The following is a 128,330-nucleotide window of genomic DNA, read 5'->3' on the forward strand; positions in this document are numbered from 1 at the left end:
TTTCTTTAAGGATTTAGTTTATTGGCTCTTCATTTGTGTTTTCTGTCTCTTCTGAATTTCTGAATTTGTTTTCGTAGGAGTTATTTTTACTTCAAGGACAAATGTACACCTTAGTTCTTATCTCTTAAATTGACATAGAATTTCATGGATATGACTTACATTTGCAGGCTGTTCATGTTTTGATACCTCTAAACTTGGTAGATGTTTCTGTGATCCTGAAGTTTATGGTTTCCACTACTCTGGTGCTCGTGTTCTGAGATGTTTTTGGAAAGGCAGTGGTACACTTTATATAAGGATGAACTCACGAGAAAGCCCCAGCAAAATATGGGGGAGGGGTGTGGAGTTGTGACATTTTTATCAACATTACAAATTGTGCTTTCTCATGAGAATTCGTTTTGAAAAGAAGTTCTACTGCTAAAAGAAGTTTTAATGAATCTGTCAGCTATCCATGGCCTTTCTTTCTGAACACTTTTCCTGCACGCAGTACTTACTAGCTTTTAAAAAGTATTTTATCACCTAATTATCTTCTTGATGTTTAATTGAATTTTCATAGATTATGACTAAAATTAATTAGCTGTACAAATTTCATTTATTATTGTTAACAAAAGAAAACAAGGAATTGGATTTGGATCACTCAGATTTAGGTTTGAATTGTTATTTTTCACATATAAGTTTATGTGTCTTGAGTAAGCTGGTTTACTCTCTCAGCTTTAACAAAGGTTAATGTGAGAATTAAATCAGATACTGTAAGTACAGAATCAAAATACATTTTTAATAAATGGTATCTAGTAACAGAAAGGATAGTAGTCAAAGTGATGATATTTAGCACTAGTTTTTAAAAACAATTGTGGCTTCTGGTTTTGTGTTGTTTGCTAGGAAATTTCTGTAACTCTTTATTCAAAATTTGTTCATGAGGTGTTCATCTAGCCATAATGAAAAATTAGTAAATAATTATAGGATATTTTTAAAATCTTGAATACATTTGCACCAAATCTTAAAAAGGAAAGAAAAACAATTGTATATTTAACTAAAATAAGTTTTTGTTTAAAAACAATAAAATTATTATGATACCTGTCGGTGCTATACTAAGCACTTTACATGAATTATTCTTATGATAATCCTATGAGATGCCTATACTATTTCTAGCTCTATTTTACAGATAAGGTAACAGACTTAGGTCTTATAACTGCTGAAGGTCATATAAGCTAATAACTAATAATAGAGTCAGTATTTATATCTAATTTCAAAATTTCCATTCTTAATGCCACCACATTATTTTAAAAAAATTATTGCAGAGTATACTATTCTGTGAAACTTAATTCAGCTTCGAAATGATTTTTGATTCAATAAATACCGTATGAAAGAACACCTGGGTTATATTTTTTTCTCCCCAATGGAAGTTGCTATTTTCAGTTTTAAGATGTATTCGATGATATGAAGAAATCTCAGTATTTCATATAGAGAGGGCTGTGAAGTAAAAGCATTATTAAAGTATCTACAATAAAAAGAAATTTTTACTTTTTTTCAATCTAGAGCTTATAGTAATGCCACATAGCTTCATTAAGTACCTTGAGCATATTATTATCTGTTTTACAGCCCATTAAATTAAGACTTAAAGAGGTTATATAACTAACTGCCTTTGACTTCACAGTAGTGACGAAAGTGGATTATGAGCCTTTACTCCAAATTATTTTATAGCTCATACGTATAAAATAGACACAGTAGTATTTGAAACAAAAATTACTGGAATTATGGAGTGTTTTTGTAGTGAGTTTGCTTTATGGGTGTGTATTATTTTTTCCTTTAGGTTCACAATATTCTTGCAGAAATGGTGATGGGGGGAATGGTATTGGAGACCAACATGAATGAGATTGTTACACAAATTGATGCACAAAATAAACTGGAGAAATCTGAGGTAAGAATGGAAGGTGCTCTAGTTAATGAAGATAGTAAGCATGATCATAAATTATGCATGATTTGTAGCTTTCACTGTTTGTCCTTCAGTATCACCCTTTAGGTACAGCTGGTATGCTTATTCAGTTTTTAAAAATGGAATATACAAATTTTAGTATGTTAAATGTTCTGTGGCTACTATCCACCAAATAGTTTTGTGCTTTCTTCTTTTAGCCATGGTCGTAACTGCCTTGGATAATTAACACAATTCCAAATTCTATTGCTTAAAAAAGAAATTAATTATTTGAAAAATGGAATCAATATTTGCTTTATAAAACATTAGTCAGTAATTATCAAAGAAATCTTAGAACTAATATTTTGAAGAGATATAAATTTAGCATTACAAAATTATTTCTGGAAAAGGAAATGCAAGACAATGGAATTCTCAAGAGGAAGTTATAATAGGTATTTAGCAAGCCTGATTACTTATTGAAAAAGGAAATTCAGTGCCTTAATCTCTTAATTCTAGATCTTTCCCAAAGGTCACTCACAAGTTTGCTAAGTCACATTTTATTCAGTGATACATGTATTTATGACTTTTATTATATTCTATAAGAGAAAGATTTGGTTAGTTAATACATAGCTAACTTTGTGCTGTTAGATTGGATGAATGAGAACCAACCAGCACTTTAGCATTATATAAAATCTTACTCTAGAATTTTAATGACTCTTCCCTTATGTACTAGGCTGAATGTTAGTAACAGGTATTGTAGGTAAGCCACTCAAGTTCACAATATTTTCATTGTTTATTACTATAGCAGAAGTTTAGAAAGATGAGTGGTCTTGATATCTCATTCAACACTATACTTGTTTGAGGATACTCTTATCTTTGGTATTTATAGTCATAGCTCAGATTAGGAAAATATATTTATTCATAATTATTAGTACAGGTTCAGATGTTTGGTTGAAATAATGCCAATATTACTATAAAAGCCAGCAAGATATTAAAAATATGCTAGCATTAATTTACAACAGGTGAGTTCTGAAGAATTATCTTGTTGGCACTTTAAAGGATCAGTTTAACACAATGCTGTGCTCATTTGAAATGAATAAAACAGGATGATGAACAATCTGAAATCTGAGGGTTAGAAACAGTTGAAGCTTTGTATAAAAACATTTTCCAATGTTTTATTTAAAGTTAACTAGTCTTACATTTCTTATCTCAATTTACCATCCCTATTGGTTTCCCAAAGGAGAAGCTTGTAACAGTAAAGAGCTTAAAATTGACTCTTTTTGGTAACTGTATATCTTTTGCTTGTTGTATAGCCAATTTTTAAAATATTTGTTTTTAAAAAGGGAAAACAAACTAGATTAATAGAAAATATTTTGTTTTAGGACAAGGAAAAGGACTTAGAATATTTAGTGTGGTTTGTTTGCAATGTATTTTAAAGTATAGTAAAAGATTTACTATAAACTCTAAGCTGTAGTTTTTAAAGTCGTAAAATGATAATTTGAAAATTATGTAGTCTGTTAAACTTTGCGTTACAAAACTGTATAGATATAGATTTTAAATGTCAAGAGACAGTGACACAATCCATTAATAATCAGTCTAAAATGAATGGATATGTAGTAATTTATAAATTCTTCGTAATCATTTGTAAAAATATATTGACTTCTTGTCTGGAAATTTCACATTTGCAGGTATTTAATTCCTTCTTCTTGTGTCTTTTTATAATTTTTCTCCTTAGTTTGCTATGTATAATATTGACAGAAGTCATGAAGGACCTATAATAATTACATAATGAATATTTGCTTTTTGATTGTCCAGTATGACTTTGTTAATGACTAGTTTTTTAAATCTGTTAAGAACAGTAAAATGCAGAATTTAGATTTTTGATGGAAATAGTTATAAGAAACTATAACTTAAAAATCCATTTACAGAAACAGTGCTATTTAAAATGGCTTTGAATATTAGCGAATACTTCTATTTTTCATCCACTGATCATCTTTTAACATATAGTCAGCTATTATTTGCTACCAGATTAGTTTTCCTTTTTCTCCTTTACAGAAAAGTGTGTTTTAAATCCAATTGGGGATAAACCACAACATTATATGTTTATCAAGTGTTTCTCTATATGTGATGTCTCCTAATACTTCAGTTATAAAATAGGATATTGAGTCAAGGTGAAGCCATTAAGTCCTGATCATATTTTAAGAAATCGTGTTGAAAAATAACATTGACTTTGTAATTTTTCAATAATTTTCATATATTTTAAGTATATTTGGAATGCTGTCAGCTTTATTCCAGACACACTGAATTGTCAAAAGTTTTCATATGGGTTCCACTTCCATGTTTCTTAAATTGGTTATCTACCAAACAAATGACTGCAGAATAATCCAAAATTACTCAAGAGCAAACTATAAGTCCTTATTAAGCTGACTCTTACTAAATTTTAGTTAAAATTTATTATGTAAGCAAAAACTTACCAAAAAAGAATTAAAATTCAGAGTATCATGATTGATGGCAAGACCTGGTTATCATATTTTTAAAATTAATTTAAGTAATATTTAGAATAATGTGAATATCTAGGTGCCTTTAGTTTGTCAGAAATTAAAAGGTTTTATTATTTTGGGTTAAAGGTAGTATATTTTCAGTGACAGTCAAAAGTGAATCAGTTTAATTCTCAATACCTAGACAGGTAGAAGCAAAGATCACCTAGATCTTTAAAGAGAGAAGCAACAAAGATATGCTCTGAATGTATTTTACATCTATCCTGCTTTGTTAGAGAAATGGTTTATTGTAACATTGGGATCTTGGAAGAGGAGGGTTTAAGCTGGGGAGGTTGGTGGGATTTGGGGGAAGTGTAAGAGGCACCCTGGAATCTGCCCAGGAATGAAAGGACTCCCTGCGGGGTGGAGGTAAGAGGGGTGGGGGTTGGGGAGACTTGTTAGTTTTTATGTTTTTCATGTTATTTTTAAGATGCATAAATGGGTCTGAATTTAGTCACTACTTTTTAAAAGTCAGTCTTCTTTTTTCCGAACATCCTGATCTTTCTAGCTCTTTCCGTTCTTCTCTCTTACAGACCTTTATCTTTCAATCTCCCAGACAGGACAGGTAGACAAGGTATTGCTGACTTTGAGAAAAATGTACTTTAACAAAGGGGAAAGCAAAATGATGTCAAAGGCAATTAATTATTTAGGCCAGACTCAAAAATTCTTTGTGTTAATGAACCCATATAGTCCCTGTAGCCTATTTTCCATTCTAGTTTCTCCTTGTAGTTTCTTCATCTTTTATTGGACTTAGTGTATTTTCCTAGTATATCATTGATGTCATGTTTGTTCTGTTTTGTCTGCCTGCATTGTAAAAGGAAAGTTAATTTTTTTTTAAACATTGTCATTTAACAGACAAATTACATTTTGTAGAAATGGCAATTTATATATCAAAATTTAGAGTTTATTTTGAGCATCATATGGCAGAACCTTAATTTAGCTCTCACAAATTTTTTTTTCTCCATCTTCATAAGTTAAGGATTCTAACATAAAATTGCCTGCTAGGTTTTAGAAGCTGTGAATTTAAAAACCGAAAGCTGAACCTTTAGAATTTTGCATACAAAATGAGAAGCAGTGAAGGCTTAGAACAGTGACTGTTAAATAGTACCTTTTTTCCACCCAGAATGGTTTTCAGGTCTAAAGTCTTAACAGAATTGTTTTTACAAGTTTTGATTAACAGGTGCATATTCAAAATGTCCAACAAAAAGCAAGATCAGAAATCTTCTGAAATTGAATTAAATGCTCTAAAAAATGGAATTAAATATATTGACCAAAGTAAAATGGATTTCCACCATAGCAACCTTCTAACATCCAAACATGCCATAATAAGTCTCAATAAAATATTGTAAACCTTGAATATTTTTGCAAAGCATATTGGCAAATATAAGAAATGTTTTTATAGACTCCTAGCTTTACAAAACTAAATTTTCTCTGGTATTTCCTATGCATTTTTCATACCATAAGTTAACTGAATTACTTTTGAAAAATTTCCATGTAGATGGTAATGAACAACTTTTTTGTACAAAGCCATTTCGGGAAAAATGAAAATGTTTATAGGCCCCTGTTTAAAAAATTTCAAAATAAAAATACTTTATTGCATCCCATGGAAGAAAAAGAAAATCTATAAATTTAACAAGCTAGATTACCTACCTTACTAATTAGGAAAATGTGACTGAGAATTTGGCATTCCTTTTTAGCCACTAAATTATTACTTTCTGGATGTGTTTGAGAAGCAGCAACAGAGCAGCAACGGACAGGTGGCTTTAAAATTTCTTATCCCAAGATTGTGGCCTGTATCATGAAGCTGGGGGTACCACTTTTGGTCTCTGGAACCATATTAATCCCTAGAATACAAAATAATGATGTCATTCACTTCATTGATCCAAATTACTGCCAATTTCTATGTTTGTCTTTAATTTATGTTAAATTGCTGTTTTCTAGCAAAGAACCATCAACCACTTGGGTCTCTTAACTTCCATACCTAGAACTAGTAATTAGCTTGCTTTCTTTTAATCAAGTATGTATTTTCAAACAGAGTAGAATAAGAAAAGGGGGCCTATGACAGAGATGTTGGACAGTCATCTTGTGAGTTAGTTCTGCCCCTCTATGTTGACATGCATATGGTTATTTTATGTACAAAATTATGGTGAGGACCCTGAGATCACTCATGGTCAAAATGAGTTGTATTAAATCCATGAATGGCATTAGTTGGCTATATTTATTTCACACAGGCAAATTCTGTGCTTGAAATTAAATCTATAAATGAAGATTATATAAAATGACTAGAATTTAGAAGGTTTTAAAATTTTTAAATATTCTAATTTTGATTAAAAAAATTTTTAAACGCCTTGTTCTTGCTCATCAGAGGATTGTCATCAACATTTCTAATCTGTTTATAATTGCAGTATTAAAGCACTGCCTTTAAAAAAGCAAAGAGCAAGCCTATCATAATTCCCCAGATTAAAAGTTATTCTATTTTACATTCAGAAATTAAAATATTGACATTTTCTATTTTGTTCAAAACCTGCTTTTAAAATCTGCCATTATTTTGTTAATGATTTTGAGTCTGAAACCATTTAATACTGTGTTTATTAATGTTGATGTTCTTTCACTTTGTTAATAGGTCAAAATTATGAATGTGCATATAGCAACTTCCAGCAGGAAGGGTGGGTGAAGGTTTTAGTATGTACAAATTATTCCAACCTACCATCTTCTTATGCTATATTTCAAACTCGAAAAAAATATTTTAAGATGGTAGGATGGTATTTTATGTCTTAGATGAAATTGAAATAAATATTTAGATTCTTTACTTTTTCCTTCGAGAAAGTAAATTGTTTATGCATGAGGAAAAGGGAGCTTTCAGATTTTTTGAAGTATATTTTAGTAATACTGCTTTTTCAGTTTTGCTTGCACATATTTTGTTTATTTTTGGGTCTGGCAATTTAAAAACAAAATAAAAAACAAATCATATCCATCCATTACTATCTTTGTGATTCCAGTGCTTGAAATTTTCGAGAGTATGTCTGTATAAGTCTTCTATCTGTTTGGCCTCATTTTGGTATACTTGCAGACTTCATTTTGTTTTCTTTCTCTTAATTCTGTTAATTTATTTAATCTCATGGGAGAGAAAACATGACCATTCTTTTATATACTGTACTTCATACTTTCATCCAATTCATACCTTTAACTGCTTTGGATTCACATATTTGTTTTCGTTAGTGGAGTCGCTGCAGTTTACTTGCCATGGTGGTGCTCGAGTGAGATAACATAGATGGAAGCAAGTTATTTCTCCAGTAGGGGTTCATTCCTTTTATTTCTGCTTGTGTCAACTGTGTAATCTTAAATCTTTAAGAACGATGTTATACTGTCAGAAATATCTTATTTTTACATTTTGAATTGTATTTGCTACTAACAAGTCACGTGAACTTAATTTTTGTAAATTTGAGTGTTCAAAAATTTGAGTGTTATCTTGTTGCTTTGAGTATATCTTACTGAAAAAAAAAATCTTAACTAAGATGAAAATTACTTTATACCTTGTGTTAGCGAACTGATTCCCTAATGGCAAATTACTTTTTACATTTTGTCCTTTAATAAAAATGTTTCAGACTTCACTTTCATGAAAGCCTGAAAATGAAATTGATTTTAAAGCAATTTAGGGGTTGTTGACTACCTGGTAACATGAAGCCTTTTTTTTAAAACCATAAGTTTTTATATATAAACATTGATAGCTCATTTAAATATCTAGTTACTGATATCAGTCCTTCTAGTATTTTTTTTTACATTTTATATTCTGTAGAATCTGATTTCTTAAAATGCTAGTTTAATTAAAACTTAATTGACATACACATTACAATTTTTAAATTTCGTAACATTTAAATTCATGATATTCTACACAAAAGTATTGAACATGCTTGAGAAATAATTTGATTCTCTTAATTCATTTGCGTGTTCTGAATAGTTACCATCCTTTGCATGTCTATAGCTTGCTGCTTATGTTTTAGAAGAATTGTAGTTTGTTGTACTTAGAAACTTCTTTTGGTTTTACATAGTAAGAACTTGGCACATATATGCTATTTAAATCAGTTGTTATATTGACTTTATGTATTCTCATTAGCAGCCAACAATCAATACCATCTTTGGTCAAAGAAACAACTTATTCTAATAAAATATAACAGGATGAATTTTTATTCTCATTTTCTTTGCTTAAGTTTGATTTAGCTAGCTGTTCATGGTACAGGATATGGAAAAGAAGACTTCTTGACAATTACGTTTAATTAAATACTGAAAAAAACTTTTAACTGTAAATATAAATCATAACATCCAATAAAATATATACATACATATACATACATTTCTGCCTTTTCTCTTAATTATAAAATCCTCTAATCATGCTTTTTAAAATATTTATATTCAAATATCTTAACAATGCTTTTTATAGTCTGCTCATCATTTGTACCCTGTATAGAAATTTCAAAGTAAAAATAGAGGCAAATTGGTTTGTTATTTATAAAAAATTACAAAATTCTTCTTCCTGGAAAATGATAATAATAGCTCCAGGATGTCTAAGTTTATAAAATAATTTTTGTTCCTTTGGCAGACAGCATACTTCCTGATAAAAGGAAGAGAGCCTACAAGATGGTAAAGCTATTTGACCTGAATTCTTCTTTGGTCCTAAACCATTCTAAATTTCAGTAGCTAAACATTGAACTTGAAATGATCAAGTTAAAGACCCCTTTGAATATGATTCATGGTACCCTAAGTAATATTTGTTTGTATCTCCATCTTTGGGGCAGTGGGAAGGAAGTGAGGTATAACAAAAACTGCATTATTTCAGGTAGGTATAAATGTAGAGGTCAATCAAATTCTTAGTTATACATCAAAAACAACTAACCCCTATTAAATTACATAAATTGAATTCCCAGCCCTATTCATTCTATAATTGGGTATGGAGTATTTCTTCCATATCACCCCTTATCATTGTCTATGTGGACCATATTTATTATTAATACTATTTTACTGATTTTTCTTTTGTTTCCAATTCTGACTTGATAATCCATGGCTTTTATTTCATTGCTTAACAATGTTTGTATCCTTTATTCAGCAAATAGTTTACACTGGCCTATTTTGTATCAGTCAAGATTTTTCTCAGGTAACAGCTTTATTATTACTATTTTTTTAATTAAAAAGGTAGGATTACATAAGAGAAAAGACCCTAAAATTACAAAAAGGGACTTTAAAACTAGTGTCTCTAATTACACAAACATTGTCTCATATATGTAATCTAAGCAAAATGGAAGATTTGTTTTTGTTGTCCGCTTTTGTGCAAGATGATGTATGCCACTGAATTGAGATGTGTTTGTTGGCTTTACTTTATTATATAGCCTAAATAAAATTTGATGAAATTTAATTAGTATATAAATTAAACCTTAATATATGAAGACTGTTGATGTAGCTATTTGAGAAAAAATTATATATATTCATTATTTTTTTAAGTATATTTTCTTTCAAAATTACAAATTTTCCTACTCATATGAAAGCCAAATATTGTACACTAATGGTACTGGAAATTTAAAATATATATATATATATACACACACACTATCTTTTGCATTTATGCCATTCTTTACATTTATGTTTTATAAACTAAGCATATGTTGTTGAATCTACCTGACATGACAAAATATTTTTAATCGTTAATATTTTTACTTATGCACCAAAGGTTGGATTGATCCTCTTGTTGCAGTTTCATTTTTAGACAAAACGGTTCTCTTTGGATTAAGACTTTATTTTAAAGCCTGATTTTAAAAAATGTTCTAGAACTTCCCTGGAAAAGTTCAGCCTCTACAGTTTTAAAAAATGATTTAAAAAATTTTTTGTTTTGAAATATTTTAAGGAGCTAGCCCTAAGTAAAGAAACTAAACCAAGCATGATCTACTACTTTTAGTTTTTATTTCACAGCATGTATCAATAATAAATGCCATTTTTAAAAGCAGAAACCCCAAAATATATCATGATTGTTATAAGAGATGTTTAATAAGGAAACTAATGTAAACTATACTTCATGCTTATAGTCAGTTAAATCAAGATATAAGTGAAGATCTAGCTTTTGTCATTTGAATATTGTATATAATATCTAAGTACAGTTTAATTTGTATTAAATCTTTACATTGTTATCATTGCATGTATTCACTATATTTTTAATGTGTCAACTGTTTTCTCTTTATAGATTAGTATTTCAAAGTAACCATCCCATACCAATTCAAACTGCCATCTTGTCTAAGCTTGTTATTTGAAAATCTTTTATCATTGTCTTCCATTTTTAGTGTTTTTTAATGAGCTACATCTGAGTTGTACATTTTCTTTTTCTTTTATTTGCTTCTGTATACAGGCTGGCTTAGCAGGAGCTCCAGCCCGTGCTGTATCAGCTGTAAAGAATATGAATCTTCCTGAGATCCCAAGAAATATTAACATTGGTGACATCAGTATAAAAGTGCCAAACCTGCCCTCTTTTAAATAAAAAATTTAAAAGGCCACTCCCAGGTAAAATCCAGGGGGAAAAGTCATCTAAGTTTACCATGCAGTTGTTTACCAAAAATAGAGGAGGAGAGTCTTAACTTTTGCTCTTGGATTTAAGTCAAGGTACTGTATAGAAGTTGTGTAAAATCAGTATCGCGGTTTAATGTTGCTTTCTTGCTCAGTGATTTTCAAGGAATTGACTATTTCCAGTGTGGGTTTCTTCTTTTTTTTCTAAACTGCATTCCTATGCCCACCTAAGGCATGCCTCTATATATTGGCTACATCAGTATTTTGAAACGTGTTTGAGACATTTCTTTAAATTATGTACAACCCCAAATGTCGGTGTTTTGTATGGATCACAGTGCAGCATTCCTTAATTCTTTGTTATTTGTCACAATTGTTATTTAAAGAATCAAGTATGTATTGCATGAAAACATTATGACTTTTTTCTCTTAGTTTAAATAAACTCCAAGGTAACTGGACTTCTAAAGCACTTTTCTGTTTGCCTGATATCTACTTTAGCAATAATTTTTTTATGATCCTCTGATTCAACAAAGTAAATAAAAGTATATTTTATCATTGTTAAGCAGGTGTTAATGTTGATTTTTTAAATTTATATATATTTTTAATAATCAGAAACTCACTGAATTATTCTGAAGCTCAGTTATTTCGCAATCAAGAGTAGTGTATCTCATAGCACATTGTGTAAGTTGAGGTCTAGAGAGTGGGAGATGACAAATATTTTTCTAAAAATTTCAAAATCTGTTTTATACATATAGGTTTAAACCTCACATCTGATCCCTTCTTGCTCAGATAATGAAAAATAATTTCAGCAAATAGTTGCTTTTGAACACAAAACCCACGAGGGCTGCACTCAACTATTCCATCAAAAAGTCAAAGCTAAACTATTTTCTTAAGTCCTAACTTTCTCATATTCTGATTTCTCATAATTGGCCCACATTTTTTATTTGGTTTTATATATCTTATGAACCATGAGTGGGGTTCCTCTTTTAATTAGACCGAGATTTTTCTTATAGATCTAGTCCTTCCTTTCCAAATGATCTGTTTGAAACATTTCCTTAAGTTTGTGGCATGTACAAATTTTACTCCAAGAACTCTGGGATATGAGAAAAGCCATTTTATTTTTTCTAAATAAAATTAATCTGACCGTAAGCCTCATTCTGTTGAGGCAACAGGAAATTCAGTCTGTGATTATTGGGAAGTCCACCAGTTCACCGATGGGTCAAGTCTTAGAGGAAGGTTATGCAAAGCAGAACATTCAGGGTGATCCCTGGTCTTCAGTCATTTGACAAATGTTTAAATGCTTACTGTGCTAGGTTAATATATCCTGCTCTCATGGAGTCATATACAGTTCCACACAGAGTGCCTGGCAATATTTTTCCTCCTTTCTCTTTTTCCTTTGCTTTTTTGGAAAAAAAGTATGGGAAGATTGTTTTGGTTTGGTTAAGATGTGCCAGAATTAGGGAAACCTCTGGGCCAGATCATACTTTAACCTCAAGAAACAGTCAAAAGGGTTTCATTTGCCATTATATTTTATGAAATGCAATGCCCAGACAACCAATCACCCTTCTTTCTTTCTTTTCCCCTTCCTCTGTGATTTATAGATTGAGTAGGGGAGCACATCTCTGATGAAGTAACATTTGAGTGAAAACCTGAAAGAAGTAAGGAGGAAGTCATGGGGATTCATGGAGCAAGAGTAATCCAGACAGAGGAAATAGCAAATGGCAAGGCCCAGAGATGAAAAGACATGCTTGAGATGTTTGAAAAACAACAAGGAACTAATAGCAGAATGGGCAAAAGAGAGAGTGAGTTATTTAATGGTCCTTGCTATAAAATCACTCAGAGTGTTTATTCATGGATGGTACAATAAGGGATATTAAATAACTTTGTAAACTTTATAATATTTAGGGAAGTAGCAGGGCAGAAATTTACAGTTAAATAAAGATTATTAAACATTTATGTCAGTGCTCTCTCAAACCACACTAAAGTGGCAGTAACTTTTTAAAAATAATATAGACCTAAAAGGACAAAATCAGATGATAACAGCTGTGAAATTTTGGAAGCTGGAAAACTTATGAATGAATGATATATAACTGAGCAAACCTGAGAAAGCTGAGATTTAAGTTGGCAGTAGAATAACTATGGAAGTATGTGGATTTACACTGCAAACCCTGACAGATTTCAGGAATGGAGATACTAGTGGGACTGAAAATAGAAATACATAGAAGTCTATCCCCTTCACCACATCACAAACCTTAGTAATTGCCATTGCCTCTCATTCACCCCTGCAGGAGATTACAAGTGCAAGTGCAGCTGAGGGCAGGGGTGTTGAACTAGGAGCCAGGAGATTACCCTAAAGACCACATTCTTATTGATGGCACCTCAACTCACTTTTCCCCCACAGCAGCCAGATTGTTGGCATCCAGATTTATACCCCCACTCCACTCTGCTCTTGGCAGGAAAGTCTAGCCTATTCCACAGGGAAATTAGCCCATGAGAAAAGTCCTACAATTAATGTTGTTTTAAATTTCCCCATTGATATGGAATATCTGTATCATCCTCCACTAAAGTCCTATTGAAAAGCCTCTCCCATGCACATAGACCTTCTAGTCAGGTTTTTCGGGCCTCACATATGAGCAGACAGGCACAGATCATCAAACACTTAAGTGCTGCTAATATGGGAGGTAGAGAACTATGCAAATAGCATAATCAACTAATAGGAAAGACTTTTAGAAAATGTAAAGTTGTCATTACTGGCCCCAGTATATCAGATACCCCTTGTGTATCACTTCAGAATCTTCTTGGTCCAAGCACTTACTCTAGCCACTGCTGCAGTAACCAATTCTTCATGGTCTTGGACCAGCTCCACCCAACTACGGTTAGACCTTGCCATGTTTTTGGCCCTAGCTATAAACTCCTGTTCCCTGCTCTAGACTTCTCTGCCACCTCGGTTGGAATGTTGCAGGAACCCTTTTGACATTCTTGTATGCACAATTTGTTGGTAGTGGAAAATTAACACACTTGTGAGTGGAATAGGTACTTCTCCTTTTTGTATCTTAGACAAGAGATCTGAGAATATTTTAAAAAGATTTCTCAGAAACGCTCAGGGGATTGAGAGCCAGTTGCCTACATCCTTTTGTTTGTTTGTTTTGCCCCCATTTAGTTCCCACCTTCCTGGGATTACATTCCCCTCAAAATTGCCTGTGCATAAGGCTTTTTCACAGACTCTGCTTTCAGGGAACCCATGCTAAGACACCTTGGGAAATAAAAGATCATGAATAGGAGCAAGAAGGGAGCATTTGGGGAACAAGATGCTCTTGGATATATTCTAAAATATTATAAAATTGAACATTCAACAAAGGAATGGATGAGAAAGTTGAGAGACTTCACATTTTTGTAAATGAATATGCCAAGTTCTGTGAAAATTTATATATATTGTATCAACTTTTTGTAAAGCAAAAAAATAAACTGAAGATATCTTAAATGTAAGGAAATGATTGAATAAATTGTAGTAACTACAACACTAGTTGTAATAGCAAGACTAGAATAACCCAAATGTCCATCAGAAGGAAATTAGTTGAGAAGCTAGGTTACATCCACACTATGGAATTCTGTGGAGCTATCAGAATAAGAAGTGTCTCTGTATATTGCTACAAATTGATCCCTAGAATATACTGTTAAGTAAAAAAAAAAAAAAAGCAATATAGAAATACTATGTATGGAAGTCCAGAGTTCTCTAGAGAAACAACTGCAGGTGTGTGTGTGTGTGTGTGTGTGTGTGTGTGAGAGAGAGAGAGAGAGAGAGAGAGAGAGATTGATTAATGTTTAAGTCAGTAAACTTAGTAAAGCAGATTGTTCTCCCTAATGTGGTTGAGCCTCATCCAATCAGTTGAAGGCCTGGATAGACTAAAAGTGCTGACCATCATCCAAGTAAGAGAGAATTCCTCCTGCCTGACTGTCTTTGAAGCGGGCCATTGTCTTTCTGCCTTTGGGCTCAAGCTGAAACATTGGATCATCCTGGGTCTCAAGTCTACCAGCTTTTGGACTGAAACTACACCATCAGTTCTCCTGGTTCTCAGGTCTTTGGACTCAGACTGGAACTCCATCTTAAGTTCTCTTCAGTCTCCATCTTGCCAACTCACTCTGGAGATGTTGGTACTCATTAACCTCCACAATCACGTGGATCAATTCTTAGTAATAAATATCTTAAAACTGTGATGTTGATGTTTTTTAAATAAAATAAGAGATTTATTATAAAACAGTTTGAGTTTGAAGGCAGAAAAAAGCTGATGTTCCAGTTCAAAGGCAGTCAGGCAATAGGAATTCTCTCTGACTGGGATGAAGTTCAGCCTTTTAGTCTATTCAGTGCTTCAACTGATGACATGAAGCCCACCCACATTAGGGAGAGCAATCTGCTTTACTAAGTCTGCTGATTTAAATGTTAATCTCATTTACAAAAAACACCCTCGGAGAAACACCCAGAATATTTGACCAAATGTCTGGGCATCCACATGGCCCAGTCAAGTCAACACAAAATTAACCATCACAGTATGCTACCAATTAAGAAAAAGGAATGAGTGTGTGTGTGTGTGTGTGTGTGTGTGTGTGTGTGTGTGTGTGTGTGTGTGTGTTTATATTTTTAAATAGAAGTATAAACCAAATATATTTTTAAAAATACATCTGTAATGAGAGGGATAAAAGCTAGACTTGGAATATACCTTGTTTTGGAACCATGTAAAGATTTTACATAATTAGTAATCAAAATTAAAAAATTTGAAAACCCCTAAAAATTGAAAACGAAGCAAATGAATTGAACAATGAGTTGGTAGCATAATCACTCAGAAAGGAAATATTTCACATGACTTTAAAACACTTTACACCAGGGATCCTCAACCCTCAGGCCACAGACTGGTACCTGTCCGTGGCCTGTTAGGAACCGGGCTGCACAGCAATAGGTGAACAGCTGGCGAGCGAAGCTTCATCTGTATTTGCAGCCACTCCCCAGAGCTAGCATCACTGCCTCAGCTCCACCTCAGATCATCAGGCCTTAGATTCTCATAGCACTTGTCCCTGGTGTCAAAAATGTCGGGGACCACTGCTTTACACCACTAAAGATAAAAGGACCTGTCCCCCGCCAAAAAAAATATTTTCTGTAATCCTGGCATTGGTGATACTTTTCAATTCTGAGCCTATGTGTGTGGATTATGGGGTAAAGGAGAAACTGTCTCGGAGTCTGTAGTGGACACTCTGGGGTACATTCTCAGGGAGTAGGGCACTCATTCCCTCAGCTGCTGGCAGTGTTGGTAGCTGAGAGCACGCAGCTGAATTACTCCTGAGAATTGCCATCAGCTGGAGAGAGCTATTTCATCTGAGGTCATGACTTTTCTCCAACAACATCTTATATCCAACTTATAAAAGCCCAGCCTCCTTGGCTAAGGCAAGACAACTCTCAAAGGCCATCCGTGCTCCAGTGCTACCCATAGGTTCAGCCAAGGCCTTTGTTGTGACTGCATTAAAATATAACTCTTCCCTATGCTTCAATCCTGCTTCCTTCAGACATCACAGGCTTTGGTCCCAATGACATAGCACAGTGAATGTCTTGCATGCAAATCTTTATCTCAGTCTGTTTTAACGGGAAGCCCATCTAAGACAGTTATAGTCAAGAATGGTCTGAGGAAGCAGATTCTAAAATGAGATTTTGGAGCTAATCATCCACTGCCAGTGTGGCAGTGGAGGACCTATTACTGGTGACAGATGGAGCATGGATCCCCAGTAGCATGCCATAGCAATGTAACTGTTGAAACTTTCACTGGTAGTGAACTGGAATGGGATATCAGGAATGCCCTGGTAGGGACAATGTCTCAGGCACTTGAGAAGTTCAAGAGAAGTGGTAATTAATTACAGAATGTGGAATTGGATGGCTATTGTTGGGGGTAATCAGTGCATCAGAGAAATGCTGAGGATGATTAATCACCAATCAAAGGTTCTGTATGAATCCAGAGGGCCTCCTTGACAACATACAAAAAGACTCATCTCCTACAGCTGGAAGACAGAAAAAGCTGAGGATCAGGGCCAGGACTTAAATGTAAGATCGGCAGAGCTCAAGAGAAGGTTGGATTCCAGCCCCATTATGTCTGCTAAGCCAAGGTCAGGGACATGTTTGCAAAAGGAATAGGACCCTGAGACTTGGGATAAAGACATCTGGGTTAATGCAGATAAAAATCTTGGATAAGGACTTGCAGAAGTAGCCACTTTTTCCTGTTTAGCTCCCACTCACTCGCTTCCTCCCCATTGCTTGAAGAGGATGCAGAAGCTTCTTCCTTGCAGGATAACAAGCACCCTCCTCAGGATGCGCCTCACCTGACCACCAAGCCAATAACTAGGGTCCAGACACAATACAAATGGGCCAGGTAAGTTGCTGTAGAACCTTGTCAAAATAAACCTAGAGCAGTTGAGAGAGTTCTGGGTCAGTGGGAACAGAAAATAAAGTTGGGTGAGAGAGAGTTTATATATAAGCACTCTTCAATGATAAAAGATTTAACATTCTGGCAGGGACTTGGAGACACAGTGCTGATACACAGCTGGAGAAAGCCTGAGCTGCTTAGCTTGGCCTATCTAAATGAAATAGAACAGAACTTCCAAGGCAGACCAGGGGAAGAAAGAATAATAAAAAAAATCAGAGAAGTGTGCATGCTGGAGTGAACACAGTGTGTAAGGCAAGAAAGCCCATAGGTTCCTCCTTTTATCAAAGCAATAAGGAATGCTATTTAAAGGACACCGGCATCATTTGCAAGGTCAGTAGTGTGTTTTCTGAAGATCAGGACCCACGGTAGGAAATTCTGTTACAGAGCTGGGTACCCTGATAACAATGGGAATGAGATCCTGAAATAATAAATGCTGGGTTGTACTATTTAACTGGCAAGAGCAAAGCAAGTTATGAACTAACTTAATGAACTAACCGCAAGGTCAGAGTAGCAGCCAAAGTTCCTGATCTGCAGAGAGACGGTTAATGGAACTAGTGGGTACAAGATAGAGGGCCTTCCAGTAAGGGTAATGCCCAATCTATATAATCAAAAGAAAGAAAAAAATGGATAATCAGGCAGAGTGCAGCTACCACAATAAGTGATGAAGTCTTGTTCAGTTTCTGGTCCTGAGCCAGTTCTCAGGCCCAGAACTCATTGATTGGCAGAAAGAGGAAGGGCCCTGCACACCGCAACATTAATGATTTTTTGTTGCTTCCCCAAAGAGACTTACTTGGGTAAACTTATACACTGGGAAATGGAAAATACCTAAGATTTCGAGGATTATTGGACACAGTCTCCAAGTTGACAATGATAACTAGGGACTGAACCCTGTCATGCCTATTTGCCCCTATCACAGTAGAAGCATATGGGGCTGGGTAATAAATTTAGTTTTGGCCCATGTGTAGTTCATGGTGAGTCCGCTGGGTCCACAGATCCACCTAGTGGTCATTTTCCTCATCCCGGAATATGACTGTCACGGACACACTTATTGTTTGGGAAAAATTCCAAAGTGGTTTCTTAGTCTATGAAATAAGTACTGAAGAAAGGAAGACTAAGTGGAAGCTTTGAAATTGCCCCCATACTCTCAGCAAAGATATTAAGTCAATGGCATTATTCATCTTGAGGCAAAGAGAGAAATTAGTGCCACCTTTAAAGACCTAAAAGATGCAAGAATGCTGGTCTCCATTACATATCCATTTAATTGACCAGTCTGTTCCCTACAGATGGATCCTGGAGTATGACAATGGACTACTGCAAATTTGACCAAGCTGTGGCTCTAAATGTATCTGCCATGCCAGATGTGATATCTTCCTTAGGGCAGATCAACAAGGCCTTAGGTAGATGGTATGTAGCCATTGAGCCTTCTTTTCCATTCCTGTTATGAGGGAGGACCAGAAAGTTCACATTCTGGACATACTACAGTGTTCTATATAAGTTAAATCTCCTCCCCTCAGTCTAGTCAGAAAGGATCTGGATCATCTAGACGTTATCACATTGGTTCACATATTGATAACATTGTATTATTTGAAGAGTTGCAAGCACAACAAAGATAAGATACATGTCTTCTATGGGTGGATCAGGGGGACCTGCCATATCAGTGGAGTTTTTAGGGATCCAGTAATCTAAGATATGCCAGGATATCCCTTTCAAAACAAAGTATTGTATTTCACAATTCTCCCACTCAGAAGCAAGCAACAGTGGTTGGTAGTCCTCCTCAGATTCTGGAGGCAGCATATTTCATACTAAGAACACTAGTTCATCCCATTTACACAAGTAGCTAGCTTCTAGCTTTGAGTAAGGTTCAGAACAGAATGGATCTACAACAGGTCCAGGCTGCATTGCGAGTGATCCTTTCTCATGGGCCATATGACAGACCTAAGATAGAGCTGTCGGTTCTGGAAAAAGGTGCCGTGTGGTGTTTATGGCATGCCCTAGTTGGAGAGTTACAGCATAGACACCTTATGAGTCTGCAACTAGACCATGCTACCTGTATTGGAAAATTTTATACCATTTGAAAAATAGTTCCTTGGGTGCTTCTGGGCCCTGGTTGACACAAGCATCTAATCGTGGAAGCGATCATACATCCAGAACTGAACTGGGATATGTCACTCACAAAATCATAAGGTTAGGCAGGCCCAGCAACAATCTAGTAAGATGCAAATGGTACATGGGCATCCACTTTGTGTGAAAATAAAAGTGGCCCAGGGACTCATAGGCAATAGGTATATAGGACTCATAGGCAATAACTAATGGCTTGGCTGGTTAGCCAAAGACCTGGAAGGAGAAAAATTGGAAGATTGGAGACACAGAAGTTTGGGGAAGAGGCATGTGGATAGACTTTTAGGAATGAGTATGAAAATGGGAAGGGTTTTGAATCAATCGTATGTTACCCATCAGAGATCACCTATCACAGAAAAGACACTACTGAATAGACAGAATGACTTAACAGATTGTCAGCGTGCCACTGTTATTGACCACTGCAGTGTTTGGTATAATGGAATCTTGAGTGAAGTCGCCAGGGATGGAGGCTACCTGTGAGCCCAACAGCATGGGCTCCTACTCACCAGGGTGGATTTAGCTACTCCTTGTGTTAAATGTCCTATCTACCAGTAACAGACCAGTGTTAAGTCCCTGATAACAGCACCTTCCCTTGAGAAAACCCAGCAGCCACTTGATGGCAAGTAACTTTGGACCCCTTCCATCTTAGCGGAGTAAATTATTCCTGTCTAGAATTGACACATAGTTTAGGTATGAGCTTTTCTTTCCTGGCTGCATTGCCACAGCCAACATTGCTATCCAAACACTTACAAAGGATTTGTTCGACCTACCTAGGATCCTACATAGCATCACAAAGGCCCAAGGAGTCCACTTTACAGCAAATGAGGTACAGCAGTGAATTAGAGCCATGAGATCAATTGATATTGTCATTTGCTGCCCAACTCAGAAGCTGGTGGACTGATAGAGCAATGGACTGCTTTTTTAAAAAGTTACACCTGAGGCACCAGTTTGAAGATGATACTCTGAGAAAATAGAGCAACATTCTCAGGATGTAACATTTACCCTAAATTGACAACCATTATGTGATGCTGTGACCCCACTCACACCACTCCAGTGACTTACTAGGAGAGTTTGTGCCTCCTGTCCTTACGACTCTAAGATCAATGGGTATAGAGTTCTTGGTTCCCAAAAAGGAAATGCTTCCTCCAGGGGCTCAGCAAGAGTCATATTAACCTTTAATCTACAGCTGCTCTCCAGTCATTTTAAGCTCTTCATATCAAAAGATCAACTGGCAAAAGAAAGTGTCTCCATCTTCCATTCCTCCACAGTTCCTTGACGTCTAACACAAAAAATGTCTCTAGAGCACCAAAAATAATAGCTATCGTGCTGTTTTGGAGATAGATTTCATTAGGACTCTGCTGTTGGGGTTCCAGGTGCTGACAACACAGCTCACTCAGGCTCCAAAACCAGATGTTAAAATATATCATGTATGTAGAGGGGAATCAAACTGAAGAATAACCAATTATTGCAGGTGAAGAAGAGGTGAGGATAACTATCCAGCTACTACCTATGTAAGATCACAGAACGTGAAGAATATAATTTCTGTGTTAGAATTACCTTTGTTAATAGATTGCTCGCTAAGAATTGATAGGGAGTAATGTCAGCATCATGGTGATGTAAGACGTTTGTCCTTTCCCCCTTTTTAAAACAACTAATTAGATATCCATCCACAAGCAATAGTGCCTCAGTGGGAGATGTGGGACCCAACAACTGAAGCTAAGGGACCTAAGAGGACTCTTGCCTACCTGAGCTTTCAAAAATAGACAAACAGACCTGGTAAGGGCTGAGGATCCAAGGAAGTCAGTAAACTTGCCCTATCTCTGCTCACCCCAGTAGGAGAAAAGAAACCTAAAGAATGCTGGCCTGTTCAGATACAGGCAGGAGAGAATATGTAGAAGTCGAGCCAGCCTGAGGGGAGATTTCGGTGCGTCACTGGAGTGGGAAGGATAAGAGTTTGCACATACTGGAGCGAGGGACTGCCAGAACCCTACAATCTCCCCACCTGCGACAGTGCCGTGGGGCTGTCAGGTGTTGTGGAAAGCTGTATGTGTCCCGCTACCCCAGTTTTGTGGGTCATGGATGGAGAAACCCGTTTCTCTCCAGCAGCACCTAGAGTACTGAGGTGGAACCTCCATTCTGGGGAGGAGGGTGTGGGGGAGGGAAGGAAGCAGATACAAATATCAAAGGACATTAAAGGAACATGGTTCCTGCTGATTACTACATCAAGACTTCAGCAGGAATACCACTTCCAAGCCTTCGGGAGTATCTCACTTGAGAATCTCCCCACTAGGTCCATGGGATCCCTCCTCACCTCTGAGTGCTAAACCCACACCTTCTCTGACTCTGCGGTAGATCCTCGCGAGTGCTCCTGAGAGCTGCGGCGAGAACAGGTCTGGCAGTGTTCTCAGAAAAATCAATCAGGGTCTGTGGGCAAGAGAGAAACCACAAACTGGAGCTGTGGCGTCACCTCCTGACAAAAAAAAAAAAAAAACAACCAAAAAACGTTTTCCCGTGGTCAGCCTAGTGAGTTATAAAAACAAGAGAAATGTAAAAGCTTAGGAATTCTGCCACAAGAGGGAGCAAGAGAATGGAGCAGATCTATCCATTCAAAAACCAAGGAAACTCCAAATACAGCAACACCAGTGATCACTACCCCATCTGAAGACAACCAATAAAGACTTAAAGAGATGTCTGCCACTTCAAATGGGAAAATAGAAATGCAGAAATATAAAGAACATGTTAAATCAAGAAAATATGTCACTCCTAAAAGATATAAATAATTCTCCAACAATCGAATCCAAAGCTATAGAATGCTGTGATCTGGCTGATAAAGAATTTAGAATAGCTGTGTTGAAGAAATTCAATGAACTACAAGAAAATGCAGAAAGATAATTCTGATATTAGGGGGGAAAAACACACAAACAAAATGAACTCTTTACCAAAGAGATAGAAATCATAAAGGAACCAAAGAGAAATTCTGGAGCTGAAGAACTCAGTGAATAAGATGAAGAATACAATAAAGAACATCTGAAGTAGAATAGAGTAGATGGAAGATAGAATAAGTGACTTAGAGGATAGGAGTTTATAAATAACAGAAGTGAACACACATACACACAAAGAATAAAAAAGAGCAAAGAAAGCCTGAGTGATCTAGGGACTCAGTCAAAAGGGCAAATATTAGAATAATTGGGGTTCCAGAAAGAGAAGAGGGAGAAGGGACAAAGAGTTTATTTAAAGACATAATAGCTGAAAACTTCCCAAACCTGGGGAAAGACTTAGACATCCAAGTTTATAAAGCTAATGGATCACCAATTCAAAAGGTAATCATATAAACAAAGGGAAAACGAAACAATGGAAATACAAGACAACCAGAGAGCTATCAATAAGATGGTAGTAATAAATACTTTCATATTAATAATTACTCTAAATGTAAATAGATTGAGTTCATCAATCGAAAGGCACAGAGTGGCTCTATGGATAAAACAAACCCAACTATATGTTGCCTACAAGAGACTCACTTCAGTTTTAGGGACATACATAGCCTCAATGTGAAGGGATGGTAAAGATATTCTGTGCAAGTAGAAACTAAAAGTAAGCTGTGGTAGACATACTTCTGTCAAACAAAATACACCTTAAGTCAAAAATGATAAGAAACAAAGAGGGTCATTATATAATGAGAAAGAGGTCAATACACCAAGAAGATATAATAATCATAAATATACACACTCATCGTCTAAATATATTAAGCAAATATTAACAGATCTGAAGGGAGAAATATACAGTACAATAATAGTAATGGACTAAAATACTCCACTTTTGGCAATGGAACATCTAGACAGAAAATCAACAAAAAACGTTGGAAATAAATTATACTTTAGATCAAAAGGACCTAACAGACATATGTAGAACATTCCTTCCAACAGCACATTCTTCTAAAGCACACACAGAACATTCTCCAGAATAAATCATATGATAGGACAAAAAACAAGTCTTAGCAAATTTCAGAAGATTGGAATCATATTAACTAACTTTTCCTACCACAATGGTATAAAACTAGAAATCAATAATGAGGAAAGCTAGAAAATCTAAAATATGAGGAAACTAAACAATACACTCTGAACAACCAATGGGTCAAAGAAGAAATCGAAAGGGAAGTAACAAAATACCTTGAACCAAACAAAATGGAAACACAACATAGCAAAACCTATGGGATGCTGCAAAAGCAGATGTGAGAAGGAAGTTTATAGCAATAATTGTGTACATTAAGAAATTAGAAAGATCTAAAATGAACGACCTAACTTTATGTCTCAAGGAACTAGAAAAAATGAGCAAGTTAAGCCCAAAGTTGGCAAAAGAAAGGAAATAATATAGACCAGAATGGAAATAAATGAAAAACAACAGAAAAGATCAACAAAACTAAGAGCTAGCTGGTTTTTCTAAAAGATAAACAAAATTGACAAACTTTAGCTAGAACCAATTAAAAAAAAAAAAGACTCAAATAAATAAAACCTGAAATGAAAAAGGAGATATTACAACTGATACTACAGAAATACATAGGTTCATAAGAGATTGCTATGAACAATTATATTCCAACAAATTAGACAACCTAGATAATGCCTAGAAATACACAATTTACCAAAATGGAATCAGGAAGAAATAGAAAATTCGAACAGACCAATAAAAAGTACAGAGATTGAATCAGTTATCTAAAACCTCTTAACATAGAAAACCCCATTAACAGATGGCTTCACTGATGAATTCTACTAAAAATTTAAAGAATTAATAACAATCCTTCTCACTTTGGGAACACCAAAGGCATTCTACGAGGCCAGAATTACCCTGATACCAAAGTTAGATCGGGATACTATAAGAAAAGAGAACTATAGATCAATATCCCTGATAAATAGAGATTTAAAAAAAATCTCAATAAAATATTAGCAAACTGAATTTAAGAACATATCAAAAGGATTATACACCATTACCAACATGCTGTACACCTTAAACTTACACAATGTAATATATCAAATATATTTCAATTAAAAAAAAGAGAATTGATAGGACTGGGGAAAGGAATAAGAAACTCACTGACCTCTCCCATTTCAATTATCGTACCTTAACAACTCCCTTCACTTTGAGTCTATTATAAAATAAATACATGACAGTGCTTGAGAGAACCCCATACACTGTATGATCCAGGATGATTATTTGCATGGCTTCTAGCATCAAATTGCCTGATTTCTAATCCTAGTTTGGTCCCTCGTTAATCCAAATACTCAATACCTCTAAGCCTCAGTTTTCTCATGTATAAGAATACTAATGGTACTTTATAGAACTGCTGCGATGACTGCATGAACTAATCTATATAATGTGCCAAGCACAGTGCCAAACACAAGGTCAGCATTTAATGAAATGGTCGCTATTTAAAAAAAAAAAAATGTGCCTTTGTTCCAGAAGGAAATACATACAAATACAGAAGGAGTTTGACTAGTTAATAAAGAATATTTTCAACTTTCGAAGTTTTGTTCATGCTTCAAACATTGCCCTTCTGGAAAATTCTGTTTCAGACACCTTCCTTAACTATTCAGGCTCCTAAATTTTTGGTTTGCTAAGACCTTTCCTCACCACTACTCCAACCTCCCCCGAGGTTGGGAGGGGCTGCATATTGCAACACAGAAATTAAGGTCAGAGTATTTTCCACAGTAAAGCTATCTTAGTTTCAGAAGGCAGGAATTCTAATTATTATGTTTAAAACCTTCTTTGTAATGTATATTCCACTTCCTGGAGTTTATTTTTATAGGTGCTTTCATGTTCCTGTTAAACTAGAAGAGACAATAATACTCAAACCATAAAACCTTTCACTCTGGAATTAACAATATATGGGATATTTTTCCCAAAGACCCCTCAAATATGAAAGATAAAATAGGTTATTTTCACAATCCACTCTTTGACACTAAGTACTACCACTCCCTCCATGGGTACCACCACCCCTTCCCCAATGAGCTCACCCTAGAAATGTGGCCTGGGCCTCTCTTAGAAAGTTGTCCCATGTTGGCTTTAATTAGATGTCATTTCCTAAACATATGGTCTCTTTTATACCAGTTGTTTGTAGAAACAACAAAAGCTGATTACTGACTATGCCTTCTACCCTTAAGCTGTTTTCTAGTGCCCTACAATGGAACATGTCGAATTAGGGACTGGTAAAATTATTTTTAGAGTGAAAAAAAATCTCCTAAACAGCTTTATAATGTGGAATTCATTATCTTTTCAGTTTTAAATGAGCCAGTGCTACCTGTGTCCCACTCAAATAATTTTCAAATGCACTTTAACTATGACTGTAGTAAAATCTAACAACCTAAAGCAGTAGATTTTAGATGACTAGCAGAGCTGCTTTGCAGTTTTGGAAGTTTGAAACAATTTGCAGGTGTGGTGGTTTAGTTCATTGGGAGCGGCAGCCTGGAATAAGCCACTGTGTGCCCACATTTTTTGCACATTTCACCAATTACTGCTTTCAGATTTACTAATAAACTTTTTAAAAATGCAGCTGTCTCTTATCACGAGCTGCTGTGGTCTGAATGTTGTGTCTCTCCAGAATTCATATGTTGAACTCTAACCCCCAAGGTAAAGTTATTAGGAGATGGGGCCATTGAGAGGTGATTAGGTCCTGAGGGTGGAGCCCTCATGAGTGGGATCAGCGCTTTTATAAAAGAAGCTCCCAGGAGCTTGCTTGCCTCTTTGCCATGTGAGGATGCAAGAAGTCTGTGACCTGGAACAGGGCCCTCACTCAACCACGCTGGCACCCTGACTTGGACTTCCAGCCTCTAGAACTGTGAGAAATAAATTTCTGTTGTTTATAAACTATCCAGTCTGTGATATTTGTTACAGCAGCCCAAGTGGATTAAAACACAAACCTAATTCACAAGAGCTTGTGACTGTTTTCTGCTGGATAGGAAAAGAATAATTTTGGACCATATGACATGTAAAGGAGGATAAGCTGGGAGAAGGGCTTCAAAAGAGATGAAGATCGTCAATCTGAACAGAACCGACTAAGAGAAGAGGCAGCTAGAGCTTGGTTTGTCAACCTTGGCACTACTGACATTTGGGGCTGGGTAATTCATTGTTGTGGGGGCTGTCCTGTGCATTGTAGAACGATGCCTGGTCTCTACCCACTTGATGCCCGTAGCAGCCTCCCTCCCTGCTGTAACAGCAAAAATGTCTCCAGACATTGTCCAATGTCCCCTGGGCTGGGAAATCAGGCTCAGTTGAGAACTGCTGAAATACAGAATTCTTTGCACTGGGTACATTGTGTTTAGGCTCCCGGTGGCACTGACACTACCTATGAGATACTAAGAAGCATTTGTTGTATGCTGTCAAGATTCTGACGTTTAAAGTTCATCTTGGTTGATCCCAACCTACCCTTCTTAGGGCCTAGTTTCTTCCCTGAACTCTAGTATTTTTCAGGATACTCAGGAGATTATGAAATCAATTTAGTGGATCCTAACCAGCATTTTCTAAAGAATGAGATAATGAATAGAATGAATAGTACAGAATATATCAGAGTATAGTTTGTGGAATATGGACTTGCGAAACTTTTGATTAAGTGTTTGTTTATGTACAACTGTGTATGCTTGCTCATATTAGATATTGATGTAAAATGTATTACTTATAAAGAGCGGACAGTATAAGGAGTTTGAGAATCCCTGTTCTATTTTAACATATCCCCTGCACGTATACTTCTCTCCTAATGTGCAGTGTATTAGTTTCTCATTGCTGCGGTAACAAATTACCACAAACTTAGTGGCTTAAGACATACAAATTTATTCTCTTACAGTTCTAGAGGTGAGAAACCTGAAATCAGTTTCACTGCACAAAAGTGAAATGTTGACAGGACAAGGACCTCACTCCTATAGCTACAAGGAACTGAGTTCTGCCAATAACCGGTGAGCTTAGAAGAGGCTCATGAGCCTCAGAAGATATAATAGCAGCCCAGGCTGATGCATTGATTGCAGTCTTGTGAGACCCTGAACAGAGGACTCAGCCAAGCCATGCCAAGACTCCAGATCCATGGAAACTGTGAGGTAATAAGTGAGTGTTATTTTAAGTCCCCAATAGTGTGGTAATTTGTTATACAGTGATAGAAAACTAATATAGGCATTCGATGGAATGACTAGAGCAAAAATCTAAACCATTCTGATTTAGTACATGGATATTAATGTTACAATTAAGTGATTTTATGCAATAACATGGAGAATCTCAAATGCATTTTTGCTAAGCGAAATAAGCCAGATCCAAAAGGCTGCATGCTACATGATTCCACTTACATGACATTTTGGAGAAGACAAAACTATATGGATGAGGAATAGGTCAGTGGTTAACAAAGATTAAAGATGGGGGAAGGATTAACTACAAAAGGCAACAGGAGGGCTTTTGGGGTGGGACGGTAAGTGGACTGTTCTGTGTCATGACTGTGGTGGTAGATAAATATCTTAACACATTTGTCAAAAGACATGGAACTATACATCACAGACAGTGCATTTTACTCTGTACAAATTTAGACATAAACTTAAAAATTAAGTAATTTTTTTAAAATTATAAATTCCTACTTGGAGTTCTCTGCCCTGGGGAAAGATTTTCCCCCAGCTGTACAATAGAAGAGGCTGAAGAGAACTACTTGTCCCAGGATTGGGGCCACCACCATAGGGCTTAATCTGGGAATTATGAAGAAGGTGGCTTCCTAGTCTTGTCATCTGAATACTTCTATTCCTCTCATGAAGTCAGGGGCCAATCAAAATGATCAGCTTCAATATATGGCCTTGTGAAGTTACTGAATTTCAAAGATAAGCAAATATATTAGGAAAAGTGAGTTATGTAGAAGAGGGGAAAATTAGATTGCCTTATACTTCTCCACAGTTGCAGTATCTACAAAAGATGTGGTAATAGATTAGAACTGGAGACATTAGCTTAATATAGATACAGATGGATGCATATAGAAATATTTATAGTTAGGTGTGCATATACTGGTTAGTATATATACATATATTTCTTTATTCTGTCAGCTGAGAGGGTCTACAAGAAGCAAAAAGGAAAGACATGCCATACCCTAGAGGCAATGAGCACATTCAGCACCCATATTTTGGATTCTAAATCCCATTTTTCAATAAAGGGAAACAGAGCTCATAGGAGAAATGGCTGATTTTTGGACTAGGATGGGGAATATATGAGATGATCCCAGAGCATCTTGTGGTGCCAGAAAGTAAGGAAGTGCTCTAAAAACAAGACAATGGGTGTATGTCAAAAGGACTCAATAGCCAACTGAAAGAGCTCTCAATGGCCAAAGCTGAAACAATTTGAGCAAAAATAAATCACATACTATTGGATTATAACCCAAAGTATAAAATAAATATTGTTGAGTCTATACTGACACAAATCAATGAGTGATAAATAAATAAAATTAAAATTACCTGTAAAAAGAATTGCAAATAATTTATGTAAGTGCTATATTCTCGAATTGATAAAGCATGACTGCCTATCCCTTAAGGAAACAAACAAACCAATAAAAGACACATCTCCCATACAAAAGAATTTCAAATAAGTTACGTAGGTACTATATTCTTCAGTCGATAGAGAATAACACCCTCTCCCTTACAAATGGGCTGTGCACAGCGACTTCCATCCAAAGAGTACAGTACAGAAATGGGGACAAGAATGGGGAAATGTGACAAACACTGCCTCAGCTATGCCACCAAGCTTAACATTATCAGGGATAAGTCGCGTTGCTAGAACATGCTCTCGATATGTTGTGGTGAGAATGGCACTTTAACTTTGCAGTCTTCCTCCCAAGACCCTATCCCCAATCACGAGAAAAACAGACAAACCCAAAGTTTCCTGACCCATGCTCCTCAAAACTGCCAAAGTCATCAAAAAACAAGAAAAATCTGAGACATGTACAGATGAGCCTAATGAGAAATGATGACTTAATGTAATGTGGTATCCTAGATGATATCCTGGGACAGAGAAAGGATATCAGGAAAAAAACTAAGGAAATTTAAATAAAATATGTATTGGCTTATTAGTTTTGACAAATTTATCATACTAATGTAAGATATTAACAGTGGCAATAACTGGACGTAGGGTATAAGTGAACTCTCTGCACTACCCTTGCAACTTTTCTGTGAATCTAAAACTATTCTAAAATTTAAAAATATTTAAAAGCACATGTTAAAAATCCAAAAGCATGTATAGTATGGTTTTTCTTCCTTCCTTCCTTCCTTCCTTCCTTCCTTCCTTCCTTCCTTCCGTCTATCCATACACCAATCTGTTCTTCCATCAAGTCTCTCTGTTTACATACATAGAGAGTTGCCTATAATGCTGTCCACCACATTTAAAGAACTATTATATCTGATTAGTGGAATTCATGGTGATTTTCTAAACTACTTGAATTATTTTTAATAATTGTGTTATTTTTATCAAAGTCTTAAAGTCATTATGTTTTTTAAATGAAGTGGAGAGAAAAGTGCTAACCATCAAGACCTTTTTATCTCAATAATGTTCTAGTTATGGTAGGAACCAACATACTGTTTCATTCTGTAAGGATTTGCAAAAATACAGTTAGTTATACAACCAAAAATTAATAAAAAGATGTTCTTAATTATTTTCCTGTGGGAACATCCACAAAAAAGAGAAAAGGGCCTTGACTGTGTGATTTTGCTGTTAAGATATATAACATCTTTTACAGTTAGCCACTACAGAGAGGAGGAATGCTCCATCTTAATCCAGCGAAACTCAGTTCATTTGTAGTCAAGAAGTAAAGCATATCTAAAAGCAAACAATGCATTTAATCCAGAACCCTGCCTGATGTGAGAATGGATCTGGCTTAACACAAATAATTGTTATTTCAGGTGAGTATCATTGCAATAATGGTTGGTTATAAATAAATTAAAAGAAGACAAAACTTGAGAAGAAGCACTCTATTTCTCCCCTCTATCCCTCAAAGCAGAAAAGGTGGACAAACTTCTCAATTTCTAAAATTTAACGTTAATTGGAGGTCAGTTCTAAAATCTTATAATTTTAACTTTGGAAGAAATATCCCAAATCCCTGAGTCCAACCCCCTCATGTTGCAGATAAAGAACAGAGGATCAATGTACTCAGTTTTAAGAAAATCTGGTAAACCAAATTCTGCTTACGAAACAGATAAATCAGGAGGTGGATATTAATTTTACAAAATGATCAACTACATATGTGTTTAAATGTGTTTCCCATACATTTTTAAAGTATGAGTCAACTTATAAAAATGGACATCGCATACAACTTTTAGGAATTCATCTAAATTTAGCAAATACTGGAATGTATTCTGTGTACAAGGCTCTGTGCTAGGTCATCTTAGGAGGAGTATGTTAAGATTTTACTAGCAAGTGGAATGTTAAAGCCTAAGTATGGTCAGCACACTCTTGTGAAGGCGCCACCATAGAGAAGGGATTGGGCTGTAGACAACCACAGGCTGTCAAAGTTCTTGGAGAATTTATAAAACCAACAGACCAACTCTAGGACTAGGAATAAAATGAAACGGAAAAATAATTTAATTCTTTATTTATAAAAGCAAAGCAGCTGTGTCCAAGTCAAGGCAATTATATGTAAAGGATTGATAATTGGGGTAGGATGATAAAAGTAGAGTGTTACTTATACCACCAGCGGTCTTCCTGGGAGCAATTATGGTAATGGAAGGGTCCAGAGAGATTCAACAGGAGGTTCCTGGAGATTAAATTCAAATGCATATAAAATATCTAGATTCATTTCTAAATAGTAGATGTTTAAAATTAGTTCCCAGTTCTCTTTCCAAAGCTCCTGTCTTCCAGGCTCACAGAATCTGCAGTGGCAACATTTTTCTTTTTGAGTGTGTGTCCAAGTTTAAGTTTCGGAGTAATTACAGAGGAAAAAAAAAAAAGCTGACTAGCGTTAAAACAAAGCCCAATAACAAAAACAATTAATGAAAAGGGGAGAAAAGTCAAGGTGAATTTAGATTTTTAAAGACGCTACATTTTTGACTAAAGAAAATAACACATTTGCCATTCGGCTTCATAAGATCCCAGAATGGGCCCAGAGACAGATGGCACAGATGTTGGAGCTTCGAACTTGTCCACGTCCTATCAATTTTATGCACATTCTTGTACAGAGGTGATAATGCTAAGGCTGTGCTCTCTCCTGGTATAAATGGAGCTAAAAATGTACCATGTTTCTGGTAGGCCTTGTGTCCCAATATGTCCCTTGGCAAATTTTGCCACTTCTGGGAAGTCCTGTTGTTGCTTATGTTTCTACCTCGCCCATTCCCTCCTTCTTCCTGTCAGTCAGTCCTGCTTTCCTCAGCAAAGCGGAACCACGCCTTGGCTTCTGCTAGAAAAGCTGGGTCTGGCCCACACCCACATACTCTAAGGACCTAGAAATCTCAACAGACTTGAGGGGAAGTTAATGAAACACAAACTGACCACTTTAACATTTCGCAGCCAGGAAGGGGCTCATAGAAACCAAATGTAAAGTGAATTAAAATGTCGAGATCAAGACTTTTAAAAAACTTGTGAGAAGAACATTGACATCATATGTGGAAAGTATAGGAATCTGTTCCAATTCTTTTAGAAAGAGGTCACAGTCTGAGAGAGATGCTCACATCCAAATGTTCTGAGCAATTTGCACACTTGAACGGGGGAGGGGGAGAAGAAGGAGTAGATGTGAACTCTCAGCCTCAGCATTTCATGGCCATTTACCTCACAGAAGAGCTCTTGGACTGATAGAATCTTTAACTCAAGTTTAGTTATCCAAGTTGATTCTTAATAATAACAATAACTTATACAAATCATATTATACTTAATTAAGTTTTGATTGCTCTATATAAACTTCTGTTTCAAGTGACATAATCTTGTCTTTCTAACTAGACTATAAACCTTCAGAGATCAGAGACTGAGTCTTAGACTGCTGTCTCCTCTGTCAGTGCTGAGGCCTCTTAAGCAGCTAGTAGTAGTAGTAGGTGCACAATACGAAATGGAGCTTGAGTTAGTCACGAAGCTAAAATAGCCCTAAGTAAAAATATTCTCGTCCAAACCCCTACTGAAGCAGGTGCATTCTTTAACTCTTCAGAAAATATATTTCTCTCTTCTCTTCTTAAACATATCTGGAAATGGGAGATCGTGAGAAACCCAACATCTTCTAGTCAGGCCTGATAATCAGCTCGTATACAATGGTATGGCCAAACTAGTTGGTAAAATACTGAAATGCTTTGAAAATAGACATTGCCCAAGCCTCCAAACGTTGTTCCCCCTCTCCCACCCAGGCTGCACCCCAGGACTCCAGACTTCCTCACCATCTGTATTAGTTTGCTAGGACTGTTGTAATTAAGTACCACAAATGGGGCGGCTAATATGATAGAACTTTATTGTCTTACAATTGTGGAAGCTAGAAGTCTGAGGTCGAGGTGTTAACAGGGTCATGATCTCCTGAAGGTGCTAAGGGAAGGATCTATTTTGGGCCTCTCCCCAAGCTTCTGGTAGTTTGCCGACAATCTTTGGTCAATCTTTGGCTTGTCTACAACATCACCCTGATCCCGCCTTCATGTTCACATGGTGTTCTCCCTGTGTGAGTGGCTGTGTCCAAACTTCTTTTTTTATAAGCATACCAGTCAAATTGGATTAGGGGTCCACCCTACTGCAGTGTGATCTCATCTTAACTAATTACATCTACAGTGACCTTATTTCCAAATAAGATGACATTCTGAGGTAATAGGAGTTAGGACTTTAACTTTTTGGAGATGGGGTGTGGGGCGGGTGGCAGTGGGGAGAGAATTCCATCCATAATGTCATCTACCAACTAAAAGTCTACACTTGGCCACACAGTGGGTCTCTAGGATTCACTCCAATTCCTTATGCATTGTGATTTGTCCGTTCACGTGATGTAGTACTTGGTAAATATTTTGAATATTGCCTTGCTCTCAAGAAGTTCATTCAGTGCTGACAGAGTGACTGATTTCCCAAGTGTTATATATAAAACTTTTTTGTTTCACAATTTGGATAATATCAGGAATGTTACAGATTATTATGTTAAAGGTTCTGAGCTAGTGGCATGCTTATAATTCCAGAAACCTTTTTATTTTACCAGCTGGTGAATCGGGGTTACTAAATGGATATACCCAACCCCCCTCCCTGCCCCCCGCAGTGTCTTAAGGAAAACCAAATTCCAGAAGCTAATGGCAGCATGCTAAAGGGGGTTCTTAGAGGCCAGAGACTTTTCACATCCACCCATGGGAGTCTCTGAATCCTTGATTTGTTGGGATAAACCAAGATAGAATGAAGGTGTCTAATGGTAGAAAGAAAATCTGCAAGGGCCTGAGGAACTATCTCACAGAGCACAGGAGACCTTGGCAACCCTCTAAACTTTCAGCAAACTAAAGATCTCAACTATAGAGCCACATGCAGGGTTCTCATTTCCTGCTATGCAAATTCGGGGTATGCCAATTAGGATAAGATATCTCAGTACATTTCCTCCTCCTGTTTATCAAGGATTATTTCCATTGTGGCTACAATTTAAAACAATCACAAAGTGTGGCACACAGCATTTTTTATCTTTCTTCTTTTCTACCAGAACACAATCACAGTTTACTATTTGAATGTCACTTTACAACTTTAAAAATCACTGAGGTTGGAGCTATGCTGCAGGTGTCTGGGAAACAAGATATCCATCCCTAGGTGGGGAAGGTGCAGGGCACAGGAGGGGAAATACTTTCAGGCATTTTCAGTTGAGGACTTTAGCCATCTTTTAGACCAGTAGTTTTCAACTGTTTCCTTTCCAAGTTTAACAGGAGTTCTTTTTTTAAATTCTATTTTGAATAGCGTTATGCTTTACAACAAACAAATTTGGAAATCTCTGATATGGGCTAACAGCTCTGAGAGGTTTGGGCCTTATTGAGGAGCTCACAGATGTCTTTCCTTAGGATGCGACAGACTGGATTCAAGAGGCCTCTTTCTCAGCCCAGTGATCTTTCTTCCACACACTCTGTCCCTGCCCCCAGCCCCTGACATTTAATTCAAATGGAGCTGGTCCTTCTCTTGTTTTATTTCTCCTATTCATTTGGAACAGGGCTTTCTAAATAAGGTCCCTATTTGCAGAATACTGAAAGGAGCTGTGGCCACAGAAAGAGAGAGCACGTGGAGCCCAAAGTAAGAAGACATCTAAGTGCAAACATCTGGACAGCTGTCTCAAGCCTCTGCCTCAGTGCAATGGCAGCCTGAAGCTTTGACTATTCTCTTGATCTCTTATTATTTCCTCTGAGCCATAGGCCAGATTATTTGGTGAAGCATATGTTTCTCTAATAGTGGAGATTGGGGGAAAAGGACAGAAGACAAGGAGATAACAGAGATTAAGGCTTTCATAGCTTTAGGCTGTCCTGATGAGTCCTGTCCGCCTGCATCTTGGGCCCTGGCTCATCTCTATAGAGTACAGGCTCTTCATATGCTGCCTGAAGGTAGAATCAGGTTCTAACCAGCCCCAAGGTGTCCAGGTAACTCAAGGGCTCATGGCAGCTGGAGGTGTTCTGGTGTGTTCTGGGAGTACAATGACCTTGGACACTGAAAGGCTGATCCTGCTCTCTTTTCCCACAAGAGGACTCTAGCCATATTGCAAGGATAGCCACGCCAACACGTCCCTGCTTATATGTAATGGTTTTCAGTGTCTTAAAGAGGGAGAAAAATGCACACTTAATCTTTAGCAGGTGATTCAGTTATGTTATTGTACATTTATGTGCAAATCAGCTGCTGAGTTATGAGTGACACCTGAAAATAAAGCCCATCACCAAGAGGCTCCATTTGGTGCATCCCATTGGTCTGGGAATAATCTATTTGTAATTGTAGACCGTATTGCTTGATATAATACACTTCAGTTTTCATTTGGCCCAGTTCCATCATGGCCTCAAGGAATCCATCATAAAGGCACATCTGAAAGTGCTCTTGTAGGTGTGTTGGAGGCCAGATGTTCCAACAATGGGAGCAATGTCTCTATATTGAACCCTAGATACCAGATTGAATGTTCAGGATGTAAAAACATTTCTTGCTCTCTAAGTCCTTAAGTTCCCCACCTTAAGAAACACAAACATACTCAATAGTTCCAGCATTCTGAGTTGGGGGAAAAAAATGACACAAGTACTTCCTTGAATTTTTAATTATTTGGTCTTAGTGAAAGGCAAGGGATTAGGGCAAATTTGCATGTATTAAAGCTCTGATTACAAAGGGATGTGGGGAAGGGGCAAGATAAGAATCTAGATTTTTTCCTTGATGGTTGGGGGGTTGGTTGGGAGTTTCTTTCTATATAACAACAGTCTTGAGGTCCTGGACCACCCACCCATTTGCACATGACTGGCTGTTTCGCTGCATGGAAAATTTTGATCCTGAGACATTTTTGCCCTAACCTAAGAAGCTTAGCCTGTGTTCTTCAAAGAGCAGAGCCTAAGGCAGAAACTTGCGTGCTGCAGCTTTAGTAGAGAGTGCGCTCCCAGGGAAGGAGTGGGGGAAATGTCTGAGATAGGGAGGTGGAAGAATCCACATGACAGTGTAGTACCCGCTCCACAGCTGGTGCCAAACACAACTGATAGCTCAGTTTCACAGAACTGTTTTCTGAGAAAAGGGAAGAATTTATATTCTGCTTCCTTTTGGTCAACAGGTCATCAAATAGGACATTAACTGCCCATCTCTGTAACCCCCACACTCTGAATTGTATAAGTGTGGACACTAAGTGACCCCATGCCCCATCAACCTTGAGGAAGTTGAGGCCCAGGCCAAGAAAAATTGAGTTGAAAGAGGCACGGTCTGTCAGGCTGTTGGGGCCTCCATGGGGCTGGTCACTGGAGTGAAGCCTGGAAAGGATCTATGACTGAGAGTGGGATTTGACCTCACACTCTAGGTGGCTTTGGCTTCTTCACTCCTTGCCTATTCACATCTTTTTATCCTCTCATAGCTTTTCCCTACTCCCTAGTTTGGACTAAGCCATCACTGTGGCACCATGGAGATCCCTCTTCAAGGAAGGATTTGCTGATCAGCAGTGGGAAGGGCAACCAGGAGATAGCCTCCAGCAGCCAGCTCCTTCAGGATCTGCCTCAGTTGCAGGGAATCCCTTTGCCCAAGGCCATGACCACCCTGGGACAGTCTGCATCTGGTGACTGAACATGGGCTGGCCATTTATTTCAGGAATGTAAAGTCCTAGACAGTTGTTTTGGGACAACTCAGAAGGGCGGTATCCAATCCAGAGCTCCCCACTGAGTTGGCCTATGTTGCAGTTTGACTTCTCCCTCTGCCAATCCTGCTTTAACCCCTTCCTGTCACAGGCATTGATTCCTAATAAACATCGTGCAAAAGAGACTCCATCTTAGCATCTGCTTCTGGAGAACCCACCCTGCCACAATCAGCTTATAGTATTGCATGCCTAGAATGTGTCAAATATGTATAATGAATTGAAAAAGTTAAGCCATTCAAGGATCTACAACTTGTCTTTTACATCCCACCCCTGACCCATCCCATCACTAGCCTCAAGGCAACTAGTCCTGAAACTATTCCAGGGGCAGAGGTGTCAGTGACAGCAATAAATTTCTGATTCATGTTGGTAATACCATATGAAGATATCTGGGGTCATAGAACCCCTGGACAAAAATTTCTGCTACTAAGTGCACAAAGCAGTGTCTTTGGGACATTATCATACAGGTGACTTCATTTATATCCAAGAATTAGATATAGGTACGTTTATGTTTAATAGTTGGTGCCTTCTGAGCCTTCACATTTCCTCTCTATGTTGCTTACCACTGTTCTGGCTCCCATATTTATTAGACCAGGTGAGAGGCACAGAGCCCTATATCCTTTTCTGCCCCCTCTCTGCTCTTTCAGGGTGACCCTATTTAGCATTACAGTGGCTTAGGGAGTAGCGGGAAGCTTCCGTGGTAGAGGATGAGGTGATAGGCAGTAATAGAACATTTTTCCTGAAGCCTGAACTCTGTTTGCTCACGTTGGACACTGAGGGGTACCGTCACAGGGGGCATACTCTGTGCAGCATCACAGCCTACTTCCTTCCATGAATAAAACTCACACAGAACATGCAGGTATGCTTAAGTGCACTCGCACCCACACCTGCCCGCACATCCTCCTTAGTAGGTTCCTTCCTTCCTTCCTTCCTTCCTTCCTTCCTTCCTTCCTTCCCTTCCTTCCTCCCTTCCTTCCTTCCTTCCTTCCTTCCTTCCTTCCTTCCTTCCTTCCATCAAGTTGCACTTGAAGCCTCATTGTCAGTCTTCTTTCCTAGTAAAAATAATTTATCCTTCTTTAAAGAAATGGAAAAGGTAATTGAGAACTGAGTATCTGTTGGAAACATCTCCTCTCAATTTCCATGTTTCTTGATCCAGACATAGTGTAAATGATGCAGAGACACTGACAGGAAGCTTCCTGTTTGACCCGTATTGTAGCTCAGGCCTGAAGTGGTGAGTATATTTCCAGTATCAGAAATTACTTCCATGTTCTGCCCTAACTGTTGATTCATTTTGTAGGAATTGTTGGGAGATTGCCAGCTTAACTCTGAATTAATAAGAAACTAGGCCAAAGAAACCCGAAGGAAGTCAAAGTACAGGCACAAGTAAGTTAGGTGCTTGTGGCAGAAACAGTTAGGGCTCATCATCTGTCCATGTAATTCTCTACACTTCCTAGTCTCCTTTGCAGTCAAGTTAGGTCATGTGACTAGTTCTGTCCAATAGACTATGAGTAGGAGGTATATGTGGCACTTCTGGGTTAAGGAAGTTAAGAGCTGGTGGGCCTCCACCATAACCTCTTTCTTCTTCTCCAGTGAACTTGAAGACTATAGCTTCGAAGTGCCTAAGCAATGAAATAGATAAGTACCCCTCCAGCCACAATAGACATCTTTTCTCTTCCTGTATTCTTTGGTTCCTAAAGTCTCCTTGGGTCTCATCTTCCTATGCCCCTGCCCCCATTCCTCACATTACATCTTTCCTTGAGAAAAAAGGCTAGCAGTAGCACTTGTCATAGATATATGTGTGAGTAATCTGGGACTCAGAGATATACCAATCAATGTGGAATATATCTATGAGACACAACTTCATATTATTCTATGTTGCTCGTGTCTTCATGAGGCCCATGACATCGTGAAGGAACTCCAGCATGCCGCTTTAATTGTTACTTCCATAACTAGTCATTTAACTAGGAATCACGTAATTTTAACTTTTCTCCAGGAGAATGCCCATCTGGTTAAATTTCATACAATACTAAGTCTTTGTTCTCCAAATAGAAAATATTTACATTTCAATAATTGAAGAATAATTTATTTACTCTTGTTTTTTTCAAGATAATCAAATTTTATTTTCATTTTTTGATGTTTATTACAACTAAGAAAATCCTTAGTCTTTTCTAAATCAAGATCAAAATAAACATATAATCAGGTACTACATAACATAGGTCTCATCAAGTAAGTTATTGTTTAATTCACTGAGGAAAACTTAGGTTTCTATACTCTTTTGCCTGTATCCCAGACTGAGATTCTGCCATAGCCCAGCAGAAGTAGAAACCTTTTCATATGATATTTGAACAACTAGGAGCCTCTGGGCCTAGCCACATATTTTCAGTTTTATATAAAATATGGATCTAAGTCCTATCTCTGTTTCCAGCTACGAATTCCCTCACGGTTCCTGTTGTGTTCTCTGGCTGCTACTGTCATTGCTAACTTCACAACAGGAACATCAGGATTCCAAGGACACTGTGTCCTCTGGATTTGTCAAGGGACCCTGCCCTGGCCTGGCTTCCTGATGGTATCCACATTGGTCATTGTCTTCTTGTCTCATTCCGCCCCACCCCCCTTTTCCAGCTGTTTGTGTATTAATACTTGCCAGATCCTTGTTATTATTGTTCTTTGGGGCCTTTTCAGAATAAGGAGTAGGCAAGTTTACAATTTAAACCTTATGGGATTAAATTTCCAAGTTGTGAACCTTTTGGCAATTATTCTTGTCCGAATGTAGCTTCCTGCTCTCATGAAAAAAAAGTCTCCTAAGACATTTGGACATCTGTAGAAATAGTAGCTATTGCAAAAGAATGTATTGTTGGTGATTTAAGTGTAAAGGAACCAGAAACATATGGACTACATTTCCTTTTAAATGAGCATGGTCTTCAAAATGAAGGGAAATGATCAATATTAAAATATTTGAAAGGCAAGGCAGAGAACCAGGCCTACTTTCAGGATTCTCCATTCTGAGTGGCAGGGAGCTGCTATACCTGGTTCTGTTGAGGCCACTCCCAGCTGTGAGACCTGTCATGCAATGAAACTACTGGCATGGGTTAGGAGATCGCCACTGTCCAGAGGCATTATTGAGTGATGGCTCATCATTCAAATGCATTTAAGCCTCATAAATAAGTGGTTCTTAAATGCAGGACAATAAACAAACAAACAAACAAACAAATAAACAAATGCAGGACATACTACTAATAGAGATATTAAACATTTGAAGCCATTATAATTGATCAGTTTCCAACCTACTCTTTGTAAACAGAAAGGTCTGGTTTCAAATCCTGGCTAAGTGAACTTTGCTTTTCTGGACCTGTGTCTTTATCACTATGAGTATTAAATAAGACAATGTACTTAAAGTTCCAGGTTCAGACCCTGAAACATTCCTTACTGTGCAGATTTATTTGATTCCTCAATAGAGAGAAAAGTGAGTTTTTGTCACTGAAGCAGAAGGTTGATTATAGGGTTTTTCATTCAGATCCAATCTAACACAGGTGTGTGTTTCCAAGTTTTACACAACATGTAGAGATTGGTCAGTGATGTGATTTAATGAGCATCTTCAGATCATTAGGCTGGGCTTACCACCTTTATCTTTACTTATTATCAATTTTAGTTTTCCTTTGATTTTTATCCTAAATAGAGGCAAAAAAGAAACAAGGGGGCGGCCAAAAATGTCACATACACAGAGGATGAAGTCATTCAAAACATTCCACAAATATAAATATCTTAGAATCAACAAGAACAATCTTATAGAGGATGTAAAATCACAAAAAGGTAACCAAAATATCTGCGCAGAGTTGTAGGGGCACGTACGTGAAGCTGGGACTGGGGAGTGCAGGCTGATGGTATGGATTGTCTTTGTATTGCAAACATTTGGTAGACTAGTGCATGTGAAAATCTAAAATTGTAATTACTGTAAAAATTGTTGAGCAGCTCTTAAGTGCAGGACGGCAGGCTAAGTAGGGTGGGAAATGCAGACGTTTAGAAGAGCCAGCCAGGACCTACGATCATAGACAGAATTCGAGAAAGTATTGTAATAAAGCAACATTCTATTATGAATAACCTGGCATTTAGCTCTGTGAGGAAAATAAAAGTCTTCCTTCTGCTTCTAAATTTGTGTGAGATGGCTAACTTTTTGACATCTGGTCCTAATGCATTCCTCTGTCATTCTAAAACAAGCCCAGGTCTCCAGGAAGAGAGACCTTAGCTGACCCAAGAGCGTTCTCACATCCCTTGTTTCTTGGTTATTTTAATAACCTAAATGAGTCTTTCACAGTGACTGCAGACTTCACACACTTAACAGGCAATATAATATTTCTTTCTGCTCCCCAACCAGATTCTTCTCCCAACTTCCTTCTCTTTGTCATTACAGTACCCTCTCCCACTGACCCTAGTAGGTCACCTTAGAATTATCTTGGACTCATTTCTCTACTTCATTTCCTATGATACTTAATTGCCACATCTTGTTGACTAAAACAAAGCAAAACAAAAACAGTTTTATTGAGATAAAATTCACATATCATACAATTTGCCTATTTAAGGTGTACAATTCAATGGTTTTTAAGATAGTCACAGATATGTGCAACCATCACTACAGCCGATTTTAGAACATTTTCATCACCTCAAAAAGAAATTGTTCCATTAACTATCACCACTGTACTCTCCCATTTCCACATCTTGCCCTCCCCACACCCCACTCTCCGGCCCTAAGCAACTACTACTCTACTCTGTGTCTCTATAGATTTGCTTATTCTGGACTTTCATATGAATAAAATCATGCAATATGTGATTCTTTGTGTGTGACTGGCTTCTTTCATTTAATCCAATGTTTTTAAGGTTCATTCATGCTGTAGCATATATCAGTACTTCATTTCTTTTTATGCCAAGTAACATACCACATTTTGTTTATCCATTCATAAGCTGATGGACATTTGGGTTGTTTCCCTTTGTTGGCTGATGTGAATAATGAATACTATTATAAACATTCATGTGCAAGTGTTTTATGGACATATATTTTCATTTTTCTTAGGTATATTGCTGGGTCATGTAGTTTAATCATCTCAGCAACTGCAAGACTGTTTTCCAAAGCAGTTATATCATTTTCCCTTCTCAGCAGCAGTGTGTGAGGAATCCATTTTCTCCACATCCTCTCCAGCACTTGTTACTGTCTGACATTTTTATTCTAGCTATCCTGTTGACTTTCGAAAAATTCTTTTTTTTTGAAAAAGTCAGCATCTCCCTTACCTAGAACTTTTTGTTCTTTCCAAATGTCACACCCTAGTCTAGCCCTTCATTACCTGATGCAGAATTCTGGAGTCTAAACTGCTTTTTATTTCTCTCCTTTTCAAGTTGCTGTGCCCAGCCCCGCCAAACTCTGCATATGAAACTTGCATTCATTTCTGTTTAATCCTCTTCATATCCCTTCAATGGCTTCTAAGTTCCTATCACACCAACTCTGAATTCCTCTTGTTGGCTGTCCAGATACCTGGGGAAAATCTGGCCCTACCCACCCACCTTACCACAATTCTTCTCCCTGACCCAACTGTCAGGCAGCTCTCAGTCTTTTACAAGTAGTGATGCTGCCTGTTGTTTTGTTTTGCCTCTTCAGCCTTAGACTTCTCACTGCGAATGTTTCTTTTTCTCTACTCTTCTACTGAAAAACACCACAGCTTCCCAGATGACTTCTCTGACTTTTTACCCCTTCTTTCCCGTGTCCAAGAGGTGGGTGTGGCCAATCACGTTGTCCAAGTTGTGGGCCACTCTTGTACTTTCTCCTTGAAATGTAGATCTGAGCCAAGTGATATTAGTATTGAAAAACAGTGACAGTGCCCCCTAAAAAGACTTTTCATTAATTTCTATTTTGCAGATCTCTGATTCAGCCTTGAATTAGAAGCCTGATCCTTCCATGACCTAACTCTTTAACTCTTTTCTTGAGTCTATAAACTATCCCCTTAAATTACTAACACATTCCTTTTTATTTATTTGCTTATATTAGTCAAAGTTAGCTTTTACTGTTTAAAACTGATTCTAAATTCTAAAAGATACATCAATCATACTAGTGTGAAATGTTTCTTCAGCACTTGCTATGGACCAGCCACTGTACAAAACACTTCACCTAGATTATTTTAGTTAATCTTTGTGATCGCCCTCTGAAGTAAATATCATTTCGTCTCACTTTTATGTATGAGAAAATTTTATCTATGAGAAGGCAGGAAATCTATCCCAGGTGACACAGCTGATTAATGGAGGGGTCAGGTTGATGCTGGGTTCCCAAATATGCATCTTTAGCTGTTATGAAGTTAGGTCTCCCATGGCATCTCGCTGGCAGCGCTTTTCCACTGAGTGCTTCACACATTCTTTGATATTGAGGATAGTTCACATTTCTCTGATGGCACTTAGTCACACTCTATCTTGTATTATAATTCTTTGTGTACATGTCTTAACTTCCAGTATATATATAAGAATCTAGTATATATAAGAGGTAAACAATAAATATTTCTGAATGGATAAATATGCATATAGTTGCATCTATAGAAGACCAAATGAAATTTCCAATTATAATTGAAGAAGTAAATTGCATTAGCAAAGCAAGTAGAGGGACTTCATCCTGGCAAGCATGGCAACAGTTACTCTTTTCCCATGAACACATTTATAATTTTTTGTTTAAAAAGCTTGTCGTGTTATTACAAAATACTGATCTTCTTTCCAGGACTTTACACACCACCCCTTAATAGTGGATTGTGGTTGCAATCACCAAGGTTATTTTAATTAAATTCAGTAGTTAGCACATATTTGTGGCAAAATTTCTCCCACATTATTTCACATTATTTGCTCGTGGAGCAAACTATTTTGCCAGGGTCTCTATGCTGGGATGTTTTCTTCTTTACTTTTTTCTTTCTTTTTCTTTTAAAAAATATATATATATTACTATATATATATATATATAATATATATTATATATGTGTTAGTAATTTATATATATATGTGTTATATTTATATATATATGTGTTAGTAATTTATATATATATGTGTTATATTTATATATATATGTGTTAGTAATTTATATATATATGTGTTATATTTATATATATGTGTGTTAGTAATTTATATATATATGTGTTAGTAATTTATATATATATATATTGATTGCTATTTAAAATATATATATGTATTGATGAACATTTATATATATATGACTAATTTATATTTACTATATATATGTATTATATTTAGTGAATTTTATATATATGTGTTAGTAATTTATATATATATATGTGTTTATTAGTTATATATATATATATATATTTTTTTTTTTTCTTTTCTTTTCTTTCTTTTCATCTTGCTTTTCCTAGACATTCATTTTGGCCCAGCCGAACCAGTTGTCTCTCTCCTTGGAAAGAATTGGAGAAACAGTTTCCCAAGTAATGGCTATTGGTAAGGATAAGAATGGAGAGAGAGAGGAGCAGCCCAGTTGGGACAGGCTGATGCCAGAGTGGCTGGCTGATCCTGGGTAGAATTAAGCAGAGCAGCACAGGCCAGCACAAATGATGTCAGTAATAACCTTGCAATGTTCCCACAAACTTTTTGAGTTGTCTAATTGAGTCGATTTTTTGAAACGTTCATGGAAAAGATGAAAACCTAGGTTTTCCTTTTAAATATCTTCAGCTGCTACCATTTACTCTCCAGGCTTTGGTGGTCTAGGATTTCTGTCCCCTTTATAAAGGGCCATGGAACACATTTGCATGTTTCATGTCCCCTGTGATAATTCAGGATACTTTAAGAAGCCCCTATCAGATTAACTATGTGATAAAAAACCAACTAGTACTCTGCACATATGGGAAAGTGGAACTGATACTGTAACTGGAGACAGAAGAAAGGCTGTGGCAGACCATGGAATCAGGTAACTTCAAGGAAAAATGAGATCAGTAAAGATCAATTAGGAGAATAAAAGAATTGAAGGAAGCAGAAATTTTCCTTCCTTTCAAAAGGTGAATATATTCTATGCACTTAAAAAGTTTCTTTTTGTTTCATTTTAACGTTCTTTCCCAACACTAGTAAGTAAGCAGAATAGTTTTTAGGCGAGGCATGCTAAATTATGGAAATATTATGGACTTAAAGGCACAAAGACTTGGATTTAAATCCCTGCTCTGCTACTTCTCAGCTCTGTGATCTTGAGCAAATTGCTAAAGCTCGCTAAACCATGTTTATGTAATGGAGATAAAAACAACCATCTGCAGGGCTATTATAAGGGGTAAATGAGATGTATATAAAGCACTTGCTTCAGTAAGTGGCACATAGTAGTTGTTCAACATATGACAGCAATATATGTGCTCTTCTACCACCATTGTGCTGACCTGGTCACCAGCCTCCTCATGATCAATGAAGTGAGTGCAATAGATTTACCATGTCTGAAGCAAAGAGAGATGGTATAGGAAGTTTAAAGATTAGGTAAAAAGGCTTTTGACTACATACTTGTTTTTCTTAAAAAGATGATGTATTTCTCTAGTGTAAAGTGTTCATGGCACTGCAAAAGTATCTGAACATCTCTTGTGTAAGATTTGTTGCAACTGTAGCTTTCAAACAGAATTACAGACTTAAATACATCAAATAAAGTGGTGGTGTCCCAGTTTGTAGGTATATTATGATCTCAATACAGTTCTAACAATTTTAATTCTTGCTAACTCAAGCTTATGCGAACACTCAGGAAAGCCAACTTGAGTCCCAGAAAGAAAAAGAATGTTTGAAGCAATGACGAGTTTATATTATGCTGAAAACAAAAGGGGCAGGGTGAAATAAACTTTGTTATTTAAAACAAAGAGCTTTAATAACTTGCAATATAACTCAACAATCAACCTTATGATATGAGTTACAAAGCCACTGGATAATAGCTAGAAAACTAACCGGTTCCATAGTCATAGCCAAAAATCACAGCAAATCACGGACTCTTGATTTTATAGTGAAAGATTTAATTTGGATTTGAACATTTAAGTTATATGCAATAATTTCATCTTCCTCAGCCTTCTATTTTTTGGAAACAATTCTTGGCCTTAGTAATAACATTCTTGAAGTGGATTTTATGCTAGCAGATGTAACTTCTATGGAAATAGAGTTGGAACATAGAGAAAAAAGCAGAACTTTTAAAAACCGTTCATCAAATTTGCAACTTTTTTCTTTAAAAGATAACTTATAATTTATCAGGTACTGCCAGAGAATGAGCTGCTCTACCTAAAAAGATTTGCAAACAAGAACCAAGACAGTTTTTTTTTTTAAAAAAACAAAACATAACTATTAATTTGAGGAAATCTGTTACATCGTCAGCCTCTTTAAGCAGAGTAGAGAAAATATAATCAAACCTTTGTTGACTTTGCCCTGGATGGCTCAGGGTAATCATTTTGAATTCTAGAAGGTAGAGAAGCGATAAGTTAGAAAAACAGCACAGGATCAAGAGATCTAGTTATAACTAACTCTGTAAACTTGGACAAACCATTAATCTGGGTCTCGATTTTCTCACATTTAAAATTAGGAGTTGATTTCTAGGGTTCTTCAAGTACTGAAATCCTTTGTTGCTGTAGTCAATTATGCTCTGAAGCTACAGGCTGTGGCTAAATCCACGTACGCATCTTACTTAACCTGTCAGCAGCATTCAACACAATTTATCACTCTCTCCCTGTCAAAACACCTCCTTTACTTGGGTTCCAGAACTCTGTACTCATCTGATTTTCCTCTTACTTCACTGGCCTCTCCTTTTCTGTGTCTTTTGTTGAATCCTCCTCAAATTCCCAACATCTAATTATTGGAGTCTTTCCTGCATTATTTCACCCAGTTCTATGATTAAAACCACAAAAAATCCCAACTGTTGATAATGCCCAGATTTATATGTATAGTCCTCACAGCTCTCCCAAATTCCAGTCAACCTACTCAACATCTCCACTGGAAGATTTAATAGGCATATCAAAATCAAAGATCTAAACAGAAGTCTTAGTTTTCCTCCACATGCCTAATTCTTGCCAAGAATTCTGAATGTCAATAAATGGTACTTTCATTTATCCTGTTTTTCAGCACAAAGCTTTGGAGGCGGTCTTGGCTCTTCTCTTTCACTCACGTTCCACACGTCCTCCATTAGCAGATCCTCCTGACTTCGTTCAAAATATATCCCAAAATCCAACCATTTCTCAGCATCTTCAACTGACACCACCCTAGTCCAAGATACCATCATCCATGGCCTTGAGACAGTTTCCTAGTCTCCATCAGCAGCAGGGGGAGCCTTTCAAAATAAAACTTGGTTATATCTTTCACTTGCTCACACTTTTCTAATGGCTTTCTGTAACGAAGAGAAGAGAATCCAAGGTCCTTACTTTGTCCTGGATGATCTGACCCTGGTCGCACTTTCTCCATCTTTCTTCACCTCTTATTCCACTCCAGCCACACTCGCTTCCTTGCTGTTTCCTAAATTCGGTGAGCATAATCTTGCCTCAGGGGCCTTGCTCTTCCTTCTGCCTGGAATGCTTTCCCCTCCAGGTCTTTGCGTGGTTTGCTTCCTCGCTTGTACAAATGTCACTTCTTCAGAGAGATCTTCTTTAGCCCGTCTGTCTAAAATTGCAGCTTCCCCACTTACACCATTCTCTTCCTTTACTGACTTCATAGTTCTCTAAAACATTTATTTCTACCCAATGTTGTTGATTTGTTTGCTTGTCTATTGTCTGTTTCCCCTGAGTAGAATGTCGTCTTGAGGGCAGGGACTTTAGCTGTTTTGTTCACTGCTACATTCTCAGCAATCACAACAGTGCCTGGCATTTAGAAGGAACTCAATAAACATTTGTCAAGTGAATTATGAAGGTACTAGACTGTTTGCATCTAACTTAATTTGTCTCAGAATGTGAGCATAATGTTTGATGGCTCTGTAACCTCCTTACTTCTCAGTGTACTGGCTGCTGTGCCTACTCCCACCTTTTTATTATCTGCTGTTCCTCATGAACTATGGTTATAACCTACAAAGAATTCCAGAGTTTCCAGGGGAAGCTAGATAAATAAACTTGTTAGGACACTGAGATTAATTTTATGTCTAATGCTGCATTAATAGGTTCTGTCTGTGACATGTGGAAAAAAGAGGACCTGAATGGGAGCCAGCAGCTTGGAGTTCTAATTTTTACTCTCCTGCCATACAGCCATGTGATGGGAGCAAGTCACGTGGTTTCCCATCCCCTCTTCTGTCCTGAGTTCCTGAAGATACCTTCATATTGCTGCTAAAATGCAGAGAACACAAATTTGTGACATCTACTTCTATCACTACTGGGAAGATTTTTTCTAGCTTTTGGATTTTGGGTTGAGCAAAAGATATGTTTGTTCGAAGTGATACATAGTAGTTGATTAGAATTCAGAAATCTTATATTCATTAATTTTATAAAAGATTTACTTGGCAAATACTCTGCCAAGCTGTAATAGAAACTATAAATAAAGTGGTGGATAAGACAGCACTTATCTTTACCTCTATGCAGTAAATAGTCCAGTGATAATACTCAAACAAGCAATCACAGGCCAGGAGACCAGTTAAGAGGCTCTTGCAATACTGCAGGTCAGGGATGACGTTAGCCTGACCTGGGCACACATAGAGGCACTGAGAAGAGAAAATCAGTGAGATATTTTGGAGGCAAAACTGATAAAATTTGGCAATTGACTGAATGTGAGGAGTACAGAAGAAGGGGAAACGTGGGTAACTCCCCAAATATTGTGATTGATTAGATGTGAGAAATGACGAAGAGGGAGGAAACATGACTAACTCCCAACTTTCTGGCTTGAGCAACTGGAGGCGGGAGTGGTGATACCATTTCCTGCGACGAGATACACTGGAAGAGGAACAGATGTAGGAGGTGAGTGGTTGGGAGTTAAAATGAGTACAGTCCAGGCTGAGGAGCCTGTGAGACAGTCAGCGAGCATTTCAAGGAACAGGTAGGGACATGGGTCTTGATTGCACACACACGTAGGATTCATTGCATATGAATGCTGTTTGGACCTATGGGACAGGGTGACATCAAAGCGGAAAGAGAGCACAGAGTCAGAAGAGAATGGAGCCCAAGACCACGCTTGAGGTATTCCTACATTTAGTATTTGAGTAGCAGAAAAAAATGGAGCCAGAGGTGGGTCAGAGAGGACAAAACCAAGGAGAGCTGGGTCCCAGAGAGGTAAACTGTGATGAATGCTACAGAGAAAGAATGAAATGCTGTGTCATTATTTTGAAAACTGAGATAATTCTAATGTGCAGCCAGGATTGCAACCTTTGCTCTAATTCTGGAATATCAGGCTTTTTAACTGTAGGCTGAGTTTAGGGTTTAGTTAATTTCAATCTAGATCTTCAAGCTAACATACTAAGTATGGAGTCTTAGATGACAGCATCAATAGAAATAAATTTCACCTGATTCAATCTTATATGTGGTCTAACACACTTAGAATCTATTCCCATATATGCTCCCCAGACTTCTGCTGATACAACATTGAAAGATCAGAGGTGCGTAGGCTCTCTTCCTGGAGAAGACCTCTTTTGGAATCTCATTTTGAGCCTGGAGGCGCTGAGAAGTGGGTGGGTGAGACCTGAGAATAAGCTTCCCTTTTCAAGGCAACTGCTCCGGATGTGGCAGGAGATTTTTCCGCAAGGAAAGGCTGCTCCTCAAACAGAATAGAGAGCTGCTTCCACTGGTAAAGAAGGGTCAGAGGGAACTGATGGTTTGATAGTCTCCGCTTTATCTATGTCTGTTCAAATACCCCTATCCCTAGTCTCAGCATTCCATTCCTTTCCAGTGTCCTTACCTTAGCATAATAGACCTGGTGGGTTTGCACATGTAACTGACATTGCGACTCTGGGCCTGATCCAAGCTATGTTAACTTGCAGCTAGGTTAGGGATTTCTTTAAGGTGACAACGGAGATTTTCTGACTGTCCACTTATACCTTGAGCTGAGAATTTAAAGCTTTAGATTTACCTTTTTCTTTTTGGCTCTCTCCAGGGCACTCAGAAGATGCCATAATAATCTGCAATCTTCATAATCACTATTGTCACCATAATAGCTTAATCCTACAGCCACTCCATCTCCTAAATGCCTTGTTTTCCACTCACAATCCATCATATGCCACCACTGGTAAGAGTTTGAGAAAGCACTGTCCCAGCAAGGAGGATATTCATGTGCTCTTCATGTATGTGAGCTGCTTAATCCCATAGTCTCATTTTGAGAGACTTTCCTGGGACAATTTCTAATAAAAATTATTGTATCTGTTCCCAACAGAAAACAGATCATACAAATCACAGGTTTAACTGGAAAGAATTTAACAGAGGGCCTGTTTCTGGTGGTATAGACAGGATTAAGGGAAGCAATAAGGAGTTATTATACACCCAGGGACTAGCAACAACTACCACATTTAGATCTGAAGGGGCAAGAGGAAATGATTTTAGCAGAGCCTGGAGAAAGCTGAGCTGTGGAGGAGAGCCATTCAACAGGAGCTATAGAGCAGACAAGCTCAGCTCAGAATCATAGTGCTGAGGTACGGAAAGAGCCAGGGAGAAGGAATACCTCAACCTCGCCCCCTCTTTCTTCCTTTTGATCTCTCGATGATGACATTGGTCAAACCCAACTAGACTCAGAGGTCAAGAGAGGCTTGATATAGTAGGAAGAGATTAGCCTCCCAGAGCGCAGGGCAAAGATTGTAATAGATGATGGAGGACTGAGAATCATTAGCCCAACATACCAATCTCTCTCCAAAAAGGTGCTACAGGAACAAAACAGACCTTTATAAAATATCTGTTGATCTTAGCCTTTGCTACCTATGAATTTATCTCTGGTCACTGATGGAATGTTCCCAAGATATGGAAATTTAAATAAATGTTATATTACTCTTGATCTTGTTTTGATACTGTCAGTCCATGGGAAAGCTTCTTAGTGAGGTACTAATAGAACCGGGAAGAGAAATAAAATTATCTAACTCAGCTATTCAGTTCTCCGCCTAACTCCAGAACTTTCTCTGTTTTGCTTTTGTACATTGATCCCGATTTACACAAATGCTGAAGCTTCACTTGATGCTAAGGGTCTTCTGGCCTCTCAGCAGGCTGAGTGAGATGTCAGTAAAACTCCCACCTCCTGAAGACAGGGACTGGGGTGGAATGGTGATTTTAGAGAGAAGACTAGAGAATTGAAGGTATAGTTGGCAGGTCTAAGCTCCATTTTGGGGAAAACGTCATTGGTTTCCTGCGGCCCATAACCTAAGTGACAAATGATAACCACACTAAGAGTGTTGTGTAGTGCCAAACACTATATTTATCTAAGGTTGCACATTGAGAGTGCAACCTTAGATAAATATAGTGTTTGGCACTACACAACATTTCCCCTCGGGCTTAGCTTTGTGGTAGCTTTCTCTTTGTAAGTATTTTATTTAAATCCAGGGGCAAGAATGGACTAAAGTATTTTTGTCAAACGTCTGTTCATTTCTTGCTCTTTTTAGTAATATAAATCCCCCTATAGAAATTTGGAGACAAATTTACTTTCCCTTAGAGCTAGATATGGCCACGTGGTTTCTTTACCATTGGAATATGAACAACAACAAAAAAAGACATGTGCAACACATCTGTATCGATTTCCTAAAAGAAAGTATTTGCCTTCCAGTTTCTCTCTTTTCCCTATGTGGAGCCAACTTGCAGATGCGGTGGTGGGAGCCAGTGCTGAGCATGTGGACAATCGCCACCCTCTTGGGGGATGGATGATGTCATGGAAGAGAGCCATCTCCTCATCTCAGATCCTCCACTTGCCTCCAGACTATCGTGTGAAAAAGACACGCTTCTTCTTTCTGGAGCCACGGCTGTTTTGGATCCCTTTGTTCCAGCAGCTTAGTCTAAACCTTAACTACTACATTAAGGCTCATTTGAAGTAACATGACAACTGACCATTTTTGTGCAAATTTGTCTGAGAAGTTCTCCTGTAATTCTTAACTTCCCATCTAAACAGGTGACCAAATAAAATATTTTGTTGAAATTCAAATTTTTAATTTGATTTTATGTAATTAAATGAATAACTGAAAAAAAAAAACGAGCAGGTATTTTAAAAAAAATTTTATTGTGTCTCGGCTAGTTTTCTCCACCTTCTTTTTTCTTCCTCTCCTTGTTTAATGACTGTTTTCCATACTTATGGTTTCCACACCAAGTTGTGTGCAGGATATCACAATGAAGAAAACACGACTTTATTCTCCTCCTCTTTACAGTTTGTTCTCAATTATTGTATGTGAACTGCCAAAGTTAGGCAGTGTGTTTTTTAATTTAGGAAAGAGAGTTGATGTACATAGAGTCAATCTTCATTTCAAACATTAACTTAACGAAAGTGACTGAAATATTATGCAATATGATAGAATAGGAGAAATAAAATCCTAGGGGGCTAAGAATTTGAATCCCATTATTCATTCCACCAACATTGATTGAACATAATATGCTATGAAGGTGCTGTGCTCAGTGCTTCATTCACACTGAAGCCATGATTTCTTTGAAAAATGCTTTTAATGTATAGAAGGGAAGAGAGTGATTTGCACATGTCTTATACAGACTATATGTGGTGGAGTGGAAGTTTCTGTAAAACAGCATCTCACAAGAGCTCCCGAGGCACTTTTCCTCAGCCTGTCACTGAAATAGTTGATCAGCTTAGAAGGCCAGCTATCCACACCCTAGATCGGTAATAGGACCATCGTTCTGACTAGAGACTGACAAGGGTCAACGTCTTCACAAGTGTGACTTCTGGATGCAGCCATATATTGCTTCCCAATTTTCTTCTTTTCTTCCCCTCTTTTACTACATCCAGTAAATAATTACAACTCCTAGATAGTTGAAGAGGGTATCCAGGGAGTGACATATTGCATCCACGGTGGTATTATTCACACAATTATTTTAAGCGAGGATGGAGACAAAAAGCAGCGAAGCCTTTGGGGCATTAGAGTTCCCTTATATTTAATCTACTAGGTGTCAGGTGCTGGTGGTAGTGAGGGCAAGGAGTGAAGACATCATTTTAGTCCTGTAGAATATAGCCCTGTATGAGACCCACTCTCACAATTCACAGGTATGTAGAACTCTGATTTCACTCTATCTACTTGGTCAAATATCTTTCTCAGTACTCAGTCTGGATACTTTTGCTCAGCTATAATGTGGAGAGGAAACACCTAATAAATTCTCCAAGAACTACGGAGAAAAATTACTAAGATAAAAATAAGGAGAAAGAGTATAATAGATAAAAAAAGACAAATGACAGAGAGTCAACCTAAGAATAATGGATGTCCCTGATGAAGGAACAAGAACAACTGAAACAGAAGAAGCAATAATTAAAAACATAAGTCTAAAGAACTTTCTCAAACTGGAAAAAAAAAACTGATTACATTCTCAAAAGAACATGATGTTCTAATAAAAAAAATCAATGAAAGAGGCTTGCTTTTAAACACGTCTTAGCAATAATTTTTGAATTATGAGGGTAAAGAAAAAGATTCTTTATGTATCTTGGCAAAAGTGCAGCAGAATTTTAAATAAGATTTTTCCTATAGTATGTTAGTTGGGGTCTCCAACTAACATACTTGGCTAACTCCAAGGTGGGATTGGATGTGGAAAGGACAGAATTGCAGGGGAAATGACAGTGAGAGGAAAAAGGCAGGGATCCAGAGGAGGTGAGGAGAGCCTTCACACTAATGCTGGTCTGACTGCTATATAGAAGGAAGGGAAGACAGAGGGGATTGATGAGAAGAGTCTCAGACTGCAGTGCAGTACTAAGAAAGTTTCTGGCAGGCCAGTGGAAAGTCTTCCAGCAAAAGCTGCCTAGCTGTCTCTTCTTTAACATCCCTGCCACACTCAGTCATTCACTGGTTGGGAGCAGCCACGGGATGCATGGACTCAGTGTGAACACGGTGGTGGACTCTGGGGCTGTCGGTTAACTGCATTCACTCCTGCAGGAGATCTGAATGATACATTTTCATGGTCACCACATGCAATCAGCCAAAACACTAAACCTGAGGACTAAAAATGATAAATATTGACTCACGTTAAAAGTTTTTGAGACATATGTAAGTGGGACTTAGTAAAAGACAGCTAAAGAAAAAAAAAATAGTCCAGAGACTGCTCTCCCAACCACATTGTAGAAGAGAAGGCTATAATGTGGAATTTCAAAAGAAAATATTTGAAAAGAAATTTCTCTCTTCTTGGAAGGCTACTATTCTCTCTTCAGTTGTCTCTTCCTGCTTTAATATCAGAAAAGGTATTTGCAACAGATATATCCAACAAAGGACTCATACCTAGAAAAGACACAAGTCAATAAGAAAAAGACAGACAACTGGTATAAAAATGTACAAAACCCCTGAATAAGAATGTCACAAATGAGGAAGTCCAAAGACCTAATGATTCTGTGAAAAAGTCCTTAGCCTCATCATAAATCAAGGAAGTGAAAATTAAAACCACAAACATATCAAAATGGCTAAAATTTAAACAATTGATGATATCAAGTATTGGCAAACTTATGGAGCAGTGAGAACTTATACGCAGTTGGCAGGAGTGCAAACTGTTAATGCCAATAGCTTAGCATCATCTACTTAAGTTGAAGGTACACACATATCCAATGGTTTAATAATTTCATTCCTAGATATATATTCAATAAAAATGTATACCAGAAGATATATATGCAAGAGTATTTATAGCAGCATTTTCCATAATAGTTACATATTAACAATAATTTAAATTTCCATCAACAGTAGAATAGATAAAACATGAAATATACATACAATGGAATATTATATAGAGGTAAGAATAAATCGAAAGTTAAATGCAACATTGTTCATGAATTTTACAAACACGTTGAGAAAAAAAACTAGACATCATAGAGTACATATCAAGATTCTTTTTATACAAAGTTTAAAAATAGAAAAACTAATATGTGAAGATTGGGGATGCACATAGAGGTGATAACAAAGAAAACAATGGAAGTGAATATCATAAAACTAGAGGACAGTAGTTTTTTGGAGGGAGAGGAGTTTATCATTGGGAAAGGATTGTAAGGGGGGTTTCTGGGAGATACTAGTAATGCTTCCTTTTTCTTATTTCATCTAGTCTTTTATTCCAACATACTATTCCTTTTTTTAAAATGATTCATCTTTTTCCTTAGCAGTTCAATCATTAAATTTCCAAAGCAACAGATACAATTACAAACAAACGTTTATGGACTAAAACATCCAGAGAGTGACAATAACTTTTAGGCTAATGTTGTCTGCATATTGCTGGGTTTTAATATGTAATAGCTCTTGAATAATATTAACAATAAAGTCTTTCTACCATGCTTAGATTTACAGTATGTTTTTTATTATGGTGATATATACATAACAGTTATTTTAACCACATTTAGGTGTATAATTCAGTGGTATTAGATACATTCTCAGAGTTGTGTAATCATTACCACTATCTATACTTAAAACTTTTCATCTTCCACAACAAAAACTTTGTACCCATTAAACAATAACTCTCCATTTTTCATCTAGACCTTGGTGACCTCAAATCTAATTTCTATCTCTGTGTGTTTGCCTCTTCTATCTACATCATATAACCTCACCATCATGCAATATTATTTATCCTTTAGTGTCTGGCTTCTTTCACTAAGCATGGTATTTTCAAGGTCCATCCATGTTGTAGTATATATCATTTTAATATTTTTTAATGATTGAATAGTATTCCACTGTATGTATATACCACATTTTGTTTATACATTCATCTATTCACGGGTATTTGGTTTGTTTCTACCTTATGGTTATTGTGATTAATGTTGCTATGAACATTGTTATACAAATATCTTTTTGATTCTTTGCTTTCATTTCTTATGGATATATACCTAGGAATGAAATTTATTTGGTCATATAGTAGTTCTATGTTTAAATTTCTGAGAAATTGCCAAACTGTTTTCCACAGTGGCTGTACCATTTCACATTCCTACCAGTAATCCTAAGGGTTCCAATTCTCCGCGTCTTGCTGAAACTGTTATTTTCCATTTTTGTTTTTTATTATACCCATCTTAGTAGGTATGAAGTAGTATCTCATTGTGGACTTGATTTGCATTTCTCTAATGACTAATGATGTGAAGCATCTATTCATGTGCTTATTGACCATTTTTTCTTATCTTTTTTGGAGAAATGTCTATTCAAGTCATTTGCCTATTTTTGAATTGGGTTGTTTTTTGCTGTTATTGCAGGAATGGATTCTTGATATATTCTGGATATTAATCCCTTATCAGATATATAATTTACAAATATTTTCATTCTATAGGTTGTCCTTGTGCTTTCTTGAAAGTATCCTTTGATCTACAAAAGTATTTAATTTTGATGAAGTCTAATTTATTTTGTTATTGTTGCCTGTGATTTTGATGTCATATTCATGAAGTCATGGCCACATACAATGTCATAAAGACTTTTTCTAATGTTTTTGTCTATGAGTTTTATATTTTTAGTGCTTATATTTAGGTCTTTAACACATTTCGAGTTTATTTTTGTACATGGTGTAAGGTAAGGGTGTAATTTCAATCTTTTGTAGGTAGATATCCAGTTGTTCCAGTACCATTTGTTGAAAAGGCTGTCTTGTCCCCATTGAATAGTATTGACCACATATGAAGGTTTATTTCTGGGTTCTCTATTTTATTCTCTTGGCCTATATGCTATCTTTATGCCAGTATTATTTTAGCATTATTACTTTAGCTTTGTAGTAACTTTCAAAGTCAAGACGTGTGTGTCCACTAATTTTTTCTTTTTCAAGATAATTTTGGCTCTTTGGGGCCATTTGCAATTTCATATGAATTTGAGGACTGGCTTTTCTATTTCTGTGAAAAAGGCTGTTGGAATTTTGATAGGGATTATGTTAAATCTGAATATCATTTTGGGTGGCATCTAACAATGTTAAGTCTTCCTATTCGTAAATGTGGGATGTCTTCGCATTTATTTAGGCCTTCTTTAATTTCTTTCAGCAATGTTTTGTAATTGTCAGCATACAGGTTTTTCATCACTTTGATTAGATTTATTCCTAAGTATTTAATTTTTATAGGTGATATTGTAAATGGCATTCTTTTCCTAACTTCCTTTTCAGATTGTTCATTGCTAGTGTATGGAAACAACTAATTTTTGTGTGTTGCTATTGTATCCTCCAACTTTGCTGAATTTATTTTTTAGTTCTGGTAACTTTCTTGTGAATTCTTTCAGATTTTCTATGCATATGATCATGCCTTCTGAAGATAGAGATAGTTTTATCTCTTCCTTTCCAACCTGGATTACTTTTACCTCTTTTGCTATAGCTCTGGCTAGAACTTCCACTATAATGTCGAATAACAGCAATGAAGCAAGCATCCTTGTCTTGTTCCTGATTTTGGGGGGCAGTGGGGAGGGGTGAGTAGGGAACTTTCAGTCTTTCACTATTGAATATGATGTTGACTGGGTTTTTCTAAATACTCTTAATCATTTGAGGATTTTTTCCTCTATTTCTAGTTTTCTGAGAGGTTTTATCAGGAAAAGGTGTTTTATTCTGTCAAATGCCTTTTCTCCATCAATTGAGATAATCATGTTGGGTTTTCTTTCCCCTTTGTTCTGTTAATGTGTAGTGTTACATCAATGGGTTTTCTTTGCATTCTTGGGATAAATCCCAATTGGTCATGACAAATAATCCTTTTAATACTGTTGGATTTTATTTGCTAATATATTCTTGAGGATTTTGTATCTATATCACTAGAGATATTGGTCTGCAATTTTCTTGTGATGTCTTTATCTGGCTTTGTTATCAGAGTAATTCTGTTAAAAAGTGTTTCCTCCTCTTGTCCAGGATTTTTATTTTGGGGGAGGTTTTCATTACTTATTCAATCTTTTTACTTGTTATAGGTCTGTTGAGATTTTATATTTCTTCTTGAATTAGTTTAGATATTTGCATGTTTTAGAGAATTTGTCTTCTTCTTTTGGGTTAACTAATTAGTTGGCATATAATTGTTTATATTATTCTGCTATAATCCTTTTTCTCTCTGTTAAGTTGATAATGGTGTCCCCACTTTCATTTCCGATTATAGTTATTTGCATCTTTTTTTCCCTTTGTCAGTATAGTTAAAGGGTTGTCATTTTTGTTTCTCTTTTCCAAGAACCAACTTTTGATTTCATTAATTTTCTCTGTTGTTTTTCTAGACTTTATTTTATTTATCTCCACTTTAATCTTTATCATCTCCTATCTTTGAGTTTAGTTTGCTCTTACTTTTCTAATTCCTTAAGGTGTAAAGTTAGGTTACTGATTTGAAATCTTTTGGCTTGAGCAATGCCTCAAGATTAGCCAGATGTGGAAGCGTAGGGCCTTCTCGGGTCTTTTCTGAGCATGTGTACAGCCTTAGTCTTGTGCATAGCCCCATGCATGTATGTGGCCTTCTAGATTTTCAGGAATATGTTGGAGCTTTTCAAAGCTCCCCATAGATATCTAATTCCTGAGCTTTCCCCTTTAAGCTTTATGATGAACTTAATATTTGCCTCATCTCAGGTAGTTGCAATGTTAAACAATTGCCTATGATTGTTTCAACCAATGTCCCCGAGGAAAGGCTGTTCACACTGAGTGAACTCTGAATTAGGTCAAAGAGAGCTGTGAGAGTAGAGTTTCCCAGGGAATCACCAGATAGTTCAAATAATGACAATTCTCTGACCATTAGGCTTTAAAGGGACTTTGAGACTTTTATGCTCCTTCCAGTGGCTGCCAGGTTGCTGGTTTTCACCACGCTAGCAGGCTGTTGATTTTAAAGTCTACTGCACAGGTGAGAAGAGGGAAATGAAAATAAATGAGAATAAAGCAAGTTAAAATGACATAAAGCTCAGTGTTTTTTACTGAGGTTTGGCTGTTTTTCTTGAGTAAATACTTCCTGGATTGCTGCAAGCTTTTGGTTACTTTCCAGAGTTATGAAATAGTTAATTCTGACAATTTTTCCAGTGTTTACATTGCTTTCATGTAGAAGAGGATTTTCAGTGGTCCTTACTTTGCCTTACTTCTGGATATCTGGTTTTGAATTCTTGATCGATTTATGATGTGCTGATTAAGGTCTGAAAGTCTCCCTGGAGACCCTCTAGGGTTAATTTCTTTACTGATAATTTGCAATTGAATTTATGGGTCTGACAAACCTGGCTTGGTTATTTAAAGGGCCTCTGGAAGAGTTTCTCCATGAGGTTTCCATAAACAAGATTCTTTCACAATCCTGGGTAGTTCAAGCTGGTGACACAGCACAGTTGATTTATGCAAATAAGGGTCCTTGGGGAGCTTGCACATGGGATGTCTCTCTGACCTGGAATACTTGTCCTTATTCTTTCTCTTGTGGCATTATATTCTTTGCCTTTAAATAAGAGCCTATGTGAAGATACTCTATGGCATAATCTGGTGAATCCTTTCAAATAATCAAACTGGGAAAATTTTTGCAACGGTATATCCATACAATTTAATAATATGCAGCTGTAAAAAAGAATGTGAACTGATATTTAAGATATATTGTTAAATACATCTTGGATTATTGTTTTAAGTTAGGATTTCTGAACAGTAGATTGATGACATTTTGAGTGGGATATTTAGTATACTATATTTTTGTGTAAGAGAAATACAAGAGTACGTAATTGTATTTGCTTGATTTGCATAAATAAACACTGAAAGGATACACAAAAAATATTAAAAATTATTAACTGTGGAAGTGGTGGAAGCAAGATAATTCATCATATAAATTTTCATATTTTTTATTTTAAACCTTATAAATATATTATTCAAAAATATTAATTTTTCAAAGTGAAGATAAAAAGAAAAGAAAAATTATGACGTGGCCTAAGGGGGATACTAAAGCATTAAAGAGGTTTAAAATAAATACCAAGAAATAAAGATGGAAAAATAATAGCCATGACAAAGCATAACCATAAATAACAAAAGTAAATAGTGATACAAGATGTAAAGGTGAAGTTTCATTTGGGTAGCATATGAAAAGCTTGGATTATTGCTTTAGGTTAGGATTTCTGAACAGTAGATTGATGACATTTTGAGTGGGATATTTCTTTGTTGTTGGGGGCTGTTCTGTGAATTGTAGGATGTTTAGCAGTATCCCTGGCCTCTGCCCACTAGATACCAGTAGCACTCCCCTCCCAAAGTTGTGACAATCAAAAATGTCTCCAACGATTGCCAGGGGAGGGAGACACCAAAAGTTATCCCAGTTAAGAATCACTGCTTTGGCTGATGTGAATAATAAGTAGATTTTCTGAGTAGCTCATTAAAAAAATTTTTTTTAAGTTTTAGTTAGTGTTTTTCTAGCAACTGATCTATTTCCTGGAACTACTCTGGCATTGAAATGTATTTCATATAATAGTATTTTCAAATAGTTCATATAATAGTATTTTTCAGCTTTTTTATTAACATGAGCATGACTCAGTCAGTATATTATTTGCAACTTCTTTTAAATGACTTTAATAATTCATCACAAATATTTTCCCTTTAATAAGATATTTAAATCGCTGAATCATTTGGTACAATTTTATTACTTTGAAACCTTATGTGTGGTGGTTGATCTCTATTTCTTTAGAGAAGTGGAATTAAATACTCATCCACATACTCACTTTTCAGTAGAACTTCTTATTGAAAATTGAGGGGAAGGAGGAATATGAATTTGTAGTAATTCTGTTATTGACTCTTTTCCTTTTTCTTCCTTCCTTTCCTTCCTTCCTTCCTTCACTTCAACCAGCTTCATGTAGCCTACCACCCCCCCTCTTTTTTTTTCATTCCAATAAATCTTTCCTGGGAGTGTGGAATCCTTCAAAATTCTTCAAAAAATTGTCCAGGGGGGTGGTAAGGACAATAATTAATTAGCACTGAATCTGCGACAATCCCCACCTGACAATGACCTAAACTCAGAGAGACCCCTGCTAACTTAGCAGCTCACAGTCTGGCAGCCTGACTTGCCAGTAGGTTTTACAGGGAGAAATTGAGGAAGAGTGTCCTCCCTCGGCTCTATCCAGGATCTTCTGAGAGTGATCCATGTCGTCATAAGCACTTTTATACATAATTGTTTCATTTCTGAAGGAGGCAAGTCAAACCTGAAATCAGGAGACTAGTCCACAGATTACAGCACAACCCCGTTGGTGAGCTTGGCGTCAAGTCCCCTTCCTTCTCTTATTCCAGAGGTTTGCTGCTGCTGCTGCTGTTGTGGTTAATGTGAATAATTTCAGTTCGAGGAGCAGGGAAAATCACGTTTCCCAGGAGAATCACCTGGGTTTACCCTGTCTGAACTCTGGTGGAAGGGTTTCCTCATTGGAAGGGAGATACAGTTCAAAGCAGGAAAGTGAAGATTGTTTTATGGTTGTGACGAAAAAATTCTCTGTTCTGAAAAAACTGGAGTTTAATGACGGATATGCTCAAATAAATCTTTGGCCACAGGATCTTCAACCACCCTCTCCTGCCTCTTCGGCAGCGCGTCCTAAGTACTTGGGACTCATGCCCAATTCATCCAAGAGCGCGTGCAGATTCGGAACTCGGCCACAGGCGGGGGACTCTCCCAGGAGCATTACTAAATAGCAAACAGATGCCCGCATGCCAAGGGCTGCTTAGAGAGCATCGCCTGGGAGACGAGTTCCAGCCCCTCACTTTCCGAGTGGAAAAGGTGTCCACGGGACCGTCTTATTCTCTTTGCTTGAAAAAGTCGGTTTGGAGAGCAGTATTTCCCTTTCCCCGAGCAGGGGAGAGGAAAGCCTGACCCCGCTCCGGGTTTGGATACCCAGTCCCCGGGAGCCGTGGAGCTCAGCGGCGGCTTCCCGCTGGGTCCCAAGGTAAAGCGACCCTTCCCGTTCCTTCGCCGGGGGGATGCTGATGCCGCTCTCCCTGGCTTTTTGTCGCCCCTTCCTCCAGCGCTCCTTCCCCATCTCGGAAAAGACTCCTGGACGCCAGACCTTGTTTTCATCAGCACACTCGCTGCCCCGGCAGCCTGAGTTTCGAGCTTATTCAGGAGGCGAATTTCGCGCCAAAGATTTGGCTCCGGAAGTTAGTTTTGACACTGCAGTTGTCTATCGCAGGGTCATTTCAGAGCGCGTCCTCTCAAGTCCAGGTCCTTAAGCCTCCATCACGCCCTCTAGCGCAGGTATAACCGATGGTGGCCAGCAGGTGTGCTACCGGCAGCTCATCACTGCAGTCAAGGAGCTGAGGATGCTCTGTACCTGTCTCTTTTCCGACAACTCCTGAACTGCACCGAGACAAATCCCCTGAATCCAGTATCTCCGTCGGAGGTTTCCAAATCCGAGTTTGTTCTGACTGTCCCCTCCCCGCACCGACTCTAGAAGCCTCTTCTGCGAGGCGCGCGCTTGGGTGCGCCGGATCCGCCTCTTCTCTGGGCTCTGCCGGGCGGGGTGGGAAGGCAGGGACCTGGATCTGATTAGGTGGGAGGGGGAAGTCGTGGTCCAAATCTTCTCTGTCTTGTCTCCCAGCTTCTCGAGGAGGAAGAGAGAAGGTAAAAGAGAGGTAGGTCCCGTCCCTGAGCACCCAGACCGAGGTTCTGAGCCGCCGCCACCGCTGTCTCCGGGTTCGTGCCTCACCCCCATCTGGGGTCCAGGCCATGGGGCCCCCATCCAGCTCTGGCTTCTACGTAAGCCGCGCGGCAGCCCTGCTGCTGGCCGGGCTGGCTGCCGCGCTCCTGCTTTCGCTGGCAGTTCTCGCCGCTCTGTACGGCCGCTGCGCGCGTGTCGCGCCGTCGGAGCTTCACCACGGCGGGGACCAGGACGCCGCGCCTTCCCCGCCCGGCGAGCAGAAGGAGTCGCCGCCGACCCGGCAGTCGGACCCCACTCTTGAGCCGACGGTGACGGCCACCCTGGGCAAGGGGCGACCCTTCGGGCCCTGGGACCAGCTGCGCCTGCCGCGTTGGCTCGTGCCACTGCACTACGAGCTGGAGCTGTGGCCGCGGCTGAAGCCAGATGAGCTCTCAGCTCCGGCGTTGAGCTTCACTGGCCGCGTGAACATCACAGTGCGCTGTGCGGTGGCCACGGCGCGGCTGCTGCTGCACAGCCTCTTCCTGGACTGTGAGAGAGCTGAGGTGCGGGGTCCTCTGTCCTCGGGCACTGGAGACGCCACCGTGGGCCACGTGCCGGTGGAGGACGTGTGGTTCGCCTTGGAGATGGAGTACATGGTGCTGGAGCTCCGCGAGGCTCTGCAGCCCGGGAGTCTCTATGAGCTGCAGCTCAGCTTCTCCGGCCCGGTATACCAGGACAAAAGGGAGGGACTCTTCCTCAACATCTACATGGACCAGGGTGCGCGCAGGTAAGGGCAGGCCGACCCGGGCCTCCTTGGCCCCGGCGTCGGTCCAGCTGCCTATCTGCCTCCAGGTGCGCGGCTCCTGCCTTTTGCCCAAAGCCCCTGACCTATCCCTCGCGACGTTTTTTTCTAGAGCCAGAGGGAGAGCGCCTCCTTTCTCCACTTCCCCTCCAGAAACCCTGCTTGGAATAAAGGCTTCGAGACCGTAGTCCTTCATCTGACCAGTTTTCATTCCCATGCCTGCCCATCTAGTTTGTTTCTATCGTTGCCCCCGCTTCAGAAAGCCCCCTTTTCCTCTAACTCGCAATTTCTTCATCGCAGTGAGCAAATCCCTTGCTACTCGAAGTTTGGTCCGCGGACTTGCTATAGCTGTAATACCTGCGAGCTTGTTCAAAAGGCAACTCCTAGGACACACCCTCGACCTAGGGGATGAGAATTTGCGTTTTAACGAGATCCTCGCGTGATTTCCGGGCGTTAAAGTAGGAGAAGCGCGGGGCCTATAGCAGTCCTGCGCTCCCCGATGCTCCCTCCGTGGCGCGTCCCTCCGCGCTCAGCGAGCTCCCTGCTCTGCCTCTTTTCCTTGGCGCTGTGTAACTGCTGCTCTTGCAACAGGTAGACCCGCGTCGGAGCTGTTTGTTTTCTCTCTCTTTTTTTCCTAGGGTTCTCCAGAACCTCGGAATCCCCTTTAATTCATCCCTTCCCGCCTTCCGCCTGGGGCCCGCGTCCAGTTTTGTTGGTGAGCGGCCTCCTCCCCTACCCCTCTCAACTCTGAACAACTCTGCTACGTGTCCGAGCCTGCGCTTTCCGAATTCCTCTGCTGGAAAAAAAAAAAAAATGAAAGCGATGACACACTTCTCCTCCGAATTTGCAAGCGCACGTAGTGTACATACGTTCTTTTTACACTCATTTGAGATAGATAATGTCTCCCAATAGAAATGTTGTGTACAAGAATTGCCCCATGCCACACTCTGGGAGCACATTACTTGATCTCCAGCGAGCATGCGGAATGGGGGAGTGGGGGAGTGGGGAAATGGTTTAGGTGGAAGATACCAAAAAGGTCTTTCTTTCAAACTAGCGATCTCTTTCACTCATGTACTGGTTGGTGGAGCATTTGCGGTTTACACAACTGCATGTACTTTACTCTTTATTATTATAGAAAATGTTCTCAGATGTTCTCTAGGGGAAAGAAACCCACTAAATTACCCCCTAAATCGTCTCCTGCGCTATTTTCAAAACTACAGGGGTTTTTAAATAAGTTTAATAAGATGCCTTAGTGGATGTGTAATCTGTAACTTTTGTTTTTAAGGACAGTATGGCTGTTTTTTCCTCTTTCAAAAGCACATCAGTGGTTGAAAAATAATTTTTGAAAAGTTTCACATTAAGATGATGTGTAATTGCCCTTATGGGCACTGGGAACTTTTTGAAATAACTGTAGTTCAGGGTGCAAGATTTTTCAGAGGAAAAATATGGTTGCTCTCTGCACACATATCTGGTACTGTTTCCTGCTGTTAGTAAGTAAATCATCTGTTCACCCATCTCTTTCTTCTTCCTTAATGAGAAGTCTTAATGGGGCTGTGGCCCAGACAGACTGCTCTAGCAAACATGGGAAAGGAAAGTCTCCTTTTCTATTGTGCTGCCAACTCTAACGGTAACTAGAAACCATATTTTGAGAACATTAAAATTCAAACAGGCAGAAATTATAATAAAGTTTTACAGATGTTTGTAGACCAAGATGGAGCTCCAGAACTGTGGCATCTTAGAGGAGCTGTTGCCTCAAAGTTGTTGTTATTCAGGGTCTCTGCTTCTGAACTCACAAAGAAAAGAAACCTACGGTTCAGCTTAAAGCTAAGGTCACAAAGAACCTGGACCAAGGGAGGACTTGCGATGAGACAGATTTTGGAACCCCAACAGGCCTGATGTTGAGCCTGAGCAGTATGACTTGAGCTAGTCACTTCACTTCTCTGAGTTTGTTGCCTCATTTATAGACTAGACGTAGTGTCTACCTTTAGAGTGTTGTGAGAATTAAATGAGTGGCTCATAACCTGTGCAGTGGTAGCACTATTATTCGCTTAGGGTATAACAATAATTATAATTGTTCCTATTATCTAAACATGGAATCTGCCACATTCCTGATATATATGAGTTTAAGAAGAAGATTCCACTTTGGGAAGACCCTACCTACTGATTTCACATTTTTCTTGGGATGTCTCTAATTTCAGCTGCAGCAGTTGGAATGTTTACCTCTCTTCTTTGATAACTCTTTATCACAGTCTGGAGAGACTAATGTTTTTAAATAATTTTACTCAACACTAAGAGAAAAGAAAAAGGAAGTCATTCCAGGAAATACAAAGAGCATCTCTGTCTCCCATCTGCAATGACATGGATGGACCTTGAGGACATTACATAAGATACCTAGAGTAGTTAAATTCTTAGAGACAGAAAGTAGAATGGTGGTTGCTAAGGGCTGGGAGAGTGGAAAGTTGTTTAATGAAGGACATTTGGGGTTCTAGTTCGGTGCTATTATAAATAAACCTTCTATGAGCAATTGTGTATAAATTTTTGTGTGAATGTGAGTTTTCATTTTTCTGGAATAAATGCCCAGGAGTGCAATTGCTGAGTTTTTTGGTAGTTGCATGTTTAGCTTTTAAGAAACTGCCACACTGTTTCCCAAAGTGTCTGTACCATTTTACATCCCTACCAGCAATGTACAAATGACAGTTTCTCTGCATCTTGACCACCATTAGGTAGTGTCACTTTTTTATTTTATTTTAGCTGTCCTGATAAGTGTATAGTGATATTTCACTGTAATTTTAATTTGCATTTCTCTAATGGTTAATGATGTTGAACATCTTTTCATGCTTATTTGCCATCTGTATATCACTTTCAATGAGATATCTTTTTATGTCTTTTGCGTATTTTCCAATTGAATTGTTTGTTTTTTTACTGTTGAGTTCTGGGAGGTTTTTTTCCCCCCATATATTCTATATTTGAGTCTGTTGTGAGAAATATGGTTTATGAATATGTCTATTTTTGTCTTTTCATCTACAGCTTGTCTTTTCATCCTTTTAATAATTCTTTCAGAGAGGGAAATTTTTAATTTTAATGAAGTCCAATTCATCAATTTTTTAATAGGTCATGCTTTTGGTTTCATGTCTACAAATTCTTTTATTAAGAATTTTTTTTTTAGAGCAGTTTTAAGTTTACAACAAAATTGAGAGGGAAATACAGAGATTTCTCGCATAGCCCTTGCCCCCACAAATGCAAGGCCTGCCCCACTATCAACATCGCACACCAGAATGGACTTTTTTTTTAACTAAAGATGAACCTATATTGACACGTCATCATTACCCAAAGTCCCTAGTTTACCTTAGGGTTCACTGTTGGGGTTGTAGATTTTATAAGTTTGGACTAATATATAATGACATATATCCATCATTATAAAGTCATACAGAGTCTATTCACTTCCCCTAAATCCTCTGTTATCTGCCTATTTATCACTCTCAACCACTGATCTTTTTATAACCTCCATAGTTTTGTTTTTTCCAGAATGTCATATAGTTGAAATGATTAAATATGTATGTAGCCTTTTCACATTGGCTCTTTCACTTGGTAATATGCAGTTGAGGTTCTTCCATGTCTTTTCATGGGCTGATAGCTCATTTCTTTTTAGCACTCAGTCATAGTCCATTGTCTGTATGTACCACAGTTTATTCATTCGCCTATTAAAGGACATCTTGGTTGCTTCCAAGGTTTGGCAATTATGAAAAAGCTGTTATAAACTCTGTGTGCAGGTGTTTGTGTTGAAATATATTTTCAGTTCCCTTATGTAAATATCAATGAGCATAATTATTGGATTGTATGGTAAGAGTATGTTTACTTTTGTAATAAACCACCAAACTGTCTTCCAAAGTGGCTGTACATTTTGCATTCCCACCAAAAATGAATGAAAGTTCCTATTTCTCTACATCGTCACCAGCATTCAGTGTTGTCAGTGTTCTGGATTTTGGCCGTTCAGTAGTTGTGTAGTGGTATCTCATTGTTGCTCTAATTTGCATTTCCCTGTTGAGATAATGTGGAACATTTTTTCGTATGCTCATTTGCCACCTGTGTAGTTTCTTTGTGAAGTGTCTGTTGAGGTGTTTGGCCCATTTTTTAATTGAGTTGTTTGTTTTCTTATTGTTGAGTTTTAAGAGTTCCTTGTATATTTTGGATTAGCAGTCCTTTATGAGATGTATCTTTTGCAAGTATTTTCTCCCAGTTTGTGGCTTGTCTTCTCATTCTCTTTATATTGTCTTTCACAGTACAGAAGTTTTTAATTTTAACAAAGTCAGTTTGTCATGTATTTCTTTCGTGGATTATTGCTTTGGTGTAGTGTTCAAAAAGACATCGCCATATCCAAGGCCGTTTAGGTTTTCTTCTCTATGTTATCTTGTAGGAGTTTTATAGTTTTGCATTTTATATTTATGTATATGACCCATTATCAGTTAATTTTTGTGAAGTGTGTATGATCTGTGTCTAGATTCATTTTTTTGCTTGTGGATGTCTCATTTTTTCCAGCAACATTTGTTGAAGAGACTGTGTTTACTCCATTGTATTGCCTTTGCTCCTTTTTCAAAGATCCGTTGACTATATTTATGTGGGTCTATTGCAGGGTCTTTATTCTATTTCATTTATCTATTTGTTTATTTTTCTATTACTATTTTACTGAGAGTTTTTATCTTGAATGAGCATGGGATTTTGGCAAGAGCTTTTTCTTACATACCCGGAATAAATCCCACTGGCTGTAGTGTATAATTCTTTTCATACATTGTTGTTGAATTAAATTTGCTAATATTTTGTTGAGGATTTTTACATCTATGTTCATGAGAAATATTAGGTTTTTTGTAATGTTTTTGTCTGGTTTTGGTATTAGGGTAATGCTGGTCTCATAGAATAAGTAAAAAAAATATTCCCTATGCTTCTATCTTCTGAAAGAGAGTGTAGAGAATTGGTATTATTTCTTACTTAAATATTTGGCAGAATACACCAGTGAACCCATCTGGGCATGGTGCTTTCTGTTTTGGGAGATTATTAATTATTAATAATTATTTGCTAATAATTATTGATTCAATTTCTTTAATAGATATAGGCCTATGCAGATTGTGTATTTCTTCTTGTATGAGTTTTGGCAGATTATGTCTTTAAAGGAATTGGTCCTTTTCATCTAGATTACCAAATTTGAGGGCATAGAGTATTTCATAGTATTCCTTATTATCTTTTTAGTCTTCATAGGATCTTTAGTGATGTCTCTACTTTCATTTCTGATATTGCTATTGATATAGTCAAATTAATATCTACCTTGTTCATTACAGTTTTCTATTTGTTGCCCTTGTTCTTTGTTCCTATTTTTGTCTTCCATTGTTTTTCTACCTTTCTTTACTATGTTGAATTTTTCAATCCATAAACAGAGAATGTCTCTGTTTATTTAGATCTTTGATTTATTTCATCAACATTTTATCATTTTAGCATACAAATCCTATATCTATTTTGTTAGATGTACATATAAGTAATTTCATTTGAACAGTTATAAATTATATTGTATTTTTAATTTTCGTTTTCATGTTTGTTACTACTATGTAGGAATACTGAGTTTCATATGTGTATCTTGTGTCTTATGACCCACCCACTGATCTCACTTACTATATCTAGTAGTTTTTTTGTAGATTCCTTATTTCTTGGGATTTTCTCATCTGCAAATAGAGACAGTTTTATTTCTTCCATTCCAATCCATATGCCAGTTATTTTATTTTCTTACTTTATTGAGCTGGCTAAAACTTCCAACACTATGTTGAGTGAGGTAGACATTCTTGCCTTTTTCCTGATCTTGGGAAAGTTTTTAGCCTTTCACCAATAAATATGATGTTAAGTGTAGATTTTTTATGTATGTTCTTTATCAAGTTGAGGAAGTTCTCTATTTATGTTATTTCTGATAGGTTTTTTCCTTCATGATGAATGTGTGTTGGATTTTGTCAAACACTTTTTCTGCATCAGTTGACGTGATTTTTTTTCTTTTTTCTGTTAATATAGTATATTATATTGATTGATTTTTGACTTTTGAATCAACCTTCATGTCTACGCAGTTTTTTATAAGACGAGTTGCTGTATTATAAGGAAGAGTAGTAGAAAGACCTTCCAATGTGGGGAGGAAGGCTGGGAAGAGAGAGAGAAGGACAAGTGGACATAACAAGTGTCTTTACTTTTCACCCTCCTTCTTATGACAGAGTGTGACCCTGAGACAAATTTTCCTGTGCAAGTAATTTCTTAGGAAGCATTCCTAGGAAAAACCAACTGGAGAATTGGGAAGAATTGAGAAGAGGCCAAGCCAGGATATGAGATCAAACAAAGTCTCATGGGGGAGAGATCTGGAGAGAGTGTGAGGCACACCTAAGAATTTCCCCATCAGGAGCAAGGGAGCAGGAGCATTTGTACTACTTCCCCCCGACCCTCAACTGTAAGTCATTGATTATAGACTGGTCCTTAGGCCAAGTTAATTCCTAGGTAGTCTGCTCTTTAGGGTGCAGCTAATGCAGTCCCACAAGGAGACACAGGTGGTAACTGTTGGGTGAGAGAGAAAAAGTGATAAATAGATCTGAGCCGATATGGACAGAATGCTGGCATTACCTGCTGCAGGGTAGAACATAATGTTAGATGGAGGATGCCACCTCTTACTAGCTGTCTAATCAGTTGCATAAATTCCCAGAACATCAGCTTTCACATCTGTAAGTTAAGATGGTGGGGTCCTTCAAGATCTCTTCTACTTTTGAAATTCAATGGAAGAGAGAATGTATAATCCCATTCCTGTTCAAAGTGTTCTTTAGGAATACTCTCATTTCTGATCATGCTTTTCCTTCATAAAAGATAAGAAAGAATATGGAGGTATTTAGAGAAATGAAAATAGAAAAATCAAAAGATGAGAGCGGCTTGTTTGTGTAAAATGGCTAGAGAAAATCGGGATCTTTATTTGGTATAAATTAAGGTGAAAACAGCATAATTAAAATTAACCAATTATGCAGGTGTAGAAATAGCATAAAGAGAATTAAAGACTTCCTTCCAGTCACTGTTTATGCTCGAAAATCTGGCACAGTCCTCAGGGTATGACACTCAAGAGAGAAAGTTGAGTAACATTAGGAAAGAAATGAGAAGTCTTAAAACAAGGTCAGTGAACTCAAGTACCAGGCATATGGTGTCATTGGTGTCACAGAGAAAAGAGGTCATTTCATTATCCTATAGAGGTGTTAAACTCACACATTTCATGTGGCTGAGCAGTTTTCTCTGGGAGACGGTTCTGCTCGTCAAAGATTTAGATCCTGTATTTTTTGAAAACCAGTGTAACCAGCTTATTGAAAAAGCACACCTCATGGTTCAGTAAAAATGCCACTGTATTTCTCCAACTTTCCTTTTAAAATTTAGTCTCTGGGGTAATATTTTCTGCTTCTGTATGATTACTCTAGAAGTTCATAATTTCCTGCTCAGTCTTAAGTGACAGGTGATCTATGGTCACTAAGTCACAAACACTGTCCAGATGCAGAAATTAGAAAATCTAGTCCTATGTGATAGTCAAAACTTTGAACTTAATTTACTGTTAAATCTCTCTCTCTCCTCGTCCACCCCTCTCTTCCCCAGGCTTGGTCTGGCTTTCAGGATGGAAACTTGTGGTAAGATAAGGGGTAGGATTGTTCCATTTCTCCACCTCATATTTCTAGCCCTACCCTTCCTTCTATCTTGAGCTGCGGTTTCAACCCCACTGGGTCCAGTGGGACTTGGGAAGGCAGGGAGAAGTGACACATAGGGTGGTTCTTACTTGAACCAGTGTTCTTGTCATTTAATCTCACTTGGGTCTAGCAGATGCCTTTTTTCCCTGGAGATGTCATTTTGCTGGATTGTTCAGAGTTTTCTCACTGTTTCTCTTTCTTCTATAATTCCTTTGATCCTGCAAAATGTTCTTATTTCTCCATTCATGGTCACTTGTGACTATGATGGTCACTTGTGACTCATTCTTCAGCCCTTAGACATCGTGTAGTGCATCTCCAAGCTTCTCCAGGTGGCTATATTGGACAGAACCCAAGACAGTCCACATTATGGCTCATCCTGTGTCTCAGGGCCCATTTATACATCCCTTGTCTGGAGCTGACATGGGCCCTAAGGCAGCAGCACTCTTCTGGTTCTGCCTCCAAATCAGTCAGTTCTCTTACCTCTCGGATTCCTACCTGGTAGGAGTTAGACTTGGGCCAATGTCAATTTCAACTTTCTTAAGAGTGAGTTAGGCACCAGCCTCTAAGTCTCAGTCTCGGAAAACATGTCTACTGCTCTCTCCTTAGCTCAGGATTAGAGAGCTAACCCCCGCCCCACTCAAGAAATCTCTTCTCTGATCTCTTTTGTCTCCATTTCTGACCCTTCTTCTATGTCCTTGATGTAGCTAAGAAGTGCAAGAGGAGCCTACATGTTCTTGAGACCATTTATTTTGAAAATCTTCATAACATGGTTTGGCACCTTTCTTTGGAATTTTACGTCTATTATGTTTTGTTGCCTGGTAGAAACTTCAGTTTTAAGATCTATTACACAAGTAATAAACAAACATGATTCATGGGCCAATTCTTGAACCACAGTCTAGCAGTATAACATCTGTCATTACTAAACATTTTGATTTCTGAGTGCATTGTGAAAAAAAGTGGGGACAACTCTCCAAAGAGTCTTATTTAATCTTTGACTAGCTATGTTATTTAGCACTTGTTAACTAGAGCTGCAGGCATATGGAGTTTATAAGATAATTTGTAATGAAATACCTTACTGAGTGGATATTTTTTTATAGGTAGTAGATTGATCCCCAAGGGCATCACGTGGTCTTGACCACTAAGACCTCTTCCAGCATAAGAGAGTAGTGAGTCCATGTTACTCTGGCTGTATAAGAGGACAAGAAAGAAAGTGGCTTTGAAATACTGATCTACTAGGAGACAAATTCTGCCAAATAACTTCCTCACCAGCTGAACACTCCAAACCCAGACTTCATGGGCACCATAATAACATGTTTCAGTGAGGTCTGAAGGGAGGAGAGGGTGGTGGATGGTTCTGTTTTCTGAGGTCAGGATATCCTTACAAGGTTGCTTAAGTCCAAAGCAGAGAGAAGGGAAATAAATACCAGTCTTTGGTCCCCAGATGTGGCATAACCAGATCGTATGTATTGCTAGTTGGCCCTGACCTTTGAAGTTAAGATTGAGAGCCAGAAAGCCTGTTTATTGTAGGGATTTTTCCTATTTTGTTTGTTTGTATAAAACCAAGGAGAGAAATAGTTGAGTAAAAGCCAAGAGATTTTTTTTTTTTTTTTAATTTTACTCCTCTGGAGACCTGGATCATGGAATTGAAAGGCACTTGTTGATGTTTGATTCGCTAAAGTGATGACTCTCTAAACTGGTGTCTCTAGCCCATTTCGATGAGCATAAAATTTTCCCTCTTCCTTGAAGAGTCTGATTTTCTCCCTCCTCCTCACTTTGCCATCTCCTTGAGATTTATTTATGTGCTTTGTGATATATGGCAGCAGAAAAGATATCAAGCTCTACTTTCTATAATTTTTGTTACATAAACAATAGGCATTTTTGGCTTTCTAAATATATAAATATATTATATAATTGGGTGTGCTTTTTCATTCTACATTATACTTTTTCATGCTAATATATCGCTGTTTATACAAAACATCCTACAATATCAGAGGATTCATGGATCCCCTAAGGCCGCATAGGAACTCTCAAAGGACTGTTTCTCCCAGTCCTAGATAACTTAGTCATGGCCACCTCAAGGGCTCTTTTTCCATCCTGTTGGGTGTCTTTAACCCTGTTAGAATCAGTTTTAGAGCTCTAGAGCTCATCTTGTCCCATATCTGCATTTTATAGAAATAGATGCCCAAAGAGTTCAAGCACCTTCCCAAAAGTTACACCACTGTGTGTACACTGCACATCCTGAGCAAGAACTCAGGTGTCTGAATTCCCTGCTCAATGTTCCTTCCACAATATTGTCAATTGTTTGAATCTTCTCTATCTCATCCCTTTTAGAGATAACAGCCAATGCTATAAAACAAATGCCAATGTAACAAACTTTGCAAACATACTTTTATTCTTTGTGTATGCTAATATCAAGCTGCCTTTATTTATAGTACCTGCAGAGCTGAGAAAATACTTATTCAGTTGTTATGAAACCATATTTTTGCAAGTATTATAAATGATACAGAAGAAAAAACACCTAACCCCTAACTTCTGGTAGTTCCGGTAGTTTAAAATTTATGGGGGGAGGCAAATGTGGTTCATATTCAGCTAATAGTCAACTGTGATCTCTGGGACCTTTTTAAATGCATTTGTCATTAGTGATTTCGAGCCTTTCATCCCAAGCTATAACTTATTCCTCCTTGAATTCTTCTGTAGTTCATCTAAATTTAGAACAATTTGTGACATTGAGAGGAATATAGGAGAATTTAAAGGTCATTTATTGGTAAATTTAGTTACTAATAATATGAAAGCTCAAACATCCATAAAAGGTAGTGTCATTATTTTTTAGATGGAGAAACTGAGGCTCAGCAAGACTGCGTGACTTGTTCAGGATTTCTCATTGGTGGTAGATGAAGTGGCTGTTGTCAGAGGCCACAGGCCCCCTTCCAGTCCAAGCAAGCAAGAGTATAATGAAGTGGGAAAAGAAACAGGGCAAAATAGGCTTGTTGAAAATTGTGGTTTTGTCACAGTAAAGTTAAGAACAAATCAAAATTAGCTGATCGTGAGAGGCTTATGAATGTGCCAGGTGTTCTGTTTGTCTTTCCTAAAGCTGTGTGAATTTTCATGTGAGCAGGGGCCTTATCATGATCTAGGAGGGATTCACAGAGGTAGGTAATAGATGGGCCATGCTCTCTCAAAATGTCTTTGTTGAATCCGCCTTTTACTTTTCTAAGAACTGGGCCCGAAGGAAGAATGAATGCATCAGAGACATTAAGTCCCAGGACCTGAGGAGAAAGAAGGAAGTTAGCTTCCACAATTGTATTTAAAAACAGGTTCCCAGGGCAGGGAGTCTTGGAAAATGGGGTAATAAGACTGCAGGTTTATTTTGAGGAGAAAGTTGTTTGCTAGGACCTGTCTTGTGTCAGACTCTTGTTTGCTCAGGGTACTCTTTTCCCTAAGTTTTCCCTATTAATCACCAGTGCACAGTGGAATAATGTCACTTTTTGTACTTTTCCATAGAGATTGGGGGAAAGAGCAGTAGAAATGTGATAAAATCTACCCATATGTAAAATAAAAGTTGTTCAATTGGCACATACCCACATCTTTTACCCCTAAGAATGTGCAAAATAAAACTTTTGGAAAGTTTTCAACCAGGAAGAAGAGGGAACATGTTAGCAAAAGGTAAAAATGTAGACATTCTTCAGCTGACTTGCACTTTGGTAGAGGATGAAAGCAATAGGCCATTCCCAAAGTAGTAATTCTATTCGAAAATATACTTGGTTCTCAAAAGCCTGGCATTGCTTATTGGTTATATTTGTTCCTATTTTGTTTGTAAAAGGTTTTAAAGGCATATGATGTAATGAAGTAAATATTATTTTGTGGTTGAAAATTAAATAGTTCTTTTGTATTTTAGGTCTTATGAGAAGTGGAGTGTGTGTGTTATGGGGGAGGGCAGCAAGGAAGATGAGGGGAAAACATTCTAGCTCCTTCCTTATAATTATAAGCCATAATCCCTCAGTATTTTTTTCTTCCACTGGTTTGAGATAAAAATAAATAGATTTTTCCCAAAAATGTATTTTAGGGCCCTGTTAGCATCTCAGATGGAACCAACATTTGCCAGGAATGTTTTCCCTTGTTTTGATGAACCAGCTCTGAAGGCAACTTTTAATATTACAATTATTCATCATCCAAGTTATGTGGCCCTTTCCAACATGCCAAAGCTAGGTAAGTAATGTCTCCCGTCATCTCACATATGTATTTTTATGTATTAATGATATATGTTTATATTTAACTCTGTAATAGCTTTTAAATCAGTAGCTTTTGTAGGCAATGTGTTGGATCGTGGTGTGTTATAATTGGAGAGAGCAGTCACATTGAGTATGTGACAGTACTCACATCTCGGAGGTGATTAAGCCTGTTTCTTTTTTGATTATGTTTATTGGGGTGACATTGGTTAATGACATGTTTCAGGTGTACAGTTTTATAATTCATCATCTGTATACTGCGTGCTCACCATCCAAAGTCTGGTTTCCTTCTTTCACCATATATTTGACCCTCTTTACCGTCTTCACCCTCCCTTCTCCTCTGGTAACCACCATGCTGTTGTCTGTGTCTCTGAGTTTGTTTGTTTGTTTGTTTTATTTATGTTTGTTGCTTTCTGTTTTATATCCCACATATGAACGAAATCATATGGTTCTTGTCCTTTTCCATCTGACTTACTTCACTTAGCATAATACTCTCAAGATCCAACCATGTTGCAGCAAATGGCAATATTTCCTCATTTTTTATGGCTAAGTAGTATTCCACATCTTCTTTATCCAGTTGCCCTCGAAGGACACCAAGGTTGTTTCCATGTCTTGAATCCTGTTAGAATCTGGGGACATTGTACTATTCTTATACATTGGCAGCCCATCTGCCCTTTAGTTTGGGCTTCAACTGTTGATCATAAGTGATAACAAGCTAGTGGACCTACTGCATAGAACATTTTATTTGGCTCACGTGACTCTTTTCTTTTGATTAAAGTAGTGTCTAACTTTTAAAAATTCAGAGATTTCTCATAAAAGTCAAAATTATTACTTCCTTGAAAATTTAAAAGATGTAATAACACTGGACTTACAATTCCTTCACGACAGCGATAGTTACAGCTGAGGAGGAGCTGCCTGCGGCAGACTGGGCCTGTGCGCCCGACTTCCATGATCCTCACCAGTCTCGGGTAGTGTACACCAGCCCGTTTCACATCAGGCACCTGGCCCTCACAGGCATTTGAGTCCATGATTTCAGGTTTAAAGGCCCCAGCCTGCTTCCATTAAAGATCTAGCTGAAATGTGATATTGGCAGAATTGTACCTACCATGGGCCTGGGAAGCTCTAGATTAAGTCCCGTGAGAAATGGGCTAGACTAGGAAGCAGTAGAAATGGATGGAAAAGAGAGGAGGCAGATCGTGGGCCTAACTTATAGTGCTCATGGATTTGGTTCTCAGGCCATACCGTATTTCTTAGATACTAATTCAGGACTAAAAATGCTATCCTTAGATCTTCCTAATATGATTTTGATAGCTTAAGGGTAGAAAAATCTGAACTGCTAGACTATGGTGAGTAGTCAGGAAGAAGTAGCCAGGTGACAATCAACTTGACAAATTATTTCAAAGGTAGATATTATTGCTTATATTTTCAGTGATTTGAACTAAAATATATTTTTCTAGGTCAATCTGAAAAAGAAGATTTGAGTGGAAGCAAGTGGACTGTTACCACTTTTTACACTACACCCTACATGCCAACTTATTTAGTCGCATTTGCTGTATGTGACTATGACCATGTCAACAGAACTGAAAGGGGCAAAGAGGTAAGTAAAGAGGATTCTCCAGTTAAGTGTACATTTGTATTGGCTACAGATTGTTCACCCACTCTCTGCATCTAGGGTTATACCTACATATCCCATTGGCACCTCTTAGTTCTCATGCTGACTTTTCTGAAGCCCTACTAAAGATCTTAGTGCGGCTTTGCAGAATGGGACACAATTCCCACTCTAGCTCTGTGGAGGGCTTTTCATGGAAGGCCATGCATCAAGCCCACTCAAGGCAGTTTCTGAGACCCCTCTCCCCCAGGCATTGCTGCCTTTTACAGTACTGGAAAGAATAGGGAAAGCTGCCATGCTTTGAGGCTCAGGTTTACCTGTTATCTACCTAGCCTACAATGTTAATGCAGCCCTGAAGCTGAGGTGAAACTCAAAATGTCTAGCAAGCAGTATGGCACGGGAGCCAAACAGCCAAAACAGACACCAGTCGGGAACAACTGCTGTGGCTGATATGATGCATGCAGGTTAAATACCATTCCTATCGAGAAGTAAGGCTGCTGGTTTCCTCAGCACTGGGGCATGCAACACTTCCCCAGAGTTGTATAAAGTAGATACTCTGTCCTGAAATACATAGTTTTCACCCAGTTGTACATACTGATCCTTTAGTAAAACATCGAGGTTATTCTGGCAGTACTTTATATTCTGGTTCATTCTCTCTTCTAGTGTGGGGGTAAGTAAGGCCAGTGCTGTAGGTCAGATCAGCTTTACAAGGCTGAGGAAAATCAGGCCCTACAGCTGGCTGAGGCTCTCTCCTGGGTCCAAGATCTTTAGGCTCCCACCGTTGACTTGTGAAAACCAGGTAGCTGCAGATGAGCCAAGTTTGTTACCAGGGGAAGAGTCACTCAAAATGATTCCCCCTGCACTACTAACCCAATGATGAATTAAAAATACTGCACTGGATGCAAACAACAGGTGGTTACCTTCCTCAGCTGTTGGCTTCGGTGTGATTTCCCTTATTGAATAATTGCTGGTGGATCCTTGATATTCACAGATATAACACTGGCCAAGTCAAACATTCATGACATTTACTGATAAATCTACTCAAGCATGGTTGAGAAGCACATGCTTTGTACTTGGCATGAAGGAGTGGGCCCCAGAGCTCATGAGTGACCCAAGGTGGTCCGTCAGCATCCACATCTCAAGTGGCTTGTTACTCTCAATGCTGCTGCACAGTGAACAATTCTTATACAAGGCTCTGTTTCTTTGTGATAGATTACCCTGCAAAGAAAGCCAGCTCTCATACAAGCAAAGAGGAAATGGAACATCCCTAAGAAAGTAGTGTTGTTAGCCAGAAAATTGAAATTTGGGATGAGTTTATCAGTGGAATGTTGCATTTGGCTAAAGCTTGGATCTACAAAGGAAAGGAATCCACCATATACTCTACAGGGGAACCAGAATGTACTCTTGGAAAAGCATCCAGACTATTAAAAATTGCTCATTAAGTAAGATAAAAATTTCATGAAATTGACAATGTGGTTAATGCATGGCATGAGGATAAACATAGAATAAACTAAACTAAGGTCGGAAATAACATTCTTTGAGTAGAATTTAGCCCATATGGGCATCTGCAAAGATATTCCTCTCTTTTATGTTAAGGTCTGCTATTTCTCAGGAGGGCCGTAAGAACACACTGCTGGACTGCTTGTGATTTTGAAGGAGCTTTGTGGCTACATTTCCAAAATGTTCCTTGCTGCCCTGCTAGGGGACACCCACCTCTCCTACGTAGCTTTAAATCTCCATCATTTGCCTGCCTTTTGGCTTATAGAATGGCAGTTTATGGGAGGAACTTTATAAACTGAAAATTCACACGCAAATGTTAATTGTTATTGCCATTATTTTCCAAAAGTCTATAATTAAAATGCATTCATTATCTTGAATGTGGGGAGAGGTGACTATTCTTTCCACTCACATAGTGTGGGATTTGGTTTAGCAGTATTTCTGTTGCGTCAGAAATTAAAACTAGAATTGGGGAGGGTAAGTTTATTGTAGGGGTAGGGCTGAGTCCTGGGCCCCTCTTCCCCAGTTGTAATGAGACCTCTGCAGCATGGAGGAGGATGAAAGGAATGAGGGATCAAGGCAGGAGGCTTCGAAAACAGGTGGTTGCATTTTGTGAAAGGGGAGCCTTCCTGAAGACCTCACATAATTCAAGACAAATTTTCCAGCAGAAATTTCAGCAAAGTAAGGTGAACGTGTTCTTGGAGTATAACAGTCTGCAAATGTTATTGTGCCGCTTTTCAATTTCTTAGCATTTTCTCTAATGTTTTGTAAAGAATTCTTTATCAAATTAACTGTACCCACATCAGGACAATTATTTTAATTCCTTTGTCTCCCTCCAACTTTCGTTCCAGGGTTATTGAGTTTCACATATATATTCTTTAGCATTAACACTAGCAACTCCATTAAAAAAGTGCTTCGATGGTATTGTTGTGGAGTATGAAATGATTTCATATCGAAATAATAACAAATGTTAAAAGAAGAGCAAATTACGGTAGTCACCCAAATCACACAAATAAGTTTCCCAAGTGTCCAAACAATAATGCAGTTATATTAGACTAACAAAGCATGGCAGAATTTCTTTTTACCTACCAAAGTAGAAGTATCAGAAACAGAGGATATAGGTCACTTGTTTCAACTGTGAAATTATAAGACTTTTGATGAATTTTTTTAAATTAGGGAAATTAACCATATTTCAAATCTTGAAAATAAGATGAAACTATTAATGTTTTTATTAACAAACCATTTTAAATTGGCATGATTCAAATTTGTTTAATATGTACCATACTGTATAACACTCACTAACTGCACAATTCTGTTTTGGAACATTGGAAATACGTCCAGAACAGGGAAGCAAGGGTCCAAGGTACCCTTTTATTCTAACATAGAATCTACATTTTCTGTGCTGTTACTAGAGCCTCAGGTTCTCACAGTCTCCCCAGATGGAAATCGAGGGAGATCACCAGATGCCAAAGTAGATAAAGAAAAAGTTTTGAGTTTGTGCCCAAGGCAACCAGCAACCCAAAAGGAAAGATCCCCGTCGTTCGCAGGTGGAGGGGGTACAGGTGAGGGTGGCCAGGGCAGGGTTTTTAGAAGGAGGCAGGCGAGGAGAGAACTTCGTCTAGGTGTGCAGAGGTGAAGGTTCCTTGGCATCTGCGCAGTGTGGCTACAAGCTTCTTAACACCCTGCAGGTCTCTTTGGCGTGTTAAATCCCTACCCAGGGCATTTGTATTAAGATGAAGAAAAGGTCACACCGCGGGCACCTCTGGGCCTGATTGCACACGTGGAGCCAAAGGGAAAGTTTTTCAGCCCTCTAAGCAGATCCTTATGGTTATCAACCCGGGGTCTTTAATGTTGATCGGTCTCCCTAGGGCAGGTGTCCTTGTGGAGTTTATCTGAGTATTAGCAGCTGGCTCTTGTCTCTTCAACCCTACCTGTTGTCACTGACTAGACAACAGAAAGTTGCCTTCCTGTCTTAATGCCACAGATTGTTTTTGTATTATAATAGTTATAACACGTTATTGCAAAAAATGGAAATAACACACCGTCTGGGGGAGCCATTGTTCACAAATTAGTGAATAGCCTTCCGGGCTTTTCTCAAGAGGTGAATGCATTTAGTCATTTTGTTATGTAACTTTGTTTGACTTTGGCTCTAGAGCATCAGAGAATTGGAGCAAGCAGGCTGCCACTTTCAAAAATCACTACTGCTTTTCCTAATCACTGTTTAATTGTTTTAATTTAGATACGAATCTGGGCCCGGAAAGACGCCATTGCAAATGGACATGCAGATTTTGCTTTGAACATCACAGGTCCCACCTTCTCTTTTCTGGAAGATTTATTTAATATTAGTTACCCTCTTCCGAAAACAGGTAAGGCATCTTCCCTTCCAGTGCAATCGATTTCCTATTATGGCGACTCTAGGTTGAGGTCAACGGGTATCCAGACGAACCTCCAGAGACTCATTGTCGCCATTTAAATGCTACTTTGGAGTCAGTTCCATACCGTTCCTAACACATAGAGGCCTGTCTGCTCTTCGTGTGGTGCCGTGTGCCCAGCAGGTGTTCAGAGAGCTCTCAGTATTTAGATCCCTCCTGGTTACTCGCCGGCTGCCCCATACCTCCAGACGCTTTCTCTCTTGCATTTTATCCTTTTCTCTCATAACACAAGTGTGCAGTGCTATGTTCTGGATCCTTTTAGTGGGCCTGCGTGAGTGACTCCAGTTCTCTTTAGTAAGATTTTGCTGGTTTTTAACAAATATTCTTTAGCTATGAATCATTGGATTAGGACTTAAGGGTTCCATCTGTGAATTTTCATTGTATGAAATTGGAATCATGTGTGAACATAATATGATCCTTGAGGAAATATGTAAACATTTTATCTCTCACAGATCTATACAGATCTCAAAATTGCGTGAGTAACAAAGCTCAGAAAGTTGTTCGATATTTTTCTCTCTAAATTGAGGGTATCATGTAAATGTATTTTGTTCCTCTGACACAGATTCATGGGTGGGATGGGAGTGGATGGAGGAAAAGGAAGGTTAGAAAAATGAGAAACCTATGCTGAGGCAACTTTGTCCCAAGATAATAGAGTATTAACTGATGGGGTCTATGTAACGACCCAAGTACACACAAAAAAGAAGAAAAATGTCCTGTAATGCTACCATACATACATAACCACGGCTGACATTTGGCATATGTTTCAATGCCTATCTTACTCTGGATTTCTTCTTTCTCTGTATTTGATGTTTTTAACCAAGATGACAACATACAGTTGACACTGTTCTTTGAATGGCTTTTTTTTTCTATGCAGCAACATGATCCAGATAACTAAATATTCTTTTTTATTGTCATTTTAAAGATATAGAATAACTATATATTGATATGACAAAATAATTTATTTGATGCTCATTTAATTACATTTGGACTGATTCGACCGCTTTTTGGGGGGCTACTTTCAAAACACTAAAGAAAACCTTTGTAAGGAAATGTTTACACATATCCATGCTGTTTGCCTTATTATAAATTCAGAAGTTGAATGATTTAGTCAAAAGGTAGGAGCATTTCTAAGGATTATGAATCATTTTGCTGGATTGCTCCAGAAAGATTGTACCAGTTCATACTCTTACCAGCAGGCTATGTGCCAGTTTTCCTATACATAATTATTAATGCTAATTATTAATACTAATACTAACCACTACTAATTATTGAGCTTCTCATACATTTGAAAGATTAAGTTATTGTTTTAATTTTTTCTTTTTGATAACCAATGAAGTTGAACATATTAAATAAGATTTTTTATTGTTTGAATTATTCCTTTAGTGAATTGTTCACATTTTTTTGATCTGCCAGAGTTCTTTACTGAAAAAATATTGTCTAGTTGTAGTAAATGTTGCAAATGTTTTTCCTAGTTCATGATTTGCCTTTCAAATTTGTTTATAGTGCCTTTTGGTGAATTAAAATATTTAATTTTAAATAGACTTTTTAAAAAGAGTTCCCATATATGTCTTCTCCCCCTGCCACAGGCCCTAGTTTCTGCTATTAACGTCTTGCATTAGTGAGTACATTTATTGTAATTGATGAACCAATATGATACATTATTATTAACTAGAGCTCATAGTTTACATTGGGATTCACTCTGTGTTATATATATAGTTCTATGTTTTGACAAGTTTTTAATGCATGTACACACCATTACATTATCATACAGAATAGTTTCACTATCATAAAGTCCTCTGTGCTCCACCTATTCATCCTACCTCCTTCCCCACGTCCCAGAAAACCACCGCTCTTTTGCCTTTTCCGTAATAATGTGTAGTTGGAATTATCTTGGTGTAGCTTTTTCAGACTGGGTTCTTTCAGTTAGTAATACACAATTAAGGTTTCTCCATGATCTTTCATAGCTTGATAGGCCATTTCTTGAATAATACTGAATAATACTGTATTGTACAGATGTTCCACAGTTTATCCGTTCACCTACCAAAGGACATCTTGGTTGGTTCCCATTTTTGGCAATTACAAATAAAGATGCAATAAACATTTGTGTACAAGTGTTTGTATGGGCATAAGTTTTTACCTAGGAGCTCAACTGCTAGACTGTATGGTCAGCCTATGTCTAGCCTTATCAGAAACCACTAAACTGTCTTCCAAAGTGGCTGTATCGTTTTGCATTTCCACCAGAAATGAATGAGAGTTCCTGTTGCCCCACATCTTCTGCAGTGTTTGGTGTTGTGTTTTGATTTTAGCCATCCTAGAAAGTGTGTAGTTGTTGTTTTAATTTGCAGTTTCCTAATGACTTATGATGTCGAGCATCTTTTCATATGCTTCCTTTCTATTTGTATATCTTCTTTAGTGAATCATCTGTTTTAATCTTTTGACAAACTTATAAAGTTGTTTATTTGCTTCTTGTTGACTTTTAAGAGTTCTTTGTATATTTTGGACAGAAGTCCTTTATCAAAATATTTGATTTTTATATAGCCAAACCAATTTATTTTCTGGATTCTGTCTTTGGTATTTGTCTTTAAAGCCTTTTCTTCTCTCAGATTATAAATATTCACTTATATTTTTTCCAGTAATTATATGATTTAACTTTGAGATATTTATATCTGGAAACTTCAAAATTTTGGGAAGAGATTCTATTTTTCCCTCCATTTAAATTCACTTAGATGTAATTGCCTTGCCTACTTTTGACGACCGTGCAATGGAAAATTGGGGACTATTGATGTTTGATGAGTCATTATTATTGCTGCAACCAGATGATCAACTAACAGAAAAAAAGACAGTGATCTCCTGCATTGTCTCCCATGAGATTGGACATCAGGCATGTGGTAAAATATTCTTTCTTATTTCACATGAAGATGTTCTCCAGCTGCTCTACCAAAAGTAACAACAACAGCAACGAAAAGCCCTGCCACATACCAAATTTTAGAAAATTATTTAAAAAAATGGGACAGTGAGTAAAAACAGGGAGGGGTCTGTATAATCTGATCTTGGGTGGATTTGAATAATTGGTGATGAATCATAGTGATGAGACCTTACAGTCCATTCACGGATCAGTTATTTACATCTAAAGATTAACTTTGCGCCACAAAATCCTCTTCAGGAGAAATAAGCCAAGCAGAGCTATGACTATGACTATTAATTTGATGGAAATTCTCACATATGCATTTTGACCTCGACTCCATTAATACAAGCTTGTTAAGAAAGAAATTATCGAAACTATGAAATTGTTATCTTTTGTTGTATGAATCCATAAGAATTTTTGGGAAAGAGTGATTTACTGGGATTGAATAACACCTTGTTACACAGCCAACACATAATTTCACAAGTTTAGATTGTACCTAAAGTGTCGTTTTTTATTATAGACTAAGTGACACATTGTTTTGGAAATCAGGATGCTAACTATTAGTATATCACGGCAGTTATAAGAATTTGGTTAAATACAAGAGTGTGGTTTGTTGGTTTTAGAAATTATTGTGTTTTTCTTTCTTGATTCTATTCATCATCTGACACTATCTTTTTGTTAAACTCAAATAGAAAATAATTATAGCTGAATCATTTTTGCAGAACATATGAGTACTTGAGTGATTTGTACGTGGCACAGATCAAATCATGTTCTTAAAACATAGTAACTGTTTACAGCAAAATCCTGACGTCGTCTATTTAGAGTATAAGATGCTGTAATTAGTAGGTTATTAAGTGAACATTTAGAATTTCTGCTCTATTTAACTTATGGGCAAAGTGGACAGTTTAAGAAAGGCTACTCTAGCTTAAGTTATTTTTGAACATCACAGTTTTAAAACAAAATTTGCTTTCAGTCATTGAATGTGAAATAATTGTTTCAGAGAAATGCATGACTGATATCTGTGCATGTTAAAACAACAATATTCTTTTGGGAGTTCTGTTTTATTGATGCCAAATAAAGTTTAATTATGTCTTTGACTTTATATTTAAGATGAAATTACAATTAATATAACTTAAATTTAAGAAAGCTCTTTTTTTTTCTTCCATCTTCAAAAGTGGTTTGGAAACTTGGTTACCATGAGTTGGTGGAACAATATCTGGCTCAATGAAGGTTTTGCATCTTATTTTGAGTCTAGAGTAATTAACTACTTCAATTCTAAACTCTCAAGAGTAAGTATGTCTGTTAAATATATTTATAATTTTTTCTTCTATTTATAAAAGTAATGCATATTCAGTGTTGAAAATGTGTAAAATACAGAAAAATACAAGGAATATTGAATCTGTAATACCGGAGATCAGTGTTATCTTTCTAATGTGTTTTCTTTTTCCAGGCTTTACTATAAATTGTAAATATCTATAATAGTGGAAACTACACAGAAATGTGTAATGTCTTTACTACTTTATATTATATCAAGAGCATGTCTACAAATCATTATTTTTAAAAACAAGATTTTTAAGGGTTACCTAAATATTTTATTATATCACCTTATAAGGTGTATGTATATAATCTTTCCCTATTGTTAGATTTTAGGTTATTTTCACTTATTCCTACCTAGACTAAATTTTAAAGCAGTTATAATCAATAGTCTATGACCTTAATGATAAGTAATATGCTATATTATATATTATAAATATTATATATAATATTACATATAATATAGCTGATGTTACCTATATTAATAGCTAATATATATATTGTAGCTGATATTGTTTTGCTCTTTTGAGTAAATAGTAATATGAAAATAAATTATGGCTATTCAATTCCGATGATTTCAACTTTAAATTCTATTTCTGAATATTTATTTAGAGTGATTAGGTAGTGCTTTCAGAATAGCATGATGAAGCCGAACTGATTTTATTTGATTTAGATGTTTAAATGTTTAGATTTAATATCATCCTTTGACACAGACTTTACATCTCTATAGCAAGCCAGAGGTCCTTTCTTCCTCTCTGTTCCTGCCTCCTGTCATCTCTCTGATTCTTGGGGTTCTTTGCTCGCCTCTCCCTCATTTCCCTTCCCAAGTATTTCCCAGGCTCAATTCTTGGCCCTTTTTTCCCTTTCCCTACCCTCACTCATTCAGACAGTGTGTTGTTATTTAAAATGCTGATTTCCACTGGCCAGATCTTCCTTACAGACTAAATTTTTTCACTTTGAAAGAAATTCTAAGATTATGTTCTGTCTATTATATTGGTAGTAAGATTTCCCTTCTTTTATAGAAAGTATCGTGATGGTAGATAGGTATTTGGGTTTTGTTGATTAAAAAGTTGGCAGAATAAAAAGTTGACAAACCTATCTTGGCCTCACAGAAACTTAAACAAATTTTTTTTTCATCTGTTTGTGAAATTACAGTTTCTGAGAAGCACTGATATAGCAGCCTCTTAATGTCCCAACTTCATGCCACCCACCCTCTTTTGCAGACATCCTATAAAATGCCTACCACCCCACAGTCCAGCCGCTCTGTGGTGCCTCTGCTCTTTCTCCCCTGCATTGAACATCATTATATAGATCAAGAGAATAAAGTATTGAAGGGTTAGGTGACTTGCCAAGGCCACCGATTGGAAGAGATCTGTGATTACAACCCACTTGTCTAGATCAAGTCTGATGATGAGAATAATGATGATAATATTGTATTTACCATTCACTGAGCACTTAGGACTTAAGTGTCAGGTAGTATAAGTTCTATACATACATCATCTTACTGGATCTCCTAAACAAACATCTGAGTGTAGTTATTATTTTTTCTATTTTATAGTTGAGGAAACTGAAATGTTAAGTAAGTCGTTCTAAGTCTCACAGCTATTAAATGTCAGACATGAGATTTAATTCCCAGGTTCTGTGACCACAAAGCCCATGCCTTTAACTACCATGCTCTCCAGAGAAAGCATCTGGGAGTGTTCTTGTTCTCTAGTAGCTAATGGTGTGTGTGTGTGTGTGTGTGTATGCGCGCGTGTGTGTGTGTGCACGTGTGCGCGCGCGCGTGTATATGTTTATTATGTGACTTTATATATTTAAATTTATATACATATAGTAAACCGCAGTTGTCTTAAAAAGTCCTTTCCATATACTTTATACCTACAAAATTGTTTATATCTTTCTTTTATAAAATAGAATATATACATGGTTAGTGTCTTCTCTAACCATTATTGAAAACATTTGGTTGTATTTCAAATTAACTCTGTGCTTAGAGTTAATAAGGAAAGAAGTTCCATTCCCATAAAATAATTAGATTCACCCTCTATGTTCTTAATTAAATAGATTATGTTATTAACATCAATCAGTTACTTCTTCATGCAACTAAAATGGCTATCATATCTGGGAAAACTTAAAAACATATTACTGGTATTTTTGAATCTAAAATGGTAAGATTAACCTCTTTTTGTACCATTTAGTTATTTGTTTTTATCATTGGTTTCTTAATCACTCTTTTCTGCATCTACATTTCTCAATTGCTTGTAGAGCTGAATGACTATAACTCTTGCCAGAGGGCATCAGATCCTGGCACTTGAGAAAATTTCCACAAGTTTTGTTCTTAAAAGCTAAGGCCTTGTTCCAGTGATCTTTGAGAGATCATGAACTTTGGCTTCCTCGAGTCTAGTCATTAGATTGAAACTGAGTATGAGAATCACAGAACCATATGCAGAAACAGAACTCTTGAGTGTTAAACTAATAAAACCAATACATAATGAATAAGATCAGACTTATGAAGATGTCTCCTCGAAATTCTTACTACTCAAAGTATGATTCCTGAACTAACAACATGGGCATCATCTGATATTTTATTAGAAATACAGGCTCCAACCAACTGAATTAGAATATGAATTTGACAAAATCCAGGTGTCTTTATTCACATTAAAATTTGATATGCATTGCTTTAAATGGCAAGCTTTCTCAGAGTTTGATAGTAGCATTATAAATGGTATTAATAAATCTAAAAATAATCTCTAATAGGAGAGGGTTGATTGGAGCATCGGCTAAAGGAAGTGGGACAGAATTTGAAAGTTTATCTGACACTGTTCAGGGGTGAGAGAGTCAACATGGGGACGCCCCAAGAGAGTCACTTAGGGACTTGAGACTTCATGTGGATTATCAGGGGCCCTCACAGCTCTGTAGGGTATGAGTAAGCTGTCCACTAGCTCCTCCACTGTCCTTTCTTTGGCTCTTTCATCCCATGCACCTCTTGGCAATACTTTGGTTTTCCTGAAAGAAACGACCCTTGTCATGTGTATGGGAGAGATCTAGTTTTTTTGGAGAGTTCTGTACTTCTTATTAAAATATAATCATTTGCCTTCTCTTAATGCATGAGCTATAAACTGTAATATCCAATCTGTGGATTTATTTCCAATTACAAATTACTGCATCAACATCCTTGCGAATTTATAAATATGGCATGCTTTTGGTTTATAAATGCCCATTTAAGAGAGACTGGTTGATTTTAAGGGGTTACTAATAAAATTATCAATAAAATTCTAGGAAATTAAAACCACCAAGAGATGCTATTCCCTGGAGGACCCTCTTTGGGTGTTCAGGGACCTCCTTAAGGGAAATGTAGATGGCTATCTTGGAAATCACATTAACTTTTATAATTGGTTTTTAAAAAATTGAAATAAGAAAGGACACCAAATGGGAAGAAAAGTATCCTAGAGTTTTATTATTCATGGAATCCTGACTTATTTGGCATATTACAGCTCACAGAGCACTTTTTGATTATTTTTTCCCCCTTATCAATGTTAGTTTTTGAAAGTATTTTGGGAACATTGAATTTTGTGTTCCTGTGACATCTCAGAAGTTAATGTAGCTCAATTTTTTTCTTTTAGAATGAGATTTTTTTTTCTGACATTTTACATGATGTTCTCAAAGAAGATCACGCCCTGGTATCTAGAGCTGTATCCATGAAGATGGAAAATTTCACAGAAACAAATGAAATAAATGAGCTCTTTGACTTATTTACCTATAACAAGGTAAAAATGGTTATATATTTCTTATTGTTCTGCATTCTTGCAGAAAGTTGCATAAAATGTATTCTAAAGATAATATGACAATATGATACTGTACAAGTTTTGATATAAATAACCTTAATTTTATGCAGTAGATAGATTTTAAAAATGTAGTTAAATCAATTCTTATCTACTAAATATTAATCAGGCCCACTTTAGGTGCTTAGTACTATCTACCATTGTAAATAGACAACTTGCTACTTTTAAGGTGAAATCTTCTGTTTGGTGCAAATTTATTCTTGCCATGTAAATATCTAAATTAAATTTTTTTTGTGTACCCTGAACTCTTAATGTAGGACATTTGCTCACCATTTACCTATTAATTAGTGACAGTCTGTTATTTTATTATCATATTCTGGAATAACAGAAACATTCAAATAAAGTGCACAATGCAGTCAGGAGTACAGCTCTGAATACTGCTTATGAAAATGGAATGTGTCAGTATTTAGATATTGAATTTTGTTCAAATTACAGACAGCTTCTTATGTCTTAGGGAGCGTCTATGGCCCGGATGCTTTCTGGTTTCCTGAATGAGAATTTATTTATCAGTGCACTTAAGGTGAGTTTACAAAATTGTTGTTACTTGAAAGGCAGGAAACATAAATTGCTTTGGCATGTGGTTTATTGTAATCTTAACTTTTCTATTTTTACAGTCGTATTTGGAGACATTTTCTTACTCAAATGCTGAACAAGATGATCTATGGAGGCATTTTCAAATGGTAGCTGTCCTACTTCCTGACATGTTTCTACTGAGTTGTTTTGTATGATAGACTTCAACAAGATCGGACAGCCATGTGTGTACAGCAATGCCACAGGAAAACAATTTTGCCTTGTTTATGAAACTCCATTAGGTTGAGCTTTTCTGTAGTCTTTACCACTGTATTCCTATGCCCAGAAGAGAGCATGTACATATTAGATCCATAAATATGTGCTCAGTGAATGAATGAATGAATGAATGAATGAACAAACTCAGGAGCCATTCAGAGCTAAACAGAGTTCTGAATTTAGCCCAGAATATCATCCACTGGGAATTACTACATAGAACAGCTATGTAGTTAGGAGATTGCTACCTCAAAAGATTTTGATGATAAATATCTGCTTTTTTGATGACTTTTTAAAACAGGCCATAGATGACCAGAGTCAAATTGTTTTGCCAGCAACAATAAAAATCATAATGGACAGTTGGACACACCAGAGTGGTTTTCCAGTTGTTACCTTAAATGTATCTACTGGCATCGTGAAACAGGAGCCATTTTATCGTGAAAATGTTAAAAATCAGACTCTTCTAACTCACAAGTAGGTAGATTTGCTCGTCTGTCTTCATTTTTCTTGACGTTGAGCTCTGATCAGATGGAAACCAGCCTATGAGTGAGGAAATATAACCCCTACTGGCTACATACCCTTCTGCAAAGTGACTCTGGGATGGTGACTTAGAAGTCTACACAGGATGTTATTGGGGTGCTAAGATGAGGTAGAGCCCCTGATGTCCTGAGCTAGGCCAGAGACCTGCATTTAGGGATTCGAGTAGTGCCCCTCCCCTGGGATTAAGGCCATACCACTGACCAAAGCTTTGGGTGTTATGTATTCCTTTTTCTTTCAGACAGAGGTAGTGCATTACTCGAGATTCTGGTTGTGAGGCAATAAGATAGAACTGTGGATGACCTCATGTTAGTTAAGAGAAAAGAAGATCCTGTTGCAAGGTCATCTTCTCTTCTCTAGAAATAGTACTGAATGGTAATTAAGTCCTTGAGAAATAGTTCTGTATATGTCTGCACATGCACATATGTGTGTATTTGTAGCCATACCTATAATATTAAAATTATGACCTTTAGATACCATTAGACTTGGGTTCAGATATTGACTTCACCAAAATTCAAACCTTATCCTCATAAATATGCATTAATATAAATTATATATATAAAGGTAAAGAATAAAATGTTGAACTATTTAGCTTTGAAAAGCTACCTTGTTTAGAACTAAAATATTATATCATTCTTGTTGAACATAGAGATTTAAAGAAAAGTTTCAAATCAAAAGCTATTAATGCAAAAAAAATCATTATATGGTAAGTCTTATTTAAAGTTTCTGAGTTTCATTTGTCTTATCTATAAATAAAGTAAACATAATGACATGTATCCTTGGAGGTTGGTTTAAAAATGAAATGAAATAATGAGTATACAGTGGCTTAGCATTCATTAATTTCTCCTTCCCTTCCCCTCTCTTAACTCATTAGATAATTTTCAACTGTTTTTGAGTTTTGATCCTCACATCTCATTGTAGTAAGTATCAGCACAAATCAGTAATTAATTTTTAAATACCACCACCAAAATTTTCAGGTCATCCTACTCTTTCTTTAAAACCCCAGGAGAAAGGAACAGGAGAGAGACCTGAAGGTCCCTTCTCACTGTGATATTCTGTGACTGTAAGAGGTATGCCTTAGTTATCAGATAAAACACAGATCCTCAGTTTAAAGTCATTGAGAAAGTGGACTTGTGGGCATTAGAGCAAGATTGGACATATTGCCCAAACTCCAAGTAGTGTGTCCCTTCAGATAACTAATGGTCAGTTCCTTCGTCCAGGTCACGTCCACCAATGCAGGAAGAATGTCAAAATTCAATAAAAGTGAATAATCTGGCTGAGTCATGCTGAACACTTTTCAGATGGGAAGAAAGCTTGAGGCAGAATGTTTGTCAAGCATTTTCTTCTTAAATTACCCTTTACCTCTCTTGGCAAGGATAAATTTGGGTTTGTGTACAACATTTGAACAACCTCTGAGTAAGGCCAGGTGGCTATAATTTAATATAAATAGGCCTTGAAAGTTTCAGATATAAGATAGTTTTAGTAGCTACCTTAAGTTATAAGAAGAAATAAATCTATAAGACACAATGAGAGAGAGTAAATAGCCAAAGCAAAACCAGCTTGTAAAAACAAGAATGAATAATCCTCAGAGGAAAATCGTATATATCCAGAGGGAATGGCCAAAAATTTTGAGTTCTGTCTGTTATTTTATTATCTCATTTAAAATAGTCTTATTGTTTATATTTTCATGTGTGAAAATTAACTGAATTTTAAAATTTTTTCCAATAAGTGCCACATGGATTGTACCTATTCTTTGGATAAAAAGTGGAACTACACAGTCTTTAGTCTGGCTAGATAAAAGCAGCAGTAAGTAACAAATTTTTAAAATTTCTTCACATACATATTTGAATATATATTATATATAAAGGCAAGGAATAAAATGTTGAAATATCTAGCTTTTAAAAACTATCGTGTTTAAAATATTGTATCATTCTTGTTGAACAGAGAGATTTAAAGAAAAGTTTCAAATCAAAAGCTATTAATAGAGAAAATATATATAATTATTTGGTAAGGCCGATATATATGTTAAGATTTCTTTCTGTTTTATTGGGTTTATTGTTTAGAATTAAAAGGATATATTATAAACATGTATTGAAATATTTTTTTAAATGTATCATTTCAAAGTTTTCACATATTTCTTTGTAGAAGTATTCCCTGAAATGCAAGTTTCAGATTTTGATCATGACTGGGTGATTTTAAATTTGAATATGACTGGATATTATAGAGTTAATTATGATAAATTGGGTTGGAAAAAATTAAATCAACAACTTGAAGAAGATCCTAAGGTAAGGCTATTTTTTATTCCTTTTATTAAATAGCATTTATATTGCAGTCTCTAGCCTTTTAGAGTTGAGCTTTCATACACCTGTCTGGTGTACCTACCCTCATCACCACCCCTCACCCCAAAGCACACTGGAGGGTTTTTATTTATTTATTTATTTGTTTGTTTGTTTGTTTCATAGAAAGAGGAGATTCGGGTTGAATGTATTATGTTTTTGAACATTAATCCTACTTTTCCACAACAATGTTACCTTTCTAGGTAAAAATCAGAATACATTTTCCTATTAACCATTAATTTTGTCATCTTAGGCAAGTTATTTAAATGTTCTGCTTCCATTTCTTCACTTAAAAATGAAAATAATGTATCCTTTTTATTCATCATGAGGATTAGAGATGATGTAGGTAAACATATACTTAAAATTTCTAAGCTCATATGTTAATTTCCTAAAAACTTGATTCTCACTCTCCCTCAGGGGAGAGAAATTAATTTACAAAATATCAGCAATAATCTGCTATCACTTTAATTTGTAAAACAACTGTAAATCATTATGCAACATAAAAATGTTAAAATCTTGGCTAGGTCTAATCAAATTTTAATTAGTCGAATTAAACCAAATCTCCACTGATGGAGAAGGATAATGGCCTAGAAGTCTATAGAGTTGGCTCAGCTATGAAACCTTAAGAAGAAACCTTGAGACTCCACTTGCAAAACTATGTAAAAATGAGAATACATTTGAACTAAGATATCTTAGGTGTTTCTTCAAGTGTCCTCCAAGATGTGCATGCAGCAGCATCTCTAGAAGAGACAGTATGGTATATTTGGTCCAGAGCATGGGTTTTAGGTCAGGTAGGTTTGTGTTCATATTTTTGTACATCATTTACCAGATGTGTGACCTTCGGCCTTTTATTTGTCTTATTTTTTTTATTTGCCTTATTTTCTTTATCTGTATAATAATTCCTTATCTGTGTAACAGACCAATCTTAAAGGGTTGTTGCAAAGATTAAATGGGGTGACACATGTTGTATGCTTAACATAGGCCTGATACAATTCAGAACATATTCAGCAATTTTTAAAAATTATGATCAAGCTTTTGAATAAAGCTACAAACACCACTTATAATATTTTACTTTTAAATCTTTTTCAGAGTAGCTAAATTCTTGTTAATTTCTAAAAGTACTATAAGCTATGGATATACTAGAGTACGCCATTATAGTAATGATTTTCTTGAAATTATTGTAGATTTACTTATTGTAAAACTGAGATCAGTTATTCCTACAATATAATTGGTGAACAAATAAAATAACATTTTTATTATTAATATTAATCTAGAAATTAAGCCTTGCTCAGATATTCAAAGAGTGTTGTTAAGATAGATTTTCTAGGACCAAATATATGGAAATTCTGGGAAATGTTGAAGGCATGTGATAAGCGGCTTTGGGCATCCTCAGGACACTGAGGCTGAGGCAGAGTCCCGTGGCCTGGCAATGTCAAGGAGCTTAAACAGAAGCCTAAGGAGTTAGGTTGCAGTTGGCTGGCCCTGCTTCTCCATAATTCAGAGGACTCTGCTGATGGTATTGTGTCAAAGTAAAATCTTAAGGGAGATACCATTTAAAAGAGTAACAGCATTACCAAAACAGGGCAAGTAATATTTATTTAAGGCCTCCTATGCCAAAAAATTCCCCTGACAATAATTTGGATATAGTAATACAATTTAATATATACTTTCTGTCTTGGAGAGGCCTTTTAAACTTGGCCTCCTGTTTTATTTTTTAGCATACTGTTTTCAGGGAGCATTTCGGCAAAAACCTCTGCCATACTTAAGTCTTATGATTTGTGTCCAACAAGATCATTCATCAAAAACAGAAGTATAATAAGTAAATTATGGGGATACCCTTAGTAATCATCATTTCTCTGCACGAGACAATTCACATGAAAGTGTCTTGTAAGCAGCAATGATCTTTAAATGTTATTATTTTGAAAATTAATTTTATACTAAAAAAATGTTCTCATCTTTTCCTGCACGTATTGGGATCTAATTTGCAGGCTATTCCTGTTATTCACAGACTGCAGTTGATCGATGATGCCTTTTCCTTGTCTAAGTGAGTATCTTTTCTTCACTCATGGTTTTAGAGCGTACCTCAAGAACTTTATAAAAATGATAACCTCATTACTGTGAAGTTGATATTTTAGTCTATCCAGTCCCTAACTTATTGAGATTAGGATCAAATTCTGTGGTTATAAGTGGGATTTTATAGCACAAAATTTGAGAAATATGCAATGTGAATAAACTTTAAGGGCATTATACTAATGAAATAAGCCAGTCACAACAATACTGTATGATTCTACTTATATGAGGTACTTAGAGTAGTCAGAATCATAAAGACAGAATGGTGGTTGCCAGGTGTTGTGAGAGAAAAGGGGAATAGGCAGAAATACTTTAATGGAAATAAAGTTTCAGTTTTACAAGATGAAAAGAGTTAAGGAGATGGATGGTGGTGATGGTTGCACAACATTATAAATGTAATTAATATCACTTAGTTGTATATTTAAAAATGGTTACAAAGTAAATTTTATGTGGTCTGTGTTCACACAATAAAAAAAAAAAGGCGGGGGTGGGGGGAAGCCAATTTAAAAAGTCATATCAGGAAAGAGCAATAATGTCTACTACAATTAGGAAGCCATAGAAGACAATGCTTTTTACAACAATTTGAGAGGAAAGAATACGTTCTTTCTCAAGTCAAAACTTGGCAGTCAAAGTCCTATATATTTTCAATTAAATTAACTTAGGTACAATAAGATTTAAACTGATTATGGAGACTTTTTTAAAGGGTCTTAAAAGAACAGCAAAGATGATTCAATGTTTAAAAAGGAACCCCTTTAAGGAAAAGTTTTAAAAGGATGTAGTAGAGAAGATATAAATAGAAAAAAGATAGTAGTGTTTAAGTATTTTCAGAATTATTACAAAAAGTACAAGCATCATTATTTTTAAACTCTCAATCAGGAATAAAAACTTAAGTAAACAACAAGTGATCAGGCTTACATTTGTAAAGGCTGTTAAATATTAAAATGGATAAATTTAGGAAGATTGTAGATGTGTTCATATTTTTCTGTGATATTGGAAGATAAAGAAATAAAGTAGCTGATGTATCTGCTCCCCCACCCCCGCCAAAAAAAAGACTTGCTGCAGATAAGTAGACTATGAATTGAGATTGTGAAGTGGTATGTGTTACCCAAGGGTGATGGCTGTAGGTATAATTTTAATGATATGGCCTGTATTTTAACATATTACAGAATTATTAATTTTATTTATATTAGATTTACTTAATATAAACTATGCTGTTAACTATTTCACCAGGTAAATTACTATATGTTTAGAATTTAAATTTCAGACAATAAAATTAAGAAGAATACGTAATAAATTATCCAATGCATTCGTTCTTTCTTTGGCCTGTCATATTTCTTGAATGAATGTCTACTTAGTTTGTCCTTCATTTGGTACCTACTTTTCCCCTCTATGACCTGCGATGCTCTTCTTTGCTCACTACTTTGCTGAAACTCCTCTGTAAGATCGCCACGACTTTGATACTGTTTACCTCCTGGAAACTTCTTTTTTGTAATCCTGAGACTTCAATATGCAAACCTGGTTTTCCTCATTTATCTGACGTCTCTTCTTCCTACTGCTGTGAGTGACCTTAAGACCAGTCAGGGTTATGTTATTTTCTTCGATCTTTCCATTGAATAACTCATGGTTTCAGTGATTATTTTATTATGTACATGTACAGTACCTAACAGATATAAGTTACACAATAAATATTTGTGGGAGGTATACTGATGACTTCTAAATCTACGTCTCTACTTGTCTCTTCCTTTCTTCTGTTTATCTTATGGTCATTTAAATTCTGTACCTTAAATATTGAACTTTATTTCTGTCTCTAAATTGTTCCTGCTATTATTTTTTTCTCTTTTTCTCAAAGGTACCGCTATTCTTCCCATCACCCAAACTTGAAACTTTGTAGATATCCTGGACTCTCATACATTTCCCATCTTGTCACCATGTCTTATCCTCTCATTCTTGGAAAAGTCTTTTGGATTCTCACCTTACTTACTGCTTTCACTGCTTCCATACTAAGCCAAGCTTTCATCATCTTTCGCTTGGCCTATTAATTAGTGTCTAGCCTTTGGTTCCTTTGAATTTCATTCTATCTTCCTCAACACAATTACAATAAAATTTTTAGGCATCAATTTTAAGATGTTACCCAGTTGTCTAAACATCTTCCTACCACATGTAAACTCTTCATTTTGACATGCAAGGCTCTCCACAGCTTTGATCTACTTTACCTATTAGCCATCATCTCTCAACTATACACAGAAGAAATCCTCTGCCTTGGGTTAGCTTGGTCTGCCCATCACACTAATTCCCACTTTATCTTCTTTGTCCTAAGCTGTCTTCCTCTTTTTCTCAGCCTAGTTCTATCTTACCTATTCTTCATAATTCTTCTCAAATTCCTCCTCCTGGAGGCTTCCCTGACTTTCCATGCAAATGTTTTTCTTCTTTGCTACCTTATTGTATCCATTGTCTTTTCTAGGGATTTATTAATAGCTTCTTACACATAAATCTCAGCTCCCCACTGAAGTAGTAAGCTTCTCAATAGTAGGCAAGACCATAGTCTTATATTCTAGTTTGTGTTCCCACTAGTATCTGGCATAACATTATATAGAGACTGATTTTTAATTAGTAATTGTTAAGTGGAAATTATACTCTCATAAGAATGCATACTAAATGCACAAATATTCTTTTGCCGCATGATTAAGCCAATATTTGGCCTAGTTTTCTATAACTTCCAGGAATTTGGGCACTTGAGCATACCAAATTGAAATGGAAGATCTGTCAACATTTTGGTTCCCATCTTATCAATGAGATGGGAACTTACCCTCTAGTTTCTTGATTTCACATACCTTATTGAAGTCAAACATTGAAGCATGGAAAGTATGCAAATCATTTAGCAAGTGAAGGTGTTTTTAGTGTGTGTGTTTTTAAACCAAACAGAAACAATTATATTGAGATTGAAACAGCACTTGATTTAACCAAGTACCTTGCTGAAGAAGATGAAATCATAGTATGGCATGCAGTCTTGGTGAACCTGGTAACCAGGGATCTTGTTTTTGATGTGAACAACTATGATATATACCCATTATTAAAGGTAATTTCATTCTTTGTTATGTGGTTAAAAAAATCTGTTCTTTTTGTACTCTAGATAGCATCTGTGAAACAGGTCTTTTCAAAAGTAATAGTCTGTTATGTTAGTTATATATATAAAACATATGTGTGTATATATGTATATACATATATATATGACATATATATATGTATATACATATATTTATGACATATATATACATATTCATTTTCTTAGGAATGGCTGATTATTCTTAGGAGAAAATACCTTAGTCATAGACCTGGTCTAGTAGATGAGTTAGAGAGAAGTTTGGAAAGGTACTAATTTCTTATTGAAGTGACAATGTGTCCTAAGAAACCAGAAGTGGATGGAAATGGTATGCCTTTTTTCTTATAGAAAAGAATAATATCTATTGGCAACTATTTTCCTAAAAGATTGTTAGTCAAACAGAATGACTTTTAACGACCTTGTATTCATAATTGAACTACTCTCATTTGTAGGGCCAGCACTTAAAACCAGAGAGGCATGTTCCAGAAAAAGTAAAAGTTTGAAACTGCTTTTGATGTTGCAAAGAGAGAGAGGGAAGTTAGAATTAATGAATGAAGAAATGACATGCCATCAAAACTGAAACAATATAAAAGGAGAAAAGTTTCATTATTAGATCTTAAACAGTGATCATAAGAAAGACGGTACAGGTAAAATCAAAGTAAAAGTTAGGGAGCAACCCTTCGGAGAGTTAAGGGCCATCAATAAGCCAGAAAGTATGTTAGGTGATGATTCCAGGTGAGTTGCTGGGACAGTCAGAGGGTGAGATCGCAAATACCTCAGGGTTCCTTTTTTTTTTTTCCTACTGTTCAAAGTACCATCGGGAACTTACTCGAATGTGGGAATGGTCACCAACCGAAGAAGGCAATTAGATGTTTGTAGGATCAAGGTGGCTCATTGATAATATCCGATGACTGGTTCTGGGTAAAAAAGTAAACACTAATACTTGCTTTTAAAGAATTTTGATGAATATCATCTAGTTTATTATCAGAGATTTCTTGTAAAAGTGTAACTTTTATAACCTTATTTACCAATTGATAGCTCAATTGAAGAAAGTTTATTTCAAACTCAGGGCTCAAATTTGTCCAAGGCATAAATCAGTTCCCCTTATTTTCTTGGAGGTATGTGTACTAAACATTGACGTTTTAAGTTAGAAAGTTTAATAGTTTTAAATTTTTTACACTTTTTTTAAAAAAAATTTGAGGACAACCAGAAATGTTTGGAATGATAGTAAATGATAATAACAACTAATATTTATTAAGTTCTTACTACGTGACAGGAGTGAGCTTACATACATTATATTGTTTAGTCCTTACAAAACTGTAAAATTGATATTATTGTAAACTCCATTTTTTGTGCAAGAAAACTGAACCTAGGGAGGTTAAAAAATAAATCAGTTACACATTCCTAACAAATAAAAATTATTTCTGAAGAAGTATCTGTCTCTATTAATGTCTTTTCAGATAAAGAGAAATACAGTGCAAATTCAGTGTTATGAGCCAGAACTAACAGTATATTTTCTTTATTGTTTATAGAAGTATCTATTAAAGAGACTTACCTCAGTATGGAATATCTATTCAACTATAATTCGTGAAAATGTGGCAGCATTGCAAGATGACTATTTAGCTCTGTAAGTATTTTTTGAAGAGTGATAATTGAATAAAATGATTCATATTAAAATAGATAGGCTTCCAGATTTACATAATAAGATCTTAATACTTATGATTCACTGAGAGAATTTGTATGCTTTTTGAGAATAGATAGCTTTGAAATTGTTGAGCTACATGTATCCTAATAGGAAATAATAGTTTGGGATCTTAATTTACCTGCAAAGCACATATGTGTACACACAGGAATGTATAGCTCTATATTCTCAAATCTCAGGCTACTGGTTGAAACTGTAAGAGTATCATATTCTTGGTGAAGGGTTTTACCAAGCAAAGTCAGCCTATATCAATTGAAGGGCATGGGAAGGCCTCTAGGGAAAAGGGTACTCTCTTTATATTATTGGTGACAGAAGTTCTGTCACTGTGCAAATTTGATGAGAGAGGCTGACAGTGAAATATATTAGTCATTGTGTGTGAGCATAGTCTTGCAAATGATTTTCACATCATTGGTTTGATGAGGAAGTAAGCATGTTGTTGCGTTGGTCTGGGAAGCGGGCAAAAGGCAAAACAGGGCTGTGGTACCACTGGCCGCCCTCTGACCCAAGGTTTGTGTGTATATGCTGGGCTTCTAGGTTTAGGGAGGGAGTTTGTAATCAACAATGGTACATGAATTATATTTGCAGCTCTAGTTAATATCAAGCCAAAATCAATTTGACTAAGCAAGAAATACAAAATATACAAAATATGATTATTCTCTCTCAAGAGTATCCTGAGAAGAGAAAATTTTAGTGCTAGGGCCTGCGGCTGGAATGACATAGGGCTGAATGGACAAGTAGAAGATGGTGATGACTAGCTGGAATAGTGAGTATGTAGGCAAGTAGTGTGAATAAATGGGAAGGCAAAAGTGTGCTCAATCAGGCAGCACACATGTCAACATGCACAACACAGCCATATCTTTGGTTCTCCTAAATTGGACAAAAGTGACCTGCTTTTTGTAGCATGCCAGAGTTAGTTCTCTCCAGAGCAACCTTGGAGAGTTAGACTGTACTTTTAGAGAACTCCCTCTTGCTGTAGCCAGCTTAGAATGGGCGGGGAGAGGGAGTGAGTGTGTAAATGAATGCTCAGAACTGTCTCTCAGAGGGCCTCTGCCCTAGGACATTCCACTCCTGCTTATCAGAAGGTCAGGCCAAGCTGGGTTGAAAGTGGAGGGTGGAGCAGTAGAGATTTCACTCTTCATTTTCTGGACGCTTATGGCCAGTTTTAATTTCTTATCTCTGACTCCAAATTCAAAGAGTGTAGGGAGACATTCCTCAAGGCGCTGCTTATCTGGATTTATTGTTCTTCACTGTATTCTTTCCAACGTTTTTTCATTTTGAACCATAATGTGTACCCCTTCTCAACTATAAAAACAAACCAAAACCAAAACTTCTATTCTTTTTCTGCACATAAATGTAATAGCCAGGAGTTAAAGAAGAAACAAGCTTAAGTAAGGAAAAGCACATTGTTGAAGGAGAGAAATAAACTATTCCTGTTCCTTTCCATATAAAGAACTTTATTTTTAAATGTATTAGATCAAATACTCTAAAGTCATTTTTTTTTATCCATAAGACAATTACTGTAAAAGGGAGGAAAAATAAATTGATAACAGATGTGGAGTGTGTGTACACTGTGTGTGATTGAGGAAGATGAAGGATGGCAGTAATTTATTTCTAACTTTTCAAAAAATACCAGTCTTAGGAGTTTATTTGGTGCCTGATAGCCTCTCACAAATATTTATTTGAATCTTAAATGCATTTGCTATCCACAAAAGCTATTTTTTAGCAAACTTGATGTTATTAGAAGGATGTTTTAAAATACTCATTCTTCTATAAAACATTTTCTTGGAGGCAGAAAAAATAATGTAGTAATGCAAAATAAATGTTTTTCTTTGACTTTTCCTTCAAGAATATCACTGAGAAAACTTTTTGAAACTGCCTGTTTGTTGGGCCTTGAAGACTGTCTTCAGCTGTCTAGAGAACTCTTCAAAAACTGGGTGAACCATCCAGAGAATGAGTAAGAGTGATATTGCAATTGTCCTTGTTTTTGTCCTGTTTCAAGACTAACAATTTCTCTGTCTTTTGATGCTCTTACTGTGAGAGTGATTGTTTTCTTTTCACTTGGTTAATCTCTCTCATCTACTATTTTTTTTTCAAGTGTCCTTTTTTTAAAAAATATAATTGCGTAATGTAGGTCTGTGCATAACAATAGATTAGAATTTATACAGTGATTGTTGCCTAGGACCTATCATCGCCAGTGCTTTCTCTATAAGCACTTATGATTATTTTGAGTCTTATTTAGGTTGTTTTTTATGATTGTCATATATATATAAATCATATATATAATCTCAGCTTTCAGTGAGACTAGAAACTCATAAAGAGATGCTCTGAAACATGTGTATGTATGTGTGTGTATATATATATATGTCATATATATATGTGTGTGTATATATATGACATATATATATACACACACATACATATATTTACATACACACACATACATACACATGTTTCAGAGCATCTCTTTATGAGTTTCTAGTCTCACTGAAAGCTGAGATTAAGACTGTCATTTTGGTTTTATTATATTATCTTTAAGATATCACCTAAGATGGACTCTTAGGAAATGTGATAATAACATATGAAACCAAACTTAATTATCAATATATACTTACCGTTTGTACTATTCTAATTTAATTTCCCTTAAAACCCCTTAGTTTTTAAACTAATTTGATCAAGATATCTTCTCATGATAGTAATGCTAATGACAATTCCCAAAGTTGTTTTTCTAGATCCCTACTTTTGGCCTTTATAGCTGAGATCTCAACATTTTTTTTTCTACATATATACTTCTAAATATATGACAATCTAGATAAACATATAACTTAACTACTATAAGAAATTTTATTGCATGTTATATTTTACAGAATACCTTATCCAATTAGAACTGTGATTTTATGTTATGGCATTGCCTTGGGAAGTGATAAAGAATGGAACTTTTTGTTAAATATCTACACTAATAACACAAAGGAGGAAGAAAAGATTCAACTTGCTTATGCAATGAGCTGTAGTAAAGACCCATGGATACTTAACAGGTGATTATGGTCAACTTATCTTGAAAGGTCCAGGTGAAAGGATGCAATTAATAAACCAAAGAGAAAAAAATAGAAATGTACTAAGATAAGAATTAATAAATATTTGTGAATAACTTAGAATCATATGGAATTTTAATTTCACTTATATAAATTAACTTTTTGTATTGGATAATTCTTACATATTTATTTTCTGCATATACATTTTTGCAGATATATGGAATATGCCATCAATACATCTCCATTCATTTTTAATGAAACAAATATAATTGAAATTGTGGCAGCATCTGAAGTTGGCCAGTATGTTGCGAAGGAATTTTTAGTCAACAATTGGCAAGCTGTGAGTGAAAGGTAAGAAGAAAATACGAGACCTCTCTTTTATTTAGGTCATGGGTTTAGTGCTAGAAGCTTGGCTTTAGTTTAGCTAGGTCACAAAAGTCCTTGGCACTGACTAGAAAAATGATGATTTTTCCTGCACTTATGTCTCACCAAAAACTGGCTATGTTATGGAAGAGAAGGTCACATCCTCAGTTCTGGCTTCCATATGAAAATGGATTTGCATGAGATAGTTTCATAACACAATTTCCCCATTGTGCCCACTAAGAAGTTTGTCTTCAGAAACACAGATTAGAACAAGTCATGTTATTTGGTATGAGTGTATATCATCCATTTATTTATTTTGTGAAGTATATCACCATATCTTTAAGAAACTACAAAGCTCATCGACCTGGGTTTTGTTCATGTCTTTTATTTGTCAGATTCCCTTTACATATTTGGCTTCCATATTTTTGAACTTTTTAATATTTCTCACCATTTAAGATTAAATCTGCTTGTTTCCTAGCCCATATATTAAGTAATATAGACATTAACATGCAAATATCAGACAGCATGCCCTTAATGGCTAATCTTTCTAGAACATTACTTAACCATACATTCCTAATAGGTACATACTGTAGCGTTAGCAGATGCAAAATAGCCAACAGTTCAGGTCAAAACACCTGTAAAGTTAGAAGATACTTTTTGTAAATAAATTTATTTGAAACAGAAGTATATTTAGAATAAAAATGTTTAAGAATGTGAATATGGTTCTCTTAAAGAGCAAAGCAATGAATGGATTTGGCGGGGGGTGGGGCGTGGTAAACATTTATTGAACACCTTTACAACACCAAAAAATGTGGTTTAAAATAAAAAATAAAAAATGTGTAGATAAAAGCTTATTTGTACAGTTCCATTTTTCTGGCTAATCTGTGGGTCACATATAACCTACTCACATATTGAGAAACTAGTCTTTATCTGCTATTTTAAATTATTTGTCATTCTAGGTTCATTTCTTCAGAGGGCCTTCTGAATTCCTTAAATTTCCTGGGGTCCCTAAAGCTTTGGGGGTAAATGGTGCTTCCATTTTTGCTTAAATCATTAATGATAATCCCTTCCTTCCTAGGTCCTACTTCTCACTGGGAATTTGGGAGTTGGGCTATAAATCAGAATCATTTACAAAGATCCCCTTGCTCCAAGAGATTTTAGATTAAACTAGCATCATAGGGTTGTCTGCTGGTTTCCGTTTTCTCTCCCAGTACCTTGTAAGAAAAGCTCCCTCCCTATGCTCAATCTAGTTCTGACAATCCCCGGCTTTGCCAGGTCCGTGAAGCCATCTACCTTCTTGCTGCTGTAGTCATATTGCCCAAGGTCCTTCACTTCTGCTACAATCTTTGACTGTTTTCTTTCAGAACCACCTGCTGAACAATCTAGTAGAGATTTTGGAATTAAAATGTTGAAAGAACAGCTCCTTTAAGAAATATGTCATGATTTGCCTGACAGCCCAATTTGTAATCACCATAGGCTGCCACATTCTCTATTCTTTCTGATGCACAGCTGGGCCCTGAGGAAAATGCAGGTTCACTTCCAGGCTTAGTATTTAGTAGTGCCTGGTACTTGGTGTGCACTTGTGTTAAGGATTGTATGTATTGTGGCTTAAGATGACATGTTGTCTGTCAGCCCCAGGCCATATCCACCCTAAGCACAAACCAGACTCTTTCTAATGTGACAGAGCTTCAGAATCACCTGGAGTGGCTAAGTCACCTAAGGACTCCCAAGCCCACCTAACCCTTTAAAATCAGAATCTGCCGGAATAGGGCAGGAAATCTGTACCTTTCACTAGCTTCCCAGGTTACTCAGGTATAGTTTAACATGGAACCAGTTGATACCAGATTAAAAAATATGTCTAAATCTACATTGATCAACATGAGAGCCAGTAGATAACATGTAGATAATGAATTTTAAATTAATTAAAGTGAAGTAAAATTTAAAATTCAGTTCCTCGGTTGTAGTAGCCCTGTTTTAAGTGATCAATGTGGATGGTAGCTGTCCTATTAGACAGCTCAGATATCGAACGTTTCCATCATTGCAGAAAGTTCCACTGGACGGCATTGCTCTCCAGGGTAAACCAGCCCTCTTATACCATACACAGCACATGTGCCAATTAAGACCCCAAAATGGTTTTGAGCAACCCACGGAAAAGACTGCTCTCAATTTAAGGGGCTGTAAGTGTGTTTTAATTTTTATTACTCAGAAGAACCTTTTGTTTTTTCACATTTATAGAAAAGAAACATACTCCAAGAAGCCCATGGTCTAGCAATTTATTTAAATGGTCTATATAACTATATTAAATAATCGAGAAGGAATTTTTTAAAAACTCCAAATGGGAGACTGGGCAAAATGGTGTAGATGATAGAAGCTTCGCTCATTCCCTCTTGTGACCACATCAAAGTTGAGACGGAAACATGAAGCAAACAGCAAGTAGAGTCACCTGGGGTCTAGATGAACAGAAGCCCTACAGCTAGGGAGAGAAAAGAAATCACCCTGCAGTGGGAGGAGGTAGGAGGGGGCGAAGACAGGATGCTGCCCAGTCCGAGTGGCTGAGTGGGACAGAGGCTACGGCAGTGGCAGCTGGCAGGTGTAGACATTCCTCTTAAAGGGGCCAGTGTCTACAACCAGATTTTTGCAGTGACGGACCTGCTCTCTCTGGTCCAGCTCAGGGGCATGAGAGCCTTACAGGAGGACACTGAGTTGTCTGAGCGAGGGCCAGAGGCAAGGCTCTCTCCTGGATGGAAGTGTCAGCAGTATCTATTGTCTTTCTGTTGAGTTCTCCGCACTCCCAGTGTGCAGCCACAGTGCCACCATAGCTGAAATGTCATCAAACTGGATAACAGAGGCCACTCCGCTGAGAGAGTTCCCTGAAACTCAGCCTCTCCCAACTTGTGACCCTACCCAAGCCACATCCAGTTATGTCCTTGGTGAGTCATGTGCTCCTTGCAGAGAAGCTCCAAGAAACACTAGTGGCAGCTGGCCTTGGTTTCTGACATGGCCTTTTGAGGCAGCTATAAGCACAGCATCTGTGGATTGTTTGCTGAATCTTAACAGGTGGCCCTGGAGGGGCATGGGCTGGGCCTGAACTTGACTTGCAGCTGAACTCCTCTTAGGACTACGCTACTGGACATCTACTACACAAAGCCACGCTAATATCAGAAGACTTAGGAGCTTTGATTGGTATAGAAACAGACACAGAAATGCAGCCAAAATGGGAAGACAAAGAAGCAGAAACCATATAAGAGAACAGAACAGAGATCCAGGAATAATAGAGTCAAGCAGATGCAGAGTTCAAAACACTGGTTATAAAGGTGCTCAATGAAATTAAAGGAAGTGTAGATGAACTCAGTGGAAACTTTAACAAAGAAATAGAAAATATAAAAATAGAAATGGAAATTATAAAAGAGAACCAGCCAGAAATGAAGAACACATTATCTGAGATGAAGAGTATATTAGAAGGAATCAGCAGAATGGATGAAGAAAAGGATAGAACCACCGATATAGAGGATGAGGAAGCCAAGGACACCCAATCAGAATGACAAGGAAAACATAACCAAGAATATAATAATAATTTAAGGAGCCTATGGAACAAAATTAAGGGTAACAACATCTGTGTTATAGGGGCACTTGAAGAGGGATAACAAGAAGTTGAAAATATATCTGAAGAAATAAATGAAAACTTCCCTAATGTGATGAAGGAAATAGACATACAACCTCAGGAAGCTCAGAAAGTCCCCTGAAAATGAATCCAAAGAGGCCCACAGCAAGACACATAATTTAAATGCCAAAAGTTAAATACAAAGAGAGAATCTTGAAAGCAGCAAGAGAAAAGCAGTTAGTTACCTACAAGGGAGCACTCATAAGACTGGCAGCTGATTTCTCAAAAGAAACTTTGTAGAACAGAAGGACTTTGCACAAAATATTCGAAGTGAGAAAAATACAACCAAGAATACTTTACCCAGCAATGCTATCATTTAGAGTCAAAGGACAGATAAAGAGCTTCCCAGACCGGAAAAAAAAAAACAAAAAAAAAACCCCAAACAAACAAAAAAACAAAAACTAAAGGAATTCATCAACACCAAGTCAGTATTACAGGAATTGTTGAAAGGACTTCTTTAAGAAGAAAAAACATGAATCAAAAACATGAATAAAGAATGATAATAACTGTATCTATCAACAAGTCCCTCAAGTGGAAAAGAATTAAGTGCTCCAGCTGAGAGACAGGGAGGCTGAATGGATAAGAAAACAAGACCCCTTCATATGCTGCCTACGAGAGACTCACCTCAGATTAAAAGATTCATACAGACTAAAAGTAAGGGGATGGAAAAAGATATTGCCTTAATAGAGGGTATTGCACTGAATGGAATAAGTCAGATAGAGAAAGACAAATACCACATGATTTCACATACATGTGGAATCTAAAGAACAAAATAACAACAACAAAAATGGAAATAAACTCATAGATACAGAGAATATTTTGAGGGCTACTAGATGGTGGGGAGTGTAGGGATGGCGAAAAAGGACGGAGGGATTAAGAAGTACAAATGGATAGATACAAAATAGTCATGGCGATATAAAGTGTAGCATCAGGAAAATAGTTAACAATGTTGTAAAAAATATGTAAGGGGGAAAAGGGGTGCTAGATTGAGTGGGGTGACCATGAGTTATATAGGTCTCTAATCACTATGCTGTATAACTGAAACTAATATATTATTGTATGCCAACTATAACTGGAAAAAAAAAACAAAACCAGAACTCATTTAATGGTACAATGTAAATATGAGCAACTAATTGTCTATTCTATTTTAATAAATCTGGAGAAAAGAAAAACTCTAAATGGATCTTATCATTATCCCCAAGAAATACCTGGAATTATAAATGCATGAACTTTTAACCATGTCTTGAATATTTTTCTTTTATAGACAAAATGCTATGCTCATAAAATAAATGCTTATTTTAGTTATGGTAAATTCATCTCAGTTCACTCCTCTTGTACATTAATGTCCAGTACAAAAAGTCTTTCAGATTCAAATAAATGTGTTTTCTACGTCTAATACATTTATTTTTTAGGGTTCAATTTACATTTACCTGTCTTGTTCGATTTTACTAATGGTTTTGTTTAAATAGTAATATTTATGGATTGTTAGAAGGAAATAAGTAACAATTTTAAAATTAATTAAAATATGATATACACTAAAAATGACATAAGAATGCTTACTTCTTTGTATATCAGAATATTTAATTATCAGTTATTAACAGTTATATTTGACATGAATGTATGTGTGTCACTAGTCTTCATATGATGCCACAGTAAAAAAGTATAAGTTAAAAAACTAAACAAGTATTTATGACAAATTAAAATTTATATTAATAATATGGAAAGGATTTATTCTGAATTTGCTAAAATGTAACTGATCACTTACAAGTTGGTACTGAAATTAGTGTTTCTCCAGTATATTCCACTGAGCATTACCCATGGAAGATGTTGATAAACCTTCTGTTAACAAGAAAGACAGTAGCCCCATTCATTTGGAAACTGTTTTAGCCTCCACTTTTGCAAATTCACAGTATATGTTAGCATCATAAAGGATCCAAGAAGCCTTATAGAAGGAATCTAGAGTTTTCCACATACTTTGCCTAACATCTTACAGCTGTAATCCTGCCACATACTATATATGCTAATGTAAACAAAGTGTCATTTGCCAGTAGATCAGTTACAGGAGGAGAAAGACAGATGAGGAAGTTAGTTCTCCAACCTTCTCATCTGGAATTGTAACTAGAACAGCTATTTATTGTTTGCCTATTAACATTTAGGCCTTGGTTTTCTGTTCTATAAAATGAAAGCTATGTATTTGATCAATTCGAAGTTTTTTCTAATAAAGCGTTTTGGATTTTCTATGCCAAGGTACAGTTAGTTCAAGCTGTTGTCAGGGATATAAAGTGATTAGGGTGTAGTAGTACGTGATAAGTGCTGTAGAGGAGAGATGGAGAAGGCTTTGGGGATTCAGAAGTCACCTTTCATATGGAAAGACTGAAAAACTGACTTGGTACTAGTCACAACCACTGGCTAGAGCTTAGGGCACTGAAGGGAAGATAGGGCTGGTCAGGTGTTAGAGTTGAGGAACTGCCAGTAGTAGTTCAGGGACATCTGCTCCCCTCAATCAGGCCCAGAATTCTTCTCAGAAAGCCTAAAAATACATTTTGGAATATTTGATTGAGTAAAACATGTTTAGCTTGGCCCTGCTCCCTCATTCCCATGTGCAGGCACTGCACCGGTTGCTGTGGGATAATTACTTAACTGTTGGACCAAAGGTGATGTTTTGAATACTGATCCAAATGAAGGAACCTCCACTGACCACAAAGACATCTTTCAAGTTATAGCAAAATCAATAAATCAGCTGTAGATAGATTCTTTGGAAGAATGTGTGAATAGAGATGGAGCAATAGGATTTTTGTGATGGTGTTGTATGTGATAGAAATTATATTTATGCCCTTATAATCCTTGTTAAGTTACTTTGGGCTTTCTTAAAACAACGTGGGTTTCACAGCCTACAGGAAAACCCTGGTTTTATGTGAATATAGAATACAAGACAATCAGTTTCAAACGCAACTGGTCCAAATGAATCTTACCTTTTTCTTTACCAAACACTTGATTCTCCTCTGAATACTGTTATATTGTCTGAAGTCCTAAGCTTGCACTTATTTTCACTCCACTTTGTTGTATTTTATGATGGGAAACACAGTTGAAAGGGTGAAATAGTAGCGTAAGTCAACTGAACGAATTGAGATGTTGTTGGAGTGGATCCATTCCCACTGCCTGTCACAGGAAATCGGATATGGCAGGAGAAAAATAGGAGGGGAGGGGAAATGTGAGAAAGGAGAGGGGCAAAGAGTGAGCCAGACCCAAATCACTGTGCCTGCACTAGCATCGAATGTTATCAATTTTTTTAAAGGGTAGTTACACTGACATCCATTGGTTCTTATTTTTATATTAATTAGAATGTATTTGAATACTGATGGGATAAGTTATTCATTAGGTGAATATTTTTTTCAGTAATATTTCAAAGAGAGTGCTCTCTCAAAAAGAGTGACAAATTCCGTCTGTCTGAAAAATCTCTCCTTTTGAAGGTTGTAAGAACAGGAAGGAATGAAGTATGCCAGACACCCTGATAGGTGCCTTAACATACATCATCTCACTTAATCTCCAGAACAATGCTTCTAACTATATGTTATTTCTCACTTTTACAACTTATAAGTTGTCCAAGTTAACTTCAAACTGAGCCCTTGCTTCTTGGGGTAACCTTTCTCCTAAATCTGATAGAAAATCACACATTTAGCACTTTTTCCTCTGTTTTCTACTTTTTTTTTTTTTAAGGTTGAAACTCAGTTTCTTTGTAAATTTTGACAAGTTTCTTGAGTCATCTCACAGGCTTTTTATACCTGGCCAATAAAACTGGAGAGCAATGAAATATTTCTGCTTTCTCCATGGAAACAAGTTTGCTTCTCTAAATTATACGTAGACTGTCTCTTGCCTTCTACTTTGCTCATGTAGATAGTTTACATTACAGCTGCAGCTTGAAAAGAACAAAAGCACTGTTTCTTGTGTATTATGCCAGTGTGAACTCTTGCAGTTTTTAATTTCAAGTACACATTTCTGAAGTAAATCAATAGTGTGTATTAGCTATCAAGGCAGTTCAACCGTTTCTTATTCAGTCCATTGTATTAACCCTATTTTAATTTTCTTTCTTTTTTAATGCATCCAAAGTCTTTATTTCCCTTTTTAACCACAGCATCACGTTGGGCAGGTATGTATCTGGTCTTTCTCCACGGCAGTGCTTCATGGCTTTTTTAAAGACGATTCTCATCGGATATTCAGGGACACTAAACTAAAAAGGAAATTTTAATGGCCATGTCTATTTGAGGGAGCGTAAGTAGAGCCAGCTACTTGGTCTTAAATGATCACCAACATTTGGAGAATCTCAGGAGACATAGATTCTCTCTCCAAAAAGCATATACAAATACAAAATTTTAAATAAGCTTTCAGGGTATTTTAGTCAGTTCCTGAAGTGGATCTCATATTAACTATTGTTTTTTTTAAGGGGCATAATTTGCATATTTACTTACACTCATACATTTTCTTAATTTAAGGTATGTGACATCTATTCTAACCACCTCATTTAAAAAGATGAAAATAGTTGTCATTATCATTTTTAGGAAGAGCATTTAAGTAAACTTTAAAAGCTATGAGTTATGTAGTATTAAACTATAAATATTTTTTAGTGCTAATAGAATTTTCTATATAATAGATTTTCTATTAAAAGATGAAGGTAAACCAGTTCATGCATGTTTTCTCTTAGATTTGGGAGATAGGAATTAAAAGGGGCTGTATACTTAGCATTTGTCTGGCATACGAAATATAGCTTTAACTTGCAAAACATTTTCCAACCCTAATTAACATCATGTTGCTTTGTAGGTATGGAACACAATCATTGGTTACTCTATTGTACATAATTGGGAGAAGCATAAGTACAGATTTACAGATCATAGAGGTAAGGACTTTAGATATTGTGAATTATAATAATTTAGAAGCTACTTTTTCTGTAATTTGGAGTTGCTAAAATTAATTAATATGCTTACCTGAATTACTACATTCTGTGGTCCCATTGTTGCTACTCTTTGCATGAAACGTTTTTTAATTCTGTCTTGCTCCTGAAATAGAGACCATTCTGGTTCATAGAGGGTTGGACTTCAGCTTTTCTTGCAGTAGACTCTGGCCCAGGCTCACAGCCCCAGGCTGGTCCTGACTCCATCCATCTTTCACGTTGCTACCAGCCACTGCCCTGCTCCCAGAGCTTCAGTAGTTTATCTCAGTTTTTAGGAAAATTTTAAATATTTTTATTAGCACACAAAGTCATGCATAATTGATCCCCAGCCTTACTCTCTAGCTTCCTTTTTGCCCACCTCACCACTGAGTGTGAGAGAGCAAGAGAAACAGATACCCCCAAACACTTTTCCTCTAGCCAAACTCTACCATTTATGGATTTTCTGAAATTATCACGTCGTTTCACACTTGCTAGATTTCAGAAACACTCTACCTTCTGCCTGGTGTGCCCTCCCCATCCCTGTTCTTGGCTGGATAAATTCTAATCATCCTGTACCCCTGCTCTATCCTAGGAGTTTTTTTAATTAACTGATTTATACCCTCTCCACCATGTTCTCAAATCATCCTATGAATATCTTTATCATAGCTGTTACCACAATATACTCTAATCAGTGTGTGTATATGTCTATCCTATGAGGATACAATGAGCTCCTAAGGACTGAGACCATATTTTAATCATATCTGTATTCTAGAACCTAACACGGGGCTTACAATGTCTAGTTCCTACTTTCCTCTGGGCTGAGATTCACCTTAGGCAGGCTTTCTCCACATAGAGGCAATCATAGCTCCAGGCTTATGTGATCTTTAGCACCCTAGAAGAAAGAATCCTTTCTCACCCAGCTTCAAGCTCCAGCCCTGAAGGAAAGACTCTGTTGGTCCTACTTGCATGACATGCACCAATCACTATATCCAGGGGGAATGAAATATTCTGCTAAGCCTAGCCTGGGTTATATACCCACATTTAGAGCCAGTCCCACCCCCAAACCACAGGCACCAGTTCTGTAAAGAAAAGAGGATCCTATAACCACAAGGTTAACTGAGGAGTGAAAGCAAATGTCTACAAAAAGCCACACACACACACACACACACACACACACACACACACACACACAGAGTAAAACAAGAGTAAAATATAAATACAACCTCTACACACCCAGTAAGATGAGAAAGATTTATAATAATTATTGGCAAAGATGTAAAGCAACTGGAACACTCTCTTATCCTGCTGGTGGGAATGTAACAACTACTTTGGAAAACAGGGGGTATCTTAAAATGTTAATTAGACACATGTGCTTAACCAATTCTGCCTTTAGGTTTTTATTCAAGTGGAGAAATACATGAAAGTTCATAGCGGCTTTATTCACATTAGCCAAAAAGTAGAAGCCATCCAAATGTCCATCAATAGGTGAATGGAAAAGGAAAATGTACTATATCCGCACAATGAAATACTACTCTACAATAAAAAAAAAGGGCGGGGTGGCAAGTTTGTGCAGAACATGATTGAATCTCGGGATGACTCTGCTGAATAAAAGAAACCAGATACTCTCTAGGAAATGCAAACTAATCTATAGTGACAAAGGCAAATAAATAAGTAGTTGCCTGGGACAGAGAAGGGGATTGGCCTACCTAAGGGCATGAAGAAACTTATACGGGTGATGGAAATGACCGTATCTTGATTGTGGCTATGGTTTCACAGGTGTATACAAGGATCAAAATTCAACTTGTACACTTTACATAGGTAGTTTATTGTACATAAATTTTATCTCAACAAACTTGATTACAAATTTTTAAAAAATATACAAATACAAATTAACTACGACCTGGAACTATATTACTGAAAACAGAAAAGGTTTGTGTAAATAAGAAAGAAAATCAACTCTCCTACCCCAGCAAGTAAACAAATAAATGTGGGGGTCACAAAGCTCTTGATCCTGAGCAAGAGAGAGAGGGAGGGAAAGGGAGGGAGAGGGAAGCATTCAGTTATGTAGTTGTCATGACAGCTACATAACTGAATGCTTCATTTGGGTTTGGAATGACTGAGGCTGAGCTGTCAGGACCTGGTTTATCATGGATTCTTTGGAAAAGAAAGTGAAGGGCACACCCATACATGCTGGAATGAAAGCTCTTAGAATCAAAACCGAGTTTATGTTGGTATCTTCTAAAGTGTGTCAGTTCATCTTTGTCTCTACAGAACCCAGTAAAGTTTTGTTGTTGTTGTTTAATGAATAAATGATGGCTTTATAAATTTAGCAGTCCCCAAACTTCCAAAACTCTATAGTCACTGATAATTTATTTAAAAAAATGAGAAGTGGATTTAGCAATGATTAAACTATCACTATTTTGAAAACAAGTAAATGAGCTATTATGAATATCTTTGTCAAAAACCTATTAATGCCCAATAGTCCTACTATAATGTGTTAGTTCACATGATAATATCAAAAATAATTACTAAAAAGAAAATAAAAAGTCACACGAGTCCCTTTTCCCACCATATTAGCACAATTTCTATACACTTTCTACTTCTCTTGCTCTCTCCTTATATTCCATCATGCTAGAGCCTGGCCTACAATCCCACAGACCCTTACTCCACTCCCATCCACTGCAGGCACACGATCAAATGGGGCTGTAGGCATATGACTCCCACTGCCTGGCAGGTGTGGGAGAGGATGGGAGATTTCTGGTTCTTTAACCTACTTTTTCCTAGAACTTTCCTTTCCTTTTACATTTTAATTAGTCTTGATAGCCCCATCACTACTCAGTCTCGACAGCATTAGGGTTAAAGTGATATTTGGTGAGCTGATATAGGTACAGAAATCTTGTATAATATCCAGTGAGCATTCATTAAATCTTTATTGAACCCCTACTATGTGCTTGGGGAATAGAGCAGTGAATAAAATAGATGAAGTTCCCACTTCATGGAGCTTCCAGTCTACATCTGATTCTTCAGGGTATGTGGTCTCCATCACATTTTCTCGGTCACAGTCTCCCCAGGAACACACAAAATCTAGGGGTACACATTTCTACCCATTCCAATTGTCATCAGCCATTTGAAAAATCATGTTGTGACTTAGCATGAACTCTGTCTTATTTTATCTAAATGAGAAGTTAGATTGCCCTGACCATCTCTTTGTCCTTTCAGCTCCAGCAGTTTTTCAGTCCCATGTTGGAAGAACACCAGAGGCTCACAGTTCATGCCAAATTACAGACAATAAAGAACAAAAATCTGAAAAACAAAAACCAAAGTGCCAGGATAGCTGCATGGCTACGGAAAAACACATAATTTAGTGGCTACTTTAAGCACTCTCCTTGCATATTATAATGTAGTTTGCTCACAGTTTTGTCTTCCAATACTTTGTGAGTCTAGAAAAACCACTTGTTTTATTTGTATTTCAGTCACATTTACTGCTCGAAGTCTTATTCTTCCCACGTTGTCACATTGGCCCTGAGGCTCTGTGATTGCTGAGGATTTTGCCAACATTGCTGTATTTCTGAGGAAGATTTCACTTCAAGTCGAGCTGTAAAAACCACGGAATTTACTTTAAATGACTTATGAAAACAAATTTACCTTGGAAAGTTTGCTTATTCTGTTGTGAAGACCAGTGGATATTAAATCACTGGCTAAATGAAAACATCCTTTTCTGAGGGAAATACAGATTTGCCATACTCTAGGGTTTATTTAATTCAATATAAAAGAATAACAAGCAAATAACACAATGGTGTAAGAAACAGAAACCAGAAAAATAATACTCACTAGAAGACAGGAAAGCTGAAGAAAAACAAGTTTTAAAAAGAAGGAACAGACAATTTTATGAGCTATGTTAAGCAGCCCTACTGGCAGGAAATGTGTCTTCTCTTGCCTGTTTCTCACCACAGTGCCCAACGCATCTTGCCACACTTCACTGGCTATTGAACTTACAGTGTTACAAAAAGACCCAGAATCATTGGATCCCTAAAGTGCCTCTAGGCTCGCTGTTGTGGAGGCCAGATGGAGAGGAAGGCTCTGTCCTGAAGCTCTAGACTGTGTATTCATCTGTGGGATAGACGCTCTGTGGGACGGACACTCTTTAAGCCACAGTTTACCAGCGAGGGAAAATAATTATGTCAACAGACAATAGCAATTATGGGCTAATTTTCAGCACAAAAGGAGATCGTCAAATAAAGAGAAATGGAACTAAAAGGCTAACCAGAGCATAATCTTTACAGCTTTGCACTCAGGGGATTAAGTTTGAAATGTGGTTTCATATGGTCAAATTGAAGCTACTTGTAGTTTGGATAACTTTAAACATTTTCATCAGTCACAATGTATGGAATTAGCTTAGTTTTCTTACACCTGATTAAATCAGGACAGCTAAGGCAAATCAATCTACTCTAGAGTTTGTGTGTATATGATTTCATTGTGTTTTAATTTTGATTGTATTTTTATAGACTGGAGGTAAAACTACAGATCTATCTACATCAGAGTGATATTGTAAAGATTAAGGAATATGTCAATTAAAAGCTTTTAAATATGTTATATAAGCTCAAGGCAATGTAATCTAAGGTTCCCCCACCCCCATTTCTTGCATAAGTTAATGCATCCACAAATTGAAATGCAAAACAAAAGTTCATTTTCATATTTGCTTCACAAGAAGATGCTCCCTGAGTGTGAGTGGGAGGCTGAGATTTGGACATGAGGACAAACCAAAGCACAGTCTGTCTACTCAGACTTGACCATGGATCATAGGTCAGAAAGATTTTTCTTTAAACTTAAAAATTTAAAGTTTAAGCAATAAAATACCTCCATGTCTTCAGATTGTTACATACGCGATATCTTCTTGTGTTTTCTTAAACATTCTTTGTATATTTCCGGTATTTCCTCTGATCATCGATCTCATCTTTTAATAACAAAGTCACACATCCTCTCAACGGCTTTTCTCTGCCTCCTCTTCCTCTCCACCACTTCCACCTCTTCCCTTTCTCCCTCTGGCTCCCCTGTTTTCCTTTCCCCTTTCCAGTTACCTCTATCTGGCTGTCCATGCATTGTGTCCTTGATCTTCTTAGCCCACTGTGTTCTCATTCCACCGAGGGCAGTTGGAGGCTGACACTGGGGCCTAAGTGGACTCTGATGCCTGTAATTGGTGATGCCAAGAACTTCTTGATTCTCTCAAGAAGCACATAGGCAGCACTCTCCAATTATCTATTGATAATTAAAGTCCCATCATATTTTAACTACTATAGTAATTAAACTGTGCCAAAAGTGTTTATCCAATATCGAATGCTCAAATATTTGGTTAATAGTCCTTCCTCTAAAAATGAAAAAGAATTTTGAATAATGTAAAATTTTTCTGACTTGGATGAAACCAATTACTCCAAATAAGCATGACATTTTATTATATTATACCTTATACTTAGTATTAAAAAAGAAGTAATTAGTGATTGATTACTGTGATAGCAATAAGTCACAGAGTGATACCGAGGCACATTTGTTTAAATGGTATAAACAATTAACTAATAAACCAGCTTATCTATTAGCACCACAAATTTAAAAGTTTTTCTGATCCATCCAATTTAGTCTGTTCATCCTAAGAAAAGTTAACAAGATTTACAATGTATTCATGATTTTTTTCAATTTGGTAATTAGAAACTAGTGTTTTCCTCACAATGTTATACTGCTTTCCCGGTGAAACCCATCAGTGACTTTCCAGTTTTAGCTTTAACTGAAAGAATGAATGCTTTAGCCTTGAAGACTCAAGATCCTCTGTAATTTAGAGCCCTAGGGCCAATCTATAAAGCAGTTTATTAGGAGAAACAAAGAAGCAAAATAAGACGAGATTTAAAAGGATCTCTACTTGATTACTTTTCCTGTTTACCCCAGTAAATGCTATCTTTTTTCCATCCAAACTCTAGCAGAACTAACATGTCCAAAGCAAAGTCTTAAGGGGGACTTACAAGTAAATATAACTGCCTCCCACACACAAAGAATTATATAATGTAGTCAGCAGTATTTGAAACCACATGTCATTGCCTCCAGCTCGATTTTCTCTCTAATCACTAACATTCATCAGATATTCTTTACAACAAACATATTTAGAAATTATCTGGACTCTTCCTCTTCTCTTTGTTTCACAAACAGTTTAGTTATAAAGGTGAGGCAGAGCAAGGTAGGTATCTACACCAGTGGGAGCCAAAGGGGAGCTGTGGTGGCCCCTGGTCTGGAATGGAGTGTGAGAGTGTGAGTGGGGTGAAGAGGGAGTCCACACAATGGGAGCAGCTTGGCACAGGATGTCAGAGCCCGAGAAGAGTTAGCTGGATGACTACACAGTACAGGGAGGGGGCTTAAAATATGGAGAGTCAGAGCTAAACAGGGTCAGGAGGACATCTATGCAAGGGAACCACCAGCATGGGTAGTCAAAGCCCAAACAGGGTGAGAATGGGGAGTCCAAGTCCTAGTGGGTGCAAAGGAGGTCCAGACCAAGTGTGGGGTGGCCCAGCATGAGGTATCAGAGACTAAGGAGGGTGAGGAGGGCATCCACATAGGGTGGGGGAGAAGCAGAGGTGGGAGCGTGGTTACCACAAGGGTATGGATCAAATAGGAAAATATACAAATAATAATAGAATCCAGATTACTCACTGTTGGAGAAGGGAGTTGCAGCTATTCAAAAGGAAAAAACTAAAATGAACCTTTTGTTGTTGCGTTGAAATCAGAAGTATTGATGTGAATGGTTCCCACAGTTCTCAATACATGGATAGGTTTATACATACACACATATATGTATTTGTAGACATATCTTGCTTTTGTCTCTATGTAGATACATATAGCTATAGATATATATAGAGAGAGATATAGATATAGATATGGATATGACTATTGATAGCATGTTGGCGCTCCCAGACCTTCTCAGCTTTTCAACTGAGAAGGTCTGGGAGCACCAACATGCTAATAGCAATGAGCACAGCCAGTGTCCAGATCTTGGCTCCTAAATGCCATGCTCTATTAAAAGAACCAGAGCTCCTTGAGGAAATGGCTGATTTCAGCACTGGGACAAGAAAGGGACAATTTGAGATGGAACATCTTTTTGTACCAAAAGACAAGGAATTGCTCAAAGAATGATAGGGAATAGTGCAGGGTACAAAAGTCAGCTTGAAGGGGCCCCTATTAATTAAATCTAGGAAAATTTGAGCATCATAATAAAGACAGTAAAAGAATAAAATAGGGGTTCACGAATCTATACTTATATGAAGAATTTGAAATTTTGATGTGGAAAAGACTATAAACACGACTGCAGAGTTAACGTCCCTCAAAATACTGAAAAATTGCAGAGAGTGGGTGAGTAATTTACAGTGGAAAAGCCTGGCAGATATCACCTTAACCAACGAATCACTATGAACATCATTACAGTGGTATAAGTAAAAAAATCTATTCCAGTTAATGAGGTAAAATGACAAAAATACAGCATCACTTTTGTTACATTTCTGAAAAATCCACGTAACATGCATGAATCTAATTATAAGGAAACATCAGACAAAGTCAAACTAAGATTCATGCTAGCAAATAGTCTTCAAAAGTATCAATGTCATGAAAGTCAAGGAAAGATGAAGGACTGTTTTAGACTGAAGGAGATTAAAGATACATGACAAAATGTAACGTGATTCTGAACTGAACCCTTTTGCTATAAAAGACATTATTGGGACAACTGGAAAAATTTGAATGGAATCTGAGGATTAGGTACTAGAAATGTAACTTAATTTTCTAACATTGGTGATTGTGTTATATTTATGCAGGAAAAAAATTTCTGGCTGTAAGAAATATACATCAAGGGGTGAATGGAGTATTGGGTGAAAATTTCCTCTTAATGATTCAGGAAAAAAATTATTTTTACTGTAATTCCAACTTTTCTATATATTTGCAATTAAATAAATTATATTTGAAAATAAATAAAAGTTATTTTTTTATTAGAACGGCAATGCATTTTTCTTTTAAATCATTTTTTCTTTCAAACTTGGTAATGGCCATAGTCACATCCTGAAATTATCTATTAAACATTTCAATAAGCACAAAGTGAAAACACAAGTTGTCCAAAAAGAGTTGATTTCTTGTTTAAGCCAATATTTTCCATCTTAAACCAAAGGGACTAAAAAATTAAACTAAAAATTTATTACTCAAAATTAACAAAGCTACATTAATGTAAAATAAATGTAAATCATTAAACTTTCAAATAAAGTTTATATGAAACTTATGTTTCTGGAATCACTAAAAAATAAGACTATATAATATACATATATGAATGTGACCTTGAAGTCACTATGGCAACAACTTGACTAATCTATGTACAGTAATGCCTAAATAATATATTGCCATTTTACATAACTAGTGATAAATGATATGTAAGTCTAAAAATTGTATAATACACAATAACTGCTATATAGCTATATATTCTTAAGAACTATTATCTTGATTTAATGAACACTCTCTGCTAGGTACATATAGCAGCTACTTTCATTACTTTCTCATTGGAGAAAATAACTAGATGAATAAAAATTATTTTGATTTGATTGCTATAACACGACTTCAACATTCTAAATGTGATTAAGAGATATAGAATGAAAAATACAGATAGAGACTTCTGCACTATTTAAAAAATTAATATCCTTGAATCAGAATTTTTAAAATAATAAATTGCAGGCATTTTTATAGGAATATTTCCTATGTAGGCTATATCCTTAAAAGTATATTATAACTTTGCTAAAAGTTTATTTTGTGAGAAAAGGTTATTTGTGTAGAGGAAACAAACTGGAATAGATGATAGATGATAGAGGCTTTGTCCATCCCTCTTGCGACCATATCAAAGTTGTGACAGAAACACAGGGCAAACAGCAAGCAAAGTTGCCTGGGATCTAGATGAACAGAAGCTCTACAACTAGGGAGAGAAATAAGAAATCACCCTGCACGGTAGAAGGTAGGAGGGGGCGAGGACGCAAGGATGACTGGTCCCAGCAGCTGAGTGGGACAGAGGCTATAGCAGTGGCAGTGGGCAGCTGCAGATGCCTCTTAAAGGGGCCATGTCTGTAACTGGACTTTCATGGTGATAGACTTGCTTGATCTGAGCACCAGCACCAGGTGGGCTGCTTGGGGGCACCAGAGACTTACAGGGGGACACTGAGTTATCCAACAAAGAGCCAGAAGTTAGCTTCTCTCCTGGACAGAAGTGCTGGCAGTATCCATGGTCCCTTTGTTGAGTCTTTCCCCCTCCCAATGTGTGGACATAGCAGCGCTGCCATAGCTGAAATGTCATCAAACTGGATAACAGAGGTTGCTTCACCCAGAGGATTTCCTGAAACTCCGCCTCCCCCAACTCATGGTCCCACCCAAGCCACAACCAGTTGTGTCCTTGATGAGTCTTCTGCTCCTTGCCGAACAGCTCCAAGACCCACACTAGTGACAGCTGACCTCGGTTTCTGGCATGGCCTCTTGAGGCAACTATAAGCACAGCATCTGTGGATTGCTTGCTGAATCTTAAGTAGTAGCCATGGAGTGGCACAGGCTAGGCTTGAACTGGGCCTGCAACTGAACCCCTCTCAGGACTATGCCACTAGACACCTACTATATAAAGCCACACTAATAAGATTGGGAGACTTAGGAGCTTTGCTTAGCACATAGACACAGACACAGAAATGCAGCAAAAATGGGAAGACAAAAAAGCAGAAACCATATGAGAACAGAACAGAGATCCAGGAATAATGGAGTCAAGCAATCTAACAGATGCAGAGTTCAAAACACTGGTTATAAAGATGCTCAATGAAATTAAAGGAAGTGTAGATGAACTCAGTGGAAACTTTAACAAAGAGATAAAAAACATAAAAATGGAAATGGAAATTATAAAAGGGAACCAGCCAGAAATGAAGAACACATTATCTGAGATGAAGAATATATTAGAAGGAATCAACAGAATGGATAAAGAAGAGGATTGAACCACCGATATAGAGGATGAGGAAGCCAAGGACACCCAATCAGAATGGCAAGAAAAACATAACCAAGAATATAATAATAATTTAAGGAGCCTATGGAACAAAATTAAGGGTAACAACGTCTGTGTTATAGGGGCACTTGAAGAGGGATAACAAGAAGTTGAAAATATATCTGAAGAAATAAATGAAAACTTCCCTAATGTGACGAAGGAAATAGACATACAACCCCAGGAAGCTCAGAAAGTCCCCTGAAAATGAACCCAAAGAGGCCCACAGCAAGACACATAATTTAAATGCCAAAGGTTAAATACAAAGAGAGAATCTTGAAAGCAGCAAGAGAAAAGCAGTTAGTTACCTACAAGGGAGCACCCATAAGACTGGCAGCTGATTTCTCAAAAGAAACTTTGTAGAACAGAAGGACTTTGCACAAAATATTCGAAGTGAGAAAAACGCGGGATGTACAACCAAGAATATTTTACCCAGCAACGCTATCATTTAGAGTCAAAGGACAGATAAAGAGCTTCCCAGACTGGAAAAACAAACAAACAAACAAAAAAACCTAAAGGAATTCATCAACACCAAGTCAGTATTACTGGAATTATTGAAAGGACTTCTTTAAAAAGAAAAAACATGTATCAATAACATAAATAAAGAATGGTAATAACTATATCTATCAACAAGTACCTCAAATGGTAAAGAATTAAGTGCTCAAACCAAAAGACAGAGTGGCTGAATGAATAAGAAAACAATACCCCTACATATGTTGCCTACAAGAGACTCATTTCAGATTAAAAGATTCATACAGACTAAAAGTAAGGGGATGGAAAGAGATATTGCCTTGTTGGACCTAGAGGTATGTGCTGAATGGAATAAGTCAGAGAAAGACAAATACCATGTGATTTCATGTACATGTGGAAACTAAAGAACAAAATAAACAACAACAACAACAACAAAAACAGAAATAAACTCATAGATACAGAGAATATTTTGAGAGCTACTAGATGGGGTGGTGAAAAAGGATGAAGGGATTAAGAAGTACAAATGGATCGTTACAAAATAGACATGGAGATATAAAGTGCAGCATAAGAAAAATAATGGTGTAATAAATATGTAAGGGGGAAGAGGGGTACTAGATTTAGTGGGGTGATCACTTTGAGTTATATAGATTTCTAATCACTATGATGTACAACTGAAACTCATATATTGTATGCCAACTATAATTGAAAAAAACTAATTGAATTGTACAATGTATACGAGCAACTAATTATCTATTATATTTCAATAAAGTTAGAAAAATTATTTTAATTAAAAGGCTATTTGTGTATATATATGTACATAGAACCCAGTATGCATATGTGTGTGTGCATAAATAGTATCTGTGTTTGTATGCCTGCCTGTCCAAGACTGAACTGCATGTTTATTGTTTTGATTGTCCTGGAACATGAACAGCAGGATATTAAGTGGGACAAATTGAAGGCATCATCTCTCTTTACTGTCTCTCACAAACAATGCCAAACTGCTGAAAGTGAGCTATCTTGTTGAGTCCTGGACCCTGGGGGTTTATATAGATTACATATACATATACGTATATGTATAAGAGGAGTAAAGGGGTGCTAAGCATGGAGTTTGGAGGAGTTTCTTCTTTTCTATTTTCAGTGCAATGATCACTTTATCATTTAAAATGGCCCCTCAATGTTAGCATATCTTAGTTGGGGTCAACACAGTCTGTTAGTCCCATCAGTTCCCATGAATCTGAACAATCTTTAGTGATGCCTGAGGTCCCATGCCTCATTTAGGAAACTGTTCTAAGAATGCTCTATAACAGAAAATATGTTTTCTTTCAGAAAGCGTTTTTTGAACTTCCCAATCGTGAACAGAAGGCCTTCCTAACTGTTAGCACTAGACGGTGGCTTCAGTATTTGTGAGCTCCTATGAGGGGTAAGTAGGATGAGAGTAATTATTTCTTCATGAGGTGGATGTTCTCCCTCATCTCTCTCTAACCCCATTTTATTTTAAAATTCGGTAATGGCCATAGTCACAGTCCTGAAGTTATCTATTAAACATTTCAATAAACACAAAGTTAAATATACTCCAAATTTTAGAGAAAATATACTCATTTTATAAATAAGTTCAGAGAGAAGTTATGATCTATCCAACTCAAAGTAGCATAATAAATTAGAGATGTGGTCACCAGGAAAACACCACTACCGACTGAATGCCCTCTACATGATATACTCAGCTATGTGCTATGAATACTTTATCACATCTCCAAAATAACCCCATGAGACAATGTATCCATTAAGATCCAGTCAGAAAAACAGAAACCAGACCATTTTGTTTGTTTTACCAAAGAGATTTTAACGTTAGGGATTTAACAGCTATTAGAGAAGTGAAAGAGCAAAAGAAGACCTCTAAGATATAGTACAGGAAGTAGTTCTTTCCCATAGGGCTAGAAAAGAAAGGGCAAAGGTTGGAGTTACTACAATGTAGAAGCCTGGACTAGGGAGCACGAAATTTTCTGTTTTGTTTGAGTCCACCCAGAGTCCTCATTCCAAATGTCAAGGTCTCACTGCTTTCCAATCAATGCCCTAACTCTCACAGTAAAGACTCTGCAAGGCCATGAATTCAACTTGTCATAATGATGCGTCCTGCATCAAAAATTAAGAGATTTTTTTTTAGAACTGCCTTTGCAGTTCTCTGGTTCTCTATGACTTGAGCTGATCATTTTCTTCCTGTAAACATCCAGCACACTCAGAAATAGCCATTCTATCCTATATCCTTGCAGTCGCAGTGGTTAAACACAGTAGCCACTGGGCCCCAAAGCCACTTGCTTTAGTAGGTATTTCATTGTCATCAACCACTGATTAATCATGGTAGCACAAGGATCACTGCTGTGTTCAAGGACAGGGCATGATCTGAATCCCACCTTGAGAATCTGTTTCCTAGAAGTCTGGTGGTCTTCAGCCAGGCTCCAGTCAGGAAAACAGAAACCAGATCAGCTTTTTTTGACTAAGAAAATTTATCATAAGGAATTGGTATATAAGGAACTAAAAAGGCAAAAGAGGGCAGGGCAACAAAGGGAAGGAGTGGGATTATTTAGAACCTAGAAGCTAATGGTGGTGCCTCAGAAGCTCAGAGAAAGAGTCAGGTGGAGCTGGAATCCAGCCCTTAAGGAAGGGATACGCTTGACTGGCGCCGATGCCCCAGGAACTCAGATGACAGCCCCTTGGAGCTGCACCCGGACCTCTGAAGAGGTGACTCTGACTGGTGGTATCTGTGAGAGAACGTACCAGGAAAGGTCTGGAAGACTGGGGGCGGGGCGGGGGTGAATCTCGGGAACTGAAATCCAACAGCCACACCACAGTCAGGAGGAAGAATCATTGCTGGAGTGATGCGGCATTGAAACCGGAAGCAAACCCTTTCTCCCTCCTCCAGCCTTCCTGTGGCCCTCAGCGCCCCCTATTGGCAGAGCGGGCAAAGCGGAAATGCCCCTTGCAGAGTCCGAGTCCTAAAAACACACCGCGGAGTATAAAAAGGTGGATTTGGAACCGAGGGCGTGGCTTAGTAACCAACTCAGGTAAGTATAATTGTTCTGATTTTAACACATGGGGAAACAGGCTTAAGGCCACAGTGCTGGCCCAAGCAGAAGCCAGAATTTAAAACCCACTGTTTACTGCCGAACGCTGTTTACTTTGGGTTTTTCTTTTACCTGTTAACTTGGGACACGGTTAAGATACTATTATATACTGAGAATCCTCATCTGAAACTTATTTAATCCACACACATCTGCTGTGGACCGGAAATATCCCGTGTCAGGTAGGCAGCCCTTGGACAGGCAGTGCTTTATGTAGACGTGGCCATTCAAACCAAAACTTTCTAAGAATTTTTTTTTCTTAGAATGGTTCTTTTTTTCCTAAGACTGGTTTTTAAAAGAGAGTTAAATTGGACTTGTATTAAAAACAAACTTTAGATAAGTGCGTTTAAATAGATTGTTGCATCTACTTTGCAAACATTATTTAGACAGATTTTTACGGGATTACAAAATTCTTAACTAGATTCATGCTGTCAAATCAACATTTATTATGGTTTGTAATTACATTTAAAAATTATAAACTATACAGGAAGTACAGCCTAAGGACATTTTATTGATATAAATAAACTTTAGTATATAAATATAACCCAAGAATATGCTTATATTGCTTATGAAAGTTAGCTTTAGCCGAAATGCCGAGTTCCTATAGTTTTCATAAACCATATACAACCATAAAAAGGATTGAAGTGAATCCAGTTTAAAATATCAAAAATTTAATTCAATATAAATTGTAAGTGATCTATATGTCAATTTTTTGAAAAATATTAGAGTTTAATATATTGACGCATTTTGAATGTCCTGAAAAAAACAATTAATGGGTTTTCTTTTGCTTTTTATATAGTTTTCCATTTCAAATGGGAAATTCCTCCTCCTCTAGGTGTCTCTCAGTAATAAAATGAAACTATTACACTGCATTAGTGGTTTTCTCTTGGGCTTCTTGTAAGTATTTCATTCTATAGTTGTTGATTAAGTACAGCCATTCTTGATTATGTCAGCCACCAAGAAAGTAGGGGTGGGAAATTTGGGCAAAGAGAAAGCTCTTGTCTTCAACCTCCCCTTCAATTAGGACAGCTCCAATTTTGTTGCTTTTGTATATTGGGATTTATTTAGAGAAAAATCTAAAAAACAGTGTTTGAGGACTCATGGATTACGTGATTTCTAAACCCCTTTCCTGGTGCAAAATCACGTTGACATCTGGCATGTCCATTCCTCAAGAATCTTCTGCACAAATCATTCCCTTTTCTCCCACATTCCCTCTTCAGAGTTCTTTACTTCTTTCTGAAATGACTTACCCTTGACTGTAGAAGAAGTCAAACAATTTATATTTAATATACATGAAAATTCTGGATCCAGTGTCCATTTTGACTGATCCTTGGTCACTAAGAAACATGCCCTCCACATGGCATTCTTGAAGTAGTAAGAGTTATTATTTTTAAATCTTTTAATTCTGGATTAGGGCTTTTGCACCATCTGCTGGACATATTTAATTTTTACATACTATGAGAGAACTGTACATTTATTGTCAATTATCTTTTAAAATATTAATATTTTTAAAAAATTGTAAAATATATTATAGGATATGTGTAAGAGTAGAAAATAATAAAGGATAAGACAACAATTCAGAGATACCTACTAGTAATATCTAATGTTATTTCTTTCCATACACAGAAGAATATGTTAGCTTTCTGTTTTGGCTTAATTTTTTTTTAAAGAGAAATTTGAGATCAACACTGGCCATTTAGGTTGTTCCAGTAATGAAAGGAGAAGACACATTACAGAGATATGAGATTTATGGGAGGGACTGCTCTCAGTCCCTGCATGTATGTGAACCTTAAGGTTTACTTTGCCTATTATGCAAGGCATGAATCTTATGCCTTAATTTAACAGGGCAGGGTGGGAGTAGAGATAGGATTGGGAGAGTGGGTTAGACCCTGGAAAAGTGCCTTGTATTGCTCAGATCCCCAGGAAACAGATCCCCAAGTTACTATTCCCAATGGTAAATTGTGACATCACTCCTTTCTGTTTATGGATATGTACTGAGCACCCTTGTGCTAGTTACTGCAACACGTGTTATAGAAGGAAGAAGTCTTATAGATGCTGCGCTGAAGTGAGAGAAGTCCAGGAGGGGAGACAAGTATGTAAATAACTATAATAAAAGCTTGGAAACATAGAAACAAGAATGCTTATCCTGACTGGGCAACAGGGAGTGTTTCACAGTGGCAGTGTTCAAAGCACACTGTGAGGAAAGCATAAGTGGGTCCAGGAGGTGGGAACTTTCCTGGCATTTAGTGTCAGGTTAATGGAGGGATTCTGTGACAACAAAGCTGGGAAGATAGACTTAGATCATGTCATGGAAGGCCTGGAATATCATGTCGAGGATCGCAAAGCACCACAAAGGTTTTGGAGGAGGAAAGTGATACAGTGATTTTAGGACGCTATAGCTGTGGTAGTGATGTGTGAAGATGTGAAAGACTAAAGGCAGAGAAACCAGGTTAAGGTCCAAAGCTGACCTGGTAAATATGTGAGGGTGTGAAACAGAGGCAAAAATTCATTATTCAATGCACATAGGAAACAGCACGATCAGAAAACCACATCATGAATAATTACTACTAACTAAAGTAAAATTTGGATCCAATTGTGAAAGAAATCTGAGAGCAAACGTATGGTTCTGTGGATCTCTAACAATATGCAGAGCCTTCCAAAATTAAGTAGCGCATCCCGAGGGGTCAAACTGGAAGCAGTTTCCTTGGAATTGCATGTCTCTGATAGATTTCCATTGAGTCCCTAGAGCCTGAGAAACATCATGGAGTAACAGAGAAAATGGAGCAGAATGGGAAATGCACAGACAAATCACTCTCACTGTCGGAGGGACAGGGTAGGGGAGACAGGGTAGATGGCAATCAGCCCTGCAGATACTAGTCTTGATTAGTTAATGGACCAGGGACATTCCAGGCTTAAATGTAAGTCAGGAGCACTTGTAAGCCTGGAGTGGAGGCTTATGCCCAGAGCAGGGGATTGGTGGGGAAATTTCCAAGTGAACATATCTCTATTTGCTCTCTTACGTCATCCCTCTAGTCCCTCTTCCCATTATCATTCCACAAATAGCTGTCCCAGAAAGAATGGCCTCCATGTAAAGATCACAGATAATCAGAAAAGATCAGAATGAGACCTCTGCAAAGGCACTGGGAAAAAACAACAGATAATTGTTAAAGAATACATAGCAGAACAAATGCACTATAAATCAGAAGAAAATACGAACAAACTTCTCCATGTAATAAAAAAAATTTAGAAAACATTTCTTCTTTGAAATGAGATCAAATCAGAAATAGGACTTAAAAGAGATATGATCGAAAAAGAGAGAAGATAAGTAAATTTGGCTAGCAGAGACAGACCAAATGAGATTTATATCCACAAATGCTTATATTAGGGGGAAAAAAGGACTGAAAATTAATGTTAATAACATTAACATATACCCCA

General features: G+C 37.0%; 2 protein-coding genes across 2 annotated transcripts in view; both read left to right on the forward strand.

The window, feature by feature from the left end:
* The window catches only part of AP3S1 (adaptor related protein complex 3 subunit sigma 1), a 58,140-nt gene extending 46,595 nt beyond the window's left edge, over positions 1–11,545 (forward strand). The window contains exons 5-6 of the mRNA XM_039848493.1: positions 1,808–1,915; positions 10,832–11,545. Of these exons, the coding sequence (XP_039704427.1) occupies positions 1,808–1,915; positions 10,832–10,960 (237 nt within the window). The 3' untranslated portion in view covers positions 10,961–11,545. The remainder of the gene's footprint in view (positions 1–1,807; positions 1,916–10,831) is intronic.
* Positions 11,546–62,291: 50,746 nt separating this feature from the next.
* LVRN (laeverin) lies at positions 62,292–116,523 on the forward strand. The gene is made up of 20 exons (XM_039848496.1): positions 62,292–63,164; positions 74,973–75,115; positions 76,593–76,732; positions 80,481–80,607; positions 83,400–83,554; positions 84,754–84,867; positions 88,513–88,656; positions 89,186–89,251; positions 89,346–89,411; positions 89,816–89,988; positions 91,781–91,857; positions 92,197–92,336; positions 94,376–94,431; positions 97,380–97,533; positions 99,090–99,184; positions 101,106–101,213; positions 102,124–102,291; positions 102,502–102,639; positions 111,128–111,203; positions 114,456–116,523. The coding sequence occupies exons 1-20, from the start codon at positions 62,467–62,469 to the stop codon at positions 114,594–114,596; spliced, it is 2,979 nt and encodes a 992-aa protein (XP_039704430.1). The 5' UTR covers positions 62,292–62,466; the 3' UTR covers positions 114,597–116,523.
* The last annotated feature ends 11,807 nt before the right edge of the window (positions 116,524–128,330 follow it).

This window comes from Pteropus medius, unplaced genomic scaffold, assembly GCF_902729225.1.
Source record: "Pteropus medius unplaced genomic scaffold, Ma_sr-lr_union100, whole genome shotgun sequence".
In the NCBI taxonomy this organism is placed as follows: Eukaryota; Metazoa; Chordata; class Mammalia; order Chiroptera; family Pteropodidae; genus Pteropus; species Pteropus medius.

What these genes read in the sequence shown, in the direction of transcription:
- LVRN (XM_039848496.1), top strand. Translation starts at nt 62,467, where the DNA reads ATGGGGCCCCCATCCAGCTCTGGCTTCTACGTAAGCCGCGCGGCAGCC. An exon ending in CTGGCTAGATAAAAGCAGCA is followed by an intron (nt 91,858 to 92,196) that starts GTAAGTAACAAA and finishes ATTTCTTTGTAG; the next exon opens with AAGTATTCCCTGAAATGCAA. An exon ending in GTGAACCATCCAGAGAATGA is followed by an intron (nt 101,214 to 102,123) that starts GTAAGAGTGATA and finishes TATATTTTACAG; the next exon opens with AATACCTTATCCAATTAGAA.